The 110,010-nt window shown below is 34.3% G+C and overlaps 7 protein-coding genes, 1 long non-coding RNA gene and 2 pseudogenes across 11 annotated transcripts; 4 read left to right on the forward strand and 6 right to left on the reverse strand.

Moving 5' to 3' along the window:
• Positions 1 to 6,313: 6,313 nt before the first annotated feature.
• On the reverse strand, positions 6,314 to 8,132 carry LOC115993009 (NEDD8-specific protease 1-like). The gene is made up of 3 exons (XM_031117277.1): positions 8,111 to 8,132; positions 7,886 to 7,940; positions 6,314 to 6,917 (listed from the first exon to the last, which is right to left on the reverse strand). Exons 1-3 carry the CDS (start codon positions 8,130 to 8,132, stop codon positions 6,314 to 6,316), a joined length of 681 nt encoding a protein of 226 aa, XP_030973137.1.
• A 5,605-nt stretch (positions 8,133 to 13,737) lies between these two features.
• LOC115969573 (probable protein arginine N-methyltransferase 6) lies at positions 13,738 to 25,102 on the reverse strand. The gene is made up of 13 exons (XM_031089285.1): positions 24,694 to 25,102; positions 23,605 to 23,670; positions 22,819 to 22,887; positions 21,232 to 21,267; positions 20,653 to 20,718; positions 20,230 to 20,298; positions 20,032 to 20,109; positions 19,747 to 19,825; positions 16,926 to 17,020; positions 15,816 to 15,900; positions 15,186 to 15,382; positions 14,330 to 14,448; positions 13,738 to 14,227 (listed from the first exon to the last, which is right to left on the reverse strand). The coding sequence occupies exons 1-13, from the start codon at positions 24,985 to 24,987 to the stop codon at positions 14,185 to 14,187; spliced, it is 1,296 nt and encodes a 431-aa protein (XP_030945145.1). The 5' UTR covers positions 24,988 to 25,102; the 3' UTR covers positions 13,738 to 14,184.
• Positions 25,103 to 30,960: 5,858 nt separating this feature from the next.
• Positions 30,961 to 38,859, forward strand: LOC115969902 (mitochondrial import receptor subunit TOM40-1). Its single transcript, XM_031089572.1, has 11 exons — positions 30,961 to 31,225; positions 31,734 to 31,815; positions 31,934 to 32,033; positions 32,141 to 32,236; positions 32,355 to 32,405; positions 34,096 to 34,161; positions 35,836 to 35,937; positions 36,227 to 36,295; positions 36,365 to 36,448; positions 37,743 to 37,838; positions 38,505 to 38,859. Exons 1-11 carry the CDS (start codon positions 31,096 to 31,098, stop codon positions 38,559 to 38,561), a joined length of 933 nt encoding a protein of 310 aa, XP_030945432.1. The 5' UTR covers positions 30,961 to 31,095; the 3' UTR covers positions 38,562 to 38,859.
• Positions 38,860 to 41,843: 2,984 nt separating this feature from the next.
• On the forward strand, positions 41,844 to 45,409 carry LOC115969788 (disease resistance protein RPM1-like). Of its 2 annotated transcripts, XM_031089469.1 has the most exons (4): positions 41,844 to 42,236; positions 42,394 to 42,881; positions 44,812 to 44,877; positions 44,945 to 45,409. In XM_031089469.1, exons 1-4 carry the CDS (start codon positions 42,036 to 42,038, stop codon positions 44,952 to 44,954), a joined length of 765 nt encoding a protein of 254 aa, XP_030945329.1. In that variant the 5' UTR covers positions 41,844 to 42,035; the 3' UTR covers positions 44,955 to 45,409. The 2 variants fall into 2 exon arrangements, 1 of the variants encoding a protein (XP_030945329.1); XR_004087081.1 differs by lacking the exons at positions 41,844 to 42,236; positions 42,394 to 42,881 and adding an exon at positions 42,890 to 44,522.
• Positions 45,410 to 47,662: 2,253 nt separating this feature from the next.
• LOC115969654 lies at positions 47,663 to 52,734 on the forward strand (annotated as a pseudogene). Its single transcript, XR_004087055.1, has 2 exons — positions 47,663 to 48,916; positions 52,305 to 52,734. The product of XR_004087055.1 is annotated as an F-box protein CPR1-like (transcript).
• A 16,543-nt stretch (positions 52,735 to 69,277) lies between these two features.
• On the reverse strand, positions 69,278 to 71,759 carry LOC115993026 (E3 ubiquitin-protein ligase UPL2-like). The gene is made up of 2 exons (XM_031117296.1): positions 71,171 to 71,759; positions 69,278 to 69,576 (listed from the first exon to the last, which is right to left on the reverse strand). The coding sequence occupies exons 1-2, from the start codon at positions 71,757 to 71,759 to the stop codon at positions 69,278 to 69,280; spliced, it is 888 nt and encodes a 295-aa protein (XP_030973156.1).
• Positions 71,760 to 72,134: 375 nt separating this feature from the next.
• Positions 72,135 to 74,887, reverse strand: LOC115970079. The gene is made up of 2 exons (XR_004087120.1): positions 73,992 to 74,887; positions 72,135 to 73,569 (listed from the first exon to the last, which is right to left on the reverse strand). It is a non-coding gene; the product is annotated as an uncharacterized LOC115970079 (long non-coding RNA).
• Positions 74,888 to 87,149: 12,262 nt separating this feature from the next.
• LOC115993034 lies at positions 87,150 to 94,229 on the reverse strand (annotated as a pseudogene).
• On the reverse strand, positions 93,860 to 102,750 carry LOC115993043. Its single transcript, XM_031117317.1, has 16 exons — positions 102,723 to 102,750; positions 102,259 to 102,296; positions 102,078 to 102,155; positions 100,855 to 100,938; positions 100,604 to 100,750; positions 100,397 to 100,465; positions 100,163 to 100,289; positions 99,518 to 99,590; positions 99,229 to 99,345; positions 98,126 to 98,245; positions 97,604 to 97,619; positions 97,279 to 97,363; positions 96,777 to 97,105; positions 95,940 to 96,055; positions 95,750 to 95,843; positions 93,860 to 94,294 (listed from the first exon to the last, which is right to left on the reverse strand). The coding sequence occupies exons 1-16, from the start codon at positions 102,748 to 102,750 to the stop codon at positions 94,229 to 94,231; spliced, it is 1,587 nt and encodes a 528-aa protein (XP_030973177.1). The 3' UTR covers positions 93,860 to 94,228.
• A 302-nt stretch (positions 102,751 to 103,052) lies between these two features.
• On the forward strand, positions 103,053 to 105,422 carry LOC115970135. Of its 2 annotated transcripts, none has more exons than XM_031089826.1 (5): positions 103,053 to 103,957; positions 104,453 to 104,510; positions 104,618 to 104,693; positions 104,785 to 104,910; positions 105,039 to 105,422. In XM_031089826.1, the coding sequence occupies exons 1-5, from the start codon at positions 103,111 to 103,113 to the stop codon at positions 105,318 to 105,320; spliced, it is 1,389 nt and encodes a 462-aa protein (XP_030945686.1). In that variant the 5' UTR covers positions 103,053 to 103,110; the 3' UTR covers positions 105,321 to 105,422. The 2 variants fall into 2 exon arrangements, with proteins under 2 accessions (XP_030945686.1, XP_030945742.1); XM_031089882.1 differs by having other exon boundaries at positions 104,468 to 104,510.
• The last annotated feature ends 4,588 nt before the right edge of the window (positions 105,423 to 110,010 follow it).

Here is a 110,010-nt window from a genome sequence, read left to right on the forward strand (position 1 = left end):
ATCTAGCATCTGATCATAAATGAACTGGGATTAGAATCTTTTAGAATTCTAAGAGAGTAGAGTAATATATAACTCTATCATAGAATTCCTAAAAGCACTTGATGAATTTGATGATCCAATTCAATATATATATATGTTCAATCTTTACATAAGACTCATTGAAACAAAAGACTGATTGATGAAATGGTTAAGATCAATCACCCATGTACTGCCATGTTACAAATGCTAGAATGGTGAGCTCTCTTCAGATATGTCCCAAAGGTACCACAAGAAAATCATGAAAATATAAATGAATATTTATGCATGTCTCCACTAATCCTACTTCTTGTCCCTTTAAATATAATTAAACGTAGACATTGCATGTAAAGAATAAAATATCTGAGGTCGTGGGGGAGTAGATTAAGAAATGGAGGCTAGCTTTTCAACTGTGCTAATGCTCAGAAATACGACAAGACCAATCGAAAATGACAGGATAGAAAAAGAGAAAAGAATACTAAGTGGGAAAGTCACATACATAATAGAAAATTGGAGTTGGGAGTACATAAGATATGCACGAATACCCAATAATTGAACCATTATTAGCACCTAAAAGTTGCCCTTATTTTTTAATAACACCACTTACTTCCTCCACCCTCTCCTCTCTCAATATTATACGTGTAATGTAATACATGCAAATGCATGGTATAACATAATTGCAGAACAGGATTTATTGGAAGTCTATGCCATCAGTAAGCTAGAGAACATTGGATATGATTCTAACTTTCATTATTAGTTCTAAAAATTTAAGCCTTGACATAAACAAATTAAATGCCATTTGAATCAATAAGTTAGGAAACTTTATTCTTAGTTTCTTTTAGTTTTTGATGGGTTTTTCTGTCATAAATAGAAGTAGGGCCCTGCATACCTGAAGCAAGAGCTAGCGCGCCTCTTAAGTCTAAGGAGATCATTCTTGACACAAGATAGTGTTTTTTTTTGTTGCTTAATTAGTTGAGAGACAACTGGTTTCAGTGGAGATAAACCTTATCGTTTTCAAAGTACAATATATATCAATTTTTGAAATAAGAGTCCTTCACTTTTTGCACTATCATGAGACACTCTAGATCAGGAGAATTAAAGAACTCATAATAATGCAAAGCTAGCTGGGCGCATATATGAACGAAGAATATGGACCCCCTGTGAGCTTCTAGGTGCTTTCGTGAAGAGTTTATTTTTATTTTGGTGTGTGTGTGTGTCTATCTTTTTGTTTTTGTTCAAAAAATAATTTGATCAGCTCCACCAAGCTTGTATCTTCTTATAGATTAACAATTTAGTTCTTCCATTCTGTTACAATAATTTGATATAACTTGTTATATAGTCAACACTAGGTAGGACACAAATCACAATTTACGTCAGCAAAATCTGGTCATTATGATTATTTTTGCACTTTAGTTCAGCAACTTTATATTCTGCATCCTAAATATTAATGTTGAGTTGTTCGTTAGGAAAACTGCATGTGGTAGGTGCAACAATTTTTTACCCCTATTTGTAGAATTTTGAAACGAGATATAGATTATAGAGATATTACAACAAGAGATTTTAAATCTGAATCTCTCGTTAGGAAAACTGCATGTGGTAGGTGCAACAATTTTTTACCCCTATTTGTAGAATTTTGAAACGAGATATAGATTATAGAGATGTTACAACAAGAGATTTTAAATCTGAATCTCTCTCTCTCTCTCTCTCTCTCATATTTTATTCAACAAAACTCATAAATTAGATAATACTAGCTAATTTTCTTCTCCAGTACTTGTCACATCACATATGCTTGTACACACTCTTCAAAAATAAGGTTTAAAATAGGAGTTACATGTACTAAAACCCTAACACAGATCACAAAAAGAAAGTATGAAACAACTTGGATTCATATAATAGTAATGATGAAATATGCAATGTACTTATTCTTGTTTTTAATATTCATGTAGAGTATTGCATAGTGCATACAAACAAAAAGATTTGATTTATCTCAAGATGTTGTATTTAGTGACTCTCAATGTCTCATGAGATCCTAAGTTCAAAACTTTTAACTAGAATCTTGTAAACACTCTAAAGATTCATTCTTGTAATTACTTGATGTGTATAAAACGGGAGACTACAAAAATTATGGAAAATAATTAGGTGTTCAAAAAATTCTAACCATTTGGATACCCAATACTTTATTTACTAAGGTAAAAAAATAAAAATAAAAAAACAATAAAGACTTTGATTACTATATATGTAAAGCGTTAACGTTGGCCAACAAATCCAATTGAAAGTACAGTTTTACATATCAAGATGAAATATATCAAATAATTTATAGGGCTATATGTTAGAGTATGTGTGTTTCAAACTCTTAAACTATGTTTGTGTCCCACATTGATTAGAGATGTGTTTGCATATATGTTTATAAACCTTTGCACCTCTTAAGTGATGGCTTGAAAGACAATGGGTTAAGGGTTGGAGTTGGGCTTGGGTTGGACTTAAGCTTGTCTCTCTTGGGCCTCATTCCATTTCCTTATCTTTTGCTTTCAACCCATCTTAGTTCAGCCCGTTGGGCATTAAATGAGCAGCCCGTTGGCTTGCACAGTGACTGTTACGGCAGTCTTTCAGCCCTCACATAAGTTAGTATATAAAACTCTATATTTCCCTCTATAGCTCTTAAATTTTTCAGCTACAACAGCCACCTTCTCCCTCTGTTTTTTTGCTCATCTCCACTAAAAATTTCAGCATCAATTTTTAGTTTTAAGAAAAGGCAAATTAAGGTTGTTCTTAGTTCTTCTTGTTTGAGTGTGTGATCAACTTGAAGAAATTACTATAGTCTAATCTTGGGGGGTTGTTCGGCCAAGAAAGCCATTCACACCGAGTTCTACTCCGAGTGGCACGAATCAACCTTTAAAGACAACGCATTTGCATGATTCTATAGTTTGTGAGATCTTTTTAACTCTATCTATTTATTTTTTGTCATTGCTAATTTTTTAGGGTTTGTATTGTTGAATCAAAACTTGTTTATTTAGCCATATTTTCCAACACTATATATATATATATATATATATATATACACACTCTTTAAATTAATAAAATAAACAAGCAAAGGATCTGGGGGCTTTAAAAAAAAAAAAAATTTTGCTTGTGAGATTCAGTAATCAATCGACATGGTTTTGAAAAGATTAGTAGTATAGGAAGATCAAATACACTTTTGCTTAGATTTTCTTAATATTATCATCAAATAAAGTTAGTATCACTTTCCTTTGGGTGACCCGATCATCATGCTACTTGCATGGTAATTAAAGAAGTATATATATTACAACTAAAAAAGAATGATGTCAGATAGGAATAAGCGCACAAGTAAGAGGTTTAAGGTCTCTATCATACATAGACATTGACTCTAACAAGAATCTATACCATGTGCAAAAGAAAATAAATGCAGAAACGTTAAACTCTGTACGCAATGACAAACAATGGATAGCATGTAAGGTCAGTTAGAAATAGAAGATCTGGAATAAAATCAACAAAGGCAGACATGTTACAGATATAGGCCCAACTCCAAGGCCAATAAGGCTTATGGTATTATAACGGCCTAGTAAATTTTCTTTAGCTTTTTCTCTGTGATTTTGTGATTGGGCTAAGTTTTTTTTTGGGCTTGCTAATTTGTTTTTCTTGGATTTTAGATCAACTAATTTTTTTACGGGTGTTTTCTTTTTGCTTGAGCAAGAAAGTGATGTTGTTAGGGAAGCCAAGTGTAATTTTATTAAGTAAAATTGTTAAAAGTTATTTCTCATATATAAGTTTTTTTTTTTTTTCCAAAATTTGGGAGTCATTTAGGTTATGGATCCATGAAATTCAAACTAACAATATTATTGCATCAACGGAAAAGTAAAAACAACTACAAGACATAATTAAGAAAACTACAACTACTCCCTTACATTAACACTTTACAGCAAGTCCTAAAATAAAGACTTTTTTTTTTTTTTTTTTGGAAAAATTTTAATCAATCACAATAAGATTCTTATTGTAAACATCAAGGATATTTATTAGGAGGAACAGTCTCTATCCAAATAAGGAACATATCACTAATAACTTTTCTAGCAAGTCTATGAGCAACACTATTTCCTTGCCTTCTAACATGGCAAAAAAGAACATGTAAAAAAGAACCTAGCATAACCTAATGTTCTGAATGATATGTCCAAAGTTAGAGGAAAGCATATCGTCACCATTGATAGAGTTGATAATAATTTCTGAATCTCCTTCCACAATCACACTTTTAAAACCCAGTTCCTGAGCAAATCCGAATGCTCGACGTGCTACTAACATCTCCACCATCTCTATCCAAGCAAACAGTGGAATTTGTTGTGATAAGAGAATCCATAACTAATCCATGATCACTACGGACTATAATGCGAGTCCAGCAGTGTTCTCCTATGAGAAAAGTGCACACCATCAAAGTTAACCTTTGCCCAACCAACTGGAGGTGGTCACCATCAAACTGATCTGGTTGTTAAGGTATCTTTGTGTGGATGGGACGGAGTTGCAATCCAAGCCATGGAGCTGAGCTTTCTCAGTGGTGTAATATAATGTCTTCCCGACCCCGATTTTATTTCTTTTCATCCATATCAAAGGGACTGTCGTAGCAAAGAAATCAATACAAGATTTGTCATGAAGGGCGAGTTGAAACTTGAAAGACATGTAGGAAGCAAGCATAATTCCCTGATGCAGTGACAAGGCATTCGAAATTTTCTTGGCTGGACCAAAGTGCATGGAGGGTGTCATCTTGATCAAGCTTGCAAATTGGACAATAAAGACCTTCATTCAACACTTTGTCATTGAATCAACATTAGGCATTAACCGCCAATTTGAATTTTAAATGATCTGTACTCACTGTCCAATGTATGTTGCAATATGATACCGTTAACTTATTAATACATTTTAAATATGTTGCCACAGTGTGATGTTAACTTGATACTTCGCTCAAAAAAAAAAATAAATAAATAAATAAATAAACTTGATACTTTCTTACATGTGTTGCTTTCTTAAGGGCCATTTGAGTAATTATAACTAGTTGCATATCCATGCAATATAGATGATAGTCAAAAAAAATTTGGTGGATATCTGTAATTTTTGTTGGTTATATTAAACTTTTTTTATTTATTAAAGGTTAGGAATTTTATTTATTCTTATAAGTTGTATACATCATATTGTAGAAAACGTTGTCGAACCTTTTCCCCCTAGACCCCCAAGTACTTTGTGTAGGGGGAGGGACCCTTGGCCATTAAAAGTCTACTTAATTAAGTAGTGTGCAATCTTGTTCTAGACTTGCATGAAATTAAATATGATGATTCTTGTTAGAGAATAGAGATGCTTATGAACCATTTAAGTGTTAATAAAAAGACATGAACATAGAATGATATCATAGCTAATGAAAAAATGTTTTATATATGTGAAAGTGAACCATTTAAAAGTTTAAGGAAATCATGACTATAACATCTATCTTCTTCTTTTTTTTATGAGAAAAAAGGGGGGCGGGGACAACCATTGTGACTCACCCCCTTGGGTGTGACCATAAGGACACCCCGTTAGAGAATGTTGAATTGAGTTATAATTACTGTAGTCTGGGGTGACCACAAATCTCACCCTAACATCTCAAGAGAGCTGGTAATCAAGGGCTTCTCAACAGAGAATACCCACATTCCTCCCTAGGTACTTGCCCGAGCTCGAATGAGGGACCTCAAGGCTGATTCATAGATCCCAACCACTAGGCCACCCCTCTCGGGGCAAAGGAAAAACTATAGCATCTATCTTAATATTGTTTACCCATTCTAAAAAGCTAATTAGTTAACTATTGACTGAAACATGGAAAACATGATCATAAAATGATAAATACGCATTAAATACGCAAATTATTTAATCAGATTTGTTTATCAATCTACTATTTCACTATTTTTACATCTAAAGAAAAACTGGATAATAAGAACTTAATAATAAGTTGCATCAAATACAAATAAGTTGGATAATATGAACTTCAGCTTTTGCAATAAGGACCTAACTTTAGCTTTTGCAGAATAAAAAAATTTTGCAAGAAAGAATTGGAGTGAAATCCAGCAGAGATTGCAGCGAAAATGAAAAAACCCAGCCAAAAGAAGAAAATCTAAGAAAGAGTGTGAATAATCTTGTAATTTAATGATGGAAAATAACAGTGAATAAAGGATACAGATATGGCACAACACAAGATTCATAGCTAATAATTGCTAATAATGTATTATTAATTGTATACGGTATAGATACTAACAAGAGAATGAGAGTTCTATGTCCTTAGGTATTTAATAATGTTCAGTAATTCAATGCGCATTGTAGACTCTACAGAATTATCAACATTCTTAAGGATATCAGGAAACAAGATTTCATCATTCTTCTTTAATGTATTAACGCACCAGCAACAGATTACTCTAGCAATAGCCATGACGTATAGACCACAGTCATAATAGTTATTTTGCTGTGGTGTAGAGTACTCTCTGAAACAAGGATACATGGCTGACATTGCAAATCTTCTCTTTTTGTTTTGAATTCTATCTAAATCTTCCAATCTAGAATCAGTATCTCTGCTGCTCCCATGTCCTTTAACAGCTTCATAAAGCTTCATGGCATACCTTCCATTTAAACATCGAATGCTGTCATAATGCATATAAGTGTTGGCATCTTTATAGTAGACCAGCAAACTCCAATGAGTTCCGCCATCAGTTTTGCTAATATCATCATTGTTATTAACTGTAAAGATTACAACTTTGAAGGGTTTAAGAGGCTCCACAAAGGCTTTCAAACTCTCAAAATCTTTGGAATTTGCGAGCCAGTATGAGATTGAAGGAGTAACAAAATGAATGTCTTCTGATGGATGCAACAATGAGAGATAGCTGAAAAAGAATTGTAAAATGTGGTCATTTAAGTAGAAAGGGCCTTCAAGGAGAGCCAAGTCAGACCTTCGTAGCACAACACTATCATAAATCAAAACTTCCTCATCATAGTTTACCAAAAAAAAAAAAAAAACTTCCTCATCCTTAAATGGAGCTATATCTGTACAATAGAAATCAAGTACATCAGCGTATGTACTATGTACTAAATAAGGTAATATGGTATTTGCAACAAAGAGTACGAAATTAAAATTTACATGAGATTATAAGAAAGACAGAGTCGAATAAAATTCGATAGTAAAAACAAACATAAGACATGTGGTGCTTTATTTCCTTGAAGTTGCAAAAAGACCTCATAATTAAGGTTCCTTATAATCGTTTATGAGTCTATTTAGATACTGCTTATTGCTGAAAAATGAAAATACTATATGTCATATTAATCGATTACACAATTCAGATTTGTCCGGCCCAAAGTGCTTATAAGCTTGTGCTTGTACCTATTGCTAACAAGTCCCTTGCAGATGGGCACCATTCCCATCTCAACTCCTCTAAAATAAAGCCTAAATTAACTTTGATACTAATAAGTAATATAGTAATAACATCTAGTCTTATGTTTGTGACTATAGGGGTCAAAGAGATAAATTCTTTAATTGACAATCTAGCATGTCTTATTAGGGTTTGCCTACATCTTTATAAGAACTCTACAACACCAAGAATTCCTAAACCCTAATACGAATATATCTAAGAACAGAAAACGGGATAGAAGATGTAAATATTGACATGAAGAAAATCAAACATCTTAGCAATTGCATCATTCGTGTTTACCTAATTACTTCAAACAAAACCTAAACTAGATATATATAGCAAGTATATATATTAAACTAAAAAAAAATAGATAAAAAAAGACTAAATATATAATTTCAATGACCCAATGCTAAGCACAAATAAATTAAAGAGGGGATTATATTAACATTTTTTCCATATCTTGAGCCATATCATTATCATAGTAATTAAGCCGACCCAATACTAATATACAAAGCAAAGAGATAACAAGGATGGTGAGTTCTGAATTGAGTTGTATATATTATACTTACTAAATTTTACACCTAGTCAGCTCGAACGATCAGTATGAAAATATTCAAAGCAAAAGAATCAAAAAAAAAAAAATCAAAAAAAAATCAAAAAGATCGACATACCTGCATGAGTTTTAGCAGCCATGCCAACGTTTAATTAATCCCGAGTAAAAGGTGACGTATTAGTTAGGGTCTTGCATATATATATATATATATATATATATATATATGGTTTCGAATTTCGACCGGTTTTTACTATCCTAGGTGTTTGTATTCAATCTAAGCTCTTAAAGTAACTCACCGGTTTTTACTGTCCTAAGTGCTTGTATTCAGTCTAAACTCTAAAAAATGATTTTTTATATAAGATTAGGGGATTATTAGAAAATCAAATATTGGGATTTTTTTTTTAATTGCTATATGGACAAAAATAAATAAAGGTTTTTTTTTTTCTTTTTCTGGTTAGTTTCTTTTTCTTTTGGTTTAATAACTAGTCGAGTTCTTGCATATATATTTTATTAATTTCCTCCAATATTTCAATAATTTTACTTCTAAAGTTGTAATATTTTGTATTATATTTTATAAACAAATCAGAAAAGGTAATAAAAGTGGTGTAATAATTTAATTATACTATCTGTGTTTACAAATTTAAAAATTGCTTGATATTGTGATTGATTTAGATAAACGTGTTTCATACCTACTTAAAAAAATGCAAATATCATTTTAATAAATAAAAATAAAAATATCCTTCAATAATTGTTTTTAAAAGTTAATGTGAAACATGCCACATCAACGTTTTGTAAAAAAATTGTAAAATTGTTTATGTCTCTAGTATTACTCTTTTTTTAAATATGGCAACAGGAAGCTATAGTTTGAAAAAATGTGAGAGAAAAAAAAAAATTTATTTACCATGGCTCAGCAAAAGGGAGAAAATTCTAAAGTAAAATAGAATTTCATAATTGATTGTAATAAATAAAAGAGAACACTAAAACACACTATATTAATTAACTAAGATAGTTCTATCATTTATCTCAAAAAAAAAAAAAATTAGACACTATTTTTTGAACCGTTACATTGCTTTGTAATATTACACCAAGTGTAACTTCATTAACTTATATATGTGTGTGTAAGGACCAGAAAATTTTTGTGCCCCAAGCTCACTTAGAGTAGTGGGTTGTGCAGTTCAACCTTGGCCCAAATCAATAAAATTTGTAAAAGAAGGGAACAAACAACAACAAAGTGCCTTGCCCGAGAACAAGTGCAGGGAAGAATAAGGTTTATATTAAGAAATAGATGAGCATCTAGCTCTCCACAAGCTCGCCCGAGGAGACTAAGTTTACATAAAAGTAATATTGTTCACTCTCTTCCCTCAATGCTCTTCTTTCTCTTTTCTTCTTTTTTGTCTCAATCCCTTCTTCAGTGCTCTCTCCTTTCCTTATGTACTTCTACCTCTATCATATCTCCACTCTCTATTCTCACCTAACCTCCCTCCTTTTATGACATTTGTTGCTTTTAACGTCTAAAGAAGATGATGAAATGAATCTGCTTAGCTGTGACTTACACTGTTCAGGTCACTTCCTCATCAATGCGACTAATAAAACTATTGTATATCATTTAATGCGGATGCAACAAGCTACACCAGACCAAAAGCTTTCCTAAGGCACAATGACTTCCTCTCTCTTCAGATTCCTACTTCCAATTAGAATACCATAGAGTACCCTGATTTACTTCTTCCCTTTCTCGAGCGGCTTACTTCCTCGGGTCCGTGGCCCATGGCATTCCTACACCAATGCTGCGACCCTTCAGCTTCCTCCTCGGTCCTTGGGCACCCACAATATATAATTGTTTTTATATTCTTGATTGTGTGTTATTAATTTTTTTTTCATTCTGTTGAACCTTGCTTCCACTGTTGCAAAAGTAACTAATTTTGCACAAGAGTATCATATTTCTAATCAATTTTTTCTCATATAAATCTTAGAAAACTAATATCAAAATTTCATTATACTTATATAACTAATGAACTGCCTAAAATAACTAATATAGAAAAAAAAAAGATTTATTTACCATATTAGTAATCTTTTTAATCTTATAGAATAAATACTACAATGTTGGTTAAATATAGAATAAAACTAAAAGAAGTTAAGAAATATTAACGGTTATGACTAATTTTAGTAAATTCACAAATATTTAATTTTTTATAGCTTTTATGTCAATTGTTGTCAAAACGATTAAACATTTTAAATCAATGATTATTACTATTTAAATATAAATATATTCTCATATAAGGAAAAATGTCATTTTTTAAATCAATTATCATAATTACAAAAAAAAAAAATACTTAAATAATATATGTGGGTACTAAGATCCTGGACTCCCACCCCTTCGTGACAAATCCGTGAGGGCTTGGCTCCCCAAAGCGAACAAACACTGCTTAATGGCGGGGCAAAGTACCCACATCATGTGTAGTAGTGGTACACTCATGCAAGCTCCAAGGGCATATAAAGCATAAGTGGAAGGGTTACTTAAGCGATGTGAGAAAAAGGTGTAAAGCCAAAAATGGTGAAGATCCTGGACTCTCACCCCTTCGTGACAAATCTGTGAGGGTTTGGCTCCCCAAAGTGGACAAACACTGCTTAATGGCGAGGCAAGTACCCACAATATATATAAATAATCATTTAATTTCCTTTAATCTATATATATATATATACATATATATATATATATATACATGATTGTCAAAATCGCAATCCGGATAGTAAAATCACATGATTTTATAATCCCACCTCATCAAAAAGTTTAAAATTGTAGCAGGATCGCAAAAATGATAGGATCAAATGTAGGATCGCATAGGATCGTAGGATCGTAGGATCCTACCGATCCTACCATTTAGCTTGATTTTTTATCTTTTATTTTTATTTTTTTAAGTGGGATTCATTTGGTAAGATAATCCACCTAATCCCACGAACCCAACGGGTTATCAGAAGCCCAATAATGAATTGAAGTCCCAAATTTGCCCCTATGTCAACATAAAATCTCAAAAAAACTTATAGTACTTAAGTTTAATGTTTCCAAAAACAAAACCTAAAATATTTAGATAATGAAATGGGATATGACAATGACAATGATTAGATTAGAAGAACCTTAAAATAGAAATTCTCTTTTGGATTTCATATTTGTAATTAGCTAGTTTACCTTAGATTGAGAATTCTCTTTTGGATTACATATTGTAAATTTGTAGTTAGCTAGTTTTTATATGCTAACTAGCCTAACTTATTTTGGATTTGGAACTTAGAATTTGGAAAACATTTTCCATATGTGTAGATAATATTTTGGTACTTAGTTGCTAATTAAACATGTACTGAACTTTTTAGATACATTATGTCAAAAGTTAAATATATTTTGTTTCATTAGAATGACATAAGAACAATGTAGTGCGTGCAAATTACATTTTATGATGCAATTTTTTTTTAAATGGATGGATTCATATTTTAAGTGATTATATAACATACAATGTCATTATCAATAAGTTTTTTGCTTAAAATCTGAAAATAAGTAGGATCTTACGATCCACGATCCGATCCTACGATCCACGATCCTACTTATCTCCCACGATTGTACGTAGGATCCCGATTTTGACAGCCTTGTATATATAAAAAGAGACCTCATGCAAGAGAGTATAAGGTTGTTCCATGTGACGCAATCTTTGAAAAGAGAATTGAAATATTCTTAAGTCACAAGATAAGAGCAAAAAAAAAATGGACTTTTTGTTTCTTTGGTTCAATGTTTCAAGAATTTTTCTATTAATGAATAAAGATTTTTTGTAAGACTTTATACGTGCAAGTTAGATTTAGAGAAAGTGAATGCTTTTGTGCCCTCTAATTCCTAACAATACATTTAAACATCATTCTTATAGTATGTGAAAAACGACATTTTTGTGGATTGGAAAAGAGATAAAAGGCAGTAAAAAGAAAAACATTAAGGATGACAAAGGAGTTACATGGAAAACCCCAATATTCAGGGTGAAAAACCTCGGTGGGATGAAGGATTTGATGTCCTTCCCCTTGTAAAGACTATTACTTCTAGAAAACAAAGTATTTGATGTCCTTCCCCTTGTAAAGACTATATTATTTCTAGAAAACACTCTTTCTTACACAACTTTCTTGTACACTTTTCTTTCTTTTCTCCGTATCCTTTTCTGCTCTATTTCCCTTATGAAATTTTGATCCCTAGGATGCTCAGCAACATTCTCCTCTTATAGTACGAGGAATGTTGCTGGCTGTACAAGGACAAATATCCCAATCCCATTGCTTAAACGCAGGATGATGGGTGGCTCTGCATGGTATGAAGGACACCAGGAGGAAAGAGAGGGAGAGTTGCAACGGCAAAGAGGACTACATGTGTCCTATTGTGTGGTTCAAGCATGTACTAGCCTATAAGGAGCATGCTTTGGGCCCTTGGGTTTTTGGTATGGGAAAATCATAAATGTATTTTGTTTTAAAACTAAGAGAAATAGAAAGAAACTTTCTAATTAATTATTAATGAGATTAGTTATTTTTTTATTATGTTTTAAGTTTTGGATTCGAAGGTAGACATCTGACAAATAAAGTTTGGTAATTCACTTCTGATTTTATTGTCATGTATGCATGAAAGTTTGTTTTTGGACAAGTCCAATGAAAATTGTCCATATTGCAGGAGTGACGTTGATGTCACTTGAGCTATTGACCACCAGAATTTTTCAAGTAGATTATAAATGATTATTGTTCATCTCAATATGAAGTACAAGTTTAGACCATTGGTTTGTTGTTAAAACCGCATACCCCAAAAAAAGAAACAACTACTAGAGTAAAGTGCAGTAAAATAAACAATTGAGACAATTTGTTTACAAAGTGAAAATACCCAGAGGAAAATACACTCAAAGCTTAGTGTTGGCTTGGCTCGAATAATAAGGGAGATTTATGAGGCAGCGAGTTCAATGGCAGCATTTCTCTGGCCAAAGCAACTGAATTTCTCTATCTGGGTATCAATGGGAAGCAGATCCAAACCAAGCAAAAAATTCAGGTTCGATGGCAATGCCCTCCTCCAAACTGGTTCAAGCTGAATACAGACAGATCCTCCTTGGACAATCCCAGATTGGCTGGTGGAGGTGGTCTTATTAGGAACGAGAATGGTTAATGGGTGGGTGAAGGGATTTGCACGTGCAATCGGGATCACAACTAGTGTAGCAGCTGAACTTTGGGCCCTGAGAGATGGCATTAGATTATGTATTGGCCTCAAGCTCCAAGCCGTGGTGATTGAACTTGATTCCAAGCTAGTTGTAGATCTCTTGAAGAAAGAGTTGAATAATCCAAATAATATAGATGTATTGGTGGCTGACTGTAGGAATAGCCTTGGGAACATCCCCATAGTCAGGATTCAGCACTGTTATAGAGGGGGGAATAAGCGTGTGGATGCCCTCGCTAGACAAGGTGCATTCCATAATCAGAATTTCTCCATATTTCTTGAACCCCCTCATGATGTAGCTCTTCTCCTCAGCCTTGATGTGGCTGGAACTATGCATGACCGGTTTGTTTCCTCTGTTTTAGAGGCCAGTTAGTTTTTGTTTAATGAAATATCCTTTCAACCGAAAAAAAAAAAAAAAGAGTTCAACGGCAACAAGTGCTATCTCAAGGAGTGGAAGAAAAGGAGAAAAAAGGGTTGTTGTGGGGGGGGGGGGGTGGGGTGTGGTGGTGTGTTGGTGGGGGAGGATTGTTCCATATAAATCAAGAGAAATTTCAAATACAACAGTTTGATTAATACATCAGTCACTTGTAGCCTCAAAAATGGTGTCACAAGGAACATATTGTTGAACTGAGAGAATTGAATGACACACTCATCTAGTAACTCACATCCATTTAGATAAAATACAACCTCAAGTGCAAACTAAGCCAACAATGTCAAAAAACAAACAGGGATAACATCAAAATTTACCTATGCTTATATTTAATTTAGTTAATGAATCATTTCATCTTCGTGAGGACTCTGTTAGGTTAAAGTTGGTGAAATTCGTGTCCACAGCCTCACCCTCAGAGTTTTGTTTGGAGAAGCAAACTTCACTAAGAAATGTAGGCAAGACAGTCCCAGGTTGAGCCATGAAATTAGTTGAAAAGGATTTGCTCCAAGAAGCCCAACACAGATAACAATGAGGAGAATCCTTAGGATGATTATCGCATTACTGACTCCTTTACAAAGGCTCGGCCACCCGAACTGCAAGAGCAAAGATCAATATGAGGATATTACATATGATATCTCTTGCTTGACCAAGGACAAGAGAAGAATAGCTTAAGAAAATTATGTCCTATCACTCACGCATATTCAAGGTGAATATTCATGAATCGAGCATTTTCTTTGCTTTGTGATAGTGTTACCGAGCCTTCAATCAGTTGATCTTGCTCCACCTCTATCGGGTCATAAAAGTATATCATTGTCTGCAAAATTAATTTGTTAGATGTATTGACTGAATCAGTATCAATTATATAACAAGCAAAAGAAAACTTCTTAAGCAAGGAAATGATTACTAAAGAATTGCAGGAATGAGATCCACAGTGAACAATTTTTCTTCCTGGAAAATATCATGTTCTGAGAAATTTATTCATGTTTTTGATCTTTAAAATGAAAAGTTTGCTTTTCTTGTTGTTAGGCTCTGATATTCTGAAAACTCTGTCAGTGCCAACAATATCTTTAGAGAAACAAGAGGTTTCTAATAAGCAACTTTTTCAAAACTAGTTATGAATGTAACTGTTCAACAAGTTTATTGTCTTCATTTTGTTACAAATTCAGATTTAGCCTCTTAGGAAGAAAAAAAGAAAGAACTTTGAAATGTTTAGTGTTTCTTTCTCTCGTACTTTTCTCTCTTGGACTTTTGTCCATCTGCATTGATATAATATGATATAATAAAGTATCTCTAATACATATAATCCACATAATTACTGGCCACATTTTCCACTTTCTGACACCGTGAGTCATATTTACCTTTGCAAAATTCTACTGCGTTAGAGACACTATAAACCAACTAAACAATTTATATATTCCTTTACTTACAAGTATGAAATAGGATAAGCTAGAACCTTGGAGATGAAAACATGTGCATGTATATGTGATTCAACACATGGAAATGGAATTAGGCCCACATGGGTTAGAAAAGAAAAGCAAGCATTATAAGTACCTGTTGCCAATGTGTTGGAGGGTCCTCAGGTGCAGTGGACAGCACCAATGCTTCATTGGGATTTGCCCGTTTCTTCCTCTGACTACCATCTATGGGATTATTATCAACAAGCAATGATAGTGTGTGATTATTGGAGGGAGATACAGCAGGTCCACTGAATTCAACATCAAACCAAAATGCAAACCCATGCAGTGGAGCTGGAAATCAAAGAAAACTTGGATCAAACTTGAATCAAATAAAGAAAAACCACCAAGAGTGGCAAGAAATATATACTTAAAGTATTAAAGACAAATGACCTGTAACAAAAGATGTACAGAAAGCTCCAGAAATGAAATCTATTGTAAATACAGACTGAAATAATGTGCTTAACAGGCATAACAACTTTTGGAATCACAAAGGTTCCAATTATAAAAACACACTAAAAAGCACTGATGTTAAGAAGACTGAAGATGAAAAGCTGCCAGATTCTATCTGGATGATGAAGACGAAATGGATTACAGATCTTTTGAGCGTAACGTTGCAGAAAAAAACTAGAGAACCGGGGACAAAAGAATTGAAAATATGTTTTTTTGATAAGTAAGAAATGAAAATATATAAATGTGCATACAGAGAGAGAAAGAGAGAGATTACCTCTCATCATTGACTTGAACTTATATCTAGTTGTGACAGATTCTAGCTCATGAATTGTAATTGTATAACAGTCAACATGCTTTACCTGTAAACAGTTGGACATATAAATTTTCAAAGCTTCATGTAAATCCCAAGAGAAGGGGAGGGGGGGAGGGGGGGGTGTGGAATCTAACTTTTTCAAAGCATATGTACTTGCTAACATACTCCAAAATGCAAAAATTATCACTCTTCCTACTTTCATGGACAAAATATCTTTTCTGGCCTCTGCTTAACAAACCATGTGAGAGCAGTTTAGTAATATCATAATATCACTTTATTCCTTCATAGTTGCATATGAGAGTCCAATTGCATTTTTCATGCCAAATTATTCAAAAAGGCAGAGCGGATATAGAACATAAAATCTTACATCTGTTTTGACGAATACACCTTCATTTCGAGCATACAAGTCTCAACAACAATCTTAGACATCAATTAATGGACTCCTAAAAGAGAAAGGGTATATCAGCAAAAACTCCCTTGAAGTTTGAGAAATATCAGGGACTTATCTCCTATTTTTAAAAAATGACACTGTTCCTTAGGGCTACAATTTTTTCTCCTTTATTTGTTTGTCCTCTAACCAGTCTGGTAAGTAACCATTACTTGAGATGGGAATTTAATTTGAAAAAGGATATTTTGTCACACTTTGTAATGGCATGTAAGTAGTTGTAAGGGTGTATCTACTACGTGGATCACAAACCTCAAGAATGGAGTGTCATTTGAAAAAAGGAGGTAAGACACTGATGCTTTTTGTCTTCTCCGGTATTCTGTTCATTAGAATTTAATAAAGAAATGACCATGTTGATTTTGAATGAGTTACTGTACTTCATATGACTTTTTAATCTTGTAATCACTTCAGCACATGGATTCTAACTGCATGCAGCACTGATATTGGGCGTGTATCGCATAGGATAGAGAAGCAGTTCACATTATAAATTTGTAGATATGTAAATATATGAAATTGTTTAATTTAATTTAAAATAACACAACTTATTTTTCTAAAAATGTCAGTACAAAGATTAAAGAAGTAGACCGTAAATGAATGAAATCTGGAACTAAGATAAGAGGACTCACCACATGCGGCCATGTCAAAACGTTCTCACCCGTTATTGTCTCCACGCATGGCTCCTCAAATGCACACTGTTTTGCTAGTGGCAACATGGCAGACACTGCATCCAAATACAAAATATCATAACTGCTAGATCACAAATAACTAAAAAATACTTACCTATGAGAAAGAAACAGTTAAAAACAACTTCAAAACCATTTATACAATGTCTCAAGAGAGAAATTTATGATGTATAAGTGCAAGTATTACCATTAAAATCTAGATTCACCATTTGTATAATAATGCTGTTTACGATGCTAACAAAACTTGGTACAACGAAATTTTATTTGACAACAGTTTGACACAAACACAAAAGGATACCGCCTACAAAATATATGGAGAATAGAGTTCACTATCTATTTTGCATCAGCAAAAGGCCCTCTAAAGAATGTATGAAATCAAGATGCATGCTTTAGAACAGTGTAAGACAATGAAGACCTCAAAGAACCGTAACAGAACTACTAAAGTCAGTCACCAAAAAGAGGCAGTACAGCCTCTTTAAGATGGGAATAAGGATGTATTATGTCAAACAAGGTTGGCTTAGAGGGAGTATACAGGTTAGCAACAAACAGACTGTAGTTAGACAGTAAAATATGGATAAAGACAGCTAAAAGGTAGCATAGAAATTAAAAATAAGGCACACCTCACTTCTTGATCTAGATGCCTGCGCCATATCCGGTAGAGAAAGTATGACATGTCACCACAAAATTGAGGCAGCTCAACTGATGAACCAAATCAGCTGCAATATTTTGGTCCAAAATTTGTTTCAATGCCATTAAGGTACACCCCTTATATAGAGAAACCAAGAAGATTACTTTTAGGGTCTAAGAAGATGCTAGTATAGGGTGAATAAGAAGCATGGACACCTCATTTAGGCTGCGGTGTCTGTGTCCGACACCTCTGGGACACAGCTGCAAGCATTTCCTAGCCCTTTTTAATATATATAATGGGACACAGCTGGGGTGTATTTTGGTTTTTGGATTTGTTATAGCATTTTCCATTATTGCTCTTAAATTTATATATGTTTAACATTATATGAAAAATAAATGCTTAACAATATATTTGGATTGTTAAGCATTTATTTTAACTACATATAATCTTCAGATTAGGCATATTGTAGTGCTAGATTGGTGCTATATGTGCAAAAGTTGTCAGGAATCAGTGGATCATCTTCTTCTTCATTATCCTATAGCATATGAGATGTGGTCTATGGTCTTTTGTTTGTTTGGTATCCATTCATTGTCCTATAGCATATGAGATGTGGTCTATGGTCTTTTGTTTGTTTGGTATCCATTGAGTTATGCCGTATAAAGTTCTTGAGTTGTTAGCTTCTTGGCAAGGAAAGTTTGGAACACATAGAAATATAGATTTATGGAGGTTTGTTTTGGTGCTTATGGCAGGAACGGAATGCTAGATGCTTCGAGAATTGTGAACGGTCTATCCTTGATATAAAGTCTTTTTTCTTTCGTACTCCCCTTGAATGGAGCTTAGTTTTTGCCTTCATCTTCTTGTTTGTCCCTCCCTGTTCTAGTTGATCATTGTAATATGGGTTCTTAATTTCTACCACTGTAGTACATTTCCAATGTACTTGGGTTGGCTATTTTTTATTATAAAATTTCTTACATTATTTATATAAAAAAATGCTTAACAATATATTAAAAAATATAAATAAAAGAATATCTAATAATTAATTAATATATGTATCCCCATGTTCCCTGTGTCATGTCCTAATTTTTTAGAAATTTTTGTAATGCTGTGTCATACTAGTGTCCATGTCCATGCTTCCTAGGTGAAGTTCCATTTAAACCTCAGTTGTAAACTAATTATTGAGCAGGCTCCTGACTAAGAAGTTAGTCCTATAAATTTAAAATTACTCACATATCTGCCTCGCATGACAAAACAAGAGAAAGAACTTTAGCTAAAATTTTGATTCTAAGGCAAATCAAGCTTTATTGTGAGTCCTTCAGTTTCATGTCATATCAAAGTCTTGACCATTTTACCTATAAAAAAAAAAAGAGTCTTGACCATTTGTAGCTTAGAAATAGATTCAGCCTTCCTGGGCTTTGTACTTCATGAGCTGCTTGCATAGCTGACCTTGGTACACAATAAAGTTTTACAACTAGGTCCTCAACCACGCTGAAGAACATCTTCAAAGCCTAATTACCATTCTGAACATCAGAATCAACATTTTTTCTTCAACCTTCAAGCATCAAGTATCCTCCATGCATTTATTGTTGAATGGAAGACCTCCACTTCCAAACCATATCTAAGAATACATGATGTGCTTGAGGTCTCAGTTAAGACCCCAAAAATACTTTATCAATTACAAACTGTTAAAATCTAGATCATTCAATCAGAAGGATTTCCCAATAAATGCTGCAACTAAAATCTAGATAGGGTTAAATAATATTCCTGATGCGTTCTACTACAGAGGAAATATTTAGGGCACAACAATTCTCCCCAGACACTGGTAAAGTATTAGACTCTGATAGAGGTGAAAGGTGGCATACAAGCTCCGAATAAGTGGCCAGACAAAGGAATAAACTGTGTATATATATGTGTGTGTTTGTATTACTTCATATAAAGATGCCATAAACAATAGAAACAGAGCAAATATAACACAAAATCGCTTTTCTTTTCTATTTTTGCTCGAAAGAAATTCAACTGATTGGCACTAAGATATTCTCTTTGTGAACACAGTAAATAACCGAATCTCCAGCTTGTAACATAAATGTATCATGTTAAAATAATGATTAAGAATGCCATCTTAGAATGATGTGTACTCACTATCAATTCCATAAACATTGCGCCAGAAATCAATGCTTTCACTGTATCTGTCAGAGTGCGTAACTGGTGCCATGTACAACTGCAAGCAGTACAAATTGAAATAAGATCATAAAAGCAAATTGCTTTTTATTAAATGCCAAGTTCAACAAACTACAAGTCAATAAGGCCACAATCCAACCAAAGTGACTAGATTGTCAATTGAATAAAAATTGGAGGCAGAAGGAGTCACAAATGTCCTCAATAATACAGGACTATATTAAGTATAAGACAAGAAAGTGAAGATACCGTTGCATTTGAAGGAAGTATAAGACCTCCAGGCTTCAGCCATCGATCTCTTGCAGTGATCACACTTCCCAGCATACTCTGCAATAATAAGCAAGTTCCTCATAATAATAGAAGTAAGAAAATTGTCATTCTATAATCACATGGTTAGATTCTGGATCCCAAAAAAAAAAACTCCAGCATGCACAGTTCTATAATCACCTCATAGAGAAGCATGTAGCCCATCCATTCGGAAATTATAACATCAACCTCCTCGTCTATTTCAACATCCTGCAGACATCATAATCTGAGTTCACAGAAATCATATGAAATCTAAAGTACTAGCTTGCAAAAGCAGATTAGTTTGGGCAAGCAGGAAAGGAGATAAAATACCACGACGTGTGGAAAGTATAAATGAGAATAACATACACCTAGCATACATTTAATGGTTTATGACCCCTATAAAAATTACAGTTTTTTTTCATAATGCATCAATACCTACACACAACATAGACACTTGCCAATTATATAATAATAAAAAATGTACACAGGCAAATTATTAATAAGATGATTAACTAATATAATTAAAACTCAAAACCCCTTTCAGAGAATAGGAAAAACATTAGTGCGTTTAAAAAAGCCTACCTCAACTCTTCCATGCAATACAATGACTGTATCAGATAAATTATTAGCCTTCACAACTTCATTTGCCTGCTCACAAGAGAAAGAGATCAGTCCGAACTCAAAAAATTAAATTATTTAGTCAGATGCTTATTGCATAAAAAATGTGAAAAAAAAAATAGAAAGACATTATGCATCCACAACATTTGAAATCACAAATATTTATGAAAGAGAGGCAAAAAGGACTAACATCCACCCACCCCCCCCCCCAAAAAAAAAAAAGAGGAACGAAAGAACATATACGTTAAGAAGGAACTAATGCTATACTACCCACATCTTGAGAATTCAATAAATTAACCAATTCATAATCATACTTATCTTTCCCCATTTACCTGATGTCATTGACATTATCACTTATGAAAATATAAAATAAAAAAAGGATTGAAACCTTATCCCCATTGTTGTACTGACCAAATCATGAATAATTTCAACTGATTCTATAAAATGTAAGAGGAAGTTGAACACATAGACCATAGAGACCAGACGAATCAAACAAAACGAACCACATATAGGCCAGAACAATGAGCATTGTTATAAGAATACCTGCAATGCAATCTCACTTGCATCAACAGCATATACCTGGTAACAACAAAACCAAATTAAATATTTCATACACATAAATTTCTATAATTTCAATATTACAAGAACTGAAAGTAAGTTAAGAAGAAAACAAATCAACAATCATTAATGCCAACCTGAAGAAAAGGGAAAAAGAGCATCACTCAAGTCTTTACAAAATAAGGAACCAATATAGTACTTCCCCATGGCCAAGACAAAAATGTAGAATTAATGTTTATGAATCAAGAGGACAGTTTAAGAAATGACAAAGAAAGTAATAGATGTTTAATTCAGTTGGAAAGTGTTATTCAATTGCCATAAAAAGTCCCATATGTAATGCAGCTCCTCTTTGCCTTATGCGGAACATTTGGAAAGAGAGGAAAAATCATACTTTTAATGGTGTTGAGAAGTCTTCTATTGAAATCAAATATGTTTTCTTGCGTTCTTTGCAAAGAATGGACAAATGGACAACCTTTTTTTTTTTTGGGGGGGGGGGGGAAGGGGAGTTGGGGGTAATCTTGTAATTCTTTAGGGGATTCTCTTGTACACTCCATATTTATAAGAGAATTTCTTCTTCTCTTGCTAATAAAATTTCTTATTACTCATAAAAAATAGCCAACCCCAAAAAAATTTGGGACCAAGACTTTGTTATTGTTGTTGTACTGCTCATTAAAAAAATTTTACAAAAAAATATAGTTCAAGCAATGACAAAATCTTCTTAACAACTCAATTGAGATAATAATAGGGAAACAACTCCATACTCGTATGTCAGATTTTTCATTCAAAAAGCCAAATGGGCAAAATAGAAAAATATTAGGTAATCTGCAACTGAGAAGTTGAAACTTGAAAGAAATGATCTGCAAGCAATATTAAATCACACATAGCTACTACTACAAGTTAAAACAGCAACACCACCTCAACAATTTTTTTATTGTTACATGCACACTCAACGAGTCTTGAACTCATGATCTAACCTTCACCTTGCTCTTACAAGATGCAATCTAAACTAAAGCTCATTAACATACCAGTCCAAACAAATATTCTGCACATGTGATAGTCTCAATATTGCAGGTCCACCATAAAACATCATTTTGAAGCAATTATCAGCCACCAACAGATTTTCCACATTAACAAATCTAGGCAAGCCTCCACTTGCTACTAAAGAATACCTATTGTGCATTAATTTATATTTTGAAGGACAAGACAATCCATTTTAGTTGAAGTAACTGCCTACTAGAGGCAAAACATTGCAACATGGAATATAATTGACATGAAAATGATATGATATTATTCATCTCATATTTTGCAATGCTCAACATACTGCATTCTTTTTCTTCTTGGTTTATTGAGATACACGTAATTGTTCAAAATTTGACTTCAGAAATTACTAAACATAACATTACACTCTTTTTCACAAAAAAATTTCCATACATCAAATATTAATTTTACCATACAATTCTGATGATTATACAGATGTACATTAAACATATTTTAAACATTTAACATATATTGATTCCAAAAGTTCAAGCTAAAACAAAAACAAAAAATCAAATTAACTCCTAAAGAGATTACCCGTTTTGCACCAGCTTGGGCACAAAATATCGACAGAATGCCTGTGCCACAACCAACATCCACTACAACCTGTAAACACGATTTCATTAAGGAAGATGAAAGTGAACCATATAAGCTGTGTTTACTTTCAATCCATGCAGAGTATCAGGCTAAACACTTCCAAATTATAATGGCCCATTGTGGTATATTCATTTACCAAAAATGATGTGCAGATATATGTCTGTAAAATATAATAAAATATAATATAATATAAAATGACTAAAATACACTTTTGGCCCTTAAAATTTGGGGCTGTTCTCATTTTGGCAAAATCTTCATTTTAGACCTTAATGTTTGATCTTGTTTTCATATTGGCCCTACCGTCCATTTCCATTAGTAATTTGGTGACACCTAGCATTATATGGGTGAAGTGTCTTAATGGATGCACTTATCTAACACTTAATGGTTAGATTAAATTAACAGCAGGCCAATATGAAAACAGATCAAACATGAGGGCCAAATTTTAAAACTCAAAGGGTCAAAATGAAAACAACCCAAACTTTAAGGGCCAAAAGTATACATTAGTCTATATATTTATTAAGGTATTTGATACTCTGAGATTATAAAGTTTGTAAACCTTACCAAAATATTGGATCAAATCAAGTAATTTATCGAAATTTATAAAGCCAAATGTGTGAGTCCTCGCACGTACACATAAAAACGCTTTTGCATAAGAATTCACAAATCCTTTCATAAATTTTTTTTTTATACTTCAATTCATAACGGAGATTACAAGAACTTCATTACTTTGCCTGCAATAGCGCTCTGATGCTGCATGATTGCCATCCTATAAGTTTCAGTCCGTACACGATCCTGTATAGTTCAAAGAAAAATGAGATTATATATACTTTAATAAGCAACCTCAAGTATAAAGAAAGACAATAAAACACTGATAGAAAGTAATAAAAATGCATTCAGGGAGAACCCACTGATAGCAAGAACTCAGAGGTTGTTCTGACATGCTCCCACCATCCCCCAAAAAAAGACAGCAGTTTCAATTTAACAAATATAGTGCTTAGATCCTTCTATAAGGAATTGTTTTGTTTCTAATATTTATACAATAAGAAAGATAGAGAGAGAAGGATATTGACGCAATATATATATATATGAATGATATGCCTAAGTGATATCACACCATTCTATACCAACATATAGTTAGTTTACCACTAGAAAGAATGATATAGACTTCATGCCTTCATCATACACATAAATATGCATGAAAAAGATACGCAGATTTTCCAAGTGAATGGGCTATTCTAAATTTGAAATTACGACATAAAATTTTAGTTATTTAATTGGTAAGTTACACAAACAGCCAATGGATCTTGAAGCTAGGACCTCACCCTTCACCTTACTCTTTTTTTTTTTAACAGGTAAATAATAATTCTATTGACAAAAGACTACTTCAGGTGCACTGAACACCAATAAGTCTAAAGAATTACAATGAAATAGTATGTACAAAAAAGCAAAGACTCTATAAACTCTCCAATGGAGTTACTATTAAACGTTGCTATCAATTGAGTCCCTGTGCTTTCTACGTCCTTAAAAGTGCAACAATTTCATTCCCTCCATAATGTCCACATCAAAATCTAAGCACTTAGCTCCCAACACCCAACTACTTGAGCTCAACAACACAAGCATTCATTCACACAACAAAACCCAACAACATGTAAAAAAGGAAACATCACAACCCAATACTAGAAAAAGAGAAACAATCACAAACCCACATCCAAATTGCACAATAAAACAAAACCCATTTAGTCAAAATGCATCCAAACAAACAAAAACAGCTAAAATTTTCTCAAACTAAAAAGCTTACAAAGAAAAAAACCAGACCTTGATCATTTCTTCGTGAATGCCAACGTGGGCGTAAGAGTGAAAGTAAGCCATGTCGAAATCAGTAGCAGGTTTCTGGTGCTGGTCAGAAACCCTAAGGGCAGAGGCAGAGGTAGGACCAGCATGGCCATGGGAGTCCCTGAAGTCACGTGACCTACTATTAGTACTAGTAGCGCCGCCACGAGTGTACCTGCGAACTCGGTCCTTGCTGTGACTGTGTGTTTGTCCGAAACGATTGTCTTCGTGTTGGTGTTGTGGGTGGTAGCCGTTACTGTGATTCGAACTCGAATACATTGTTCAATCTATTTCTCTCTCACTCTCACTCTCTGTCTCTCTCTCTCTCTCACACACACACACCCAATTTTGATTTTTAACAGAAAAATCAAAAAAGAGTTGCACAATAGTTTCAGACTGTCTCGACGGTAGCGTTTTGTATTTATTGTATTTGTATGCTTTATTTTTAAGGTTTCGTTTATCTTTTTGGGGATTGGGCCAGGTAAGTTTCTATGAGCCCAAAGAGGCTTTTGGTACCCAAATGCCAAATGTAAGGCCTCAAACTTATTATGAAAATTCTTCTGGACAAAAAATTAAAAAAATTAAAAAAAAAAAAAAAACTTATTATGAAATTGATTTTTTTTAATATTATCAATAATATCTTACAAATCTATTTATAATTTGATGATACACGAAAATCAGTAGACTGAAATATTTTGGGTTATGATGATGACTTCAAGACTTGAAAGGAAATAAAAGAATGTCAAAGGTTACTGGTGTAACCCAGCCAAGGGCTCTTCGACGATTTAGTCATTTTTTTTCTAAAATATGAGGATGGGAAACAGTGAATAGTTGAACTTACCTTAGATGAATGTGACTTGATCCTTTTATAAAGAGTTGGAAGTGGGTCTACTTGCTTGGATCCACTACCATTGTGGGAGATGTGTAGAGTTAATGGAAAGTGGAGTAGGTTTCGAGGAATTCTCTCCATGTTCCAAAATGATAGATTGTGGATTGATTGTGTAGAGCTTATAGAGAATTCCCCTGAAATTTACTAAGTGTTGTATGGTCGTCCATTCCCTTACAAGCCCTAGACGATTACTCTTGGTCGTCCATAACCTTGTGAGTCATGAACGACCATCATAACTTGGAAGGCTATTATATCTTATGTATAGATCTTCATCATGTTGGGATGCTTCTATTGGGCTTCTTTTCTTGTAAAACCTTATGAACATGTTCTAGTCATGGACGACCACCATGGACGAACTAAACTTGGTTTGGATCCTATCAATTGCCCTTTTGTCCTTGTATTGTCCATGCCACTATCGCTTTTACACGTGGCGATTCTTTATTGGCTAGAAGATTGTCTAGGTGGCGTGTCAAGGTGGTTCAAAATAAGATGCTTAGATGTTGACACGTGGCTTAATCCTAAAGGTCCATTGGTCATGCAATTTCATTCTTTAAGAAGAGTTGCCACGTGGCGTGTCCTAGTTGGCTCGCATCGCTTCAATGTCTAGGTCTGTCACCTATAAATAGTCCAATACCTCTCTTACCCTCTTACTTTCCCATATTTTCCATTTTGACATCAGTAATCCTTTATGCCTCGTCTAGAAGTTTCCTTCCATCCTTAGTCCTCTTCGTCTAGAATCAGGTATCCTTCTTCTCTCGTCTATAGATTTTCTTCTTTAGCATTCTTTACACATGGCTGAGATTGTAGTGTCTTCGTTTAGCAATAAGGATAAGAAATAAATAGAGGAGTATCATGATGAAAGTAATACTAGTGATAGTGGTAATAGTTGTAGTAGTAGTAATAGTAGGGGGAATACTACAGATGAGCAATACTTATCTGAAGTCCCTCAAGTCCCCATATAAGTCTTTTAGGAAGAAATGAGGACGAAGGTTGCTTTTGGGTCATCTGTTGGTTCGTCCACCAGTGCCTCCCCGTCCACCTCCTCCTCAAGTAAAGATGACACTTTGTATTGTTGTGCTGTAGGCATTCCCTCTAGGACGGACGAGAAGAAACTTAACTCTCTTAGGGGTTGGTAATAGATCCCATAGAATCTTAACCCTCGTCTAGCTGTTCGTGGAGATGGTGTTGTACTTCTCACTTTGGAGTTGGTATATATGAGGCCAACTTACTAGGGGATCTTAGGCTACTTTTTAATGCCTTTACTAGAGAGATCCTCCATAGGCTAGGTATAGGTATAAACCAACTCAACCCTAAAGCATGGAGGCTCGTCATATCCATGCAAGTGATATGGAGGGAAATTTTTTATGGGAACTATCCTCTTACTGTGGATGAGTTCTTACACTGCTACAAACCCTAAAAGATAAGTCAATCCCTAGGTTTCCACTAATTCTCTGCCAAGGGTTCTAGTTGTAGGTTGGTTAAGTCCCTTCCTTCGTCTGATAAGAGATTGAAGACAGAGTTTTTCTTCATCTCAAAGTTCTGGGCAAGGAACCCTGTTGAGGTAGGTAGGGACCCATTTCCTCCTTACACTGATGAGATGGGTCATCTTCATCCAGAGGGTATGTTACTTTTCATTGGTCGTCTTACTTCCTTTGTTATATTTATTTAACTCCATTTTTTTCTTATAGTTGTAAGACGTCCCTTCCTGAGCAAGTTTTACCTAGATGCATCCACCAAGCATGCTATTTTGCAGATACGACTTTTCATTTCTTACTGACACTTCATCGTCTAGCAACTTGGGGACTTGGACCTGAGCCTACAGAGGAAGCACTTGCCCACGATCTTACCACCCGTAGACGTAAGTTATTCATTTCATTGTGTTTTGACCAGTTAATTTGTCTAAACTCTAACAAGTTTTTATTTTATTTTTGTATAGGATTGACAACCATGAAAGAGAACAATGGTAAAGGTTTGGCAAACGAAGAATCTGTCCAAGAAGGGGAGGACGTCCATTCCCAACCTCGTCCAGCTGCCTCAAAGAAAAGAAAGGTGATGTCAAAAACCCTATATTTTGGGAGTCTTCCTAGCTATCAAGGCTTTTACGGTCAGAAGTAATGTTGATACTGCTCAATGTAATAATGGAATTATCAACTTTGAGAATAAAAAATAGGGTATCACTGACTGTGGCAAAAATAAAGTCAGATGCGATATTGGTACTACTCAATGTGACAATAGAACCATCAAATTTGAGAAAAAATAAATGAATCACTATATGTGACAAAATAACTGTTAATTTTGATATTGGAACTACACATTGTGATAATGAAATCATTAAATTTGAGAAACAAATAAAAGAACAAAAAAATGTAACAAAATAACTGTCAAATGTGATGTTGGAACTGCATAATGTGAATATGAAATCGTCAAATATGAGAAAAAAGTAAGTGAACCACCAAATATGACAAAACAACTGTCATATGTGATGTTGGAACTGTACAATGTGATGATGAAACCATCAAATGTGAAAAAAAAAGTAAGGTAACCACCAAATGTGAGAAAGTACTGTCACATGTGATGTTTGAACTACATAATATGAGGATGAAACCGTCAAATGTGAGAAAAAAAAAAAGGGAACCACCCAATGCGACAAAAGAATTGTCAAATGTGACAAAAGAACTGTCACATGTGACAAAAATAGAACATATGCGATGTTGGTACTACTTAATATAACAATGAAACCATCAAATTTGAGAAAAAAAAAACAAAGGAACCACTATATGTGATATTAGAATTGCACAATACGATATTAGAATTGCACAATACGATAATGGAACCATCAAATATAAGAAAAAAAAGAAAGGAAACCATCAAATTTGAGAAAATAACTGTCAAATGTGATGTTGAAACTGCACAATGTGAGAATGAAATCGTCAAATGTAAGGATGGAATTGTTAAATGTGAGAAAAAAAAGTAAGGGAACCATCAAATGTGAGAAAAAAGCTGTCACATGTGATATTGGAATTGCAAATGTGAGAATGGAATAGTCAAATTTGAGAAAAAAGTAAGGGAATCACCAAATGTGAGAAAAGAACTGTCATATGTGACGTTAGAATTGTACAATGTAAGAATAAAATAGTCAAGTGTGAAAAAAAAGTAAGGGAATCACCCAATGTGACAAAAGAACTGTCACATGTGACGTTAGAACTGCACAATGTAAGGATGAAACTGTCAAGTGTGAGAAAAAAGTAAGGGAACCACCCAATGTGACAAAAGAACTATCACATGTGATGTTGGAATTACACAATGTGAGGATGAAACCTTTAAATGTGAGAAAAAAAATAAGGGAACTACCAAATGTAAGAAAAGAACTGTCATGTATGATGTTGAAACTACACAATGTGAGAATGAAATTGTCAAATGTGAGAAAAAAGTAAAGGAACTACCAAATGTGAGAAAAGAACTGTCACATGTGATATTGAAACTGCACAATGTGAGGATGGAACCGTCAAATGTGAGGAAAAAGTAAGGAAACCTCCGAATGTGAGAAAAGAACTGTCACATGTGATGTTGAAACTGCGTAATATGTGAATGAAACTGTTAAGTGTGAGAAAAAAAGTAAGAAAACCATCAAATGTGACAAAAGAACTGTCACATGTGATGTGATGTGATGTTGGAACTGCACAATGTGAGGATGGAATCGTCAAATGTGAGAAAAAAGTAAGGAAACCACCAAATGTTAGAAAAGAACTGTCACATGTGATGTTAAAACTGTACAATGTGAGATTGAAACCGTCAAATGTGAGAAAAAAGTAGCTTGATATAGCAAATTACCTACTAGTGGGTACCGTAAAATTACCCTTATGCGGCGTTTGGTACATGGTAATATTTTAAGATTTTTAAAAATATTTAAAGATTCTCATGTTCAATTGCAAATCATGCTAGAGAATTAGATGCCAGAGGAATCTGGATTTCCCTCTTAAACTCCTTTCAGTAGGAATGTTGATTTTCTTTAAAACAGGTGAGAATATAGATTTCCAAACTTAAAGGAAATTGTATTTTTTATAAATTAACAATTTTAACAATTTTTCCTTATCATTTAAGCAATTAAGATAAAATATAAAACAAATCATCAATGTCTTTTCCCGCCAAAATAACATAAACATTGTAAGGACACGATTCTCTGGCGGCCCAATAAGGATGTTGGGCTCACGCATGAAAGATCCCTCACAATATGATTTGTAGAGAGTGGGCTTGAAAAGCTAGCCGTTGGTCACGGGGCGGTGCCCGATCCTGGTTTTAGAGGAATTCATGTAGAAAAAGGAGTTGGGCTTGAACATTTTAGCCCTAAGGCATCGCACCCTATGGGATGGGACTCCTCGGAGTCGATCCGAGGACCATTGAGGCCTTACCCCGGTTATTCGACGACGGACTTTCTTCAGTGAGGTCCGATATTCTTAAGAGATTCTCCCCCATGTAGTCTTTCTTTTTCGGATGTGGGATGGGCCTCCCCTTAGATTTACTTATTTTCTTCTTTTATACTCCTCTGCGTTAATTGTCCTTCGTCCACGTGTAGGGTCAATCTTTGCAAGACGGATACTTGTCCCATCCGTCTAATCCCAGAATTGTTGGGGATGGTTGATAAGGCTGCAGAGTACGGCTCTGTCATGTGTTGGGTCTTATCTGGAAGGGTAGTAAGGGTAACTTCTCCAAGATATTTTGGATCTCCTTACGAATTCGTCCCTATACTAGTTTTACCCCTTAATTCCGATGGGGTTCTGGATCTGCCGAGGACTGAACTGTCCTCGGCTGCCTTCCAAAGTTGTTTTGTGCTCGGTAATGTAGAGCTTGGGCCACAGCTCTCCTCGGATTGGGCCTTCGGATTTTCCAGGAGCGATTGGGCTTGGTCCTTAAATTATTGGGCCCCACAAACATGATAGTTTATATTTTGAAATGTTAGATTACAATTTTAATGAATTTGTCATAATTAATAGTTTATGTTTGGTTTTTCATTATCTATTTAGAGAGTGCTTTTTTTTAAAGGACTTGGTCATTTATATTCAAATCTAAGGATAGAATGAAAAAAAAAAATTTATTTAAGATTCCTAAGAATAAATCAAACATTATCATTTCACATTCTTAAAAATTTTAAGAGATTCCTAATGAAATCAAATATAGGAATAACTACATTCTTAACAAGGAATTTAGATGCTAGGAGTAAAACTAATACTATTAAGTTCTTAAAAAAAAAAAAAAAAAAACTATTACTATTATTTGTCTCTTAAAAAAAACTATTTTCCTAGCCTATCTGACAATAACAAAAAGAAATCAAATGCGTGGACGGCTAGGATCTTACAACCACCCAAGACTCGCTGTAAAACCCTTACTTAAACCCACCGCATATAAATCATAAAATCCCCCAATTCTCTCAGTCTCAGTCTCAGTCTCAGAATCTCTGTTCATAGTTTGGTGATTCAATCGAAAAGCGAAAAGAAACAACAATGGCGGGTGTGGTACCTCCGGGTACTACCATGCATAAGGAGGATCCAAAGCCCACAAAGGAAGAGAAAGTTGATTACTTTAACCTTCCCTGTCCCATACCCTATGAAGAAATCCACCGCGAAGCTTTCAGTTTGTACTCTCTACCCATCAAAGTTTTCAAATTTTTTCAATAATGCATTATGGGTCTTAGTTTAATCTTACTATTTTCATTTTTTTCCTCCTCCTTTTTATTATTCACCGATTTGTTCTATTTTTACACTTTGTTATGTATGTATGTGTTATATTTTTCATGATGATGAATGTAATGTTATAGTAGGTTTTGAGATGCAGTGTTAGTGTTAAAAAAAAACCCCAACTTTGAAAGCATTAAAAGGTCCAATTTGTGCTACTTGAAAATTTCTTTCTGGGTTTTTGTCCTCTTCTCTTTTGGGAGTCAGAGATTTTCCTCACTTAATTTATAGCTTATAAATTTCACTTTAGGTAATATATTATATGGTATGTCCTACAATTAAAGTAGAGTTTGTCTAGAGCATGTTATGACTTATTAGAAGAATCATTCATTGGCAGCAGATAGGCTTGGGATTTCCTTTTTCCTCCCTGAAACTAAGATTTTGACTTTCAAGAATATCTTTGGCAGTGTCCTTGAAACCAGACCTTTTTGAAGGGTTGCGTTTTGATTTAACCAGAGGACTTAATCCAAAGTTCGCTCTTAGTCACAGGTAGCTTTGACTCCTCCTTCTTAATGAACTTCTGTGTGCATGGTTTCCTTCACTATTTCTTCTTTAGTTCTTTTGGTTTTACTGGTTGATTTTGATAACTATATTAACTATCTACCAGTGTGTACATGGGACCTACAACCATTCCTTCCCAGTCTGCTGAAACCATTAAAATCCCTACTGCTCAGTATGAGTTTGGTGCTAACTTTATGGACCCAAAGGTAGGTTGTCATCCCCACATTTGCTTTTCCCGGTTTCTAATGATAATAGTGACTTTTGGAATTATTTACCTGTAAGACTCAATGAAAAATTTATGGGTTTTTCGCAGTTGATGCTTGTTGGGAGGGTATTGACAGATGGGAGACTAACTGCTAGATTGAAGTGCGATTTGATTGAAAATCTTAGTCTAAAGGCTAATGCACAGGTAATGTCAATGTCTATTCTTTATGGTTCTGTATCTTTCTGTCACATTTCTTGGGCAGAAAGCCAAAAACTGTACTTTTTATTAAGCTAATTAAGCGATTTGTTTGTCTTTTTTTCAGCTTACAAATGAGCCACACATGTCTCATGGCATTGCGTACTTTGACTACAAGGTCGAGTATTAATGTTATCACTTATCATCATGCTTCTTTTTCCCCCCTTCTTAATGAGTTTCTTGTTTATCAATTATGTTTATGTCTAAGCATTATTCAATGCTCCATGGCAACTTGTCTGTTAGATGAGAGAATCTTGTCTGTGAATTCTCAGCAATGTTTGACGCAATCTAAGGAGTGAATTTTCTTTTAAAGAACATGTGATCCCTCTGGTAGCTGAGGCTGCTGTTCTAATTATTAACATTGATTAGGAGTGTATGAAGCTTTTGAATCTGATCATGACGATGATTTTATATTTCTTACTTGTTTATGGAGATTGCATAATCATACTTGAACTAAATTTTAATGGGATAGCTGGTGGGAGTGATTTTGGACATTGTTATTGGTTGGAATAATTGAAGAATCATGGGAACGTTAATTGACTAATTATGTATCAGAGAATAATTTCATTGAGGAAATTACTGCCGGATTGGCTGTTTTATCAATCTTTTCTTTGATTAAGGATTCAGTTATCTGGGCTGTAATTGTTACATTCGTTAGGCTTAACATAATTTGTCAGATGGTAGCTAAGGACCATTTGCAGTTAGTAACTTTTATTTATTTATTTATTTTTTAATGTTTAATTTTTATAAGTTGGAGACAATTTTGATGGGAACAATATCATTGGTAGTATTCATGCTTCAATGGCACAATGTTTGCCATGACTGTGCTTAAGGCATTTATTTTTCCTGATAAGTAACAACATTTTATTTTAGGGAAAAAAAGATACAAGAGAAATGCAAAAGAAATAAGAAAAACTAAGAATATAGCCATGATCTTAATTTACAAAGATTTAAAAAATCCAAGCTAATGTGATTTTTGAGAATGCTCAATGGATCAGGACCCATTAAACATTAGCCTGTTTATCTTCTGATTAGAATTTGTGCAACAGTTGTAGCTTTGTAATTTTCAAATTTAAGGTTTTGGTTACTCCAATTACACTAATCAGTTAATGGATATTGATTCTCACTTTCTGAATTTTAAACAAAAGAATGTATACATCATAAGAAAGAGCAATGGTAATGCTTAGAAGGTCCCCACTGTTTGAGTTCTATTCCATCAAAGTAATGGGAAGCAGAACACACGGAGTCCATGGGTTGCAGACATAGATTACCATATGCCAGCTAATCTCAATGGTTGCAGGACCTTATTTTACATATGGCCTTTCTCATGCCTTGCAGTAAAGCACCATGTGCTCCTCCATCATTCTGTGTCCCTGTTTGAGCGCTTTTTTTTTTTTTTTTTTCCCAACTCTCATTTTAAAGCCTCTTACTTTTCGTCTGCGGTTTGTCTATGAATGATACTTGTCCCTCTCCTATTCTTTGATTTTTCTACTTTTGACATTTAGAGCATTGGATCAAAATAATTGTTTTATCTGATGCCATATGATATACTAGAAAGTGATGTGTATGCTTCGAACCCCACCTTCCCCTCCCCCCCTCCCACTATCTACCTATCTGTAATGATAATATATATTTTGTTAAAGCTAGTGTTAAAATGTACTGTTGTTTGTTGTGCAAATGGTGTAGCTTGCTCAACCCTCTGTGTTAAGGACATCTGTAGAACTTTTATGAGTAAAATTTGGAAGCACATTTTATTGATCTATTCTGATTTTATTCCTATTCTTCTTGAATTTTATTTCACTGTACAGGGCAAAGACTACAGGGCGCAGTTTCAACTTGGTAATGGTGCCTTATTTGGAGCCAATTACATTCAGGTATATGACACATGCAATTTGTGTCAAAGAACTTAATTCTTATGCTCTTGGGTCACATACACATGAAAACAAAAGACTGTACATTTTTGTTTTTTTAGTAGAGTTTCAGAGCTAAATTGTGATCTATAAATAAGCTTGAGATGCTGACCAACTTAAAATAATCTTAGAGAATGGTCATTGGTCAAAGTAGAAAATTGCCCAATATCGGTAACGAAAAACAATTTACGATAATATTACACAGACCTATCTATGTCTGGTTTCTGAAGATTCCCCTCCACCCTTTTTTCCATGACACTAACAATATCTTTACAGTTGCACTCTGTTTTTCATGAATACCTAAGGTGGTCCCTCTGAAGTTTCCACTCATGTCCAAAATTCCCATTGGTTAAGTAGAATTTCCTCTGATGAGATTGATCATATCGAATAATCTGTCCAAAGGTTCTGTTATGTAAAGATGTGTACAAATTTGTTGTTTTATTTTAAGGAGATTTCAAAATACATTTATACATTAGCTAGTCTTATGCTTTAGTAGAACTTATCACAAGGATGGGCTATGAAAGAACACATAGGAAGAACTGTGGAAGCCACTGAGTGTAGAACAGGGGTAATTTTATTTTATGTTATATTTTCTTGTGAGTTGAGGATAGCACACTGATACAAGCCATAGTTGATGGGCTTTTTTGTCCTTCCTCACAATTCTCAAAACAAAAATGATTAGCATAGTAGCATGACCAATATTGGACAATAATTTTTTTTTTTTTTTGATAAGTAAGAGTGATAGAATTGTTGGAGATAAAAAGCACAATCACATGCATAAAAGATACAAAACTTAAAAAGTAAAACCATGAGGGAGGTGAAAATTCATCTCCTTGAGCACTTGAAACTAGTCAATCAAGTTTTTACCAGGCAAGGATCTTTCCATCTGGTGAAACACTAAAGGCGGAAATTGTGTCACGAAATACAGTCTTTGATCCCATCCTTTTTTATGTTTTGTTATCCCATGTTACAATGCTTCCACCTTTACCTGTCACTGCAGCAATATATAGGACCTGATTCATATCATTACTCTCAGAAAATCTACAAAAGCAGAAAACCTCATCATTTTCCTTTGACAGTGAAGCTACGGCTATTTTGGAAGTTACATCCCAAACCTTAGCAGGACCACTACTTCCCAAGGAGACAATAAATAGTGTTCCCTTTTTTCTATTGCTTAAATATGCAAAATATGAGATACAAATTATTTTGATATGTTGTTATGGCCTTTACGTCTCACACAATATATTACGAAATTTTGGTTTTTCTGGTGTTAAACTTCTCTGTTTTCATACATTATGTGATATTGGCGTTGATTTTTGTTGTAGATGGTGTGGTTATTCTTAATATTGGTCTCATTAGTGAGATGATTTGAAAAGTCTCAGTCCACTAGTTGTATGTCAAAAAATGTGGTGAAAAGTTTTTTACATTCACTTTATGTATTACCACTGTTCCTATAAATTTTTTGGTACTACATTCTCTATACTGATCTAAACAGCAGATACATTTTTGTAGTCTTTGGCCATTGAATATCGCTTCTGCAAATTATTTTCCTATTGCTTTATCTCTCTCTCTTGGCCATGTATTGACAAGTTTATGTTCATTTCCGATACAAATCTTAGTCTGCATTTCTTCTTACAGAGTGTGACCCCGAATTTGTCTTTGGGTGGTGAAGTATTTTGGGCTGGTCAGCACCGAAAGTCGGGTATTGGCTATGCTGCTCGTTACAACACTGACAAGATGGTAATGTAGTTTGGTTTTCATCTGGTGTTGTGTTTGTATCTGAAAAAATATCTGATTTGTATTCTTTTTAGAGCTGTGTTAATTTTGAATGGTAATGTTAATGTTTTATTGAAAATTTCTTGCTTTTGTTTTTCTCATATTGCTACATAAGAATGTGCGCTGGAAATATTAGATAAATATGTGAAAATTATATTACTGTTTCTGGTTGTGACAGGCTTGAATCTGAGACCAAGGACCTGCATTGTAACACTCTTTAATCTCCCTGCATTTTACAATGTTTTGGCTGCAGGTTGCCACTGGGCAAGTTGCCAGCACTGGAATGGTTGCACTCAGTTATGTTCAGAAAGTTTCTGAGAAGGTAAGAAAGTTGCATTGTTGGAAAACTTATTTGTAGATATACTCATTTACACTGTTTTCTTCTATTTAGGTTTCTCTAGCATCAGACTTTATGTACAACTACATGTCAAGAGACGTCACCGCAAGTGTTGGCTATGATTACATTCTTAGACAGGTGAATTCTGCTTTTGCAAATTTTATACTACCTATTGAATGTGACTACTTCCTAGGTGTTTTATTACTTTGGAGTTGGCTTGCGTGCATCTGTGGTTTCTGTCATTCTTACTTGTGTAAAAGATTACCAAATATAGATATTTGAGCCACAAAATTATAGTACATGCTTAGAAGAAGAGTCAGACAAGTATGATTTGAATTTGTTGTTTACTTATAACCTTTACCTATCATTTGCTAGTAGATGCATCTACTTTCATGTGGTTTTTGTTTGTTTTATATTATCTTTGTATGAGTGCGTGGCCGCAAGGGAAGGGAATAAGATTTGGACTTGACATTTGCCTCATGAGGTTTAGTTCTTGGCAGAGTGAACTTTCCTAAGGGATGTAGTTCTAGAGTTACATTTTTTGATAATTCAATAGTGGGGGGAGGGAGGATTTGAACCCTAGACGTCTTCGTTGAAAACATTAGGAGTTGCCAATTGTGTTACAAGGCTTTTGATGTAGTTCTGGAATTACTTGAATTTATTTTTGAAAGATTGCTTACTTCAATATGATGAAACTATGCAGAAGAAAGCTAATTAATGTATATGCATGTGTTATACCCAAAGCAATGTTTTCTTTAATCCATCTTTTTTTTTTTTTTTTCCCCTTATCAATGTATCTATTAGTGGTTAAGGATAGAATGATGGAAAATAATATATGTGGCCGGCTCTAATTAGGCTATTGAGGATCTACAATTGACTCTAGAGTTTTAGGATTAATGCTTGGTTTTTGCTGTTGTGTCTATCAATTGAATAATCATATGCATTAATAATAGCAAAAATCGGTAATCTACCGATGCCCCTTGACAGATATGGTTCATAATACACTATCATTGGCTCTTTTTTCTCATGATTGGTAGTCATCAATAACCTAGGGTTCCTTCCAACATGAGATGGTTACCAAGTTGACAATCAATTTAAAGGTTAACTAGGATATGCAACCATGTTATAGTTTAGTTAAGTTGCTTTGTTGGCACTTTTTGTTCTTCAACATGAGACACCATAAATTGTTTCAGGGCACTATATGTTAGTCTCAATTAATAGGCAGAATTAGTTTTTGATGATCAATAGGAAAGTCTCTTGCAATACAACAACAACAACAATAAACAAAGCCTTAGTTCCAAAATTTTGGGACTGGCTATGGATCCTTGACAGATTAGTTAGGGTTGGCCATACGTATTCTCTTGTAATACTTTTTTTTAAATGACATTAAAATCCGCTACTAATCATATACCTATTTTTCTGGTTGTTTTAGTGTCGTCTTAGAGGGAAGATTGATTCCAATGGCTGCACGTCTGCTTTTCTAGAAGAGAGATTACAAATGGGTCTCAATTTTATTCTCTCGGCAGAGGTTAGCAGTCTTCTTTTATATTTATGCTGATGCTTCTTCTGTAGCTCCTCCTTGGTTTAAATCTTTTGGTCTATTCTTCAAAGTTAGTTTACTGGAATATGAGTTTGTTTTGGATATCAGACACTAGCAATGCAAATGATTCCACACCAGCACAATGGAGAAAATCAATGTTAAAGAAAAAAATAGTGAAAATCATTCAGTCCATTTCCCTATTGTACTTTTTTTTTCAACCCCTTCTATTCCTCAGTCATTTAATTAGGTTTTACCATTATGGTTCAAGACCATTATGGTAAAGTGGAGGATGAGTTCGTGGGTTCAACACCCACCAATTAGGCAAGTAACTTACCAACAAAAATATATATGGGTCATCCACTTGCTAGCTGATTGATTATGAGGTAAATTTACTTTTGTTTTTCTGTTGTCACATTCTAAACAAGGATATGCAGTTCAATATTCCTTAGGATATTGGCCAAGTCATATGACATGGAAGCATGTATTCTACTTTTATTTCTAGTACAACATGAATTTCATTGACATAGGTCCTACTACTTTGCCAGTGTTAATCTACATGGAGCTTCAATAGCGAAATCTTCTATGAGCATGTGTGTGCACGTGTTTCCCCTTCTTTTGTGATATTTATCAAGTTACTGAATTTCTGTTTTGCAGATAGACCACAAAAAGAAAGACTACAAATTTGGGTTTGGGTTGACAGTTGGAGAATAGATTTGATGGCTCCAATGCTGTATTCTTACATTTGATATAAGCTAATGTGAGCTGGTATCTTGGCAAATTTTCTCATTTAATTCTGCCTTTCATATATAGGTGAAAAGAAATTGCCTGTACCATCTCTTAGTGACATTTTTTTGTGAGGCAGCTGCTGCTATATTTATTATGGCAGATGTATCTCTTGATTTGGCAGCTTAAGCTTCTATGGCTTTCACTTCAAAAATGTATCATCTAGCCTAAAGCCTTATTCCTCAACGGCATTATCTTGTCACTTTTATTTAAAAAAAAGAAAAAAAACGAATCGCTTCCCTACATGTTGTAATAATCGAATTATAAAAAACATAAATAGAAAAAAAAAATGTACCTTCCCGTTAAGATCGGTAAATGAAATATTTAGGCCGTATCCTTTGTGTGATTACAACATGATGAGGCCTTGATACATGGTTGTGTGACCATCCCCCCAATCTTAGAAACTTTGTTTGTAGTTGTTTACTTTTATTTATTTATTTATTAAAGCAAGGGTGCTCCTAAATGGTACACGTGCTGCGTGCACTAGTTGTTAGCTAAGCGCGTTCCAAAATATAATTGTAATAGAAGGATCACTACATTTTATTTTTTATAGGCAATTGTATGATAGCATCAAAGAATCCTTGTTTAGCGGCCACAATTGGTAAATGTATCCACTGATTTTGCAAAATAGGTTGTTTATCTGGTAATGCTATTATGACTTGTAATGAGGATTCAGTTCAGTGAAGCTGTTCTCATATATTGATATTCTATTAATTAATGTGGTATGGGGTGGTTTAGCAAAATTGTTTGCCAGCTTAATACCAATTGACAAACAAACAATTTTTTCTTAATATCTTCGCACGTTTGTTAGTTTCGTAATACCCGAGTATATGAGTTTTTGTTTGTGTGGATTTAAGTTTTATAGAGTGTGTGCTGAAATAAGTCATGTAGATGCGTGTGCATGTGTTATCCCCCAATTCCTTTGAGCCCAATCCACAGACCCGAAAATAAATTTGATTGGCTGAAAAATCCACTATCATATTTATTCTACAAAAAAAGGCCATGGAAGTCTTACAAGAGAGAAAAAGCATGGGCCCCCTGCCCATCTCTGACCAGGCCCAGAGCTATTACAAGAATGAATATCATCGAACTTTTATAGCTAAAATATCTTAGCCACAACATTCCAAGCAGCAGCATCACCTGCTTTTTTTTACTGTGAAGCACTGAAGCACATGCAAGAGAATAAAGAAAAAGATAAAGCGAAAAATGAAAAAAGAGAATTCAGAGAAAGAAACTGTGGGCTTAATAATAGGGGGACATTTAAGTGAAATTAATAAGCAAGACAGATTTTTTTTTATTTTTTATTTTTTTATTGTGTCATCAAGTTTGAAGCCAGAGTCAGGCACACTTATCAACGTTCCTAATTCTCTCATCTTCGACCCAAGCCATTGTCGAATTCGGAGGTGGTCTGATCCCTTATCTCTTGACTCTTGCTCTAAACCTCTTCCTCTCTGCCTTGCTACTCAACTTCAAACCCAACCCCCCATGGCCCAAGCTTGAGAGCTTTCAAAACCTCAAGGCTACAAAACCCAACAAAACCTAAACCCAAATACCAAGAAATCTCCAACAAATCACCTAACCACTTCAATCCCTCCAAAACATAGAAAAGCTCCCTCATTTTTACCATCAAACCAGAAAGAAAAAAAAAAAAAAAAAAAACCCGGCAAAGTCCCCTCATTTTTTCCATTTACTCATCAACTATAAGCAAAAAAAGAGAACCAAAAAATACAAGCAGATAGATACGGTAGCAAAGACTAGCCAGAGCTAGAGCAGGTCAAGTAGTAGGTAATATCTGTTTTTATACAAGCTAAATTGTTGCCTAAGTGGCTAAGTCTGTACACATCACATCACACACGTATATATTACACATGTAAAGTAAATTGCTTGTCATCCTCGTACAAAAAAGATATACACATGTAGACACACAGTCCCACAGACAAATTTTTCACAAAAGAACAAGACAAATAAGGATCATGTTAATGGGTATCTCAATAACATTGTCTTGTCTCTTTTATAAAAAAGAACCCTTTCCCACTTGTTCTAACAATTGAATTATTAAGGAAAGAAAAGAAAAAAAGATGTACAGATTGGTAAATGAAAAATTTATGCTGTATCCATTGTGTGATTACAACATGATGAGGCTGTGATATATCATATTCATATATGTTGTTGTTGTGTGACCAACCCCACCGACTTTGAAAGTTTCTGTTGAGAATCCTCCCACTTGTCCTTGTTTGGTAGATCTTGATCACAAATTTGATTGCTTGCCAATATACTAGCCTCCCTCTTCCAATAGGAAAGAGCTGACTTTTCTCTTGCACTGGTCATGACTCAGGACTCCTTGTTAGCGTGTTCTAAAATATTTAATGTGGTTCTTTCATAATAATAGAAGGATAATTCTCTCCATAAAATAACAATCATGTTAATGGGTGCTTATTAATAAACTATTTTAAGAAAGTTTTGACACAATTTTTATGAAAAATAAAAAAAATTATTAAAATATTAGTTACTTTTTTTAATTTCTCATAAAAACTTTCTTAAAATGGTCCACTAACAAATGCTCATAAGATATTCTTTAATATTTTCAATAAATATAAGGTGCCCTTTTACAAATGGATGACTACATTTTGTTTTATTTTTAAAGGCAACTGTATGATAGCATCAAGAAGCCGGCCTCTCTGTATATATCTTATATTATACTTTTAATACATACATTATGGTCTATAGCTGTCACCAAATTTGAGAAAATTGCGACAATAATTTAGGTTCTTAGTTGTTGAAAATGTGAAAGCATCTTATTTTTTTTAGGGAAATTATACTTTACCCCCTTAAATTATACCACTTTTTATATTTGCCTTTTGTCCCCATAAATTATGAGAATGTAGACTTACCTCTTTAAACAATTATTCGTGTAACACTTGCCCCTTCAAACTGAGAATACACACCCTCTAAATTATTACTCAGGAAAATTTTGCACCCCATTCTAGGGATAATAGTTTAGAGAAGCGTCTATTTTCATAGTTTAGGAATAAGTTTAAAAATACTATAATTGAAGGAGGCAAATGTAAAAGGGTTTATAATTTAGGGGATGAATGTAAAAAGGGCATAGTTTAGGAGAGTTTTCCCTCATTTTTCCAATTATTCTTTGATACAACTAGAAGTTACAGGAGCAGTAGGGAAATTTCAGAAAGTCAACGTTTGCATTTTCTATAGTCTGGTCCTCCATAAACTCTTAAAGACTGGCCGCTCGTTTATTACAACTCGTTCCATGCTTCCTTGTTGGTAGCTTAAAGCCCCTTTGGACAAGCTCAAAGAATAGAACCAATCATTTTCTTTCTGTAGGTGTAGCCATATCAATGATCATAGCTAAAGGTGTGTATTGAAATGATCTAAGGAGGATTAATGGCAGAAAGTGCAGTGAAGCTACTTACTCAGAATTTGATCCCGTTATTGGCCCAAGAAGTGACACTGCTGGAGGGTATCCATGACAAAGTTGCTGACATCAATGGTGAACTTGAGAGCATTCAATCCTTCCTTAAGGATGCAGATGCAAGGGCCGAGATGGGAGACACGAGTGCCGTCGCAAAAACATGGGTCAAACAGGTAAGGGAAAAATCTTATAACATAGAAGATGTCATTGATGAATACATATTTCATTTAGCAAAACATCCTCAAAGGCAATGGCGGCATTTTCGTTTTCTACATAAGGCTTTTCACTTTACCATAAATCTGAAATTGAGACATGTGATTTCCTCTAAAGATTCAAGGGATTAACAATGATCTCAAGTTGATTAGAGAGAGAGGTGAAAGATATGGCTTCAACTTCTTGGAGCAAGGAGGACCAAGCAATGATGTTAGACATGATACATGGCATGACCCTAGAGTGGCATCCCTTTTCCTTGAGGAAGCAGAAGTTGTAGGCATTGAGTCTCCTAAAGCCGAATTGATAGAGTGGTTGGTAGAAGGACCATTCAATCGCACGGTGATTTCGGTGGTCGGCATTGGTGGGATTGGCAAGACCACTCTTGTCAAGAAAGTGTGTAAAAATGAAAAGGTGGTAGCACACTTTGATTGCTGTGCTTGGATTACTGTTTCTCAATCATACAAGATGGAGGAGCTATTAAGGCACATGATAAAGCAGTTCTACCAGGCAAGTGAGGAGTCTGCTTCTACGAGTATTGGGTCTATTGACACAATGAAAGAGATAGAGTTAATTGAAGAAGTGAGGCAATTTGTACTTGAACAGAGGTATGTAGTAGTTTTTGATGATATATGGAATATAAGGTTTTGGGGATATATAAAACATGCTTTACCAGATAATGGCAAAGGTAGTAGAATAATAATCACAACTCGAAGTGAAAGTATTGCTCCCACTAACAAAGAATCTCCATCTTATCATATGTATAAGTTGTCACCTCTACCTTTAGAAAAAGCCTACGAACTTTTCTATAAGAAAGTATTCCAATGTGAATCAAGGGATTATTCTCTTGAATTAGTTGAATTGTCACATCTTATAATTGAGAGATGCGAAGGGTTGCCATTAGCACTTGAGGTTATAGGTGGTCTTTTGTCTACCAAGAAAAAGACTGCTTTTGAGTGGTGCAAATTTCTCGATAGCCTTAGTTCAGAGCTACAAAGTGATCCTCATCTTCTAAGTATTACCAAAATTCTATCACTTAGCTATTTTGATCTACCTTACAACCTCAAAGCTTGTTTCTTATACTTAGGCATGTTTCCAGAGGATTACTTCATCAATTGTGCAAGACTAATTAGGCTTTGGATTGTCGAAGGGTTTATAAAAGAAAAACAAGGGATAACATTGGAAGATGTTGCACAAGACTACTTGAAGCAGCTCATTCATAGAAGTTTGATTCAAGTGGAACATGTCGGTTTTATTGGCAGAATTAGAATGTGTCGAGTTCATGATATGATGCGTGAGGTCATTTTATCTAGGTCAGAGGACTTAGGTTTCCATGTGGTCTCAATACAAAACTACTCAAGTTTTGATAGGATTGCTCGATGCCTCTCAATTCGGAATAATGTAGATACTCCTTTGAAGTATATTACCAGTTCCAAAACTCGTTCTATTCTCATTTTGGGAGTATATCAAGTGTCCAATGCTTTTCTTACTACTTGTTTTGTAAATTTCAAACTCATGAAAATTATGGATTTCGAAGGTGCTCCTATAAATCACATTCCTAAGGAAGTAGGCAACTTATTCCATCTAAGATATTTAAGCTTGAGAGATACAAAAGTGCAGGTGCTTCCAAAGTCCATAGGTAAACTACAGAACTTAGAGTCTTTGGATTTGAAACGTTCCCTTGTGTACAAGCTACCAATGGAGATCAATGGGCTCTGTAAGCTACGATACCTCGTGGCCTACATTGGAAACAATAATATTGACGTTAGTTTTGGTTCTCGAAGACCAGTAAAGATACAAAGTGGCATTGGGTCTTTACTCTTTAGAGTCCTTGGAGAAGCTTTATAATGTGGAAGCCGACTGTGCTGCCCTTGTTGAAGAGTTAGGAAGGTTGACGCAGTTGAGAAAGTTAGAAATCTCTAAACTAAAGCGGGAACACGGGATGTCTTTGTGCACTGCATTGGAAAAAATGAGCTACCTTCGATCGTTGAGACTCAGTTCAACAAGTGAAGAAGAAAATCTTGAATTGCAATCAATGTCTTCTGCAAATTATTTTCCTATTGCTTTATCTTTCTCTCTATTGGCCATGTATTGACAAGTTTATGTTCATTTCCGATACAAATCTGAGTCTGCATTTCTTCTTACAGAGTGTGACCCCGAATTTGTCTTTGGGTGGGGAAGTATTTTGGGTTGGTCAGCATTGAAAGTCCGGTATTGGCTATGCTGCTCGTTACAACACTGACAAGATGGTAATGTAGTTTGGTTTTCATCTGGTGTCATGTGTTTGTCTCTGAAAAAATATCTGATTTGTATTCTTTTTAGAGCTGTGTTAATTTTGGATGGTGATGTTAATGTTTTATGGAAAATTTCTTGCTTTTGTTTTTCTCATATTGCTACACAAGAATGTGCACTGGAAATATTAGATAAATATGTGAGAATTATATTACTGTTTCTGGTTGTGACAGGCTTGAATCTGAGACTAAGGACCTGCATTTTAACACTTTAATTTCCCTGCATTTTACAATGTTTTGGCTGCAGGTTGCCACGGGGCAAGTTGCCAGCACTGGAATGGTTGCACTCAGTTATGTTCAGAATTCTGAGAAGGTAAGAAAGTTGCATTGTTAGAAAACTTGTGTAGATATACTCATTTACACTGTTTTCTTCTATTTAGGTTTCTCTAGCATCAGAATTTATGTACAACTACCTGTCAAGAGACGTCACCGCAAGTGTTGGCTATGATTACATTCTTAGACAGGTGAATTCTGCTTTTGCAAATTTTATACTACCTATTGAATGTGACTAGCTACTTGCTAGGTGTTTTATTACTTTGGAGTTTATCAACTGATTTTGCAAAATAGATTGTTTATCTGCTAATGCTATTATGACTTGTAATGAGGATTCAGTTCAGTGAAGCTGTTCTCATATATTGATATTCTATTAATTAATGTGGTATGGGGTGGTTTATCAAAATTGTTTGCTAGCTTAATACCAATTGACAAACAATCAATTTTTTCTTAATACCTTCGCACGTTTGTTAGTTTCGTATGTGAGTTTTTGTGTAGATTTAAGTTATATAGAGTGTATGCGGAAATAAGTTATGTAGATGCGTGTGCATGTGTTATCTCCCAATTCCTTTGAGCCCAATTCACAAACACATGTTTAGTTTTGTAAGAACATCTCCAGCAGCTTCTCCAAATTTTTTTACTGTTTGGAGAATGAACAGTGACATTTAGATTTTTCCTACTCACTTTTTTAAATACACTTCCAACATATTCTCTATCCCATTCTCTATCTCATTTAAATATTATTTCTTCATTCATTATTTATTCTTTTTTTAATCATCATTTAGTCTTTTTTTAATAATTATATTTTTCAATGAGAAGTGTTATGTTCACAACATTTTACGCAATACTTTTACAACAAAATTTATGTGAAAAATTGTTATTAGTTCTAATTTGAACCTACCACTGAAATTATTTTTTTACTCGCCAATATTAACTAATAACAATCTATTACTTAAAATTTATTGTGAAAATATTGTGGTAGTATTTTTCAATTAGAATTTTTTATTTTTTATATTATTTTTCTTCTTTTCATTTAATTTTCATCCACGTTTCATTTCTTTTTTTCTTTTTCTTGTTTTTCTCCTCCACACAAGACACACAGCCCCCCCCTTCTTTTTATTTTCTTTTTCACCTCAAGAACATTCCAGCGCTTCACATCAGAGAGAGAGAGAGAGAGAGAGAGACTTGGGCCTCCACCGCATGCATCTCCACTGCCACTCCAGCATCTCCACCGCTGCTCGTCGTCCTCCCCATCGATCGGCTTGTTCTTTTTTTTTCTTTTTTTCTTTTTTTCTTTTTTCTTTTTTCTTTTTCCATATTTGCTTGTTCTATTTCAACTTTATTTTAAGAATTGGATTTTGTTTTGTGTTTTGTGTTTGGATTATATGAGAAACGGGGTCAGATCGGCTTGTTCTTTTTTTTTTTTTTTTCATATTTGCTTGTTCTAATTCAACTTTATTTTAAGAATTAGATTTTGTTTTGTATTTTGTGTTTGGATTATGTGAGAAACATAGAGAATGAGAGAAAAAAAAAAAAAAATCTGGAGGAGAGAAAGAATTGATATAATAGTAGCTGGGATAATTTTTTAAGCAAAAAAATTGATTTGAAGGTGCTACAGTGTTCTTTAGATGTAGAGAATTACTATAGCAACTTCAAAAAAAATTTGGAGAACCTGCGCGTTTGGAGAAGCCATTGGAGTGTAAACAGTAACATTTGGTGGTCCAAAAATGACTTTACAGTGGCTGTTGAAGATGCTCTAATACCCCATAATAATTTGTTATGGGGGGTATGCATGTGTTGTCCCCCAATTTCTTTGAGCCCAATCCACAGACCCAAAAATAAATTTGATTTGCTGAAAAACCCTCTATTATATTTATTCCACAAAAAAGGCCGTGGAAGTCTTACAGGAGAGAAAAAGCTTGGGCTCCCTGCCCATCTCTTACCAGGCCCAGAGCTATTACAAGAATGAATATCATCGAACTTTTATAGCTAAAGTATCTTAGCCACAACATTCCAAGCAGCAGCATCACCTGCTTTTTTTTATTGTGAAGCACTGAAGCACATCACATGCAAGAGAATAAAGAAAAAGATAAAGCGAAAAAGGAAAAAAGAGAATTCAGAGAGAGAAAACTGTGGGGCTTAATAATAGGGGGACATTTGTGTGAAATTTATGTGAAATTAATAAGGAAGACAGATTTTTTATTTTGTGTGTGTGTGTGTGTGTGTGTGTCATCAAGTTTGAAGCCAGAGTCAGACACACTTATCAACGTTACTAATTCTCTCATCTTCAACCCAAGCCATCGTCGAATTCGGAGGTGGTCTGATCCCTCATCTCTTGACTCTTGCTCTAAACCTCTTCCTTTCTGCCTCTCTACTCAACTTCAAACCCAACCCCCCCAATGGCCCAAGCTTGAGAGCTTTCAAAACCTCAAGCTAGACAGGGTTAAGCCTTTATTAGATGATTTCAATCAGCCCACACGATAAGCCCAGGTTCTTTAGCCAAGATCCAAATCCATATAACTCTAAACCCATAGGCTCAGTCGGCCCACATTTTAAACAATTTCAACCTAGCCCACAAACAAACTCAGAACCAAGCCCAGGTCCAAAGACAACCAAATTTAAACCCAACTCACCACACGCTCTCCTCCAACCCAGATCCACCACGCAAAACACAACACCTAGGTCTGTTTGGATACCTTCTTCTTTTATTTATTTATTATTTTCGGGGTTTAAAGCTGAATTCAGCTCAGCTGGGCTTTAAAAAAATTATGTGGCGTGGGTAGTGGATGACGGCAGTTTTTTTAATTAAAAGAAAAGGAGGGAAGCCGAACCCTAATTGTTTTTTTAGGAACAGCCGAACCCTTAATTTACCTTGAGTCCGCTAAACCCTAAACCATAGCCTCTTAATTTCTTTCTCTTTCTCTGTAAAACTGAAGCGCCAAAAATGTCAGACAACAACTTAATACTTGGATCTCCATGGGAATATTTACCTGATGAGATTGTAACCGATATTTTCCTACGTCTACCTATCAAATCCATAATTATCTGTAGCTCTGTCTCAAAAACTTGGAAATCCCTAATCCAAAACCCCACTTTTATTTCCAACCATCTCCACCACTCCTACACCACCACCATCACCAACAACCAAAACCTCCTCCTCATCGGTCCCCACCATAATGAACTATATTGCGCATTGCATAACGAAGATGATCCTTATTTCAGTAAACACACTAGATTTGATTGTCATCCTGCCTTGCGTTTCTCTAATGGATTATTATATTTTGTCGGTACTTGTAATGGCCTGCTCTGCCTTTCCAACACTCATGACGTTAATAGATTCTTTCTGCTGAACCCTTCTGTTAGAAAGTTCGTGGAACTTCCTTCACCCAATGTCACTTTACACGTCTCTTGGGTTTGGATATGATTCCAAAACTAATGATTATAAAGTGGTGAGGGCTGTGAGCTTAAAGTTAACGGAGGATGGTTCTGTCTTTCAAAATCCTCAACCCCCCGTGGTCGAGCTTTACTCGCTCTCCACTGGTCAATGGAAAATGCTTACTGCTCCTGTATGTGTTGTATATGGTCGTCAGAAACAAGCATTTGTCAATGGGGCGCTGCATTGGCTTGCTTCAAGGAGTACTACCACTAATGATGGAAAAAATAGAGTACATTTTGTTTTGGTGCTTGATTTGGGGGACGAGGTCTTCCGCGAAATACTGCTGCCGGAGAGTTGTACGTCTGTTACTGTATATGGAAATTCCATTGCTATGTTTCAAATAGGTTCTTATGATTGTATTTTCAATATATGGGTGATGAAAGAGTATGGTGTTGCCTTATCATGGATGAAAGTTCATCAAAATCGAACATTAACCATAGAAAGGGCAGTAGGTTTTCGGAGGAATGGTGAGGTTGTACTGCAAATGTTTGGAGGAAGGCTTGTCTCGTGGAATCCAGAGAGCCAAAAGAGTGAGGATCTTAGGATTATTGGATTTAGTTTTACTTTTGTTGGTTATTATGTTGAGAGTCTTGTTTTGCTTGACAAAACCGCCAACGGTGCAGTTACATATTGAAGAAAATCAGTAAGATGCATTTCATACTTATTCTTTTTATGGTTTTTCATTTATTTCTTTACATATACTTGACATTGATCATACATTACATGTGAATACAAAATGCTCGATTCTAAAAATTCCTTACTTGTTGCAAAATCTGCTATGCACAGGAATTTTCATATAATTATATTGTTGAATTTACTGTTCATGTCCAAACCCAAGCCCCCTTCTTGATGAGATTTGGTGATGGGACCTTTGGCATAGGCCTTTCTTCAAACAATTTAAGGGATGGCATAAGTCACAGAACAAAGGCGTCCAGCTTGTGAATGAGAATCGTAGAGATTTTAGGAAATTGGTTTGAATTGTTTTTAGTACAACTTTAAACAATGAATAATTCTTTAACCTTCAGTTTCAAATTCATTCAAAACCCTGCACCAAAACAATAATTAATTCTCCCAATAAAGTAGTTATGCTTAGATGTATTGTTTTGTTGACTAGATTTCCTTCCATTGTTTTTCTTTTCTTTCTCTTTCTCCCCTGTTTATGATTTAGGATTTTCTGCTACACAACTGTACAAACTAGAAGCAAAAGGCCAGTACCAGTGGAAACAATAAAAAGAAAAACTAGGTAAATAGAAGACATCAACCTAAAACTACTATTGTTATTCAAAATGAAATGTCACAATTATTTCAGAATTTTTCATTTTGAATTTTTTATGGTTGAGGATTTCTTTCTTCAAGCAGCCTCTTTAAGAGAGCCAAAAGTCTTGTAACTCAACTGGTTGATGAGCCAAAAGTCTTATAATTCAATTGGTTGACACCTCCTAGCATTTTCAAAAGAGAAAATCCATGGCTTTAATCCCTTCTCTCCCAATTATTAAATTAAAAAAAAAAAAAAAATCTAGCCTCTTTAGGAGCCATCATTTATCTTTTTGAATATATATCCATTTCATTTGTATACAGAGTAGTGCTTTTCACCTTTTGACAACAAATAGTTGTACCTCTTTTTTTTTTTTTTTCCTCAAGACTTCTCTAAATGTTAAGTATTTGAAATCTTTTTGTATCAATGTGTACTTTGTTTATGAAATTTGAAGAATCTTTTTTTTTTTTTTTTTTAGTTAGTTTTTTGGGTTGGTTTGGACACGAATGTTGGTCTACCTAAGCTTGTGTTTTGGTTGCTCAAACATATTCATATGTGCCACTAATGGAGACAAGTGATAGAGGTGAAATATGGTTGTGTATGGGGTGACTGGTGTACTAGTTCTGTTAATGGTCCATATGGTTTTGGTTTGTGGAAAAATATTAGTCGGGGATGGCCTACTTTTTCTTGCTACATTATGTATGATATTGGTGATGGATCTAGGGTGAAGTTTTGGAAAGACCATTGGTGTGGTGAGACATCTCTTGCAGTAAACTATCCTGAATTGTTTAGATTTTGCCGAGATAAAGAGGCTAGTATGGTTGAGCTTATGAAGTCCACTAATGGAGTCCTCTTTTGGGATGTAAGTTTCTTTAGGGGTGTGCGTACTCGGGAATTAGAGGCTATGTCAGGTTTCATGGATACCATTTATGGTTCTTCAGTAAGGGGGTTTGGTAAGGATAAGATGTGTTGGAAACTTGATATAGACAAAGGGTTCATGGTTAAGGATTATTAGAGTATTTTAGTGGGCTCTAATGACTACTGTTTTCCTTGAAAAAGTATTTGGAAACAAAAGATTTCTTCTCGAATGGTTTTCTTTGTTTGGACTGCTGCTTTAGGAAAATGCTTGATGGTTGATAATTTATGAAAAAGGAAGGTTTGGATCCTAGATTGGTGCTACATGTGCAAGTGTAATGGTGAATCGGTTGACCATCTCTTTCTGCATTGTCCGGTTGCTATTGATTTGTGATCTATGGTGTTGGGTTTATTTAGAGAAAGTTGGGCTATGCCACAATTTGTTGTGGGGCTTCTAGCTTGTTGGCAAGGCAAGTTTGGTCATTATCAAAATGGTCATATTTAGTTAATTGTTTTCCATTGCTTAATGTGATGTCTTTGGAGGGAGAGAAATAATAGGTGTTTTGGAGATAATGAATGATCCATACCAGACTTTAAGTTATTTTTCTTTAGAACTTTATTGGATTGGTTGGTTGCTATGCAAAACCAATCATTCTTTTCCTTTCTTGATTTCCTTGATTCTTATAATTTTTGTACTTGAATTGTTGACCTACCTGTCTACTAGGATATTTCATTTTTGATATCAATAAAACTTATTACTTAAAAAAAAAAAAAAAAAAAATTCATATGTGCCACTTGTGTCTGAAATAGAACTTTAAAATGATTTTCCCCTAGTGTGTTTGATATGGTGCCTTAGGTTCGGTGTTGATTCGATTTGATGACCAGCTATTATGCTTAAATTTGTTCATGTGTGGTATTAAGGAGTAGTCAAACGAAATTTGGACTTAGAGCATTTGTTGGAACCTTTTTCTTTTCGATAAGTAGAGCATTTTTTGGAACTTTTAAGCTTTTATCATTATTTTTTATGGGATCTCTATCACTTTTGTGTTTTATTCTTAAGTTTTCTTATTTTTCATACTATGAATTTTGCTTTATGTCTCCACCTTCTTTTTTGTGTAAAAAATACAATTAAATACTAAAAACTTTTGGGTAGAAAGGATTATTGGCAAGTATGGTCCTTGCGCATCAATATGCTTATATATTTTTATAGTTTGCTGAAAGATTAGACTGTTAATTGTTTCCTTGTGTACAATTGTCTTGCTAATTAAAATGGTAATCCCATGGAACAATGATATGAGTTTAACTTGGAAACTTTTGTTATCTAGTTTATAGTTGTTATGAGCCTTGAAGGGCATAGGACATGGTTCGAGTTTTGAGATAAAAAATTGTGTTGAGGTATGATTTGCGCGAAATACCTGATATCTTGTCAATGCTTATCTCTAGGATGATGGGTGGTTGAATTTGAATTAGTAAAGTGTGCTTGAGGGAGAAGTACTGTCACCCTGATTTTCAAAAAAATGCATTAATTTCTAACCAAACTCTGTTTCCCGTGCTTAGGCTGCCAAAAGGCCATCTTCAAGGGCAAGTTTTAGGCTCCTAGCTTGTTGTCCAATGTAGGTAGTTTAATGGTACTAAAATTCAAACTATTGTTTTTCTATATGTTAATAATACAAATAACGTAAATTTGTTGAGGACAAGTAGAAGAGCTATTTATTTTTAATAAAGAGTAGCTATGTTTTGATTTTGTTAAACAAGATCATTTTTAATTAAAATGGTAGTGTATAATTGTGTTTATATGTCTAATCTCATGTCACTGGTAATATTCCTTAGTTTGATTGAATTTTGACCATTATGGTGTGCTTAGTTATGCACTTATTCTTTTCTTAGCCCATTATGCTTATTATTGCCTCTGCTTGTGCAGGGGAGGATCTTTGGGACTTCTTGATGATAGGAGAAGAGAATATGTTTTGTGGTCTTGAAAAGATGATGCATCCACGGCCGAGTGATTTGCTATTTACTTTGAAAAGTTACCTATGTAAGAATTATTTTATATGGTTTAGAGTGAAGTCCGATTGAAGTAAAGGTTGTGATTTTGGTGGTTAGACTTATATTACTAATTAAAAAAATAGTTTATATTTGGGTTTTTATTTGATTAGGTATGGGCATTTTTATATTCAGGGACAAATTTGTAATTTCCACAATTTCTATCCATGGGTAATTTGATTGAGTCTAGAATGTTCTAGCAAATCCTGCGTATCTTAGGTTTTATTTTATTTGGGTCCAAGTTAGTATTTTAATATGTTTTATTTTACTAGCCAGAATAGGAGTCTTAGTGATCAATATAGGGAGATGGAGAGTTAATTAATAAAATTAGCAATGAATTCAATTTTTCCTAGGCTGGTACGGAAAATTCTCATTTCATACTGATTTAAATACTATTTGTACCTAGAGTTATATGGAATTTTGGCTGTATTGGTTCAAATACCACCATTCACTCTCTTTCTTAATTCTCGTGATATGTAAAGAGAGAATAAACAACTAAAAGCAAAATAAATAATATCAATGTAAGTTTGCACGGTTATTGGAGTAAATTTATAAATTTACACAATTATACATGAATTAATATGGGTCATTTTTAGGCAAAATTGTGTAAAATATTTTACACATTTTTCTATTATATACAGATTGATGTGAATGTTCTAAAGCGATAAAACTCAGTGGAGGAGATAACAACAAGATAAAAAATAAAGAAAGATAAATACTAAAAGTAGGAGAGAATGAGTAGAGGGGAAAAAAAGTGAGTTATTAAAAAGAATTGCAGTGGAGGAGATAACAACAAGATAAAAAATAAAGAAAGATAAATACTAAAAGTAGGAGAGAATGAGTAGAGGGGAAAAAAAGTGAGTTATTAAAAAGAATTGTTTCCGAGTAGTTGAGATATGTGTAAAATAAAGATGTTTGTGATATTACAAACTATACAATATAACCATTAAAATTAGTGTATCACCAAAAAAATTACTCTTATTTATTATGTTATTAATTGACATTTACAAATCACATTAATTATCATATCAATTTTTAAATGTTATGTTGTAAAATTTGCAATATTTTTAGCATCTTTCAAAAAATATTCAGTATATATATATGTATTGTACGTCATGGAACTCCCAGACCCATTTAGGCCTTGGGCCTTGAACTCCAACATTACTATACAGCCCATGGGCCCAACCCTCTTATCCAAAACTAGGCTCTAAGCCTACTAAGGCCATGGGCCCAGGCCTCATGTCATTACACTCGGCCCAAAACCCATTAAGCGAGTCGTTATAATATATGTCCTTCATAGTTCATAACTTGGGAGTTGCCTGGCAAAGTACACCTCGAACGGAAGCATGATTGCTCAGGAATGTTGTATCTCGGTTACCCGGTACTGCCTTGGGAAGTATCTTTACCGAACACCCCACTCTCAACTAAACATCCACTCAGTGATAATAACATTAAGCCTCCTTTACCACTAACCACAAGAGTAATCATAACTTTCTACTAATTATTAGGCTATAAATATAAGGAGCTAAAGAGGGAAGGGTTTTTTTTTTTTTTTTTTTTTTTTTGGGAGGGTTCACAAAGAAACTGGGGGTAGAAAGAGTGAGAGTGCACTAGGCTAGCATAGTAATAATAGGCACAGAGGGAGTAAGATTATCTAGAGGGGAAGGCAGTTCCATTGGGTCTTTGTATAAGGAACTACCCAGAGTAGGAAATCCAAAACCCATATCAAAAATAGATTGTGAGACCAAGTGAGGGTTGGTCCATCAACCTCACTTTTGGCGCGCACATATATATATATATATATATATATATATAAACATTCTAATCTGCAGTAGCCATTGATCATGATTTATGTTCTTGACAATGAATGTGGCATAATCGTCATAGACTTGTAGACGTAGATAGACATACAGATATAAAATGCTATGTAATTAGAACACGTCAAGAACCTTGCTTTCTTGTAACAATGAGCATATCTCTCTTGGATTTTCTCAAATTATATGTTTATAATGCTTATGTTGCAATTGTTTTATATAATAATTCAGCAAAATTTTTTTTTGAGTTATATAGTTATCATGCATGCATTTTAAAGAAAATATTGATTAATTACTCACAAATATAAAATATTTCCCAGCCCTATCTCCAACATAAAGCCCACTTATAAATTTAATTCCACCATAAAGCCCAAGTACAAAGCCCTTTTCAACCAAAACACTTTGGAGAACCCTTTGAGAAACATGGTTTACTCAAAATTTCAATTTTCCTTTTGTTGCACATTTCAAGATCCTTCCCCTTCCCCAACGTTCACGAGTTCAATCTCCCTGTTTTCCTTTTATTGCACGGTTTCAGATTTCCTTTTGTTGCATGGTTTTAGGTTCCTTCCTCTTTCCCACATTTCTATTCTACGGTTTCACCCCTTCTAACAGCAACCTTTTCGCCTTCCTTCCTTCCTTCCTGACTTTCTCGCCTCACAGTATATAAATATTGACAGAAGCTTGATGATTCAATTTAGATATCTCTAAATCCAGTTTATTTTGTGATCTATTCTTTTGTTTGATTTTTTTTCCACTTTTTACATTTTGTTACTGCCTCTTTTGTTTGATGATTCAATTCACGTTTCTGTTTTCCTTTTGTTTGATGTTGTTTTCACCTTTTTGTACCATAACGTGTAGTGCAAAATAAGGGTATGTGTAAATAAAGACTTTTTTATTATTATATGTAATTGAGTTTATTCAATCTGTAAAAACACAGAGTTTAGGAAAATAAAAAGAGAAAGTTATTAATTCATAAAACAATTCTCTTTAGTATTGTTTTATTTACTTGCCCTTGGTTCTGTTGTATTGTAAAAGAATTTTGTAACCATTGATTTTTTTTTTCTTTTCTTATTTGTTTAATAACATGCATATGTTGATTTTGAAATATTAGAGGATGAGTTTGAAAGGACTAGAGAGCTTTATGAAAGAATTTTGGACCAATTAAAGCACCTGAAGGTATGTATAAATTATACAAAGTTAGAATATAGTGTTTAAACTTCAAAATTGTTTCATATAGTTTTTTTTTTTTTTTTGCTTGGTTTTATGGTTTCTGTTACTTGCTTGGGTGGTGTTATTTGATTACTATTCTTTGTTGAGAAAAAAAGGTTGATGGGCTGACTACAATTTGGTATTTTTGATGCTTTCATTTTTTTTGTTTTTGTTTTTGGTGTTAGCATTTGGACCCACAATAAGTATATTAGCCAGGTAGTTGTTTGAATGGCCAAATCACTAATACACTAGCACTAAACTAGGTGTAGAGTAGCAACCTGAGAATTGTGCAGCAATATAGCAATAAAGGAACCACACATGATCGACTCTATAACACACTAAAAATAGCTTTTATATGAATTTAAAAAGATTTCACAAACAACAATTTTAGAACAGTACAACACAAAATTCTACTATGGACCTACATTTTATTGCTATCATGATTTTTTGTGTTACCAAATGTGAGGCTTAGGGTCTAAATTTGGTGAATTCTTTGATTAGTTACAATTGCTTTTTGTGATACCCCAATTTGATTGATTGTGTGATGTGTGTGGGTGTGTAATGAGTCCCACATTGGGTATTTACTGAGTTGAACTGGGCTTTATTAACAATTGCAAGGAGCCTTACTAGTGACTAGTCCTTTTGAGGTATAACGCAGATGTGGCTAGCGCTTTTCTTTGGGTTGTTACATATGGTATTAGAGCCAGTTCGGTAACCTCACGTGGGCTCAAAGACACTACCCCACAAAGTGGGCCCTAACGAGGACGTTAAGGATTTAAGTGGGGGAGATTTTGGTGCTCCAATTTGATTGATTGTGTAATGTGTGTAGGTGTGTAATGAGTCCTACATCGAGTATTTACTGGATTGAACTGAACTTTATTAACAACTGTAAGATGATTGAGAAAAAAAAAATGTCGATTACCCAAGATTGTCCTTAAATCAGGTTATCATCAACTCAAAGCTAAGGAGGAAGATATTCTTAAGATTGTCATCCATACATATTAAGGACAATACTGAGTTTTAGTGATGCTAATTTGGTTGACTAATATCTCTCTTTGTTCAAGGACTAAGGTATGTCAAGTTTAGAGGACTAAACTTATTTTAAGGGGGGAAGAGTGTAATACCCCAATTTTGTTTTTATGATTATTACCGTACCTTACCATTTTAATATAGAGTTGATGTACTATATGTGTGTGCATAGTAAGATGGGAGTAGACAACTTTGTGGTGCTACAAATAGGTGAGAAAAATCAAAGTTTTAGTGTATACAATTTAGTGCGGCAATTAAACTAATAAATAAAAGATGAAGATGTTTTATAGGCTTCTTGGAGACTAAAGAGATAAGCTTAAGTGGATTTCAAACTCCAGCCCACTACCCCATCAAGCCCACATCTCTGATGTGTTAAAATATAAGTTGGAGGAAAAAATAATGAGGGTTTTGGGATAAGAAGGGTTTCATCACTAAGGAGGCTAGGGTTTTATCAAAGAGGCTAAGAGGTTTTTCTTGGAGTTAGAGTACATACAATTAAAGAGGCAATAAGATTTTTTCAAGGTTCTATTTAAGAGTGTTTTGAGGCTTTTTAGAGGTTGTTTCGGCTAGACTTTCAGAGTGATTCAAGTGCAGTAAGTAATTATACATAATATGCACAAGTTTTGTCCATTAGATTCTTAGAAGTTAAAAGTTTCAAAAGTTTTGTATTCCAAACTTATATTTTCTAAAGTTTATCAAAAGTATTTTTACATCATTGAAAGAGAAATTTCGACTATTAAATAATGTTTTAAAGAGAAACTTTCAATTCTAAATAACGTTTTGAACGTCCAAATCTCATTTAAAAGATGATTTCTAAAATAAACTATTTTTCCGAAAATAATTTAGTTTCAAAGTAAGTGTTCTAAAAAGGTTCTTGTTCTTTAAAACCAAGTGATTTCAATCATATTCCTATTCTCCAAATGGTACTTAAAATGTTTCTTTTAGCAAATTAAATTTTCAGATTTACTCAAGAATTGTAATATATTTATATAAACTCCTCAGTTTCTATTCGTTCCCCAAGAGAGTCAAGCATCCTTTGATTTATGTTCTATTTGATATTGTGATCTTTGATATGCCTCTATATTTGGAATAATTGTTAATATCAAGTAAATTATTATATTTTGTATAAACTTTGCTTTTGTGATATGTGACTCAAAATAAGTGTTTTTAGAATTGATTAGATATGTCAGATATATGTGTAAATCCGCTCACAGGATTATATGTGAGAATATGTGATGTGTATATGTGACATTGTGCTCTGATCAATTATATGTATGTGTTTTCTAATGATTTTAAGATGTGATTACAATTGTATTAAGTGATTCATTATATGTTTTGGAATAATTATTTTTGATATCATTGAATGAGTTTGTGAAAAATCAAAATACTTGTGCCTGGCTTAACTCTATTCTGTTATGTATTTTGTATAATTACTTACTAGATGTGTGGCTCACCCCATCAATTACTATTTTTCAGATTAAAATATAGTTGGAAATATAGAACCGTTGGGTTGCTTTGTAAGGTGCAAGGTAGAGCATGGAAGTTATAGGCAACTTCAGTATGAATTGAAGACTTAAAGAATTTTAGTTACCTTTATTTTGTAATTCATGTTTTTGTGTAGATTATTTCCCATTTGTAGAGTTTAGATTTTTGTAAGAGGTTTTTAAGAGTATTATTTCTTTGGAGTATTGTTTTATTTTGGATTAATTATGTTTATGGAATTATATAAGTTTAGTAGGTTAGTCATGCATCTAAATTCATTTTCCATGAATTTGGGTTGTGACACTTTCATATCAGCCTGCCGTACTTTTTGCGCTAATTCTTCTATTTATGGATATGCTTATTTACCTATGTTGATTTCAAGAGGAGGGTAGCACTGACAAACTGTTACTTGCCAATTGGAAGAGTTAAAAGCATGATCCTATTTGGCCAGTTTTGTTTTTAGTATGTTTAATCTTTTTAGAATATTTGAAAATGAACCAAATGCTAAAATCTTAAATCTGGGTTGCTAAGATGTGTGTGTGTGTGTGTGTGTGTGTGTGTGTTTTAACATTATTCTATTTCCACCTTCCATTACAATATGCACATCAATCTTTTCTTGAATAAATGTCTTGGAGACGTTGGTTTGCTGTTGCCCAAATTTCTTATTTGGGGTTTTGTTGTTTTTAGGTAGAAGATGTGATACCCAAAATTGGCCATTATACAAGTCAAAGATTCAATAGTTTTGTAGGTAACTACGATTAAGCAAGGACATAATGTTTGAGCATGAGATTTAATGTTATTTATGTGTTCCATTTACATTCTAGGAAACATAAGATATACTTGAATTCACAAACTATTTTGAGAAGAGTTTCTAATTTTGAAACAAACATTGAGCACTAAAATACATGTTTTATCAAACATAATAAATAAATGACCTAAATCAAATCACATTGTGATGCTTGCATTTTGGCATCCAATTATGTAAAAGATAAGTAATGATTCTGCAACTACCAAAAAAAAAGTGATGATTTCGCATGTATATACAAATTACAAGCTTAAGTATTATAGCTGAAACTATGATTTCACACTTGAAAGCCCACAAAAGTGCATTGGTTTTTGGGTTTTATTGAAAATTTAGGAGAGACCTCATGACTGTGTACCCAAAGTAAACCCCAAAGACCTCAATAAAAACTATAGCCAAATGCATATCATTTGGGCCAAGGGTGTGAGACCACTCCATAAACACATTCATGCATGATAATTTAATCATTGTAATTGAGAGAATCACACTAATAAATATCTGATTGTTTCAATCCTATAAATTGCCCAAATTCCAAACATAAGGGCTGTAATGTTTAAGTTGGAGGTGATGCTTTCTATTGATACGAGTTTGAATTCTTCTAGAGGCCTTCATTTTTCTGCGTTTAAATTAGCCTTCCTCCCTCTACCTTTCTTTATAGTTCTTGGTTTCTTTATGGTTCTTGGTTGGATAGAGCACTAGGATATTTAAATTAGTCAAACTACAAAAATTTGAATAGTGGATAACATTAAATATTGTCCTTTTTGAAGAGAGATATTTTATGACAAAATTAAGTTGGATAAAAGGGACAATCACATTTAGTTTTGAGCTTGAGAATTTTGTTCTAAAATTTTATTTTTCCTGACTTCATGGCTTATATTATATTTGTTTTAACTCAGTTTTGTATTCAGATAGGTGTTATTTTTTCTTATTTTGTTGAAGGTTGAAGTTTGAAATCCCCAAACCGATGCAATACAACCAGCAGCGTCGAGAGGTAATTTTTAATAGGCTTATGGAGCACAATTCAAGTGCAGGGAGTTCTTCACAATGTTGCATTGATATTGCCAAAGCCTTGAATGCCCCAATCCATATAAAACCTGATGATATGGAGATTGTTCATGTTTATGAGTTCGAATTTAGTGGCACAAGACTTTCCATTTATATGTGGTTCATTTAAATTGTTGTCATTGTTATAATATGTAAGATATACATACAAGAATTGTTTGATAATTAATATTTAGTATGAGTTAATTCTATCGCTCTTCAGTTAAATTATATTCTCTTGATATTTTTCCCTTTAGCTTTTATTTTTTAATTTTATTGTCTCCATGCAGAATACGAGTACCATGTACTCTTTTCTAATATATCATTTGTATATTAGAGGAAGCTTTCAACAAATATTTTTAATTCTTCTACCGTTTTGCTCTATTGATTGGCCACAATTTAATTTTGTTAAACTATTTTGTGCATCGTAAGGGTTAGCAACTAGTAATAATAATAATAATAATAATAATAGGATAGAAGAATTTAAAAATAAACATAACCACATATAAGATAGAGCATTGGTGTTTGGTACATATTTTCAAATAACAATTTTTAGTTTTTAAATAATATTATATGTATTTCCACACACTTTTTCATCTACACGTATTTCTATACATGTTTTCAAATAACAATTTTCAATTTTTAAGTGCATGTATCAAACACCCCATGTGAGAGACCTTTGAGACAATTTCTAACAAATTCCACAAAGCAAGAGTAACTAAACTATACATCAAACATATTACAATCACAAAAGGAAAAGAAATAAACAGGTAAAGCATGTTTTTAAAAGCAAAAGACATCAAACACATTACAATCACAAAAATAAACTCTATATAGTCCAGATGATAATAAGAAACAACTAATATAGATACACAGAAAGAAATCTACGTACGAGGATAATAAGAACTTAATCAAAACAGGAAAAGCATGTTGTTGATCGAAGATTACCCAGAAACATTAATATATTTTTTCCTTCAAAAAAAGAAAATTTAATATTTTTTAAAAGGAAGAGATATCAAACATGGTACATTCACAAAAACAAAAATACATATAGTCCAAATAATAATAAAAAACAACTAACATTAAAATAAAATAAAAAACTAAAAAAAAAAAAAACACACACACACACACACAAAGAAATGTACGTAATGGGATAATAAGAAGTTACAATAAAGTTGCTTAATGGCGAAATGGGTACTTGCTACTTCAGAAACCTAAAATGAGTGCTCTCGTGCCTGAGTGCATGTGGAAGCAGTGAAGGTCCTGCAGGTTTTCCTTGCAAGAGTGAAGTGGTTCTCGTTCCTTTGAACGTGGGACCAGCTGAGTTAGAAGAGCTGTGGAAGAAGTTATCCTTCACTGAGGAGGAGGATGAAAGCATAGTTTTAGGAAGTAGTACGACAGAAGCTGCTAAGGCGATAGGAAAAAATTGTCTCGTTATGAAGGTGCTCTCCACAAAGAGCATAACCATTGAGGCACTCAGAAAGAACCTCAGAATGGTCTGGAAACCAAGTAAGAGTGTCCAGATAAACGAGGTGGAGGATGAGTTATATCTTGTGGAGTTTGGGGATGGGAGGGATAAGAAAAGAATATTGGAGATGCGTCCTTGGACGTATGAGAAGTCCCTGATCTTGCTAAAGGAGTTTGAAGGTGAGCAGGTCCCTAAGGATATCTCCTTGTGGCAGTCTTCGTTCTGGGTGCAGATACACAATCTCCCGTTAAAGAGTAGAACTAGAGAAACGGGGCGGGTGATAGGGACAAGTTTGGGTGAGGTGATGGATGTGGACGTTTCGGAATCGGGAGTTAACTGGGGTAAGTATCTACGGGTAAGGGTGTTGATGGACGTTACGAAAAAACTAGTGAGAGGGAAGAGGATTGTCATTGAGGGAGGGGAGCAACGGTGGATAACGTTCAAATACGAGAGGTTACCAAATTTTTGTTACAAGTGTGGCTTGCTTAACCACGGGGTCAAGGATTGCAAGGAAGAGAATGGCTCAGGTGCTAATTTGGAGCATAACAATCTCCAGTATGGGGCGTGGATGCGGGGTGAGGTGCCAAGGAAAGGTGGAGGAGACTTCACAAGGTTTGGACTTGAGGATGAGCGGTTCAGTAAGGGTGGTCCAGTGCGCAACTCGGTGGGGGGTCAAATGCCTTTAAAAGAAACGCCAGACGAACGGCGGGAGGTGGGAAATGTGCCCGAGTCAACAACGCCAGTAACAGAACTTTGGGCAAAAAAGAATGAGACAAAAATAGGGGATCAGGAGTGTTAAGAGCAAAAGGGTAATCATGAGAAGGGAATGGGCAGAAGTCTCGAAGGGCTGCACGAAGGTATCTTTCCTTCCTCAAGTAAGGAAAAATTGGAAGCAGGAGGAGGTCAAAAAGAGTCAGAAGAAGGGCTGCAGGAGGTGACAGGGACGTGCCATGGGCTAGAAAACAAATTTGACTTCAAAATGGCGCCAAATGGGGAAGGAAAAACAGGTGGAGGCTGTGGGGGAGATGGGCCCGGCCCAATGGCATTATGTTTTGATGAGCAAATGGGCTGGGTTGCAGAACCTTTGGGCCCAAAAAGTGGCCACTGGAAGAGGCTGGCCAGGGAAGTCCGTGTAGACAATTCGGAGAAGGAGAAGGGCCCAATGTCGAAGAAAAGAGAGAATCCCACACCCATTCAAGACCTGGAACCAAACAACAAAACTCAGAAAAGAACAAAAGTTTCTGCCCAAAACAAAACACACAACACAAAACTTGATACGGATGGCGATGAGGCGGTGGCTGCGGAGCAGCACCGCCGAGCCCAATGAGGGTGTTATCATGGAACTGTCGGGGTTTAGGGTCATCCCCGGCAGTCAGGCTTCTCTCCGACGAAGTGAAGTCAAAAAACCCAACTTTGGTGTTCCTTATGGAAACCAAAGCCGGAGTGAATCGGATGAAAGGTTTACGGCAGAAGTTGGAACTAACACAGGGTATTACGGTACCAAGTGATGGGCGAAGCGGGGGTCTGGCAATGATGTGGCATGAGGGTGAGGCGGTGTGCTTGAAGAGCTGCTCAAATTCCCACATTGATGTGGTGGTGCAAGGTGAAGGCGGGGCAAATCCGTGGAGGGCGACAGGCTTTTACGGCCACCCCGACGCTAGTAAAAGGTACATTTCTTGGGATCTTTTGGTGGCTCTGAAAAATCAGTGTGACATGCCTTGGGTGGTATTTGGGGATTTCAACGAAATCACTCATCTCGATGAAAAGCTGGGTTGGTTAGACCGGGATGCAATCCAAATGCAAAATTTTAGGAATTGTTTGAGTTATTGTGGATTGTTTGATCTGGGTTTTGTGGGGCAACGATTCACGTGGTGCAATGAAAGGTTTGGGGAGCAGAGAACGTTGGTGAGATTAGATAGGATGCTGGCCAATGAGAAATGGCTTGGGAAATTTCCAACGGCACAGGTCCGGCATGTCTCTATGGCAGCATCAGACCACAGTTTGCTTGACTTGTCGCTTAGGAAGAGCAGTCCCTCAAAGCCGAAGAAAAGGAGATTTGTGTTTGAGGCGATGTGGGTTAGGGACGAAAGGTGTAAAGAAGTGATCGAATCAGCGTGGGAGTCTTACCAGGACATTACAAAAGATTGCATTGTCGACAAAATCATAAGATGTCAAGCTCAACTTAAATGGTGGAACCAGCGAGAGTTCGGGAATGTGAATACAAGGTTGAAACATTTAAAGGAAAGATTGCAATTCCTAGAAGCGCAGAATCTGCTCAATGAGACAGCAAGCGAAATCCGAGGATTGAGGAAAGAAATAAATGAGACATTGCAAAGAGAGGAAGTGATGTGGAATCAAAGGTCAAGGGCACTTTGGCTGAAGTGTGGGGATAGAAATACGAAATTTTTTCATGCAGCTGCTTCTCAACGACGAAAGAAAAATAGGATTGATGGGATTACTGAAGAAGGGGTTCGGTATGAGAGGCAGGAGGATATTGAGAGGGTGATTCTTGGGTACTTCTCAAACATTTTTAGCTCGAACCAACCAAGCTCTTTTGATGCATGTTTGAGTGCAGTGACGCCTCGGGTCACCCAAGAAATGAACAGTCAATTGTCGAGACCGTTTAGGGAGGAAGAGATCAGAGTGGCATTGAACCAGATGCACCCAACAAAGGCTCCCGGCCCCGACGGTATGTCTCCAATTTTTTTCCAAAAATATTGGGATGTGGTGGGTCAGTTTGTAGTAAATTGTGTTCTCAAAATTCTGAATACGGGTGTTATGCCGAAGGGCTTAAACGAAACATATATCTGTCTTATCCCAAAAGTTGATTGTCCTCAAAATATTACTGAATTTAGACCAATCAGCTTATGTAATGGGGTGTACAAAATTGTTTCCAAAGTTCTTGCGAACAGGTTGAAGAAGATCCTACCGGCTGTGATAGATGAGTCTCAAAGCGCATTTGTCCCGGGAAGGCAGATCACAGATAATGTGTTAGTGGCATTTGAGGCGATGCATTGTATCAATCAAAGAAGGAAAGGCAAAAAAGGTCTGATGGCTATTAAGCTCGACATGAGCAAAGCCTATGATAGGGTTGAGTGGGCTTTTTTGGAGGCAATAATGAGGAGATTGGGTTTTCAGGAAGGGTGGATCAGGCTGATCATGTTGTGTGTATCCACAGTTTCCTATTCTGTGCTAATCAATGGGGAACCAAAAGGCAATATTATTCCAACAAGGGGGCTGCGACAAGGGGATCCGATATCCCCCTACCTTTTTCTACTGTGTGCTGAAGGCTTAACAGCTATGTTGAGAAGGGAGGAGAGGGAAGGGCTGATAAGCGGAATTTCAGTGTGTCGAGGGGCACCTAGGATCTCTCACCTCTTGTTTGCCGATGATTGTATAATTTTTGGGGAGGCATGTGTAAAGGAAGGAAATAGGGTGCTAAAGGTTCTATCAGACTATGAAAAGGAGTTGGGGCAAAAATTGAACAGAGAGAAGACGTCACTCTTCTTTAGCAAGAATACATGTGGAGCTGTCCAAGAGGAAATAAAAACTAGCTTTGGGGCACAAATTATTCATAAGCATGAAAGGTATTTGGGATTGCCTACCCTAGTAGGGAGGGGAAAAAAGAAGGCGTTTAACCGTATAAAGGATCAAGTTGGGAGGCGGATAGAGGGGTGGAAGGGTAAGTTGCTATCTGCAGCAGGAAGAGAGATTCTTATTAAAGCGGTGGCGCAAGCAACAACGACGTACACTATGAGTTGCTTTAAACTTCCGGATTTCTTGTGCAAAGAGTTAAACTCCATGGTTAGTCAATTTTGGTGGGGACAAAGAGACAAAGAAAGGAAGATGGCGTGGATGTCTTGGGAGAGGCTTTGCACACCAAAATCGGAAGGTGGAATGGGGTTTAAAGATTTAAGGGCCTTCAACATGGCGCTTCTTGCAAAGCAAGGGTGGCGGCTTAAGCAAAATCCAAATTCTCTTTCCCATAGAGTGTTTAAAGCCAAGTACTTTGCGGGGTGTTCATTCATGGAGGCACAGGTAGGAAAGAAGCCATCCTATGTATGGAGGAGTATCATGGCAGCAAGGGAAACCATCGAGGTTGGCTCGAGGTGGATTGTGGGGAATGGGAAAAGCGTGAAGATTTGGCGTGATAGGTGGCTGCCTTCACCAGAGACATTCAAAGTGACGAGTCCCCAAGGACTGGGCACGGAGCTGGAGAGGGTGGATCAACTCATTGACAGTGAGTATGGAGGGTGGAAAACAGATTTGATCAAAAAGACGTTCTTTCCTATGGACGCGGAAAAAATCCTTAGTATCCCATTGAGCCCACGGCTGCTAGAGGACTCTGAGGTGTGGGCTTGGTCAAAAAATGGCCTCTTTACGGTTAGGAGTGCTTATGGGGTGGCCTTAAAGCTGTTGCAAAAGTCAGGTTCCTCCCTAGAAAGAGGAGAAGGGTCGGACAAAGATAAAATGTCTCAGTTTTGGCAAGGAATTTGGAAGCTGGAATGTCCAAATAATGTAAAACATTTCTTTTGGAGGGCTTGTAGGGATATCTTGCCAACTAAATTCCTTTTGGCTGCAAGGAAAGTATGTACTGATGACAGGTGCGACATGTGTGGTGGCTGTGAGTCTTCTGGTCACATTTTATGGGACTGCAAGTTTGCAAAGGAGGTTTGGAAGGAAGCTGAGCTCGGGTTGCCTGTGCTAAATCACCCAATAAGGGATTTTGTGGATGTGGTTTGGGCTTTGAGAGAAAGAAAGGTGGATTTGGATTGGGTTTCTTTTGCTATTACGGCGTGGCTCATTTGGAACAATAGAAATAGTTTCAAACATGAGGGGAAGTCCAAAGAGGCGAAGAGAATTGCTAAGGAAGCCCGTGAGTTGGTGGAGGAAGTGCAAGAAAGTCAGAATCCAAGTTCGCAGAGAATGGCATTGGGCTGCAACCAATGGAGACCTCCGTCGAAGGGGAGGTATAAGGTAAATATGGATGGGGCGGTATTCGCGAAGATAGGGTGCTGTGGTGTTGGGGTGGTCATTAGAAATGAGGAAGGACTGTTAATGGGGGCAATGAGTAAAAAAGTTCATTTCCCCCTTGGGGCCATGGAGGTTGAAGCAATGGCGATGGAGGAGGGAATTCAGCTGGCTAGGGACTTAGGACTGAAGGATATTGATATGGAAAGTGATGCTCAATTGGTAGTGTTGGCTGTTGGAGGAACTGACCCAGGCCCGTGCTCAATACAGAAAATTTTGGAAGGGGCAAAACAGGGGTTGTCTGCTTTCAGCTCGTGGAGTTGTTCTCATGTGCGCAGACAGGGCAATATGGCTGCTCATCTTATGGCTAAGGAAGCTAGTAATGTACAAGAATGTCTAATTTGGGTGGAAGATACCCCCAGTGTTATTGTATCTCAAATTCATATGGATGTTACTGCATTGGACAGTTGTCCTAAGTAATGAAAGTTAAGTACTGGTTTACTATCCAAAAAAAAAAAAAAAAGAAACCTAAAATGAGTGAAGAAACAACACACAAAGAGTTGAAATGCAATGAATCTCAGAAAAAACACATTTATTTTGGGGTCATGCATGCAAAGATGGTCACTGAAAAGGCTTTCTGAGTGACTTGAGTTTTGTGAGCAGAGCAGAAGAGCATGTTTGCGTGTGACGCCAAATCTCATTTATAACAAATGCTTTCTATTCTACTCTCTCCTCTCTACTCTTCAGTGTACTCACCCAATTGGCCATTTGACCCAATGCACTTTCCTTTTCAGATTATGCGTGTTTTAGCTTATTGGTTGGGTTCACGGCACCTTATAAAAGTCCAGCTCACTCAATATAATAAGCTCTTGGTATGAACTTGTTGGAGAAGTTTAGAATTTTTTACTTCTATAAAAAGAAGGTTAAATGATATTTTTAGTGAATTCTACTTCTTTATCATTAGAAGTTGATTTAATTACAGACATTTTTCATTTTGAACTCACGCTTTTTCATCAAACTGAAAAATAATAATAATAATAAAATAAAAATTACATGCATATTCATTTTTCACCCATTTCACGGCTTGTTAATTTGTGCATTTTTAAGTAGGTTTTTTTATTCCAGCTTAAAAAGTCAGTTTATTTTATTATTCAACTTATTTTTGTTACATGAATGGGCCCTACTATATTTTTTGGTACTATTTATGGATCACACAGTACTATTTCATCTAATTTTTACCTTTATCTATAGTATTTTCAGTAAAAAAAATTTCAGTTTCAGCAAAATAAGCGAATTCTAAACAGACCTATAATAGGTAGAGAATGTTTATCCTTCATTGTTGCACAAATCAACCAATCATGAAATGAAATAAAAAGAAAAAAATAGTGTGAATGTGACATTTAAGTAGAGGTGTCAATTCGGGTTAGTGTGTCATGTTCATGTTGTGTTGAGATAGAGTTATTCAACTAAATAGCTCAACCCAAATCCAACTCATTTAATAATCATGTCATGATCTTTCAATCCTAACATGATCTGTTAATGAGGCAAGTTGTCATGACCCGACCCACTTGATATGCTTCATAAAGAGGTTGTGTTGAGTTGACATGAATGTGATACAACTCATTTTAACCCGCTTAATACCCCTACAGTCAAGGAAGTCAATATTTTATCAATACCAACCGTATCGAGAAAATATATTGTATCGGTCATTAAACTGGTACTGGTACGATCCTCTAAAATGTACTAGATTAAAAACCTGGTTGTGCCAGCCTATACTGCTTGTATGGGGGATATTTCCCTGTGATTCAATTAGTACAATTAAAAAAAAAATTATTAAAAAACATTTTATTTTAGCTAATATATTGGGTTAATGTACTTAGGCTAATATTTAGGTTTATAAATATGTAGATTTTAAGTTTTCTATTGATAAACATAAAATTTAAAAAATCATACTTACATAAATAAATACAAACACGCGTGCACACACACACACATATATATGTATGTATATGTATAAAAAAATAAAAAATATAGAAATATTAGTGTAAGGACTCGATTCGGGGCCTGGGCCCAACAGTTATGGGATTCTGGCCCAAAGAGTCTTAGACAATGAATTTATAAGTTGTGATGTGTCCATGGCTTCCCATTAATTGCTTTAATTTATTGATAGTCAATTTTGATTGTTAGAGCATAAAATGGTACTAAGAAAGTAAAACAAGATTTGAACTTCAATTATAAGTTTACAAAACACAGAAATCCTTACTGATTTGAAAGCAAAACAAAAACAAAACACAAAACACAAAACTTCTACTTAGCATTGCAAAACTAGAAAACATTTCCACATTCATGTCCTATGTAGCAAGCTTTGGTTGCCCCGGAATCCTTATCAACTCAAACTTGAATACAAGCTTGCCAAATTCTCCTCTTTCTTGTGTAAATTTATCCACAACATACAAGCCATCATAGACGTATATCCTGTTTTTTGAAGCCTCAGAACCTTCAATGCCTCGAATTAACCTTACATGAGTTCCGGCTTCCGTACTATTCTTCAAAGCAAGGTTTCCACGCTCAAGCTTCTGATCTTTTGGTTCACTTTTTCCAGCCCTTGGATTCCCACCTTGACCTATATAAACCAATACCTCAGGTGATCCCATGTAATTGGCATAACGTCTGGAAGCAACAATACTTGTGGCCAATTTTTGTTTACCCTTCATCATGTAATCAATACCATTCTGAAATTGACGATGAAGACCAATAACATTCAGTTCAGTAACAGGTCCTATCCGTTTGTCTACGTTAACCCATTTTCGTTCCCAGTGAAGATCCTTTGCCACTTCAATATAAGCAGCCCTGGTTGCCCCACTTTTGAAGTCAGACTCTGCGTTCATTTCTCTCATGCGCTTGCTCAACAACTCTTCTAAATAGATTCAAAGCCGCCTGTACTTTCTTTCAAGGACTATCAATAGGTTCGAAATACTTGGACCGAACTCTACGCTTTTGATTCACAACATCCTCATTTTGTTTGTACGTATAGCTCATGCTAGTTCTTTTGGAAGTTCCATCACATTCTCATCTGAAACCAATCGCTTGCATTCTTCCATGGGCTTCCTCTTCTTACCTAAAACACTGACATTAGAAGAAGCAGAAATTGATCGACCAAAGCTTGGCACTTTGTGCATATCCGTAGCTCTGCTATTAGGAGAATTAGGCTTATTGAATTTCGAAGCACTTTTATCACGCATTACAGTGGCATTACTATCTTTAGCTGCACTTGGAACACTCTGACGCACAAACGCACCACAAACTCTACTAGAGTTGGAGGAAGATCCAAAACCTCGTTATTTTGTAAGCATAGGGGGATTAAACAGACCCATCATGCGTTATAATTTGATTTTTCAAAGGATTTATAGGAACACATGTATAGAAGCAGAACCATATATCAGACAAAGATTACAACATCCATATCCATATAAAAATAATAATAATTTAAAGAGAAGCACAAACGTGTTTGTGCATTATAAACTAAGAGAACTTGCTACTCCACAAAGCAAAACATGAGCGAATAGACATCAAACATGTTGTAAATGCAAAAGCTATGATAGCAATTTGATTGATTGTGAAAAATATTATGGCTATAGGAAGATCTCAAATAATAATAATAAGATAGAAGAATTTAAAAATAAACACAACTACACAGAAGATAGAACACTATGAATTGACATGGTTCAGCAATAGACTACATTTGTTGGTAGCAAGGCATGAATTCACAAAGTGTTTGCACACCCAAAAAGTTCTCACAAAGTATTTTTTCCTTCAAAAAAAAGAAAATATAATATTTTTAAAAGCAAAAGACATCAAACATAGTATAATCACAAAAGCAAAATCTCTATATAGCCCAGATGATGATAAGAAACAACTCAAACAAATAACATAGAAACACAGAAAGAAATCACTTGTAATAGGATAAAAAGCACTTGCAAGTTGCAAGAAAGTTGCTCAATAATCAAATGGGTACGCTTACTTTACTTGCTACTTCAGAAACCTAAAATGAGTTGAATAGGTAGAGGGTAGTGAAGAAACAAGAAGCAAAGACTTGAAATGCTATGAATCTCAGAAAAAACACATTGTTTTGGTGAAAATTTGAGTCATGCAATGCAAAGATGGTCACTGAAAGTGAAAAGACTAAGAGCAGAGAGCATTGTATTTGTTTGCGTGTTATAGAGTGAAGGAAAATGTTGCGGGTCTGTGAAGAAGAATGTTGTGCGTTTTTCACTCTAGCTTGTTGCTATTTCTCTGTTTCTGTTTCTGGGAAAAGAGTGTGGTTCAGCTACGAACCACCCATATATCAATACTGTTATTTTCCAAGGAAATAGGCAGATAGATAGATACACAAGTCAACTAATTACTAGTTAGTACTATTAGTCTACTTGTTATCAAACCCAAAAAAAAAAAACCCAAAAAAAAAAAAAAAAAAAAAAGTACTACTAGTCTACTATACTACATTTGGATCAGATTATAAGTGGTTAGTATGCTGGAGTTTCATAAGTAGAGAAATAAAGCTTTTTCATTGTTTATTAGTTAAGTTGTTACACAATCTAAACTACACATGTTTTATGGTGAATAGCCAAATGGCATAATACAAAAATATATATTTGGTATCTCTTAAAGGCCTTTTAAATTTGTTTGATGAGTGGTAAACAATCTGAGCTACACATCTATCTTATTGTGAATAGATAGATGCGGCCTTCCAGCATCAATGTTAACGGACTAATTAAACCATACAAAAGAAGCACAAGAAAAAAAATACAAAGCTAGAACTCCCAATAAGTTAGTTTGCCAAAGGAACAAAGGCATCATTCATTGCCGTAAAATATTTCTTAAAGAAAAAAAATACGGACTAATTAAAGTCAATACCCCCACCTAATTACTGTCCCCAAAAGAAGCAATCTTATTAACAATTTCTATGATAATATCAACACCAGTGCTTCTCAGAGAAGATACGTGGCGTAAAAGCTCTTCCACAGCATTTGCCAAAGGAACAATAGCATCATTCATTGCTGTAACATATTTCTTACTGGTGAAAATGTCAACAAGAAACCGTAATGCTGAAGCTTCCTTCACTGCCTCTAAGCCTTTGGCATTAAGGCAAATGGCCCCAAGACCATTAGGAACACATGTTAGAGCCTTTGACGAAGGCAGTATACCAGCTACCTCCGATGATAAAAAGGCAGCTGGAAGACCCAAATCATCCAGAGCAGGAAAACATGTTGGGTCTTTGTGGATTATCTCACTCATAACAGTCACAGCTGAATGATAAATGTCACCTCCCAATTTATCTACATTGCCAAATATCAGTGACAGTGTAGCAGGTAAAGAACTTTCATGGGAATGTTGGGATCTAGTAGAGTTGCCAGGGGCATAGGCGGCAGACCCAAGTGCCTCCAGTGAAACCTTAATAAGCCTTTTCTGGGAGTACAACTGATCATCACCGTGTCTTGAGCTCTCACCAATGATCATTGAATTATCACTAGGTGGGATTTTCAGTCATCCTACTCTGTTCCATCTAATGATCACCCTACAAACAAGTGACAATTACTATTTGTTCTGTTTGTCACTTGTTTTGAAGAATAGACGTTTATGGATTCTCATTAGAGGTTGAAATCAATCATAATTCTGTGTATTATGACCAGGCCAACGGTGTTTCACCTTATTCTGATTCAAAGTAGAGTTTATTCTTTTCTAAAAGCTTCACTCTATTGTTGCAAATAATATAAGTATGACCATTGTTTCATGGTCATGATAGTATGCTTCCAAAACATGATATTATTGAAATTTAAAGCACCCAATAATATCCTGAGCTTTTAGAACCAAACACTATTAGAAATTTGAATATAAATTCAAAAATTAATGCTAGCCAATCACACTACTTTATTGCAATATACATTAAGTACTACAACGATGTACAAAGAAACATAGACTAAATTTTATTATCAAAGAAACAGAAAATAAAAATTGACACACATTACAGATGCGTACAGCTCCAAGGTCGATTTTTTTTTTGATTCTGTCATTTCTTCTCCCATAATTGAATTTGCAAACCACTTAGCCTGACTCTTATGGGAACATCGACGAGCTACCATTTTTATTAATACCCCTTTGCACATAGCTGCATCTTATGGGAACATCCAATTTGGCCTAGAGCTAATGAATTTAAAGCCTTCATTTGCTCGGAAACTAAATCCAAACGGTTTTAGTCCCATTCACTTTGCTCTACAAAATGGGCATATTGAGTTGGTGCGTCAGCTTCTACAACTTGATGGGGACCTTGTTCGTGTCAAAGGAAGGGAGCGGCTAACTCCTTTGCATTACGTAGTAGAAAGTGGTCAGCACCTTGATCTATAGGAAGAATTTTTATTGGTCTGCCCTAATTCTGTTACAGATGTGACTGTGCAAAACGAGACAGCTTTGCATATTGCCCTTAAAAATGACAAGCTCGAGGCATTTGAATTCTTAGTGACATGGCTTGGAGTAATTATTTATAAAAATGCTAAATTGTATCAAAGAACAGTCTTGAACTGGAAGGACAACGACGGCAATACTGTGTTGCACATTGCAGTAGCAAAAAATCAAACTCAGGCAAGCTCTCTCTCCATTAACGTCTACTAAGTATTATATTAGCAAAAAGGAAAACATCTACTAGGTCTATCCTTGGTCTGGAACCCCAAGACCTAGTAGATGTTTTCCTTTTTGATAATATAATTCTTAGTAGACGTTAATGGAGAGAGAGTTTGCCTGAGTTTTATTTTTTGATACTGCAATGTGCAACACAGTATTGCCTTCGTTGTCCTTCCAGTTCAAGACTGTTCTTTGATACAATTTAGCATTTTTATAAACAATTACTCCAAGCCATGTTACTAAGAATTCAAACGCCCCGAGCTTGTCATTTTTAAGGGCAATATGCAAAGCTGTCTCGTTTCGCACTGTCACATCTATAACAGAATTAGGACAGACCAATAAAAATTCTTCCAATAGATCAAGGTGCTCACCACTTCCTACTACGTAATGTAAAGGAGTTAGCCGCTCCCTTCCTTTGACACGAACAAGGTCCCCATCAAGTTGTAGAAGCTGACGCACCAACTCAATATGCCCATTTTGTAGAGCAAGGTGAATGGGACTAAAACCGTTTGGATTTAGTTTCCGAGCAAATGAAGGTTTTAAATTCATTAGCTCTAGGGCAAATTGGATGTTACCATAAGATGCAGCTATGTGCAAAGGGGTATTAATAAACGACAAATCTGGAACCCCAAGTGAGTAAGTGACACACAACCTGCATAATGTAAATACTTAAGTATCGTCCTTGGTCTGTCCTTAATCCAAATGCATAAACTTCTTTTTCTTTTATAATTTTTTAACAAAAATTATAATTAAAGAAGTAAAAAGAAAAAAATGATCATTATGTATTACATGCAATTGTAAATTAAGACAATGAATCATTAAAAAAAAAATAAGACAAATATTTTTATATATTGCCCGTACGTGACGGAAGTGTACATACTCCCTAAAATTTTAAACATTTAAAAATATTATATTTAGATATAAAAGCTTTTAAATTGTTTTAAGACCACGCTTTATACCTAGACCGGTTGTTTGTCAGTTTTAGTCAGTTGTGTTGCACAAAAAATGGTGGTGGTAGAATTTATGCTAGTGTGCCAAGTGTGTGGTGGTGGATAAGAATCATAAGAGAGATACCTTGGGAGGTAGCTAACTCAGCGTCAACGTGCGAAGGGAGCACTCTATTATCATGATAGTAACAGTCACCGCGCCACACCGCTTCGAAACACACATTAAGGGCTCCACGTGTACGGCTGTAGATCCCACACCGCTTCAGCACATGGCGTAGCGGTACACCGCGCCACACCGAAGTGGAGACCCCCGCGGCTCCCCAGTTGGAACCGATTGTCTGTGTCACCATGTTCTGCTCCTTCCGTCTGTTACCGGCGCAGACTAGAGTGACTGGTATTTCCCGGTTCGGGAACTCGGTGGTCCATGGTGAACCGGGTCGGTTTGTTGACGAGTCCGGTTACTTCGACGGTCCAGGTCTCCCACTAATTTCCTTTGGGGACCGGGCCGTGGTTGCGAACGTAGTGGAGTGGAGTGGAGCCGGAGTGCATGAGCCGAGTAAGTGGCGGCTCGGAGTTGAGGCGGACCATGGTAGAGTTGCGCTGCACCCAATTGTCTGACGTGGCCTCATCTCGTTGGTCCAAGATCGACGGCTCTAATTCGCTGTCCCCTTTCTGCACCAATTCCCAGAAATCGTTCTCATCTCCGTCCTCGCTTGACGAATCTAGCTCCGTTATGATGGCTTTGTTGGGACGCGTGATCTCCGAAATGGACGGTTACGATCTGGCGTGTCGGAACGGTGGTTATTTTGAACGGATTTGAATGTGCGAACGACGCCGTTTATGGCGGGTTCCATATGAGTGAACCGGCGGTTGTCATTGAAAAGAGGGAGAGAAAACGAGATCAGAAGAAAGAAAAGAGAGAGAGAGAGAACAAGAGATGAACAAGAGAGCACAACCTGAACCCTCTTTCTGAAACTGTTAAGTGTGTGAGGAAGAAGACGGAGAAGCAAAGCCATTTTATAATTGCTTAATGCTGAGTGACGTCTTTCTTTTTCTTTTTCTTTTTCTTTTTATAGTAAGGAATCTTTCTCTTCCACTTTTTCTATTTGCAGTAAAAGAAAAAGATTAATAATAAAAATAAAGCGAAAGAGAAGAATAAAAAGGAGAGTCTTGGGGTGTTTGGTGGGTGTTTTTAAACAACAATTTTTAATTTTTAAATAATATTTTACGTATTTTTATACATTTTTTTACCTACACGTATTTTCACATAAATTTTTAAATAATAATTTTCAGTTTTTAAACACATATATCAAACAAGCCCTTAACATTTCGGTTTGTATAAGCCAAAACGGTCTTTGTCTTTCTTTTTTTTTCTTTTCCTTTTTCCTTTTTTCTATTTATAGTAAGAAATCTTTTCCTTTTACTTTTTCCATTTGCAGTACCTTCAAACGGTGTGTTTGAGTTGAAAAGTTGAGTCCCCACTCCACCGTATGTGAGAGAGATACTGAGATTCCAGTTGCTTACAGGGCGGCATAATAGGTGATGCAATCATAAGTTCTTAAATAAAAGAAGACCTCTCTTTGTAAAAAAAATTATATATAATATATTTATCTATATATTTTAATTAAAAAAATATTTTAAGCACTTTTATTGGTCAATAAAACATATTAAAAAGACCCCACTGTATCTTAAAATGCAAAAAATTAAAATGAGAAAAAGCAAAAAATAGTCAAAACTCGGCCCCTCTTTGGACCTTTTTCTGTCCCTCTTTGGACCCTTTTCTGCTATGATAATTGATAGGACACGATTTTTGCTAGGATGATAGTAGTGGAGTAGATAATTGATATGATAGTAGTGGAGTAGATAATTGATAGGACACGGTTTTTGCTAGGATGATTGTAGTGGAGTAGATAATTGATAGGACACGGTTTTTGCTAGGATGATAGTAGTGGAGTAGATAATTGATACATGCTTTTTTGCCCCTCTTTGAACCCTTTTTTGCTATGATAACTGATAGGACACGGTTTTTGCTAGGATGATAGTAGTGGAGTACATGCTTTTCTGCCACTTTTTGAACCATTTTCTGCTATGATAATTGATAGGACACGGTTTTTGCTAGGATGATAGTAGTGGAGTAGATAATTGATACATTTATGCCCCTCTTTGAACCCTTTTCTGCTATGATGATTGATAGGACACGGTTTTTGCTAGGATGATAGTAGTGGAGTACATGCTGGACAGTTTCTCACTTTTTTTTATAAGAGTACAACCCATAGTCATTTTATTTCATTTTTTTGACAAAAGTGATAGACAGCCCACAGTTATAACTTACACGGTTTCTCACTTCTTTTCTTTTTCCTTTTTTTTTTCTTTTTGATTTTTTTTGATTTTTTTTATTTGACACTTTATCTATTATTAGAAATTATTATATCAATTAATAATTTAATGTGTATCGTATCAACTCATTTGTATTATAGTGACACTAATTTATTAAAAAATATATTAAATTAATTTTTATTTGTGCAGGTTTAGACTTTAATGTGGTCACTGCTTTAAAAAAATTGCAATAACTAGGTTATATTGTTTTATACTTTAAATTTTATTTTTAGTTAAATTATCATTTTTAATTATAAATTGTGTTTTATTTATCTATAAATATATTCTCATTATAAATGCCTACTAGAAAATTGTAAGGACTGAATTTGAATTGGACCCAATCCAGGATCGGGTTTTAACCCAACGAGCCCAAACAATGAATTTGTAGAGCGTGAGTGAAAGAACTAGTTCTATTCAAGAATAAAGACAATAACAGTTATTGATTTAAGAGAATCAAACACAAGTAAGATCATAAAATCTGTCCTCGGCAGGGCCAGCGAAGCTATATTATAATGTCTTGTTGATGAACAAAGTTACAAGAGTTCAAAGTATTATTCATGGAGACGTGTTGGCTATTAGATGGAGAAGGGCAACATGGAGACGTGTTGTGTGTAAAGATGGGGGTTTGTGTAATTTATTGCCCATATCATCTTTTCTCCTTAGTTTTCCTCCCAAAAATTTTGTGGGCTTGGAGGGAAAATTTTCTACACCATTTTCTTTTCCTCTTGTTTTCTCTCCTGAACCAAACAAGGGAAAATTTTATTTTCCACCATATTTTTCTCTTCTTCTTTTTCATCCTTCCTGTTTTCACCCCAACCAAACTGGCCTTAACCTTGGGCTTTTGAAAAAAAAAAATCTTAGTATGAGTGTACACAAAGAAAAATTTCACATTTGCCCCAAAATATGCAATCTTGGCTCCCTCCCTCCAAAAAAATTATAAATTGGCCTATGATATCCAAGAGTATATGTTCTATTCTATCCCTTTTGCCCAGTTGCCTGAAGAATAATTACAATAACTTTTGGAAAATAACAAAAAATGGTCCAAAGAAACCCAATTGTCCAAAAAATAATATGAATTACCTGCAGACAAAGAAACCCAATTGCCCCCAAAAAAACATTAATTACCTATAGACAAACTAATATTGACAACAAAAGTAAAGCACAAATTTGGCATTATCAAATTCAAATGCATGAATTTTAGTTCACATGGTGTGAACTGTGAAGTGCTTAATGTTATATTTTTTAAGTTACTTTTTAAAAGGTTTTTAGTTGTATTTGCTGTAATAATGATGTTTATTTTTTTTATTAAAAAAAATTATATAATGAGTTTGCTGTGATATATTGTTTGGTAATGTTACTTTTTAAGAAATGAGAGAAATTTGTCAATCTTAATGTCAAAATATTAGTTAAATGGTTAGGTAGATGTAGGATAAATTCCTTATAATTAATTATTGTTGCCTTTTTTTTTTTTTTTTTTTTTTTTTTTTTTTTTTTTAAGATCATGGAAAAATAATGTTCTATTTTGATTTTTTCTATATAGAAAAAATCAAAATAATTTAGAAGCTCATATTGAAAATGCAGTATTGTCAACATCTAGTTTGATATCCTAATTTCTAAAATCCATAAAATAAAATTTTGAAAAATCACCATATATAAAATTGGTAATAGTTCATTATAGAATAATGTAGAATTACCACAAATATATTATGATGTTAATTAACAGAATGCAATTGAACAAGCTTATGTTAAGTTTGGTCTATACCAAATTTTTTTTTTATACTTTGGCCCCCTCATTTTCAAATCCTGGTTCAGTTCTTGCGTGTTAAGGAATTGAAAATGAATGCTTTCTATTCCACTTTCTCTTGTCGGAAATGAAAATAAATGAATACTTTATATTACACTCTCTTTTGTCAGAAATAAAAATGAATGTTTTCTATTCCACTCTCTCTTGTCTGTAATCACTCTCTTTGGGTTAAGCACCTTAAAAGTCCAGCCCACACCATTTAATAGCTCTCGGTCTAAGCTTGGACAATTCTATTTCCATTTATGGTAGGTTACGTGATATTTTATGTTTAAGTGACCTTCTTTGGGATGGTGTGCGCCGTAGTGGGAGAAAAAGAAGAAAAAGGAGCAAAGATACAATGTATTTTTTTTTTTGGGATACCATTCAGAAAGAAAAGTTACAAAAAGTCTTGGTTGACCATACAGTGATGAATTGGCATAGTGGTTGCCAACTTAGCTAGGTTACTGACATAGCTGTTTACAATTCTTGGGACATAGATAGAGTGAAAGTAGACATCATTTCGGGCTAAGGAAGCCCAGTCAGATAACAAAACTCTCTCCTGCCAGCTGGGAGGCCAAAAACCATTTGTGACATTTACAGCTCTCTTACCACCACATAAGAACAAAAAGTGGTTGAATCCCAAGCTCCAAGCCTTAACTGCTGCCTCGATCGTTGCTTCCTGAATGGCTATAGAGATTAACTTCCCTGTGTAACTGGTAATCCGCTGCAAAACCTCAACTCCTTGAATTCTCTTAGCTTCATAGGCAAGTCCAGTCCGATTATGCCTCTTCTCTCTAACAGTTGCAACTTCAATGATAAGCTGCCAGGGACCACCATCTTTAATGAGAGAGAGAGAGAGATACAATGTATGAGAGCAAAGAAAAGTAATGAATTTTTTCTTTTAACATTGAAACATATAAGGTGAAAGACAAATTTGGGGTTGTATCCAAAGTGAGCGAAACTCTCCAGTGAATTTATGTTAATTTCTAAAGAAAAGATATTATTATATTTGGTGTAAATCTCAAATTAAGAATAAACTTGAAATAAAACTTGAAAATAAGTTGTAATAGATTTTTTAACAGTGGATTTATTTGAAGTTTGTTTCAAGGTTTTCTCTTAAATAAGTTTCCACATAAATTTATGTGTTCTGGTACATAATTGATATCTTAGTTTGATAATTTTGGTGATAATATATTTTTAATGATTAATTTTCTTAATTGACATCGTACCTAAATTTGTGCTTATTATTGTTTGAGTAATATATTTTTTTTTTTTATGAACTAGTTTGGGTAATATATAGTCACAATAGTTGAGTGGACAATTTTAGGTGTCAACTCACAATAACATTACTTATTTATCTACTCATCTAAATTTTTGTGTTCTTATGTATTATTGATATTTTAACTTGGTAATTTTGGTGATAACTTATTTTTTTATTTTTTTATTGTAATTGGTTAAAATTCTTAATTAATTGTCTTAATTCACATCATACCTAGCTAAACCGGAGTTGTACTTATCATTCTTTAAGTAATGTATAGTCACAATAGTTGAGTTAAGAAGTTTACTTGAAGAGCAATTCCATCCGTGTAAAGAGAAAAATGGGTAGAATTTCATAGTTTTACCTAAAATGACTTATATAAATTCATGTATAATTGTGTAAATTTATAAGTTTGTTATAGTAACCGTGTAAATTCACACTGATACTATTCATTTTGCATTTCATTGTTTATCCATTTTTTACGTATCTCAAGGATGAATAAAAAAAAGTAAATGATGATGATTGTATGTGAAGAAAGAGACACAATTAAAAAAAAAAAAAACTTTAATATTTTAATGAAATAAAGTAGAAATAGATGTGAGTTAAAAAGTATTGTAAAAATAATTATGGTGTTTAAGCACTAAAAATTATTATTTAAATAACAATACCAAACAAGTTGTAATATAAAGTGTTTTAAAAAATAAGTATATAAAATAGAAAAATTATATTTCTATTGAAAATAAGAAGGAATTTTATTTTTTCACACCAAGTGTCATTTCACAGTAACATTACCTTTTTAATCTCCCAATAACAGATTCACTCGTTAGCATTTTCTTTAAAATAAAAAAGAATTTTATTTTTTCACACCAAGTATCATTTCACAGTAACAATACTTTTTTAATCTCTTAGTAACAAATTATCGGTGGAGTTTTTATTTGTGCCAATGGACTTTTTTCCCCCTCTTATTGCGAGCCCATAAATGATAAACCTTCATGAATTAATTTTAAAAACAAAAAATATCAGGCAAAGATTACAACAACATATCCATTTAGAAGAATTAACATTTAAAAAAACAAAAAACACAAACATGTTTATGCATATAAAAAGAAACAACTTGTTACTTCACAGACCAAAACATGAGTGAATAGGCAACAAACATATCAATCACAAAAAAAAAAAAAAAAAAAAAAAAAAAAAAAAACGCATCTTTAACGGAATATTAATTACCCAGAAAAAAAATTAACATTTTAAGCAAAAGATATCAAACATATAACAATCACAAAAAGAAATCTCTATTTACTAGATAATCATAAAAAGAAACAACTAATATAGAGATACACAAAGAAAACTACGTAATAACTAATAGGATAATAAAAGCACTCACAAGAAATTGCTCAATGGCCAAATGGGAAGTCTAATTATAATTAATATCGCATAAATTCATCAAATTTTTATTTTTTACAACACTCTCTGTTTATCACATAGATATGTCGGTAAAAAAAAATGGTATTGTTTGTTTTGATTTGGGAGTTGTGTTAGGATCACCAAAAATAGTACAATTTTGCGACACGTAAAGTTGTAATGACCCAGCATTTTCCTTTGGCGCAAAGATAAGCACTAAAAAGGCTATGAGAATTGTGATAAGAGTCTATAGAAAGCATTGTTTGATAGTGATATTAATTATAAGGATTTTACTAATGTGTGCCCATATCACTATAAGGATTTTACTAATGTGTGCCCTAAGGGCACACATTAATTTCCATTTTTGGAAAAAATTGTCTTGAGCATTGAAAAAGTAATGACAGTTTTTTTAATTCCCAAGAAAATGTTTCAAAAAATAGAAAGTTTAATGTGTGCCCTTAGGGCATACATTAACCAGACCCTAATTATAATTAGATTTTGTGACACGTAAAGTTGTGTAGAGCAACCACATCAGTCCGTCTATTTTACACATCCATTTTTACACTAAAAACCTACTTTTTCTATTTTACACATTCACTTTTACAAAACACCCACACCAGTTCATCTATTTTATCACCTCTTTTATTTAAATAATCAATTTTCTTAATTTTTTTATTATTTCCTCAACCAACCCTTTTATTATACACGCACGCTCTCTCTCTCTCTCACCCCATTTTTTCTGATACAGCTCTCTCTCTCTCTTTACCCATCTGTCTACCCATAACCCATCTCTATACCCAAATCGGAATCAACTCTCCCTCTTGGTCTATACCGATCCACAGCTCCCTAGCTCCGATCATCTCTATACCCAAATCTGAATCAACTCTCCCTCTCGGTCTATACTGATCCACAGCTCCGATTCCCAACTCCCTAGCTCCGATCATCTCTATATCGATCTCCCTTTCTGAATCAATTTTTTGAATCATCTCTATACCGATCTCCCTAGCTCCGATCCACAAGTCCGATCAAGCAAGCACCGATCTCCCTAACTCCGATCCACAAGCACCGATCAGTTAGTGTATCTCCTTAGCTCCAATCAGGCAAGACTTATACCCACGAGCTCCGATCAAGTGAGACCCACGAGTTCCGATCGTTCCAGTCAAGTACCGATTGTTCTGATAAGCACCGATCTCTCTTTGTTGTTTGTCCATTTGGGTTTGTTCGTGTGTGGGTGTGTTTGTGTATCTCTTTTTTTTTTTTTTTTTTTTTTTTTTTTTTTTTCACTTTTGAGCAAGTGTATCTCTATGTTGATCTGTCTGTGGATGTGTTTGGGTTAATTTTCTGTTGCGTTTGGTTAATACTCTGTGCTAGATTGCGGTGTTTGGTGGTGGCGCTGGGTTTGGTGGTTGGGTGGTTATTCTAGCGCGCTGGGTTGTTGTAATGGTTGGGAAGAGAAGTAGTTTGATAGAAGAGAGAGAAAATAAAATAAAAAAATCGTTTACACGGTGAACAGTAATCGTGTATATATGCACGGTTACTATTTATTTTGTAAGATATCATGTATATTTAGACATTTTTACATGAATTGATGTGGAAGAATTTTGAGATAAAATATGTAAATTGAAACACTTTTTATATTTTAAATGAGTATCTATAAACTGATGTAGATGCTCTTCAAACCGTAAAAAATAGCACAACTTTATGACACGTAAAGTTGTGCCGTTTTTGATGAATCCCAACATTTTCCTTTAGCTTAGGGGTCATGCAAAGATAAGCACCGAAAAGGGCGTGAGAATTGTGATAAGACTCTGCAGAAAGTATTGTTTGATAGTGATGTCTGTTGAAGGTGATTGAAATATTAATTGAATACCTGTTCAGATTCTTCGCTTATACTAAATTTTTTACCCTCTTTTTGCGAGCCCCTGATGAACCTTCATCAATCATTGATTTTGCTATGAGTTGTGTTACACTTACTTTGATCTTTTAATTAAAAAATCATTTATATATATATAAATATATATTTTTTTTCACTTTTTGCCAAGTGTGTTTTAGGCTTTAGCCTTGCTATTGTGTTTATATTTTTCATGAACTTATCGTTTCGTACATAATATATAAATGAAATGGAAAAAAGCCATCATTTTCTGTCATGCATTTAATCCCAATTCCCAAGTTAATTTTTTATCCGACTTAATTGTTATTTTTGAATAACTCCCCAGTTTTTTTTTTTCCTATAACTATACAAAGTTAATAATTGGATGTATAATATATACATATTTATTTTTATATACCATACCTATATAATTTAATTTCAATGATTCATTGATGATTATAAAATACAAACTATTAATTATAATTAGACTTTGTGACACGTAAAGTTGTGTTAGGACCATAAAATATAGCACAAATGAATCCCAACATTTTCCTTTAGCTTAGGGGTCATGCAAAGATAAGCACTGAAAAGGGCGTGAGAATTGTGATAAGACTCTGCAGAAAGCATTGTTTGATAGTGATGTCTGTCAAAGGTGATTGAAATATTAATTGAATACATGTTCAGATTCTTTGCTTATACTAAATTTTTTACCCTCTTTTTGCGAGCCCCTGATGAACCTTCATCAATCATTGATTTTGCTATGAGTTGTGTTACACTTATCTTGATCTTTTAATTAAAAAATCATTTATATAAATATATATATATATATATATATTTTTTTTTTTCACTTTTTGCCAAGTGTGTTTTAGCCTTGCTATTGTGTTTATATTTTTCATGAACTTATCGTTACGTACATAATATATAAATGAAATGGAAAAAAGCTATCATTTTCTGTCATGTATTTAATCCCAATTCCCAAGTTAATTTTTTATCCGACTTAATTATTATTTTTGAATAACTCCCCAGTTTTTTTTTTTTTTTCCTATAACTATACAAATTACAAAGTTAATAATTGGATCTATAATATATACATATTTTTTTTCTATATACCATACCTATATAATTTAATTTTAACGGTTCATTGATGATTATAAAATACAAACTATTAAATAAGATTAGCCTCATCACATGCACTCCGCATGTGCAATGAGACTCTTTTTTATCATTTTGAATTTAACATAATTTTTCAATTTGAATTTATTTATTGTTAATGAAGTTACATAGAATGAATTTTTGAGAAATTTAAATTTAGGATTTGAAAATGAATAAACTGTTGAGTTTAGTGTGTGTTAATTTTTAGGAAAAAATGTATTAAACGTGCATAAGATATATTCAAATAGAGAATGTGCTAATTTTTAGAAAAAAAAAATTTTATCTGATTTTTTTTTTTTTTTATAAATTTTGTTGAATTACAATTTTAGAAGTATTTTTGACATTTTATAAAGTCATAACTAATTTTGTAAATTTTCTTAATATATAAAGAAGATAATATCCTATATAAAAAATAAAGTCCTCCTTAGTTCACCTTAAAAGCAAGTTAAGAATTCACAGTTCAATGGTATAACTTACTCCCCTCAACTAAAACTTTATCCTTATTAAATGGATAAAATTTGACTCCAAGTTACCAATAATCATTAAAAAAAATTAATATTATTTCATATTTTTAAATCTAATGGTTGGATTGTATATTCTTTATGTTTTTAACACGTACGATAAATTTTTTTCAAATTGGATATTATTTAATATTTGATCCATAAATTTATTTTTTATACATAATTTTATACAAAAAAAAAATATAAATTTAAACATTTGCGGATAACATAACTAATGATCTTTGATTTTTTAAAAATTTTACAAACATAAAAGATATGAGAAAAAAAAAAATGTAATTCAATAATGAATTTGTCAAAATTCACATATAATAAAAAAAAAAAAAAAAAAGCAAACTTTGTCCTTATTAAATTATAAGAAAAGAATAAAAAAATGAGAATAAATCTTTATTCAATTCAATTCTATTCATTTCAAGGCATTCAACACTTCAGGTATATATATATATATATATATATATATATTTTTTTTTTTTTTTTTTCTGTGGTATGTTTTAGTTTTTAAAACTTATTTTATACATTTTCCTAATTTTTCACTCAAAAAATACTTTTTTTTTTCCTAAGCTAGAAAATGTGTTTGATTTAAATAAAAAATAGTTTGGAAAAAATTACATTTTAAAAGGTGTAAGTAACTAAACCCTAAACTTTCAAAAAGTAACAAATTGAACAGTATAGTTTCAAAGGTAATCAAGTACAAATCAAACACTTAGTACTATTAAGTCTAAAACACAATGTTATTTCACTTATATGAGTTGAAGTTTAATTTTGACATTTGAAATTATAAGATTTTATCTTTTTATTTTTTAAACTTTAGGGATTAATTTAGTATTTTGAAAATTATAAGTTTTAATTTGTTACCCTCTTCAACAATCAACTATAAATTTTAAAACTTTCAAACCTTTTATGAAAAAGGTTTTAAAATTATAGATCAGACGCTTGTGAGAAAGAAAAGGATAGCCGATACTAGAATAAAAAATTAACTGAAAAAGAGGAAAAAGAAAGAAGTCAAAGGTGCAACCACTTCTCAAGTTCTACAACCTAGTTCAATGGTGAATGGTAAGTTCAATTCTATTATTTGAAATATTTTTTTTTTCTTAGTTTTACCTGTTGATTTTAACCCTTTGATTCTATTCCTTTTTTTTTTCCTAGGAGATGCTCAAACATCATTTTTTCCACTTGAGGTGTCTTGTGATTATCCCATGTTGGCTCTACACAATTGAATCAAGTACTTTCTAATTTCTATAGCTTAAAACTTTAACATGTGCTTTTATATATCACTTTTTCTAAGATTATGATATATAGTATACAATTATGTAGGACTATGCCACATCAAAGGATGATACAAACTTTTGAGGTATTTTGGACGGTTTTTGCTAAAGCAGATTGGACCAACTTTTGGATAGTGTGATGCACAAAAGTAAGTCTTCGGTACTTCCGGAGCACAGACAATGGTGCTCCATTCTCTTACATTTATGGTGAGGTCCATTAATTAAATTTATAGTGGGGTTCATCATAAATGTGAGAGGAGGGAGCACAATTTCTTTGTACTCCGAGAGTACCTAAGAATTTTCCGATGCACAGTTGTTAGGACAACTTGGACAATTGTTTGCACAACTTGTAGCAGCTTTTTGGACAGTTTTTGTATTGGGAAGCTACTTAAACATGTTGGTTTCTACGTTAGATGTTACTAGGATTATGAAAATATGTTTAAGTCTTATTTTCCAAATAATTGCTTCGAAATCTCGTTTGTGTGTGTGTTTTTAATTCTTGTTATGCTCTGTCAATAACACTAAATGCAGCATCTAAAGGCTTTATCATATGAAAAAGGGAAGCTATTTGGTTACCACGCTATAATAATCTCTCCATGTCAAAGTCAGAAATATAAACTCACTATAAAAGACTTCCTTTATGGTAGCAAAATATACAAGACAGGGTGTAGACCAGGCCAAAGAATATGGTGCAAGGCTTACATTTGCTTTTGGAAAAAATAGAAGTGAATGATAATAAAATTGGACATAACTAACTCTTAAGTATAGGCTTTTCAAGGCTTCCAATGATCATATCCAACAAAATTATTCTCATTCTTGATACTAGGGGTGCCCAAAGTTCTCAAGTATTTCTGACAAAACAACACGTCCTGGCCCTCCAATGATGAGTGAAGTGTGAAACAGTTACCCTTCCTCCTGGAACCAGTTGTGGCAGTTTCATAGATGGGGATGAATTTGAGTATCTTTCTGACCAGGACATTGCTGCAGGTAGGGGTATGCATGGGTCGGGTTGAGTCGGGTTAAGAGGATTTTTTGACCCAACCCATCATGGTGGGTCAAAAAAAATTCAACCCAACCCACATGGGTCGGGTTGGGTCGAGTTGAACCCATGGGTTTGACAAATTTTTATTATTATTATTATTATTATTAAATTGAGTAAAAAAAATATTAATATATTAAAAAAACCTAAAGATTAGTATCAATGTAATTCCTTAAAGGCAAACAACACTAATAACTAAACAACAATAGTAATTTATTAGGATTTGTGTGAACTAATTGGCTTTTATATAGGATAGGAAGAACTGGCTATTTGAAGAAATTTATTAATTATATAATATATTTTATATATATATTAAATTAGTATTAGTAGGAGGAATTGAGGAAATGCTGCTCTACAGCTGGTTTTTTTTTTTTTTTTTTATTAAATATATAATATATATTTAAATAAATAAATAAATATATATATATTAATATATATATAAGTGCCCTACAATTGATTTTTAAAAAAATTATTAAATATAAAATATATTTTAAATATATATTAAATATGGGTTGGTCGGATTGGGTTTGGCAGGTTTGTAATTTTATGACCCAAACCCAACCCGACCCGCCATAAAAAAAATTTTGTAACCCAACCCAACCCACCAAGCCTTAAAAACCGACCCAACCCGGCGGGTGAGGTCGGGTTTAGCAGGTCGGTGGGTTTTCTGCACACCCCTAGCCTACAGGGAGAACTCCAAACAGTACCAATACTAACAAAAACATGAAACAGGGAACATCCCAGCCATATTAGGTAAAATTAAAATTTATAATGCATAAATTAAAAAAATAGAACCCAAATTGAAAATTCCCTTATATTGGCTTTTTATTATTATCATTTTATTATTTTTGCCTTAGTTTTTGGGATGGGTGGCCCCTGGACCATTTAAGTCAACTAAACATACAGAAGCAATTACTCAAAAACATAATATCATGGCTTTTTAAAAGGATTGCTATAGTTTGAGAGGGATAATCATCTTGTAGCTAATTTGCAAGGTGTAAGCCACAGCTCGTACTAGCATCTTCCTACTCAACATTATGTTAAATTAGTAGAAATTTATTATAGTGGCCACCAAGAGAAACAATATAAAACATAGAAGTACCTCCATATGTTCCAGCAAAATCCAAGGCTTTGAAAAATATTTCCGGGTTCAGCAAAGATAGTGCCAGTGGAGGAATCAAAGTCAAGAGGTATGGTAGAGGGCGGCTCTCCCTCGTTGGGAGTTTCAGCACTGAACATTCACCAAATTAAAAATAGTAAGATCTTTAAGAATCCAAATATGGATCGTATACTCTATCTTTAACTCAAATAGATAGATAGAAACCAACACAGTCAGTGATAACTCTACCACTAATAATTTTTTGATTAATGGCAAAGCCAAGAAGTGGCTTCTAATGCCAGTGGTTTCATTGTCACTGAATACAGTTTCAGTGATGCATAGACTGAGAGTTCGGAAGCAATATGCCAATAATACATTGCTATCTAGAAATGGACATGATCTAAGTTTAATCAAAAGGGATGTAAAGGGCACTTACAGTCTGCAAGAAAGTCAGCCAGACCCAAAACAAATCCAATATACGATGTAGCAATTGCAAGAAGTGAGGACACTTGAATAATAGGCTGCAGATTATATAAATGAAACCAGAAAAAAGAAAAAGAAGGGATATCATCACTTTGAATTGCACATCATTTTAAATTCTGACCTGAAAATTAAAAATGTTCCATGCTTTACTTACTCCAACAACTCCGTTGGTAGATTGCAATTGCTGCAATGGGTCCATGATATTACCTGAGCCCATGCATTATTTGAAATGCTTCCCAGAATAACAGCATTCCAGACAAGAAATAAAACAAGCGGTATTGCTCTGCCTAGAACTATGGCAGTCCTGCAAAATAACAAGTTGATGTTAAACATACAAATTTTTTAATAGGCATTTCAAAATAGATAAAACAAACACTATCTAGAGCATAACTCATCAGACAGGAAAGAACTGAGAGACAGTTAAATCTCATTTATAAATGACACCCTCTTCAAATTATGGCTAACTAATAAAAATCATGTGTTAAAAAGCAAATGAGGAAGTCAAGAAAAAAAGAAGAGACTCCAGTTAGTTCCTTACACACTTCACATGTACATATATTGATGGGCATTCTAAATTTCAGATGCAGCATGAGGGTACACATCTGACTGTCGGATTTGTCTGTTTTGCACAGATCTTCCACCTTTTGGAGCTTACCCATGTCAACTTGTGTCTACATGGGTATGGCAAGTTGAAAGGTCTGGGTTACACTTACCCTGCAAATCAAGACCTATGACCTTTTACTACAGCACTATCACTATGGCAGTGCTCAAGACAATAAAGAAAAGGTACCTAAGATCTTGTCCTTTTGAAGCAAACAATGTATCAGACAAATGGGTAAAATATTACAAGATCAGCAAAAAGCTAGTTTGAGGGCAGCATACATTTAAGGTTACCTAGAGAGCTGAAACATTACTGTCAAATTTGAAGTCTTTAAGACAGGCATATTTGGGCTCTTCCTCTCCTTGTGTTGACCCTATAGCCAGTCAGGTGGGCTATATATACTGAGATTCCTTTGTGGGTTTATGTGTTAGGGTGGGACAATTTGTGTGGATTTAATCCTAAATCCAAGTAATACTAGCCCCCAATTTGACTTGGTCCTCAAACATACTTACTCACCAAGCACACACAGAAAGGCTTGCATTGACATATCTGAAGCTCATAATGAACCAATGGATAGCATTTGATGTGTAATGCATATTCTCTTTGTGTGATGTTTAAAAACTGGGAGAGATGCCAAGGGATCATAGTCTAATGCTGGTCTCTTTCTATATACCAAATGTGTTTTAGCTTCTGGCCAGCATTTTAGCCCAATAGTCCTAACCTTTTTCTTACTTGAGAAAAATTATTTTTGTTCCCTATACCAGCCAAAAAGATGGTATTTTCTATTTAAAGGATGTTGCAAGATATTTGGAATTAGATCTTTATTTTACATCACCCATCATTTTGAATAATTGTTAAAAAAAGAAAAAATAAAAAAAGAAAAGAAAAGAGACAAGCTATAGCCTTTGCGCTTAGAATAAATGTTTCATTCTTCTTAGGAAATGCTGGTCCAGAAATCTACATTTTGAAGTTAAAACTTGACACAACTACCCACTAACATATGGATATCTACATTTGCAGGTTTCCGTTTAGCATGCATGAACTGTTGATAAAACAAGCTCAGCCTCTTACTTGAGGAGGCCAACAAGAACATTGTGTTTTGATAAAAACACAGTGACTTCCGAAAACCTAGACACAGGGACAAAGGTATGTGTGCATTTGTGAATTCATTATATTAGCCATATATTTATCCCTGCTTAGAGTGTTTCTTTGCATGCAGAAGATTCATGAACAGGAAAACAGTTATGCACACATTTCTTGACAAGAATGAATTAGACCCTCAAACTTCTGTCCAATAAAAAAATTGTCAGACAAAGGTTGAAATGAGGCACGTCCCCAAGTGCTTACATGTCCAATTATCTATAACTAAGTGCCGTACAAATCATAGGTTCAAGTTCATTTATGAAAGGATTAGTAAAATTTGAAATTATTTCTTCTCTTCTCTGACATATCCTGATTTAAAACAAACCACTTAATATGCTGAAGTTTTAAGCCTCTTCCCTGTTATACATGTATTATAACATTCATCTTTGTAGAATGACGTCTGGCAGCTTATGCTCTATGATATTTCAATTTAGTACCAAATTTGAAAATAATCCAGACTTCCTAAGTTTAATAGAGAATTCTCCATCTCTTGAACTAAAAGAGAGATGTGGTGTAGAAAAAAAAAAAAAAAAAAAAAATCTACCTCCTGGGCATGAGGATAAACTGCTTAGCCCGTTAGGGGTGAAAAGCCCCTGGATTACCTGGTAACTGGTTCTGGCGAGTGAGGTCAGTTGCCCGTAGGAGTTTGATTAACAGTGAGGATTGTCGTACAGTATGCTCTGCAACGTGCAACTAATCAGAGTAAAGTTCTCCTATGTCATCAAAAAAAAAAAAAAAAAATCCATTCTTCAATCCAAGTATAGTACAGAAAAAACATGGACAATGGGACTACAGTGGTCCATTATTGTAATAAGTGGCATAGAAGAATATTGAAGAAAATGTACTAGTCATTAAAAATTCTTTTAAATTAAAATTAATGAGTAACCTTACTAAGTTTATATGACAAGGTTGTCCTTTTTGTTCAGGTATACAATCTCTCACATGTACATTATTCGATGATTTACTAACAGGTGATATCCCCATCATTTTTGTCTTACAATGATTTTTAATATAATTCTATGAAATATAATGACAAGGAGGATTTCTGAGCTACAATGTTAATATTTTAGATACATCATCAAAACAAACCACATCTACAAATGTTCAAAATAGTACAAAGAAAATGCTGTATTGTCATGTTACAATTATAATAAACTTTTTATTCAGAATGTATGACATCAGACTATGTTAATTTTAATATCAAGCAAAACAGTGATGATAAGATTTATCACCTTACTTTTGACAGGTTTCCTTCAAGATCCGTGCAAATAACATGTACCACATTCTGAAAAAAGTAGATATGAAATGTCAAAACTGCTTCAGTGTTGAATTACTGTAGGTTTGGTGATGTTACCTGGTAAACAAATGAAAGTGCAATTATGGGTATACTCATAGGAACCACTTTAAAGTTGGCTTTCAGAAGTGCATCCCACTGCAGGTCTCCACTTGCAACAGCCTGACAAAAAAATTATTTCTTGCTTAGTGAAAAATGCACAAAAGTAAACTCACCACCAAAATACATCATTAATGCGTATCTATGCATAGAAATTATGGTAGATACACAGAAGAACAAACAAGTAAATGGATGTGAGCAACTAGGCAAAAGATTTTTTTTTATGTCCCTTATTTTATTATTTTGTTTCTATTCCCCTTTGCTGCAGAGAAAAAGAAGGGGGGGGGGGGGGGTTAGTTAATTTTGGTAGCGATATGTACTATCTTAAGCTAATTCCTTACAACACAAGCCAAATTGATAGAAGTTTCAGTTTTCACTAATGTAATTACTAGAGTTTAAAATTGTAAAATTTAAAATAAACCTGCAAATTTTGCAGTAACAATATAATTTCATCAGTCTTGTACCCATGCAGAAACCCCTATATTTTTTGGTCCTAAAGTTCATGCATGCATATATGCTGATAGATAGATGACAATGGACGTCTAAATCATCTTCAACATCCTCTAATTCACTGGATCAAGTGATTTTTATTTTTATTTTTTAAATTGACTTGCCCTTTTGGTTGTCCTGTGGAATTTGAATGAGCCTATCATATTTTGTCAAGGATCTAATAAACAAATTCAAATGAAATTATTTAGGAAAATTTCCAAGTCATCAGAAGAGGGAATTATTCTAAGAAATCATAATATTGCCCTGTTTCAAATTCTTAATGAATAACTGTTAATCTTGAACTGCCCAAATTAAGTATATAATTAGTTAAAACATGACTTTGGAACTTTTCTTCTTAGTAAAAACTCCTACATCACAAAAAGGGTGCAGTATCATATAAAAGCATATTATAAAGAGAGAGAATTACCAGAAGAGCTGCAAAAGAAATGATGATTCCAGATACAAGAACTCCATTAATGGCACCAATAAAGCACTTGCTACAATTGAAGATTAGCTAACAGTCAATTTCAAGCCCCAAAGAAAAGAACATTAAAAGAGATTTAAATTTCCTTACAAGAGCTCTGGTTAATAGGTTCAATTTATTGGTAGTTTAATGATGAGGTTTTAAAATCTTAAAAGATACTATATCAGTCTACCATTGGAGCTACTGCTCTACATCACCAACTAAAGGAATGTTTCTGTTGGATTGAACGATTTATATACACAATTAAAATTTTAGCATGGAGATGAAAGGTAGTGTTGTGTATGGGAAAAGTGTTTAGGGAATTTTAATTTACCCTAACACATATGCTAAAATTAGTACATTATTCCACGTTTACCCCTTACCCTTAGTATGTAAACCTCCTTAGAAAAACCTTATGGCCTGTTTGGATTAAAGGGGAGTTAGGGGGAGTAGAGTAGATATGGTTGGAAATTAGCCTATTTCTGACCAACTCTATTCTACTCCCCTCCACTCCCCCTTCCTCCTCCCTCAATCCAAAAAGGCCCTTAAGCTGGGATATAAATATCATATAATCCTAGCTTGTACACAGTAAATCCATTTGTAACTTCCTAAGAAGACAAACAACAAGGCTATAGACATGGCAGATTTTATGAAGAGTGTTTTTGCCCAAGTGAAATCCAAGAGTGAAGTGTCCAGTGCAAAGTACAAGTCAACAGCTGATGTTCATTGAAAGAAGCATCTCTTCAAGGAAGGAGACCTCGTGTAGGTGGTTTTTACTTTTTAGTCAATAAAGACAACCTGCTAGATCTTAGAAAAGTAGGTCATTGCAAGGTCTTGAACAGAGTCAGTGACAATGCTTACCAATTACCAAGTGCAGCTTTCACTCCACTTCAACATTTCATATGTCTTCAATGTGAAGCACTTACTACCTTACTATGCAGCTGAGGAAGATTTCTCTGACACTGTCCATATTTGTGGACAAGTTTCTTCTATAGGGGGTAATTTCTAATGTAGAAGTATGGACAATTCACAATTCTAAAACTTTCTGTCTTGCCAAGTTGTCTAATTGTTGTTGTTAATTATTAGCTGCAGTTAGCTGCATGCTGTCCGTTAGTTGTTTGATAGATGGTTGTTAACTGTTAAGAGGCTATAACTTGGTTAAGCAACCAGGGTATGAGGGTTGCATAACCAATTACTGGTTATATGAGTGTATAAATAGACAAGTCCTAGCCATTTTGTAATCAGTTTTGAGTTGTAATAAGAATTTTACTTCTAATACAGAACAGAGATCTGATTTTCTCTTTTTCTGGACCTGCTACTTTCTCTAAACTCAAATCTCACTCTTTCTTTGAAAAAATTTAATTTGTGTCAGTTCAATAATAAACCAAGTCTGATTTGAATTAGTTCTTAGGTAAATATCTCAACTTACAGAAGAAATTGATAGACTAGGAGAATGGGAAGAAAGCAAAACTAACCTTCCAAAGTAGCATATGCATCCAAAAATCAATGAAAACAAAGTTGCACTTTCCCATCTGCAACCATAATGCTGACATCAACTCCTAAATAACATACAAAATGTACTTGAACTATAATACATAAAACTGCCACTCAGAGAACCACAGATTTGGAAAGCATAAAAACAAACGCCACCTTTAGGAAAGCAGAAAAATCGTTTATTCGTACAATGGAATGCCAAGAAATTTTGTCAAAATATCTGAGGAACAACATTGCTCTCGGAGCACCTAAGTTTTTTCCAGAAATTATGGTAACATGTATATGTAGTGGTCCTCTTATGTATGGGACCTACATCCACAAGTCTCATTATATGTGAAAGGGGCATTGCATAGAACTGTTGCATGAAACAGTGATATAGTGATATACACAACACTGTTCAAAGTAACTATTCCTAATATACAAAATTGTGGATGGCTGACATGAAAGCACCAACTGGGGCAAAAGCTTCTGCTGTGAACATGAATGAGTACTCTTCTCTATAGAGATACTGCAGGGACCAGTTGTTCCAAAGTGTCATTAAAACCCTGGTTTAGGTCCGTCCAAGTTTACTCCCACGTATTTATTCAAAACGTTATTGAATGCCTGCAACATAAAACAACAAAAACGAAAATTTACCAAGAATGCACTGCAGTTAGGTTTCAAATTTTTGGATAGAAGTTAACCTATTCAAGGGCAAAGTTGAATGACATTCTAGGCAATTTGCACGTTCTGTATTGGTGCTCACTTCTCAACATATGGAACTAGAATTATAGTTATATGTTTGCAGGTAAGCCAATATACAAGCATGTCTACCAAGATGATGATATGGTAATTGGGAAAATGTAAAAGAGAAAAAATGAAGAGAGGACACGGTGATAGATTGAGACTTATTTTGGGGAAAAAGACAATGTTGTCAAAGTTTATTTGATCACAAAACTACAAGGAGTACTGGCTGTACAAGAGTAAGTGAAAGTGGAAATGTATATATTCCAAAACTTTACAGTTAAAATATTATATGCCATGACAGAATCAACCAAATCCACCAGGCAAAATTCTGATTAAAAAAAATTGATATTGAATTCTTCACAAGATACCATACAATGGACTCCTTTTTTTTCTTATCTCTATTCATGGAACTAATGATAGACAAGCATTAGCCAGTACTTTTCATGATTAGATGAACTCAATAAAGTAAGGGGCCTCTGTTCCAGGGAAACCAGCCACCAAAACTATAAACATTTTAACCTTCATTTATTCTGTGCACTGGCTAATGCAAGTGAACCCTGACTACCACCAGATTCCCACCACGATACAGCTTTGTCATTTGTTGGGACAAGCTACTGTAAGAAACATAGTATGATGTTCATGGTGCAAGGGCATTTCATATTTTAAAACAATGAAAAACCACAATGACAACATTATCAAATGGAAGGATCCTAATCCACAAAAGCATTCCATGGCATCTCTGTAAATTAAATTTAAAATTTTCCAAAGAGAAGTTCAGGTGAGATCTTGCTCAATAACTATTCCTTGCAAAAAAAGGCCAATCAGGGGAATGAAATCCAATGAATGAATATGATCAACATTGAAGACCACTTTTTCATTGTTTCATGCAACTCTAAAAGGCATATCATAGCAATTCATAATGATGGCTGATCTGCTAGTTTTTTTTTCTTTTTAAAACACACTATTCAAACCGAAGAGATTATTATTATTTTTTTTTGATAGATAAGTAAAATTTTATTGATCAAAGAGATTATTAATAGTCTTGACATAGAAGAAGAGCCACATTGTTTTTTCTTTCTTTTTTGACTGGTAATTACACATGCATTGGGTCGGTCTTGAATCCTCAATCCCTTCTACCATCTTGCAGTTACAAGGGAGGGAGTGACATATGAACTGGAGCTCATTGGTGAAGATGAACCGCACTATATCCTATTTCTTCGCTCAACCCCCACCCAACACAGCAAAAATGGATGTTGCGTACATCCACAGACTAGAAGATATGACAATCATTGAGTTCCAAAAAAAACAAATTTGACGAGAGCACAGCATTACCTGGAGTGCAAATGACTCTTTTCCATTCAGAATTGCATCCATTGCATTAAAATGATCATCAAATGCACCATAGAAAACCTGGTAGAACTTGTTCCTGACACATAGTGATGAATGACAAAATTAAAAACCAAAAAGTAAATGCATTATTCTTTCACAGAACTTATGTGAAGAATGTGAAATTAGCAAGTACCTATCTTCCTCAGTGATCTGTTGATCCATCTCATCAAATTTCCGTGTAAGGACTTCTGCCCCCACTGGTGAAAGCAAATGAAGGATCAAAGCCTCCAAAGTTCTTGGGAAATTGTACTGAAAGAAAAAAGGGTAATTAGTTTTACATGCTTGAAGATAAGATGACTAAAATTTATTCAATAAATAATCCTCAAATGGCCGAACATACAACGGGCTAATTAGGATATACAAAGCAATTGGAAACAAAGACAAAGTACAAGACATGACACTTGAGCCACATTCCCCCCAACAAGTGGGGCTTCTTTTACCTCGTGAAAAGAAAACTGAGGAAGATATTCCTGTGACAAGACCACCTTTGGCATGGTGGTAAAAATCCTTCTAAAGTTTGATAATGCAGGTACTAATCAATGTGAGGCAAAGGGGTTGGAGCTCATAATTATTCATTAGCTAATAGAAAATGGATAGGTACATAAAATAAAATTTAAAGAATTTCAAATTATTTCCAGAAATGAATAAGAATGAAGTATAAAGATATCAGTAATTGGAGACCCTTCAAATCTCGTAATTCCTTTTACTTTCTTATCACTTCAGTCAACACTTTGTTTGCCACATAGAATATTAAAGGGTAAAGAGATCACACTCACCACATTCATTCTTTTAATATCAGTCAGGCAACAACTTACATAAAAGATGCCATTTAGATTAAACAAAACTTTACCATCTCATAATATGTATTGAATAAAATTATTTACCATACCCTTTATGTACCAAACAAGTATTAACACAAAACTCAGTAACCTTTTTGAAGTGTAAGCTTCATTGGAGCGTACAGACTCACCGCCATAGCTAAAAATACACGTTGCAGGGTACTTGGTTGAAGGCTCCAAAGAATTTTAGCAACTGGATCATCTTCCAAGTGAAATAAATTAGCTGGCACAATTTTCTTGCATTCACCTTTCACTCTAGCAGTAGAATCATCTATCAAAATCAATTGCAGTAGTGGGCTGTGATCAGAAATGTTAATATAGTCATGAACCAGAGAAACAATTTCTTGAAGCACCTGGAGAGCAATGGGTTCCAGGTCCTGCAACAGATTCTTCTGCTGCACTTCTTTTTCTTTTGAATCTGCTTCCTCATAAGCCTGATCCAAATCATTGCCACGATGATCTGCTTATCAAATATCAAATTATGATGTAAGATAAAGTATATAGCCGCTGACTTGGAAATGAGCAGCAAATTTCCTTCTTTTTTACTCTGATATATAAAAATAATAATTGAAAAAAATAGAACAAATAATCCTGATATATGACACAGATTTCATGAGCTTATAAGAAAATGACCTGCTTTTCCAATACTAGGCAGCTCACATATATGCCTCTTCATGTCCCTTATTATAGTAGAAGAGGTCTTATGTAGCACTTGGTCCTGCCCTAATTGTACATCACCAAATATAACAGCACTCACTAATAAACTTCTTATTATATATTCGAAAAAATAAAAAAAATAAAGGTAGGTCTTAAATATGACTCCTCCACAGAATTAAGACTGACACAGACGAATGAAATCAAAGATTTCATCACTATATCACATTTAACTAGCTATGAGTCTGTCTGAAATTCATATTAAATTAGTTCCATAATCAACTTTTACAAATTTGTAAGAGACCTGATATCCTAAACTTCTGCAGGATAAGAAAAAAAATGTTATAGAAATTAAGCATTAAAGGCCAAAAATAATAGGGGAAAAGAAAAAGAAGATTTCAGTAAAAGTTTTAGAAAAATTATGCAGACATATGAAATCATCTTTAATTTCATGACTGCTGGTAATTCTGAAGCTCTAGGACATTTCAACGAGTATCTTTCCCAAAATACTTTCCATACCCATGGAAGTAAGAATGAAAAAGACAACTCAAGCAATAGAAAATACATTCTAAAGTGGAAATCATAAATATAAAAAGGATTGTTTCTGTCACTCCCCACTCCCCACCCCATAAAACGGCTGTTTGCCAACATTATCTAGCATCAAATGACATATGTAAGAGAGATACATATGTTTATCCGTCAGTCTTTTATATAAAATGTTGATTTGATGAGTGAATGACACATGAAATTGACACAGAACTAATGTTAGCTTTTCACACTAGCTAGCTTAACCAACATATTTTAAAGAATCTATACTACCAAGTACCTTTTCAATATTTTGTGCAAATAATATGCATCCATGTGCTCTTCCATAAAAGACATCATGTTGGATCGCCACCAAAAGTTAATAGCAATGGTCATATCATCACTGTCTACTTGGTGGAACCTGTAACAAACAGAAAAAAACAATTACCTAACCTGAAGATACATATAGAAGAAGGTTCAGTCCACAAAGAGAAATCATTAAATAATGAGTAAACACTGTAATGATATGACACTCATTACTTAAAAAATAATAATAATAATAGAAAGAAATAAGTTAACTACGCTAATAATGTCACAAACACTGCCATCCATCCAGATAACAACCAGCTAAGCTTTAGTTATTGTTGTTGTTATATTACAAGTAAAATGGTAGTAAAAATTATTATGAGTTATTTAAGAATGCCACATAAATAATGATAGCAGAGGGAACTACAGGCACAGAGATAGGTACTGTCAAGGAAAAAATTATATCATGTGCAATGAAAACCGTTGACAGCGATAGTTGAGAGTGCACCATCACATGTGGAATGATTGAGGATCATAAATTTGTAAGGTTAAGGTAAAGAAAACAAAGTCATGCATTTTAACAGATGGAGTAGCCCACAATAAAATGGAATGACAGGAGAATATGCACAACTGACCGAAGTAAAGAAGTTAAGCATGAATCAGATTCTATTATGCAGTACTGCCAAAGGATGCATTAACAGGTATCCTAGTCAAAATCAAATTTTTAGTTTTCAACAACCATGCATATATTGCATGTTAGAATTTTCACAGAAAATGGATAACCATATTGTCTCTAGTTCCATTTCAGAGATCAAACATAAGTCTAGACAAGAAGCAAAGAAAATGACTAGCACACAGCTAAATAGTTGGAGTAATCATAAGTAGATAAGAATGTAATCATAAGTAGACAAAGTAATCATCACCAAAAAGAAGCAGATCACAATAAAGAGGGGATAGAGAGATGGTGAGACCATACACTACTAAACTTGAAGAGAGGGACATATCATAAAACTAGAAAATGGTCAACAATATATATATTTGTAAAGAAGGGATCTAACAAATGCAACATTGGCATAAATAGACAGAATTAGACCTTACCAGCCTTCAGGAATGAAAAGTACATCACCTGCATGAAGAACAACCTTCTGCGAGTGCTCCATTGCACATTTTGCTCTTGGATAAGTTGAAAAATCAGGGTTTTCTAAAGCAACAGAACTGCCAAATGCACAAAAGATTTTTTTTTTAAATGCAGGCCACACAAAAATTGAAATCTGAAAATTATTTATGTCATTGAGCAAAAATTAGAAGTATCAGCATTTCATAAATCTTATGGGTAGAGAAGAAGCAAATAATTAATTTCCTGTTGCCAATATTTAAAGTAGCATACCTATGGTTTGAGGCCTCACCATATATTGGCAATGGGTATAACATTGGAGTAGCAGAAAGAGGCCATAAGACAACTGCATAGCATGGAAGCTCTTATGTTGAGTACCCATACAAAAGAAAACTATTTTATGCAAACCCCCCCTCCCCACCAACAAAAAAAGACTTATGTTGAGTAATTTAATATTCAAGGCTGAAGATGTTGGGTGTGCGTTATACACCAATGTTATTGATAGACCAAAATCTCAGTATCTCAGCTCATGATGTCATCCCCTAAAAACTAGCCATGAAATGCCAACCATCTTGGTGAAACAAATCAGCAGTCAACATTTTGTGGATATAATGATTCATAAGGTATATATATGTGTGTGTGTTACTTCCACTTAATTGATTGTATCCTCAAATACATTTAAGCCAATGTGAACTTGTGCTTTGCAAAAAGAAATGCCTAACATGGTTTTGCAACTGAAAAGGAAATAACAGTTTTAAAAGTTGCAAGATCCCAATCCCCCCTTTCATTCCCCTTCTTCCCCCCCCCCCCCCCCCCCCCCCCCCCACCTCTTGTCATTTGATAAGGTAATTAGGTCATCCACTCTTGGCATGCATATGGGCCATCCATGGCTAAGGAAACCAAAAATAATGACTTCACCTTGTTTGCAGCCAGCAACTACGCACAAAAGGTTATGGTGTGGATCATAGGGAGTACTTGATCTAGCTTGAGAATTGTTCATCCACAAGTTGATAGGTGCTAGTGCTTTCCTCTCCAAAAATGCAGGCTGCAGAAGTAACCAGGCTTGATTAGAAAAATAAAATCTGTGAAAGAACACTTTTGCAGAGAGCAATGGACTAGACAACGGTGGATAGTGAAAAGAAATATACTTACTGTTTCAATATCTTCCCTCAAAGTTTCCAACTGAACCTTCTCTTCATTATCAGCATTCATAATTGGTGTCTAAATAATAAAATACTCAAAGTTGTTAAACCATAACCCTCTCAAAGGCAAAGTGCAACCTAAAAACCAAAAATTGATACATCCAAATCAAAATAAATACAAATTTATGAATTATACAAAAGCCCATGAAGTTGGAACCTGTGATAAATAGATTTGTTCAAGAGCATCTTCTGCATAACGCCCAATTAGGCCATGACTTTCCAATTCAGAATTGACACAACCAAAATCTCTGTTTTGCATTCGTTGCTTACAATAACCAATGAAGGTAGAAAATGGTAATGGAACCTACAAAAAGAAAGGGAATTAGAGTAATTGGGTTTGTTGACTTCCATGAGAGAGAACAATTCAAAGTTCCATAATGTTTAAAAAAAAAAAAAATTAAAAATTACCCTCTCATGACTTCTAAGATCACCATAAAAGACAGAGGCTGATTTTGAGAGCATGGCCTCCACAATACCAGACCCTACTCGTTCCTAAATTTCCATTAAGTTAAAGAAATCAAAAATTCATCTAATGACTTTATAAATAGAAAACTAATAACTGCAAAAGCAATAGGTAGAACAACCTTTGTAGCTATGCTACTCAAGCATACACAAATAAAATTTAAGCGTATGTGCATTAAGGCTTATTCTTTAAGGCCAAAATCAAATATATTAGTCACAGTGTCAAGAAGATCATGCATCATGCACACACACATTTGAACAAGAATTTTAGGCTAAAACACACTTTTGACTCCTAGAATTTATTCCAAATTTCATTTTCATTCCTCAGTGCCATGTCAGCACTTTGTCACATATCGTAATTGAGTTCTTGAACAAATTTGAAACATATCCCATTACAAAAATTGCATACATGGCAGATAAAGTGCCAACATGGCACATTAAAAAAATTAATGTGGCATGGAATAAATTTACCATAAAAAGAAGAAAGGGAAAAATTAATACCTTTTTAAATATTTTAGGGTCGTAATTGAAACTTTTTAAATTTTAAAGTACAACAAACTTGAGCCAAATTTTGAGAACTAAAAAGCATATCTCAGCCATAATTTCAAGGAAAATCCCAAAGCTCCTAACAATTTCACTACATAAAATACCAATGAGCTCTAGCTCAATTGGCATTTCCTCCCCTAATAAGTGCTAGGTGAAGAGTGAAATCATAGATTTAAAACCCATCAGATGCGTATGTAACTTACCAATCAATTTTTACAAATGGCATTAACTCCACATCTAATTTCATCCACCATAGCAATATCATTTGCAAAAGACATACCCATCAAGGTACTTTCTGCTGAATCCACTTAATGAGCTCATTCATCTATCACCACTAGTGCAAAATGGACAAAATAACGTGACAATAAATAAATTTCCAAGTTATTTTTTTGTCCTGTGTTTAAAAGTTAGCACATCAATTTCTAATACTAATGAAAGTAAAATTTATTGGTAATTGACGGTAGCATCACTCTAATTTCAATTATTGTATTGATCAAATTTCAAGGGATATGATCCTACTCAAAGATAGTTATCGTTATTACACAATTTGGCATGAAATTTACTTCTATTGCTTCTGAAAAGCCAACAAAAAATCAAAGAGCACCTAAGCAAAATTGCGAAACCTGCAAATAGTCAAGGCCGCCATTGGATGGATTCCACTTGGAAAAAGCTTTCCAGTCCTTAACGCATCCAGTAAACACCTGTAATTGAATAAGAAGAGAAAGAAGTAGAAAGTTTTGAGTAACATTTTTTTTTCCCGAGAAACAAACAGAGAATAGAGAAAGAGTGAGCGTGAAGTTTTACAGCGGGAACGTTTGTGGATTGGATCAGAGACTCGAACTCTAACAAGGAATGTAATATGAACAAGGAATTAAAAAAACAAAACTAGCATCACATCTTTAGGGGCTGCTTTTCCATAGGTATTAGGCACTAGTGTGCGGAGGCATTGCATTATTTCTAATCTGTCACTTGTGCAAAATCCACAGTAAAACTTTAGATGAACTATGATCTAATATTTTTCATAAAGAAAAAAGCAGTCTTAGATGTCAATATACAATGCTTTCAGTGAGACTAATTGTAGTCATAATTTTCTACTTTCTTTCAATTCACTTTAAAAGAGGAAAAGAAAAACATTTTATATCTGTAGAACAAAACAAATATAAGAAAGATACTTATTGCTCACAAAACATTGCCCTTTTTGATTGATACCCCACAAGTTTCATAAAATTGAAAATAATCTTTCTTGCTTGCGTGGGTTCATGTTTTACGAATCAGAAGAGGAATAGTGTTGGGCATTACGCAGTTATTTTATCTTCAAATAAAAATTCTTTTAAATTTAAATTTTTATTTGTCTAAACTAAAGTCGGTAAAAAAATTAAGTAGAAACTTGGCTTAATTTAGTATTTGTTGTAAAAACCAAATTTATTAATTTTAGATAAAAAAATTAATTTGCATGACACGTAAGCATAAGTCAATCAACAACTACTAGCACTAGGCGGTGATTCTTAAGGCGAGGCGGTGACTGTCCCTCCCTCTCCTATAAATACATAACTCCTATTCAAGTTCCAACACAAACCGAAACCGAAGCAAAAGTTTAGTAGTATATTTTCTCCTACTCCTATATTTCTTTCTTTCTTAAGTTGTTGAGAATTAATAATGATGGATGAGGAGGGCGAAATCCCTGGCTCCTGGTGGTCCTCTTCTTCTCCCAGTCATGATAACTTCCATCAAAGCGAGTCCATGACGAATTTGTTGTTGCTTCTCCAACAGTTTCCGTCTTCTGCTGATTCTGCTGCACAAGTTGTCGACTCCGAGGTTGTTATTACCGGAACCAATCAGTTACAATCTTCTAATTCCGCTGCTGCGCAAGATGTTTATTTCGAGCACGATGCTGTTAGTGTTACCGGAACCAATTCCAACTCCAACTCCGAGCACTCGTTTTTGGAGTTTATGGCTGAAGAGTTACCGCCTTTGGATTCCGCTCTGGAACATGAGATTACTATGTCAAAGTCACCAATGTACGCTGCTGTTGTCGATTCCTCCAAAGTTGCGAGCTGTAGCAATTCAAACGACTTGGTTCCTCTGCAATTGAATTCTGCATCATCTTTCTCGGTTCCTCTACCGATGCCTCCTGTTGATTTTGTTAGTGAGTGCACTTATTACAAGAGCAAGCCGGACCTCCCTTGCGCTGCACTCAATCAAGAATTCAATGTAGTGAACAATACTCAATTTCAGCCTCCAATTGCTAGTACTAATGCTATTGCTTCTTATCATAATTTTGCAGATGAGTTTGTTCCTCTATCATTGAATTCTGCAGTGACTGGTGTGGTTTCATCACCTCTACCAATGGCTCCTCCTCATCCTCATGCTGTTGATTTCAATAGCGAGCACACTTATTACAAAAGTAGGCCTGAAATCTCTTGCGCTGCTGCCAATCAAGTTAATCAACAATTCAATGTAGTGAACAATACTCAATCGCAGCCTCCAGTTGCTAATACTAATGGTATTACTTCTTTATCATAATTTTGCCTTTAAAGAGTTTATTTTGTATTCTTATTTGTATGTATTGCTTATAGAATTTCAACAATGCTATTATTTATATCACTCTCTTTCATGAATGAATTCTCATAGAAAGAATTTTTTTTTTTTTTTTTTTTTGGTACATTAGTCAGCTGTGTATTAGTTTGAGTTTTATTGCTCTTTGTTTTGTATTGTTTAGGTCTCTGTTTAATTGTAACTTGGAACTAGCCTTGTTTCTTCTAATGAATAAATCTTTATGATTTATCAAATTAATAAATAAATAGAACAATTCTATTATATCTATAATGTATGTTTATTTGCTTTGAGAATAGAGGCTTGTTTTTTTCAATTTAGGGTGTTGTGTTGAACAGTTATTTGATGATTGAATAGTTACATCAATTTGTGTTGTGGTTGTGGGTTTCTGCAATTAGCTGCCTCTACATCACTTGCTGAAATTTGCTTTCTTAACCATGTACAGTTTTTCAATTTACAGCAAAAGTCATTGAAAGTTCTGATGAGGCAAAGCGTCAAAGGAGGTTGGTAACAAGAAATTTTATGTTTTTTCAAATATTGTACAATGCTTCTCAATTTGTTTTTATATTTAAAATGGACTGCATACCAATTTGATTATTTTCCATATTAGGAAGCAAGCAAATCTAGAATCAGCTAGACAGTCTAGAAAAAGAAGACAAGACCTGATGAAAAACACTAAGATAGAGGTAATGCTTTGTGTTTTTTGTTAACGCTAAACACTCTCACCAACAGTATCCTTATATGAATGATAATTTAGGTTTTCATGGTTTAATATAGGTTGAACGTCTTAAGAGGACAGCCTCAGAATTATCACTGACTTGCTCGAAGCGTAAAGAAAATTGTGACACATCTCATTGTTGGAATAGAGTTGCAATAATTGATCGTGTGGCACTTATTGCACGGGTAAGTCTGAGAAACAAATCATGGAAGTGCAAGGGTGTAAAATTACTTTCACTTTCTTTCTTTCTTCCCTTTGTAGTTTTTGCATTCATATAGAATGTGTTGTTTATATATCATTTGGATTTTTTCAGGTCTATACATCTGAGAAACAACTTATGAAAGTGACAGGGTTCCACCCACTCGATGACCCAAATTTTATATCTATAGCTAAAAATGCTGGTCTAAATTTGTCGGATGTTAGAAGCCTGATACATGCACCTACATATCTTACTTCACAAATTCCACCATACCTTAACCAACTGGTTTCTACTTTTTCCAATGCTCCACATCCCCAAGAACAACGAGTGCAAAATCAAAATTTTCTGAAGACTGGTTTGCATGGGGCCATGCCTGGTTGGGACAATAACCAATAGAAAAAGTATTAGTTCAAAATTATTGATATTGATCTATACATCTTTCTATTTGTTATTATGATTTAGTTAAATCACTATTAGTTGATTTGGACAGAAGTACTAATAATGTAGGATTTGGATTTCAATTTCTTGTTGAAATGACTTGAATGATATGTTAAATTTTCCTTTTCTATTGATGAAATTTATGGATAGTTGAGCTTTATTAATTTTTTGAGTTGAAATTATTATGCGGGATATCACTAGTGTTTTTGTTGGAGCAACATACCTAGAGTTCAAATCTTCACATGATCACCTATTCTTATAAATGAAATATACATAACCTTCCTTCTTCTTTTCTTTTCTCTTCTTCTTCTTCTTCTTCTTTTTTTTTTTGGAAAGGGCTCTTTTTTTGTTACATGCCTAAATAGGTGTGCACCGCAATTTGGTCAAGAATAATATTTTAGTCTTGTAATAATGTTGCACATATCGTATTTGAAAATTAATCATTCATAACCATTCTGCAAGAGATGCTAGATGGAAACAAAGAATAGAAATGATAGGTTGATATTCCATATTGAATTAAGTTATACAAACTAAGAAATCTATGCAGTAAGACTGTCAGAAATTCATGGCAAATTTAGTGAACTTAATGTGCTTAAACAGTAAGGTGATGAATTCCTTTCACATTCAAAGACATGAACTCCAATCAATCTTTTGAACAAATAAACCATCACATGCAATCTCAATACAGTATCCAGTTTTGAAAGTTACAACTCACATAATGTGTGTCACATAACACCATTTTTACACATTATCCATTCATAAGAACTTATCCTCATCAGATAGTAAAAGAGGTGCACAGGTTAGCTACTAGTCACAAAATTTATGTGTATGCATGCATCTTTTTATTTTATATGTTTTTTCCCCCATTTAGGAAAGGGAACATATAAATATGGAAGTATGGGAACTGATTGCAAGTTATGTTAAATAGAAATAGAACTTACTAATGATACACCACCAAAACCCAGCTCACACATAGTGTTGACATTTACTTCAGCAACGAGCAACCCCATCACAACTTGGAGTGACTTAAAATTCTCACAAACTTCCCTATTTCATGAGTACTAACTCTCTCTCTCTCTCACACACACACACACACACAAAGCCTAAGGGAATTACCATAAAAGCCCAACGTGCATGTAACTGCAGAGGCTAGAAATCCAGATTATTGTGTCACATCAGGAATTGCAAGGATTCCGGCACCCACCTAATATTTGTTAATTAATAGCATTGAAGATAATGTATGGTCAAATTAAACCAATGTGTTGTTTGAATTAGTATACATCAAGCCAAAACAACGACATAAATGAACAATAACCTAATGGCATAGCCCCTAGGCAGCTTCTCCTTGATTTTCTCCAGATTTCATTCTTCTCCTTTATTTTGCTTTCAAGGGAATGCTCATGCAGTCATGTGCAGCGACCTAGAGGCACTCTTTTGCCTTCATGTGTTGTCCAGGAAGTTTTCTATAAATCCTTTCTTTTCCTCTGGGTAAGTTGCTTCTGCATTTGCTAGTGCACTGGCTTACAAAAGTGGAGTGAATGTCCTTATGTTTTGCTTGATAGTTTTTCCTTACTTAAACCTTTCACTACACATATGAAAAAGAACAATAAATAAAGCCAAGAAAACTAAGTGCTCCCGCAAACATCCAAGGGGGTGAAGGACTCTTTAAGTAGTTTAAATGAGGACTATAACCAGTCTTGAAGCCGCCAGACTTCCACATTTTGCCAATAGTTCATATGTTGAACATATATAATCAGTGGAGTTGCTCTCCCGAAACAAACATGTTTTTGATACCTTTCGTGCAATCAAAACACACAAACACATTCTATTTGCCACAAAACATTGAAGAATCCAATCAACCACACATTCTATTTACCCAGGGCCGGCTGAATGATGGAGCAAGAAATGCGGTCGCCTAAGGCCCCAAGTAAAAAAAAGGCCCCCAAATTTTAAACAATAAGGTTATTTATTATGAATAAATAAAATAATATTTTTTTTACCAAATGAAAAACAAATAAAAAATAGAGAAAAATGCAACGTTTACAATATTTTTCACAACACTTTTACAACTAATGCTAAGTAGCAGGTTGTTACAGCCTGTTATTGATGGCAAAAAAATAATTATAGTGATATTTTCAAATAGAAAACAAAAACAATTTAAAACCTAGGATTTGTTGTAAAAAATATTGTGAATGTTGCACTTCTAAAAAAAATATGAGTTTAGTTAGCAAGCTTTTACTAGCTTTCATCTAAGTCTACCACTAACACCACTCTTTTACTTACTACTATCAATCTACATCATCAACAAGTATGACAAATTTTGTCAAATTTTTTCTGTCTATAAAATTTCTTTTTTTTTTTTTTTACGTAGTTCATGTTAATTAGTAGTAATTTTGCATTTAAAACAAGATGATCAATTTTTGCCTTAGGCCCCCAAATGCATCAAGCCGCCCTTGTATTTACCATCAAAATTTCAGTATAATATCAATCAAATACCCAAGTACCTCTTTCTTTCAATTCATGAAAATTAACATGAAATATGCACATCAAGAAATCAAGAAAAAGGAAGAAGGAAGATGGAAGATGGAAAAAAAAATGTGACAGTACACATATCATACTTGTGCATGTAGAATTGCAATTCATGAGAATGAAAATGTTACAAGGCAGTGCTGCTTTTAAAAAAAAAATCCAGATACTGCACATTTGTAGGCTAATCCAAAACCCAAAATCATAGCCATAAATATTCCAACTTGAGTACATTGCCGAATTTATGAAAGTGGAAAATTATCGAACGAAAGAAAAGTTTGAATGTGTGTTGCGTTTAGAGATCTCAACAAGGCTAGCCTAAGTATGAATTCCCACTACCTTCCTTATAGGCACACCAATCAATGGAATGAGCTACTTTGACAAAATCAAGGAATATTTAATGAATCCTTTAATAACATTGCCACCATCAGTAAAAAGTTTTTTTTTTTTTTTTTTTTAAGTAATAGGCTTAGTAATTATTGTTGGTTTTAATTAACTTAAGGGTGAGGCTTGATATGTGTTCAAAAGTAGACATATGCTATAATTTCAATGGGTCCAGTACAACTAGATACTAGACCCAAATCTCATCCTTAACTTTTTTATTTTTTTATTTTTTTTATTTTTTTGTACTTGAATAGGAAATTTGGGGTTTGCAGAACATACACAAAAAACTAATTGATATCTTTGAATTTGATAATAAAAGAGCAATCATCATACAATACAGTAGACATCATTGATCATATTATGATTATTATTATTATTGTTATACTATGAAATTTTAGTCCTTATGATCATTAGTCCTTAAAATTTTATGATTATTATTATTGTTATACTATGAAATGGGAAACTTTGTAGAGTGTAACATTTCTTTTAAGGTTAAAAAGATATAATTTTGATTTTAGAATATTGAAAATCTGTATAATATCTAAAAGATAAAATGTAACATTTATTAATGCTACGTTAAGTTATATAAGTGTAACATTTTAGTCCTTTTAGTCCACTGTAGTCTGTTTAGCACTTTTCAGTCCTTTTGGTCCAGGTTGGTCCATTTTGGTCTATTTAGTCCAGTTCAGTTCAGCTCGGTCTATTTTGTTTCATTCAGTCTAGTTCGGTCCATTTTAGTCCATTTAATCAAGTTCGGTCGATTTTAGTTCACTTCGGTCTTTTTGGTCCATTTTAGTGATACTTTGGGATGAGAGCTTTCTTAGAAAAATGAGTTGTTTTATTGACAACTACGTCATATTCTCAGTATAATGTTGGTAGATTCTTGATAAAATTACATTTTTTTTTATGTTATTAAAATATTGTATTTTTTCTAATATAAATGATGGATTTACTTATGTATGTTTTTCTCTTTAGGTCATTCAAGACATATAGATGATTCTCATTAAAAAATAAATAAATAAATAAATAAAAGGACATATAGATGATGAATAATTTGTAAGGAGTACAAGAAACAAAATGCATTATGTTTCATTAAAAGAAAAAATGCTTACAAAATTAAAACACAATCAAATAAAAAATATAGATAACTTGATTTAGGAAATATAATTGTAAGAGCACAACAGAATGGGCCAAGCCCACTTAGAATAGTGGTACTCAACATTTTCTGTCCAACACAATTAATTTGTAAGAAAGTGGGCTTTCAATGTCAACTATAATGCTAAGTAGGATTCAAGCGTGAAATTAAGGATGTAATGACTCTTTATGTGAAAAGATGAAGTAATGAAACATAGATTTAGCATAAACTCTTCATTGGGCCTGTTTGAGGATAGATTGTTCTAATAAAATTAATGTCAATCTCTCCACAATCTGATACTCAATTCTTTCTTTTCAATTTCTATCCTTCCACCCCTTTCCTAGAGGGGTTCTTTTCCCTTATATAATCTTTTCTAATACATCTCAACCCTTCACCTGTATGTTTTAAGGGAATAACTGGGATGCTTGACCCATAAAGACCCTTCTGGAGGTGGTAGAGAATGTCGTGAACTATGAAGTTGTTGTTCGAGTGTCTTTTCCTCATAAATACGGCTGACTTAGTAGGTACAGTGCATTGAATGTGGAGGTGATGGCCACCTTTCCAGATATTTCCTTTCTTCTGTGTTTGCATGTCTCTGTTGTC

Source organism: Quercus lobata, chromosome 1, assembly GCF_001633185.2.
Source record: "Quercus lobata isolate SW786 chromosome 1, ValleyOak3.0 Primary Assembly, whole genome shotgun sequence".
Lineage (NCBI taxonomy): Eukaryota > Viridiplantae > Streptophyta > Magnoliopsida > Fagales > Fagaceae > Quercus > Quercus lobata.

Excerpts from the sequence above, each read along its gene's own strand:
- LOC115993009 (XM_031117277.1), bottom strand. The coding sequence starts at position 8,132 with ATGGCTGCTAAAACTCATGCAG. Across the intron at positions 7,941-8,110 it reads GGCTGCTAAAACTCATGCAG|TATTGGGTCGGCTTAATTAC; the intron begins GTATGTCGATCT and ends TTTGTATATTAG. Across the intron at positions 6,918-7,885 it reads GCTCAAGATATGGAAAAAAT|CTATCTCTCATTGTTGCATC; the intron begins GTTAATATAATC and ends ATTCTTTTTCAG.
- LOC115969573 (XM_031089285.1), bottom strand. The coding sequence starts at position 24,987 with ATGTATTCGAGTTCGAATCACAGTAACGGCTACCACCCACAACACCAA. Across the intron at positions 21,268-22,818 it reads CCCAAGCTGGTGCAAAACGG|GTATATGCTGTTGATGCAAG; the intron begins GTAATCTCTTTA and ends TGTTGTTACCAG. Across the intron at positions 14,228-14,329 it reads AATATTCACCTTGAATATGC|TTCGGGTGGCCGAGCCTTTG; the intron begins GTGAGTGATAGG and ends TTGCTCTTGCAG.
- LOC115969902 (XM_031089572.1), top strand. The coding sequence starts at position 31,096 with ATGGCGGGTGTGGTACCTCCGGGTACTACCATGCATAAGGAGGATCCA. Across the intron at positions 31,816-31,933 it reads AAGTTCGCTCTTAGTCACAG|TGTGTACATGGGACCTACAA; the intron begins GTAGCTTTGACT and ends ACTATCTACCAG. Across the intron at positions 35,938-36,226 it reads GTTACAACACTGACAAGATG|GTTGCCACTGGGCAAGTTGC; the intron begins GTAATGTAGTTT and ends TTTTGGCTGCAG.
- LOC115969788 (XM_031089469.1), top strand. The coding sequence starts at position 42,036 with ATGGCAGAAAGTGCAGTGAAGCTACTTACTCAGAATTTGATCCCGTTA. Across the intron at positions 42,237-42,393 it reads CAAAAACATGGGTCAAACAG|ATTCAAGGGATTAACAATGA; the intron begins GTAAGGGAAAAA and ends TTTCCTCTAAAG. Across the intron at positions 42,882-44,811 it reads CAATTTGTACTTGAACAGAG|GTTGCCACGGGGCAAGTTGC; the intron begins GTATGTAGTAGT and ends TTTTGGCTGCAG.
- LOC115993026 (XM_031117296.1), bottom strand. The coding sequence starts at position 71,759 with ATGATCATTGGTGAGAGCTCAAGACACGGTGATGATCAGTTGTACTCC. Across the intron at positions 69,577-71,170 it reads GATTGCTTCTTTTGGGGACA|GTTTTGGATCTTCCTCCAAC; the intron begins GTAATTAGGTGG and ends CAAAATAACGAG.
- LOC115993043 (XM_031117317.1), bottom strand. The coding sequence starts at position 102,750 with ATGCCCAACACTATTCCTCTTCTGATTC. Across the intron at positions 99,591-100,162 it reads AGTTGCTGGCTGCAAACAAG|TTGTCTTATGGCCTCTTTCT; the intron begins GTGAAGTCATTA and ends CATGCTATGCAG. Across the intron at positions 95,844-95,939 it reads CAGATCACTGAGGAAGATAG|GAACAAGTTCTACCAGGTTT; the intron begins GTACTTGCTAAT and ends ACTATGTGTCAG.
- LOC115970135 (XM_031089826.1), top strand. The coding sequence starts at position 103,111 with ATGATGGATGAGGAGGGCGAAATCCCTGGCTCCTGGTGGTCCTCTTCT. Across the intron at positions 103,958-104,452 it reads TCCAGTTGCTAATACTAATG|TTTTTCAATTTACAGCAAAA; the intron begins GTATTACTTCTT and ends AACCATGTACAG. Across the intron at positions 104,511-104,617 it reads GAGGCAAAGCGTCAAAGGAG|GAAGCAAGCAAATCTAGAAT; the intron begins GTTGGTAACAAG and ends TTTCCATATTAG.